This window comes from Rhipicephalus microplus, chromosome 1, assembly GCF_043290135.1.
Source record: "Rhipicephalus microplus isolate Deutch F79 chromosome 1, USDA_Rmic, whole genome shotgun sequence".
NCBI classification, from domain to species: domain Eukaryota; kingdom Metazoa; phylum Arthropoda; class Arachnida; order Ixodida; family Ixodidae; genus Rhipicephalus; species Rhipicephalus microplus.
In genome coordinates, this window is record NC_134700.1 from 220562898 (window position 1) to 220707076 (window position 144179).

Consider the following 144179-nt stretch of genomic DNA (forward strand, 5'->3'; position numbering starts at 1 on the left):
CGCATACATCAACACAGCATCTAATGCAAACTAACCATGTCGCCTTGCAGTACAAATACCAATATATTCATTATTTATTCATTGACAACACCAGCCATGAACTACACAACTGTTCTTGCGTACATAGTTATTCCATAGCCTCCTATATTTTTTTATAGAGGAGGCTATGGTTATTCAAACAAAATCTCGGTACTTACGCGACATGCCAAACATCTCTCCGATCTCGGTCCATGCCCGGTCCTTTACCCTGTGGTCTATTAAGCAGGAGTGCCGCTTGTCGCAAAAAAAAAAAAAAAAGTACATTTTTATTGCGTTGAAGAGGAGCTTAGCCGAGTATTCAGTGGTGGCCACGGTGGCGGTCACTAGTCGCGATAATGAACATCCACGAAGGAATTTTGTTTGTATCTGGCGGCAGTGGGCCAGTGCAAGAGGGAAAAAGGGGGGGGGAGAGAAACGAGGATGTAAACCAAACAAATGAGACTTAAACTGGCTAATTGTATCTTATTAGCGCAGCCTTAATTTAACAAAAAAAGGAGTTATTTTTTTACTATGTTTACTATTAGTATGCATCGTTTTCAAGCACGTTCATTTGTAGTCAAGATAACTATTTTGTTTGGTTTGAGCGGGAGAATAGCACTTAATTTTATTGCTCTCTTTTCATTTAACATGCATTATTTTCCTCATAAATATTTAATAGTGAAAATGTCTTACTCGTAATCAGTTCTTGGCGATCCCACTGAGTGGGTATGAGCAATATTTAAATCATCATTATCATCATAAACAAACGCTGACGTGAATTTTGGTCTTCGCTGATTGGTTCCAACTGTTTCGCGACATGCTGCAGTCGCGCGACTGAAAAAAAAAAAAAAAAAAGTCAGCAAACGACTATAGCGTTGCCAAAGCAGTCGCTTTGCGGCCCATGCCTCCGCGACCGATTATATGACCGCTTGCGACCAGTGCAAGTCGCCGGTGTGAACCAGCTATAATAGCCTGGTGTGAAGAGTTCATAAATGGATTTGTTTCAGCCCGTACATCATTGCTAAAATGACTGAAAAACATAGCTGCATTCACATGGTGTGGCCTATGTCCTGGTTGATTGACACCCCCCTCTCCCCTTTTTTTGATCGACGAATGTGAAAGCAAGTACGATCACCCGACCCTAGGCAAATATGGCCACCCAACATCTTAAAACTATCAGCAGTGCTGTTTGCTTTGCAATGTAAAATCAATGAGCACCAAGTTTACAGGCCTCAAAGCGAGAACTGCCACATACTTTTTACTCTGCCTCAATCGATCGTGAATAAATTGTAACTCACCCAATTTTCATTGAGCACTTACTTCCCGAAGGCTAGCCAAAAGCTCCTAGAACACACGCCACATGTCAAACCAATTACTAAGACTTCAAGTGCATTGTACCAAGGTGTGCGATAAGCCAACGACAGCGTGCAGTGGGCGAAATGGAAGGTAAAACTATAGTAATATGAGATTGTTCATCAATGCCTTAATGTAAGCAAATTAATGGCAAAGAAATAGAACAATTTTGCTATAAACAGGGTGGAAGACTGAAAAAGTGTCAAGGACGGGACAAGAAGGCAACAAAAATTGTTTGTGTTTCCTTCTCATGACGTCCTTCGTGCTGTTTTAGTCGCCTACCATGCAGCACTAACCATACCAATCAAGCACACTGTTCATTCTCTAAAAAGCCTCTTTATAGAAAAACACTTAAGGTACTGAGACTCAATAGCACGATCTATCAATGTCCACTTTCTGAAATTAACTATATAGCCAAAAGGAATGTGTGACTGTTTTCCAAGTGAAGTCATTGCTGACTTGTTAGAGTTATTCAAATTATCAGCTTTAGCCAATTTCCTGCAAGATCGCTTAAATGTGTCCATTGGAGATACAGTTCTGATGTATATGCATGTTTCTTTGATGCTGAGTATGTTCAGCTGTGCTTGGAAACAGAACAAAAGAAACTGCACTTGAAGCTTTTCATACACAACACCAGGGGCAGTATGCATAATTTTCTTTCGGGGGGCTTCGGTAGGTTCAGAATTGCTTTCGGTAGGTTCAGAATTGGTCAGCGGTAACAATTCTAGAGGCACAGCATTGGCACGTCACCTGTTGCTAAACAAAGCTAAGTATCTGGGCACTTAACATCAAACTACAAAAAACCCAAGTCGTGCACTACTGTTCTCAACTCAAGTCCACGTCAGTTTTCTTGTTTCCGAGGTGCAATATTGCAGAGATTGGAGAAACACAAAAACCTACTGTTTGTTTCTCAGGTTACTCGGGGGGCAAGATATTTGCTCGCAGAAACGAGTCTTCGCCTGTAGTAAAGACAATTAAGGCAGATGACTTTACTCCAATACAATTGTCCAGTCTGACACAACAATTCAGCGCGCGAGGTTGACACCCATAAGCCCTGTGCCAATCAGTCTCCTTTTTAATGCAGGTCACTTACATTGTTAACAGGCTACACTGTTCCTGAAGAATATCTCGTAGCAAAATCTGTGATTTATCATTCATGCAACTGTTGCTGTAAATTCTCTGTGATGTTTCTGGCCCTAGGGATGTTATATATTTTCTATTTTGCCCACACAAGTGAAGCATTGTGACCTAAAACTGCAAATGTTGAAAAATTAAATCGAGTCTACCTTAGGACTTCAAATAAAGTTTCGCATTCATCCATTTATTTGACAGGATAATGTATCTAAATGCGTGATAATAACAACAAAATATTTACCACAGCCACAATTTTGTTTAGGCAAAGTTTCACAGATGTTATTGAATGTTTTGCTGAATGATTTCCCCCAAAGCTTGACTTACGCTTGGAATTTTCAAAATGTTCACCTGATCTTAACAGGCAACTTTAGTGACCTTGAAAATTACCTCAGCAATTTTCTCACACTGTACTGAATATTTCCTGGTTCTCTCAACAACATGTACACAACGTTGAAAACGACACCTTCTTGATTGCAGGAATCATCTTCATGTAGTAATGGTGGAAGACTTTGAACGACTGGGCAGCGAAGAAGCAATGGCAGTATCCTGCTCGATGCACTAGGCAGCAAGGCAGGTGCATACTGAAGGACATACTGCCATGCATAGATGAATGCCGGTTTCGACCAGAGTAGAGGGTGGCCACCCAGTACAGGCAAAGCTCGGCAAATGGTGTCAGTAGCGCCGGCAGTTCTGGCTGCCGAAAGAAACCCTTGCCATGTCGGCACCGTCTGGATGCGATAATCAATGCAGAAATTACACACCAGCTGCAGTGCTGCAGCATTGTCACTGGCTGAACTGAAGAATGCACTGGCGATTTCAGAGGCACTGTTGGCATCAAAACCCGAAGATGGGAGTGGTATGCTGAGCTGCTGTGACCTGGCTTTGTAAGTCAATACCCTGAGATCATCAATGTTGGATATGCCACAATTTTGCGACAAATCGAGAAGACTGGCACCCAAGATTCCAGAACCAGCTAGCATGCACATTGTGGCAAAGAGGCGTGGTCTGAGACCAGTAAAGCAATCACTTGCTGACGCTGCGCTAGAAAGCACTTCTTTTATTTGTTATGGAACGTGTTGCATGAGGTGAACGATGGTAACAAAATTTGCACATCTTTTTGTAATGCCCACATTATTTCTAGTGTATCAGATAAGGCATCCTATGAATGGGCTTTCACCTATTTATTGCCTGATATACTGCATAGAGTGATTTATATCGCTAGTTCAGCTAACCTGTAAATGAGCCTATGTGAACACACAGAATACAAGCTGATAGTTCTCATGCATTCGCAAAGTTTAGTCAACTTTATTTCTGTTTGCCTCTGTAGCAATTAAAGTGCTCTAGGTTCCAGGGAGTATTCGCCCGAAAGCCATGCTTGAGCACATCGCTACCAGAGTTTCAGAGGGGAGGGCAATGACACACAATGTTGTGTTCTCGCGGCCACAAAAGGTTCCTGCGTCTCCTTTTTCTGTTATTACAGGGGGTAAACAAAAAAGAGAAAGGACGACTGTAAATTTAAAGCAAGAACGAGCGGCACGTGGCAAACTCCGCTAGCACACAATACTTCAATTGTGGGCTCTCGATTGCATGAACAGCCGAAACTGAAGGCTAGTCTTGCATCAATAAATCGAGCAGGGCGACAAAGAGAATACAATAAAGACCGAATATTATTGGCGGCTTGAAGCTAAAAATAGCTTGCACGTTTGGTTCATATCGGTGAAAGTATCTGCACATGTCGTTCAGATTGCTTGCTCATGGTGTCATGAATAACGTAGGTCACTACAGTCGTGAACGAAGCTTAATATGTACTGGCACTCTGCAAAGACGGCTTTGACAAAGAAGAGAGAGAGAGGAGTTGCATCAATGCGAGAATGGCGGGACACAAACGTCTGTGTGCACACATAATAAAAGAGTGCGTGTGTGATACGAATAGCACCTTATTCACAAATTATCCTCTGCCTTACCTTGAATTTTTATTATCGGTTGTAAGCCTTTATCGCTCTTAATGTACAAAGTAGGCCAGTATTCATGAACCAATCTTGTAACTTTTTACCTTGTTACCACTTTTGTGTCTTTATAACGCATGTAGACTGTACAGATATACGACAAAAACTCGAGGTGAGGCCAAGGTTGGTTTGTGAATACACGGGTCTTAGACAACACATCGCAAACATCGCGTTCCGACATGCTGGTGCTCCAATATGGCAGTTTCAGAGGTGTCAATGCAAGTCTTACATAGAGAACGGTTTACAGTGTTTCTCTTACCACATCAACACACGCAACGTCATCATGAGACAGCTATACCGTGAAGAACGCAGCAGTAACTTCGAACCTTGAACCTTCGCACCACGCGTCCGACAGACCATGCTGCCACAGTTTTTTGTAATACAAGAGATACCCCAGTAGTTGCCATGGTTGCATCTGCGAATATGTACCTATAGCGCTTGCGCCGTTACGGGGAATTGCGCGTCTCTAAATGCAAAGTCAGGGTAATTAATGCATTCAAATTTTCCCTTGACTCGAATTAGGCGGGCAAGAAAAAATCCTGTGACATCTTGTGGGAGATGCATATATCCCATCAGAGTCGTCACAACGTTTGCACTGAAGAATGTAGAAAAATCCCTCGCCATAAAATTGCCCACGAATATGCTTCAAATTCATGTACAGTAATCACGGATTGAAACACTACAACTTAGGGCAAAGCAATGCACATCATTTCGTTTCCAGTTTAATTGGGGTCGTATAGGTGTTTACGATTTGAAGGCGTTGATCAGAACGAACATTGCCCATAGCAAACATCTTTAGAGACCTGATTTGTCATGATCATGGCGCAATATTGTGCATACCAATCGTTAGATTAAAAAAAAATGTCGCGTTTAAATCCGCCAGTACTGCCTGTTTAGAACTCTAGTATATATTTCGTCCTGCTATATCTTTAACTTACAGTCAATATATATCCTGCTTTTGCATCACCGAAGGTCCCTCCAACCTAATTTAAGTTAGGGAACCAAAATTAATTTAGGGGCGAAGCTTCTTAAGGCGTAGGTTTGTCCTTCCTCCTATGTTTGTAGCCACATGTAGTTTCTGAAATGCTCACTAAGTCGCGTTAGTATATCTACATGTAATGCATGTGGCACGTTTTCTCCTTCTGCTCGGAGTCTCCGGATGAAAGACAAGGCTACAGTGAACTAGAAGGGACATTTTTAGTACACTCTAACAAGGCTGCGGAGCGGAGGGCACGGAAGGCGGTGGCAGAGCGCATTCGCAAGCAGAATGCCGAGACAACAGCCTGCAAGGCCGAGACTTCTCGGCAGGCTGCGCAGCGGTGGCGCGAGGACTCGGTCGATCGCAAACGTAAGGCAGCGGCACTGCAGCGGCGTTGTTCGATCACGGCAACTACAAGCAAAGACAGACAGACGCTTCGCCCCACTCATTATTATTCACTCCGAGGATATGCTGTAATATTTTTTTGCGGCTGAGCAACAATCCCTTAAAGGGGCCCTGCAACACTTTTCGTGTGGTCAGAAAACGCTTCCTGTCGATTCACGTAAGCCAAATATTATAGGGCAGCGTGCGGCCTAATTGAGAATTATCGGTCAGATAAAAGTTGCTTTCTCTTTTCTCGACAAATGACGAAGGAAGCTCAAAAATCACTCGTAGAGAGCCTTCCATCAGCCATTGGCTGATTTGAACATGGCGCACTCAATTTTTAGAGGAGGTGTCGCGGGAGGCCGCGACTTGTCTACGCACGCGATTGCGCTGCAAAAGCCGCGCATTCGAAGAAAAAAAAAGTGTGAAGGTCACGAAATGCGCGAGACTTTTTTTTTTCTTTGCTGATGCTATCTCCCTCTGCTTAGCTTCCAGCGCTTTTACCGGGAAGAGAGAAGAGAATGCGACTGCAACGTGCGACAAATCTTCGTAACTACACCCCTACTGGACGGATTATTAACATTTTTTGGTGTTTAATTCATGAGAAAATAAGCTCTTTTAGTGCATTCAATCCATGGTTACTTTAAAAAATGTTCCAGGGCCCCTTTAACATCTCAATTTACTTCCAACTAAAATTGCAGATGACTGAAAGTGTTGCAATGATGTTCTATATAAGCGTGACTTTAAGTGTTCTTCAAATGAAAATGAGTTGGCCATTCTGTTACAGAAGTGTTAGAATAGAAAACTTTGTTGAGACGCACACCTCAATATTATGGATACTCTCATTGTCAGATTAACTTTAAAACTACTCCTCCTCTAATTCGATTCAAGTAGTTTAGAAAATGACGGCTGCCTGTCAGTCACCACGAGACCTGCTCCTGTGCACGGACAGTTTGTTTCCTTCAAAAACAATGGCACGTAACCTGTCGAGGGAGGGGGGATTGGCCTAGAATTAGTAGTTGGAAATTTCAAAGGTCATTCAAAAATGTTATGAAATATAAAAATAAAAAGGTTAAACAACCCCAGGCGGTCGAAATTGCCACAGCCCTCTACTACGGCGTCTCTCATAACCATATGGTGGTTTTGGGACGTTAAAGGGGCCCTGCAAACCTTTTAGAGCATGGTCAGAAAATGGTGCCGATCGGTAGTAGAGGATCTCAACAATACGCGAGCCAAATATTATAGCGCAGTATGCGGCCTGGAATCCACAATAAATTATCAGTTAGATAAAATTGCTTTCTCTTCTTTCTACAAATCACGCAATAAGCCCGAACATCACTCGTAGTAAGCTCATCTATCAGCCATTGGCTGATTAGAAAATGGCACGCTCGGTCGTTACAGAGATCGCCGCGGGAAGCCGTCACTTGTCCACGCGTGATCGCACTGAAAAGGCCACGTATTCGAAGAAAAAAAAAAACGAAAGTGCTCAAGGTCACGACACTCGCGTGACATTTTTCGTTTGCCCCTCCTATCCCTCCCTGCTTAGCTTCCAGTGCTTCCGTAGGGACGAGAGAAGAGAGAATGCGATTGCAGTGTGTGACAGATCTTTGTAACTCCGCCCGTAGTGGACGGATTCTTAAAATTTTTGCGGCATTGAATTTGTGAGGTAACACGCTTTTCTAGTGAATCAATTCCATTGTTACTCAAAAAAGTGTCTCAGGGCCCCTTTAAATCCCACATATCAATCAAAAATAGAAAGAAATAAAATGGTAATAATACATAATACAATTAATTCAGACAACAGAAAATATGTTTTCAGCTCGCATACCCAATCATCACACAAGTGAAAGATCTCTTGTTCAAGAGCTGTTTGTTGAAACTGCAGCCTCTTCCTTTTATAACCGCGTATGCCATGGACGAGTGCCTTTGGCCCTTGCAAGGTACACAATGCACTTTAGGCAAAACTACTGTTGACATGGAACATGCCTATATGTGGCCCAGTGATACATGTCGATACATAGAACAGCGCTGACAGCATTCACAGAAAAGTTACTGTTTGCAACGCTTTTATCCCTACTCTAGTCCCCACAAGACAGCACTACAAACGATTAAAGTAAGGCAATAGAAAAAGCAGCTCAAACCTTCTTTCCCACAGTAAATAAAAAAAAGTTTATTTTCATAAAGATTTTCCATGATTCCTAAAGAAAGCTGCCATCCCAGCATTCATAATACAATGATGTGAGCAGGTACATTTTTCCAACTTCACTTTTGTTCAGAGGCTTGGTATTGTAGTCCAGCACTATAACATAGGTCAGCAAGTGCCCCTGTGTGAAAAATGCAAGGCCACTGGTACTTTCTGCAGTTACTCGTCCCATGGTGTCACAGTGCGGTCATTCCAGACAAACTCTCCTTTGGGTGATTTGACGTTCGGAGGCAACATAGCCAAGTATGTGGGAGCATCAGCACCTACAACAGTGCAGAAAAGGATAGGTGAAATATAGGCTGTTTTAGATCTGCTATACGCAACTAGTACACAGTTTTTACATTCAATATAAAACAACAACATGAAATGCATCTCTATCACTCTTTCAGGGACAATGATCTGTCTTTAAATAAGCCATGCTTTTCTCCATTTGCCTATTACTTAAAAAATACATAGGTAACCGTTGACACAATCAGTCATATTGTTGCCTTTGTCATCTGCTTAAATGGGGATCACAACCATTGCTTGTTATTGGGAAAATAACCAACAAAAGGTGATCTCCCTTAATGCATTACAAACATCCACGATATTGTTGCATTTGGAAACACAGAATTTTTAATCATTTTTCACTATAGTGATTGCTACTACTGAGTATTTTATGGGACAACATGTTTAATATCGATACATAAAAACTTCATTCTTGCACAACAACTGTACCACATGCTTTCATATCTGCATTTAGCCTCTCTGAAATGTACATTTCCTTCTTTTCCATATGCTCTGCAACTGGTACCAAGAAATATTAGTTTCACCCTCCTTTTCCTGGTATTCAGGGGTGGAAGCAAACTTGAGTGTTTTGGAGCAGCTCAGGGAGCAGGAATGATGCTGTTTTGGAACAGCTTTGGCACAGTAAAAGGAAAGTTTTGGAGCAAGTTCGAAGCACTAAAAGGTGTGTTTTGGAGCAACGCGCATTATTTTGGATGCAGCTTTCTAGCGTCGGACATCATCGTCAATCAAAGCTATTTCCGGTAAAAAAAAATTTCAATCATTCGCACTAAACATTCAGTACTAATGAGTTCACCAGACTTCCCACCTACAAATGTGTGTGGGTGTATGTCTGTGGTACAAAACATGCTCATAAGTCATTTAACACTCGAATTGAAACAAAAAGAAAAATATATTCAGGGTGACAAAAACAGTGAACTATTTCTTTACGTTAACGCTCCTACTGCAAGAGTTTGACTAGCCACTGCAGCGTTGCAACTGACATTACACCTAATCTGTAAAACGGAGTAGCACGCACTCTGGAAAGGGTTATAGCTAATCGTGGCGCACTTCGCTTGGCGGAAGTTTGTTATGCTCACGCTAGTTATATATAAACACACTACTCAGCTCATCTATGCTGGGTCCGTAGCGAAGTGGGGACGAGCAAATGACTCAGACAATCTGCATGCACAGTAGTGAGAGCCGCCCGACTGCGATGGCGTGGGCAGCCTAGGCGCCGCACTGCACGCAATTAACTAGGACATTATCAGAGTCCACGCGAACGCTCCGCATTTCAATGAAAATGTGAGTTGTCACTTAGTATCGCGGTAAAGAAGCGCACGAATGTATCGCGGAAAGCCGAGAGTGTCCATTCTATCGCTATTTCAGTTGCTGCGTATTCCGAATAGGCTGCCCCTCGTAATAGCTTTGAACAAAATGCTCCTTGGCATCAGCACTACGCGCTACAATACGATACTTCCGAGAGTGCCAGCCCGGTATATTTTTTGCACTTTGGCAGAATAAAGAAAAAACTTCCTCGCGGGTACTTTCAGCAACATATGCTGTGGTACTGTATCTGTTCCAAGAAATATACATTTGTGCTTGTAAGCGTGCACTGCCCTGTGCATGATCATGCCGCATTCCCGCATGGTACAAAGTAGCGAGGTTTCACTGTACTGCTACATAATTCACAGTTACGCATGCTGGTGCCACCACTATAGCAGGGATAGCACGGCGATAACTGCGATGAGACGAGCACTAGCAAACCAAAATACAACGCAATTGAACTACATTGGATATGGATGCGGCTGCGTCCTGTCCTGCGTGTAGCCAATGCTCAGTGTAGCTCGGTAGACGATAATAATCGGCTAGATTTTCGGCTCACACTTCCAATCGACAATTATCGCGGATATTGCTGCTTATGTGCAGTCTGGCACAGCAGCTCAGATTGGCACAAAATGGCGCAATTGGCACAGCACTTCTACCCCTGGGTATTAAAGAAAAAAGAAAACATAGCTCATAAGGATAAGGAAAATAAATGAATGTTAAAATAAGGAACAGCACATATGAAATGCTCACCTTGGTCGGGCGTTAAAGGCCCCTTGTGGCTTGTCATGTCAGTATCAACATAGCCTGGGTGCACCTTTATTAATGACAATGAAGCATGAGAGTTCCAATACAGTATGAATGAGATTCTGTACTTGCAAACAACACAGTACACAAGAAAATATGGCACTTGTATAATGTCTTGTAACAATTAAAAATGGCAAAAGGAGGAAGTTTTAATGACAAAAAAATATTTGGTGCATATGATGACTAAAGCACAAACTACATTGGAATATGCAAGCATCATATGGGACCCTTATCAGAAAGGACTAATCCACGAAATTGAGCAAGTGCAAAGAAGAGCGGCTAAATTAATTCTTTTAAGGCGCTCTGAACTGATCGTGTACCAGTAGTGCTTTGAGGACCAAATTTATCCACCCGCTTGAAATGCCGTGGCATAGCAAGACTAATATCCTAGTTTTCTATGAGAACTGCTTTTACTTTTACGAAATATATTTAACATTGATGCAGTGCAGCAGCTCATCCCGTGACTAGTCTGAAACCTACCAAGTGACACAAGAGAAACATTCTAATCCCCAATCTAGTGTGAGCACGTACGCGTACATTTACCCCTTGCAATACTTTTTGAGCATTGTCAGAAAACGCTGCCGATAGGTAGTAGAGGCTCCCGACAACACGCGAGCAAAATATTATAGCACAGCACGCGTCCTGGAATTCACAATAAATTATCAGTCAGCTAAAAACTGCTTTCTCTTCACTTGACAAATGGCGGAAAATGCCAAAAAATCGCACTTGAATTGACCATCTATTAGCCATTGGCTGATTTGAACATGGCGCGCTCTCTTGTTACAGAGATCGCCGCGGGAGGCCGCGACTAGTCCATGCGTGCGCGCACAATCACACCGAAAAAGTGGCGCATTCAAAGAAAAAAGAAAAAGAAAAAAGTGCTCAAGGCCACGAGGCGCATGTGACGTTTTTGTGTGGCCCTGCCATCCCTCCCTGCTTAGCTTCCAGCGCTTTCGTCGGGACGAGAGAAGAGAGAATGCAATTGCAGCATGCGACAAACCTTTGTAACTCCATTCGCACTGGACGGATTCCTGAAATTTTTGCGGCATTGAATTCGTGAGGCAATAAGCTTTTCCAGTGAATTCATTGCGTGGTTACTTGAAAAAGCGTTTCAGGGCATTTTTAAAAGACTGAAATGATTTGCCAGATACCAATATGTGCATGATTGTGAAATTGCCAAAAAATTTTAAATCAATGCTGCCAAAATTTTAAAGTGAAGCCCCACGAATGCTAGCTTTTTTTTTCTTAATAATGCAGTTTCACGTAACTGACCTGACATATTACGTTGTAGAATTTAGTATTGTGATGCATGATATTGTGACAGAGATTATGTAACATGTATGTTGTAAACAGTAGAATGAAGTATCGTAATGTAGATTTTTTCTATCAGCTATGTATTGCTGCTTTATGACTGGCATGACAGTTTTCATGTCAGATTTCATTTACTATTTATGTAAAAGTAGCGACACACCGTGATTTATAGATTTTATTTATTAGCTATACTTCATTTAAGAAGTGATGGATTTTGTGTCAGATTTGTGCCCCATCCCCACAACAGCCCAATGATCTCACAGTAGCTGCAAATAAACAATTAGATAAAAATATCTGACAATGAGTCACTAAACCATAGCCATTTCACTGAAAATACATATAATGTTTTCATTACATCTGTGTATAATGTTGCCAAATAATGTGAACACATATGACACCTTCTGTGCACGTATCTAAGCTTGCATACATTTAACTAATTTATCACATTGTGTTGGGGTAGGTGAAGAGGACATGAGAACGAAGCCAAGTTAGTGTACAGCGCAGTAGGCTACCCTCTTCAAACAAAAACATGGTTTGGATTGACGAACTGCACCCTGAGAACTCTAATGCCACGTGTTTCACTATTACCGTAAGTTCATTATTAGCAAAGAAAATCAAGGTCGAAGTTTCATTTTTAAATTTCATGCCAACATCTCTGCACACGACGTCAGAAACTTCAAAATCAATTTTTCGTATTTTCATGACATTTGCTGAAAGAAATTTTCTGAAACTTCGTATGGTGGTCTGTGGCACCCACAGATGTAATGTGCATCGTTTTTATCTATTAAAAGACCCGTAGGACCCAGTGAACACCATAATAATTTATTACATCACAGTGTCAGGTGAAGGAATTTCAGGGTGGCGTCTCCACCCTATTTTCTTCTCGTCCATTTTTTAGCTTACCAAGCACCGTCTAACGGTAAGAGAGTTGTTTTTGAGGTTGGGAAACTGTGCTTCACTATTAGACGAAAAATCATCTTTCTCTTTAGTGTCTCTTCGAAGGGGTAAGATCGAAATGCAAGACGTGCAGTGGAAGAGCTGTGTGCTTGATCCTGGCTGTACCATTGCAACTTTTGCACAGTAGATTTCACTCGTGCCTTTATCAACATACAGCCCCGTCTGCGAACACGAGCCTGTGTCCCGCCTAGAAAGCAGGTGGCTCACCCGTTATGTTTAGTTGGCCTCTGTGACTTAAAAACCACATTCAAAACAAGAAAGAAAGCAAAAGGAGGAATATTGGTTGTAGGAAGCTAAAGTTAAACTGATATACATTCCTTTATTAAGGCCAAAAATTCTGCACAGGTGAATTGTAAAACAGCCTCCTCGCTCGAGCCCTCTACACACGTGTGTGAACACTAAGCAAGTTGACCTTACACAATATTTTGTTATCAATCAAAAGATGATGAAGAAGTGGTTGGTGACTATGACACATGTGGTCCCGTTTGTCAGGACACGTTGCAGGTGTCAAAAGATGACACTTCACATGCTGTGTAATCAGACAAACCCGCATCTGTGATGAGTGAACAAAAACGATGACGACGACCAAGGTGTGGTGGTGAGCGCATGTGATTTCGTGCCAACTGTGCGCGTAATGCCTGCCAATCAGCTGATGACCTGTGGTGGCCCATAGATGTGGCATGCTACGTTTGGGCCACGTGTGAGCATTACGTGGCGAGAAGCTTCGTGGCTGGGGACGAGCAAAAGCCGCAGCAGACGGAAGACAGCGGGCCGAAGTGTCGGACGCCGGTGATTCAGGTTCCGGCCAGGGAACGCGGCCGCCCACGCTGCAGCTGTCCAACCACCAGCTGGGGCAGCATTGCCAGCACGAGTACTGCATCTCGAGGTGCGGCCTTGCCTGCTGCTCTGTTCTTTGCTGAGCGCATTGCAGATCTCGGCGAGGCATCTCCGTGATCAGCCGTTCGGCACAGCGATGGATGTGGCCTGGCTAATGGTCACGGCTGCGCCAAGCATCGCATCTAGACACAAACTGTTCGCTGGACGGGCTGACCCTTCCCTGCATGGAGCATTGTGTCTCCCATGCGGGTTGACAGCTTTCGTAGTCGGACCCATGGCGTCAAGCACCGTCGTCACCAAAGCATCTCACTTTGACATGTGGGCACTTTCATCGTGCTTTTCGCACGCCACTTGCCCTGCACCAAAGCGTCCGTCATACCATCCTTCGTACCACGAGGTTCCTGAACTTCGTTTCTTGAACTTCGGTCTATTGTTCTCACAATAGACCCATTAATTTGTCGTGTTCATGTAGATTTGTGTTCATGTACATTTGTGTGTAGTTTTCCTTCTTTCTATATTATAAGCATTGTGTGTGTTGTTACCGCGTCGTCACAGAGTCCATTTCTTTTTGCACGGCACGCACAAGCATTGACGAACTTAGTCCTTTTCATATTTTGTTCAATCAATTTCATTCAAAATTTTTTTTAAGCGTTACTTCGATTTCTGGACTATTTATCAAATTCCTGTAAAAAAAAGTGCTACCAGTTATACTATAGTGTACCAAGTAATAATAGCTTGTCATTGATGATCACTTTACCCTATTTAACCACAAAAACTACAAATCAATCTCGTTTCACTAATGAAGAGTGTTTATGCAACATTACATCTATGTGCGGGCAAAGCGCATTAGAATGCTGGAAAAAAAAATAGATTACACACTTTTGTAGGTTCATTTGTGTCAAAGAAAAAAGCAAATGAGCATGACAACATATGCGGGAAAGGGCTTAAGAAACAAAAAAAATGAGCGAGAAAAAGACACATATAGCACAACATTGTCTATGCCCTGTCCTCGTCTTTCTAGTGCACTCCCACACTTGCCATGCCCAACCAACTCACCAAATTAGACTAGAACTCACAAAACTAGAACTACAAAAAGGTAAAGCCAGTACTCACAGCATTTACAACAAGGTCTTCCCGAGGGTCTGCATCAAATTCACGCTGCTGGATGAAGCTCAGCACAGTGATGCCAACCTTGGACGCATTGTAAGCAGAGCGCCCCCAACCTTTCTCTTCATTCTTGCCTTCTTTTGCGGCCCTTTTTAGATAAGAAAAATTAGAAAATTGTCCGTGTTCATTCACACAACCGTGGAACAACTTACCGCGTCACGAAAAACATAGAGCAGATGCAACGAAGCTCTGTACAAACAAACAACGGCAGCTGCAACCGGTTGCAACGTTACGGTGGCTAGAAGGAGAGGTGCCTGCATCGCCTCAGCCGCGCCGTGTTCAGAGGGGTGCTGATATTTCATGCAGCTGCGGGGTGGTGCGTCAGTCACTACTGAGATCTGTCGTGAGCACCTGTCGGCACCCGCCGTCGCCGCGTGTTTCGCCGCTTAGGCCGGAACGGGCACAAGCTGTAAAATTGTCTGCGGTGGTGTGCCGGTTTGAACTTGTTTGGGATTGGTCCACGCTACAGTGGTTTCTAAATTGCAAGAACCCTTCTTTGCACCTTCAGCTCGCAAACTAGCGAACAAGGCATCAATCCTCACTGTTCCCGTCTACAATGAACGGCGCAAGGCACGTGATTCCTCGTGCTCGCGAGGAATCAACTGCGTTATGTGTGAGGCTCATTTAGATGAGAGATTCGTCGTTTGTATGTATACAAGCATGTCATCAATGGTGAGTCTGTGGAAGTCCCCTGTGATCGCCCTACCTGCAGACGAACGCTATTTTCACGATATTTCCTAATGTGCCTGCTTACCTCTCAAAGAAACTGCCTCATGAAAGAAAGACGGTGTTGCCTTATAAGCGAAGAAAGGTGGACTCTATCAAGAATGAACTGCACAGTGCTGAAACGAATGTTTCACAAGTTCGACTAAATGTAACGGCGGCTACGATATCTCGAAGGGTGTGATGCAAGATGACCTTCCCAGTAAGTACTGCGCAAGACACGTCACCCCAAACAACACGGACGTTGTAGCATTCTCAGTGTGTACGTCAAGTGTTGTAACTGTGGTTTGGAAAGTTACCTTTGTACTCAAGTAATGCATCAACCCTTCATTGCATGGCATATGGCACTCAATATGACTTGCAATACGGAAGAGCCATGGTTGACGGCGCCCCAGCCTACGCTGTATAGGGGTTACTTTGTAACAAGCAGATCCACGCGTGCGAGACTGTCCGTTCTGTGAATCGCACCACGCGCCAGCGAAGCGTTCGTCACTCGCTACTAGCACTACGCAGCAGCTAACATAGACCCCTAATTCGTGCTTCACAGTTAGTTACGATCTCGGCGGGTTTCAGGCCAGGGGTAAGAGAGACGAGTTTATGCCGAACACTGTTTATCAAAGTGTCAAGTGCCACTAACACAACAATATACAACGACGAATTGGCAGATTAGTTTCGCACGGCAACGTGGAAAAGGGCACAAAATGCGAAGCGCACGAGAGAAAGAGCCATAAGGTTCAACTCGCCACTCGAGGCTTTGGACTCCGGCGCTGGGACAGTGGGTCACCCACAAAGAACCGGGCGGTGCGGAAAGGGTGATGGCGGCTAAATGTCTCCCAACTCGATTGAGCTGTGTCCATCATGACTCCCTGAGTCGAAAGATGACGAGCCCCCCAACAAAGTGATGCGCGTTCCTGGGGTCTGGAAAGGAGTCTCCCCAGAAAAGGGCAAGGAGGGAAACGGGGCATCTCGGCTTCAGCCAAGGAGCAGGGCACGAAAGGCTACGAAAGCGGCACAGTGCCGCCTCTCCCGCAACCTCCTTGCCGCTGCCCGTGCAAACATAGCGTGAAGCTGAGGCGCCACTGCAGTGCACTACCCCGCAGCTGTAACACTGGCAAAAGTGAAATTGGCTTTACAAATATAAGCAGTACAAACAGTTCTCACATTAGTGAACATTTTCTGTGTCTATGCCACCATGCAGTGCTGGCGCCGCTTTGACCATGGGTAGAATGTTGCAACGCATATTGGACATGACTGTACAGGGTGTTCTTGTCAAAAGAAAGGGTGTCGACAGCATTGCTAATGTCAAGGGCCTCCCGTTCGAAATCGATGCCATAATTCCTTGCGAGGGGTTTGAGACAGAAACGGGAATACCAAGTGCACAAATAAAAATAAAACACACTCCTTGGAGGGAAGCTGAACAGCCTGACTGGTTCTTGGAGAGCCCAGAATTGAACACGACTGTTTGTGTTCAAGTAATGCTTCAAATCTTCATTTCATGTCATGTGTACAGTGGCGCTTCATACGACTTGCAACATGGAAGCGCCATGGTTGAAGGCACCCCATCCTACGCTGTAACACCGGTAAAAGTGAAATTGGTTTTACAAATATCTACAGTACAAACAGTTCTCACATTATGATAATTTTCTATGTCGATGCCGTGGGAACTATCATGGGAAATATTGCAGGTTTGTAGGCTGTTGATAAATGAGACGTACAGTAAGGGTACAAAAGCAATACAGTCAAAAGCTAACTTAACACAAAGGTAACGCGAAAAAATGCGCAGCTGCACCGACAAAAGCGCATGCAGCATTGCAAAGTTGAGCGATACCATAAGTAGGTCTGGTTTTGAGCAAAAGCTACAAAGCCTGCCAAAAAAGCAGCAGGCGTGCAGGCACGTGAACGCTTTGAAGTAGGGGTGTACGAATATCAAAATTTTCGAATACGAATACATAGCTTCAAATACGAAACGAATATTGAATAATGAAGAAGTGCAATTTTTTTCCCACCAGTAATCTTTTACTCAACCATATATTTAGGTTGGAAACAGTACAATTGTTATTATAGTCGGTTATTGCACACAAAATTTAAAAATAATGTCACCATCTGCACTTGCCAGAAAGCATAAGATTGAGCTTGTGACTGTGATGTTGGGTTAAATTCACATGATGAACAAACCTTTTGTACCTGCCTTGATGACTAGTAAGCATGAGGCCACCGGTTTGATTTTGTACAGTTAACACCCGTGTACTTAAGTCTAAGGGATTATTAAAGCAGTCTAGGTGGTCACAATTCATCCAGTTCTGGCACGAAAAACCTTGATTTTATAGTATTCTTTTTAATTTTGTCCCCTGTTCTCTTATCTGGTCAACTCACTAAGGAAAATAGGAGTACTTGGGGCTTTTTTCAACTATGCAGCAATACTCATTATCTCGCTTGCCTCCGTTGACTTTCTCTAGAACCGCGCTCGCCATTTTCTGATCAAGAATGCTGTGCTGTGCTGATCGTTGCACGGTCGTGACCGAGATGTACCGCGCACGCAGCAACAACATGAGGTAAGCGCGTGAGATAGGTGATTACTGATGTGTGATAAAAATATGCCCCAAATATGCCTTTTTGTTGACAGAGCCACAACTCCCGATGGCGAGGGCACTATTTTGCCGCATCGCGACCCCTTTCGGCGCGCTGGCTACAGACAGCAGTAAACTGACGTTAGCAAAAAAGCAAGATCGTAGCAATGGTGTAACGGAGGGTTGATTGCAGGTGACGTTGCCGCGCAAGCACGATGCCCGTACTACGGATTTTCAAAGGCTCTTTGAGGAACGCTACGCAGTAATCCGTCCATCACCTTGCATGCATCAGCATCAGTGGATGCCATTGTAACATTACCCAAAGTGCATGGCCTTTTCTATGTTTGCCATTGTGCAGAAACACACTTCAGCTCATTTGCCTGACCATATCCCCTATCATGAAATTATTTTAGAAGTATGAAGAAGGTACACATGCTGAAGTGGCGGCACAGCTGACGGGCGACTCGTTAAGCTTCGACATGTGCGCATACGTTTCTACGGTGATCCATTGGCAAAAACTGGCCTGCTATACATGAAACATGTTGCCATCATAGGTCAAGCTGAGTGCGCTTCTAGCTAGTTGCATACAGTGCATCACCTACTAAGCTCACTCCATCAGCGCCGCGCCATGTAACATATACACGTGCATTCGCCCTTGCGCAGAGATTTTTTTTCTTCATGCTCGCTCAGCATGAGACCAAGCAAAGGTGTGAAGACTATTTCGTCGAACCGATGCGGCAGTGGTGAGTTGCCTTCGTTTCCACGAGCGATATGCACTTGTGGTCTCGCGCACAAAGGCGTGGCAACAGACGACCTGGTCGGTACGCTTACGTAAACTGTAACAGTGCTAAACCGCTAAGCCACACGTACTGCTGCGCAAGCAGTACATAATAAAGATTGATTGAGATATTTATCATTGGTAGGTTTGTCGCAATAACTTGCCGCCGCATTAATTGGTAGCTGTCATCAGACTCCCATGAATTTCCATGCAAGCATCACCGCTCTTACGGTGAAGTCATAGTAATCGCTGCAAAATTTACTGTGGCTTTTATGACAAAGGCACAAAATCATAAATTTTTCACAGTGACATATGCGATTGAATAAGCTTGTGCCAATAGTGAATTTTAGGTTGGAAGTGAATAGTGATAGTGGTCGAATAGTATATATGACATATAAAGAAAAAATAGCATATTTCAAGTGATGTAAATAACTTGCGCAATATTTTTTAAAAATGAAATAGAGCCTATATGCAAATTAGTTTTTTTTAGTTAAAAAAAAAAAGTCGAAAGAACTTCGAGTATAAGCAGAATTTTACTTTCAGCAGGATACGTCATAACCCTTGAAATACGAAACATTTTAAGATTTATTATACTTAGAGCATATAAGCCGTCATAAGTAGCTTTTTAGCTTAATAAAATGAATTGATTTGAGAGTAATATTTTGACTTAAAGGGGTCGTGCGACACAATTTCAAGTAGTCATGGAATGCATTCACTAAAGAAGCTTATTTATTGCCTCATGAATTCACCGCCGCAAATATTTTTAGAATCCGTCCAGTAACGCGGAGTTGCAAAGATTTATCGCATGCTGCTAGTGCATTCCCTCTTCTCATCCCGATGAAAGCACTGGAAGCTAAGAAGGGAGGAATGGCACAGGGAAATGAAATACGTCACGCATGCTTTCTGAGCTTGTGGAGTCATTTGCCGAAAGAAGAGAGCAAATTTAACCTGCCTTTGAGAATTTACTGTGAATCGCACTCCGTTTGCTGCACTATAATATTTGACTTGCGTGTCCTCAGTAGCCTTGACTATCGATTGGCAGTGTTTTCTGACAATGCTTAAAAAGTGTTGCAAGGCCTTTTTAAAATTGAATAGGGGCTTCATGGCAGAGCGAATTTCTCCTAAATAGGTGCTCTCACGTTTCAGCACCCCTATACTGCAGTGAAACAACCTTTAGAGGTGGTACGTCCGGATTAATATGCGCCTATTTGTTCCCTGCGAATACTTCGAAATTTTCAATAACTTAAATTCGAACCGAAGTGAATTCAAATACCCTAATATTCGTTTGAATATTTGAAGCATTTGAATAATTGCGCGATCCTATAAACGAATATTCGTGAACATCGAATCTTCGAGGAATATTTAAGCTAGTTCGATTATTTAGAATTTTCTAATATGTGGTTATCAAATCAAATACGAATATATCAAATGCAATATTCGCCGAATATTCAAAACTTTCGAATATTCGCACACCCCTACAGTGAAGTATCGAAAAGGAGAAAAACAAATGGGAGGACAATAACTTAAATTCGAACAGAAGCGAATTCGAATACCGTAATATTCGTTTAAATATTCGAAGCATTCGAATGATTGCGCGATCCTACGAATGAATATTCGTGAACATCGAATCTTTGAGGTATATTCAAGCTAGTTCGATTATTTGAAATTTTCTAATATATGGTTATCGAATCGAATATGAATATTACAAATGCAATATTTGCCGAATATTTAAAACTTTCGAATATTCGCACACCCCTACTTTGAAGCATCGAAAAGGAAAAAGACAAATGGGATTACATTTCAACAAGAGTGGATGCTGATTGATTGATTGATATGTGGGGTTTAACGTCCCAAAACCACTATATGATTATGAGAGACGCCGTAGTGGAGGGCTCCGGAAATTTAGACCACCTGGGGTTCTTTAACGTGCACCCAAATCTGAGCACACGGGTCTACAACATTTCCGCCTCCATCAAAATGCAGCCGCCGCAGCCGGGATACGAACCCGCGCCCTGCGGGTAAGCAGCCGAGTACCTTAGCCACTAGACCACCGCGGCGGGGCAAGAGTGGATGCTTGAGCGCATTGTGATGCATATGTGTTCCGTTCAACTGTAAGAGTGTGTCAAAATAAATGTGCTTTTTAAAAAGCGCGCACAATTTCGGGGCGGTGCTAAGTAGGTTATACCTTTCCTCGAAGTGTGCGCGCCTTGACGTCACTCTTTGCCTAACCTGTCCCTGCTCGCCACGTGTGACACCCGCTAAACTGTCCCCTCCCTCCACCTCTCTCTGCTAGTAAAAACCGACTGCTCGCTCCGCATAACCGTTCACTGGTCAGCCGTATATGTAGGCACTGGATCGCACGTTCGGAATTCAGTCACGGGGCGTCTTTATTTGACTTTCACTTGATGAGCGCCAACGTCAACGTCCCCGCCATTGTAAGCGTTCGCGCCCACTGCTTCGCATCTACACATGGTTCCCTTTAGCGGGAGATGGCCCAATTTTTTTTTTCGAGTAAATAAATTAAACCAGGTTGTGTTAGTACAGTGTTAATGCAAACAAGAATAAACAGTCAATAGTACATCACCATATCAACGTTGTCGTGAATCGAGAAATTAAACGGTATTGATCAACAGAGCTGGCAACACCGCCGTCGTGTGGCAGTGAGCCAGTCGCACTACCCCTGCGTTCCTTTGTGCTCTCCCCGTTAGCTTTTGTTGGCCAGGTGCACCACGGAGTAACACGTACTAATATGATGTCAAACTAGTATGAGGGGTGGGGCTCTGTCCCAATGCCAGTGACGGAAACGTACTGCATCGCTGAACGTCGCCATCAACCAGTTTTTGAAAACAGCTCAGAAATCCTCTCACATGACGAAAACCGGCGCCGGGACCGTGACAGCACAGGGCATTTGACAGATGTGCGAATGATCTCTTGGTCAGCACAGCTAAGCAGAAATAATGCCATGACTGCAGGCACGAGATGAATCGGCATGCTACACCACAATATTGTGAAACAAGTACTCACTGTACAAACTCGTTCATGAGGCCACAGAGCTCCTCCAGAGTAATGTCAGGCCTGCGAAGCCTCTCCCTGATTTCTTTTCCAGGAATCCTCTTAAGCATGCCACACACGCTGCTCAAATTCACCACCCTGCAGGCACACGTACCATAACGATATGTTGCAAAGGTGAAAAGTAAAACGGATTAAAACAGACGTGTATGTACACTTTCTCACATTTCCCATCATTTGTAATAATTGGTGAGATTCGGGCTGAAGTAGAATAAATGATTGAGGACCTAGTCCCACTAGGAGGATGGCGTTGTGATAACTTACAGGAGAACATGGTAGTACTCAGCAGCAAGGCATGAGAATGAGGGCTTGTCATGGGTTGCAAGGACAGTACAAGAACATGCCTATACTATTGGCCCGTTCCAAGTGAACCCCTTTACAAGATGGAAAGAGACAACAGATATATTTCATCCACATGGTTGGCTACCTTATCTCTCCCAACAAGTGTATTATTTTTCAAACAGACACCAGATGTAAAAGACAAATGGCTGTAAAAAACAAACTGGTCTTTAATTTGAATGAACAATTTCACTTGCAACTGACGTTTTAACTCTAAATGCATGACCACAGGCTGCTAACTGCAGCTTTTCCCATTGTAAAAACAAATGGAAACAATATACCACGCGCACACACTTTTTACGTTAACTTTAGTAAGCGTAGAGCGGATCGGTCCACTATAAAACAGAGAAATTCCTGCATTGGCAATCCATTGTAGAGAAGCACTTCAACCTTACCTAGGAGAGAAGTGCAAACACACATGCCAAGCCAAGAATAACCAGAAACATGCGGAGCGCTACCCCATTAGTGCTGCTCCCAATTAAGAAGCTTTGTTCTTATAGGGTCTGTATCGGGCACATGTGCTGATTGTGCTGATCGGTGCGAATGCGCATCAGTGATGCACAGTCTGTTCGAGTGCGTTCGCCGATGCCTTTATAAGCTGAGCCCCAATAAACACCGTCATCTTTCTTGCACCGACCATGCTGCTGTCAGCGTCGTCCATCTGCTCGAGGCGCTAGCCATACATGGTGTCAGAAGCGGCCCCTTGACCCCGGAGGAAACCGACCTCGCGTCTGCTACTTCATAGATCTCCTGAAGACTCCAGAGCCATTGCGACTGTCCGGTAACGTCACGGAAAACTGGAAGCGGTTTAAGCAGAAGTTTGAATTATTTTTTCAGGCAACGGCGGCAGTGGAGCAGCCGAAAACGGAAGCATTGAAGGCAGCACTACTTCTGAGCATTGCCGGTGACGACGCGTTGGACGTCTTCAACAACTTCCAGTTTGGGCCGAACGAGGACAAGAATGATTACAGCACCGTGGTGAGCAAGTTTGATGCCTATTGCGCCGAAGTTAGCAATGAAGTGCACGAGAGATATGTATTCCGTTCGAGAAAGCAGGCGGAAGGGGAACCATTTGAAAGAGTTCTTCTTGACTGAAAAAGCAAGCAGCCCAGCGTAACATTGGCATATTGCAGGACTCGATGATAAGGGACCGCATTGTATTTGGCACGCACAATCCTAGACTACGCGAAAAAATGCTGGGGGACAACAAGTTGACGTTGCAAAAAGCGGAGGAAATATGCAGGGCAGCAGAAACGGTAGCACAGCGAAACGAAATGTGGCGTAAAAGCGAAGACAGTGTGGACACGGTCTCTAGGCGCCCGTCAACCCCAAAGGAAGGAAAACAGGCGAAAGAACAACATCGCTGTCGCCGGTGCAACCGCTGGCACAAATGAAAACAATGCCCAGCAAGAAAATGTCGATTGTGTCATAAGCCTAAACACTTCGAAAGTTGCTGTTCGTCAGCTGTAGTAAGTGAAGTTGGCAAACGACCAGAAGAGGACTTTGATATCCTCGAGGTCGCAACAGCAAGATGCGAGAGGGATTGGATGGTTAAGGCTGAAGTTAGCAACTGCGAAATAAAATTCAAAGTTGACACCGGATCACAAGCAAGCTTGTTTTCTATGTCAATTTACCGAAAACTGCACGGAGCAGGCGAGTTGAAACCGACGAACTCTGTCTTGCGGGCATATAACGGCGGTACCATATGTTGTTTTGGAACGTGTACGTACGCACGAGGTAAAACTTGGGAATGCTACAGCTATCGTTATGTTTTTCGTTGTGAAAAATGGTCGGCAGGCTTTACTCGGACTCGAAGCAAGTGAAGCTCTGGGACTAGTCAAGCGTAATGTTTGCCTCGTTGATAAGACTGCAAGGGACGAACTTCCCAAAAGATTTGAACATGTATTTGAAGGGCTTGGTTGTTTGCAACAGGCATACAGCATGGTCCTAAAACATGGAGCAGTGCCAGTCGTGTAACCAGCTCGTCGGGTTCGGGTGGCGCTGCAAGAACACTTAAAAAAGGAACTTGAAAGAATGGTACGTGCTGGCATCATTGTTAAAGTGAATGAACCAACTGACTGGGTCAGCCCATTAGTTCTGGCAAAGAAGAAAGACGGTTCGCTAAGGGTGTGCATGGACCCCAGAGCTGTCAACAAGTACATAAGGCGGCAGCACGTCTAACCAATGCCACATACTTCAGCAGTCTTGATGCGAACTCGGGCTATCACCAGATACCACTTGATGAACAAACCTCTAAGATCTGCACGTTCTCGTCCCCGTTCGGGAGGTACCGCTTCCTCCATTTGCCTTTCGGCATTTCTTCCGCACCAGAGGTATTTCAGCAAAGCATGAGTCAAGTGTTTGACGGCCTACCGGGTGTACTGGTGTACATTGACGACATCTTAGTATGGGGTTCTAGCAAGCAAGAACACGATGAGCAGTTGATAGCAGTGCTGAAAGTTGCCGAGAAAGTAGGCTTGACTTTAAACGCGCAAAAATGCAGGATAGGGGAGAAAGAAGTGAAGTTTCTCGGTGATTTCATCAGCCGAACAGGCATATTGCCTAACCCGAAACTAATCAAAAGCTTGGCGGAAATGCCGACGCCAACGTCTAAAAACGACGTCCAGCGCATGCTGGGGGTGCTTAACTACTTCGAAAAATTTGTGCCGCGGTTGTCTGAGCGAATGACGCTTTTACGCGAGCTTATCAGGTCTCGGTCAGAGTTCTAATGGACAGTGAACCACGCACGAGAGTGGAAACTATTGACGCAAGTTCTGACCACCACTTCTTTGCTTGCCAGCTTTGATCCCCAGCGAGATACCTTTGATCCCCAGCGAGATACCAACATAAGCTGCGACGCATTGAAAGACGGTGTTGACGCAGCGTTATTGCAAAGTTACAATGATGAATGGCAGCCTGTAGCGTATGCATCTCGGGTCTTAACAGTTGCGGAAAAAAACTACGCGCAAATCGAAAAGGAAGCCCTGGCGATATGTTTTGGCTGTGAGAAGTTTCACAAATTCGTGTACAGACGGACGGTGTGGATTGAAACGGACCACAAGCCGCTGGTAGCGATCGTACAAAAAGAAATCACAGACATGCCGCCGCGGGTGCAAAGGTTCTTGTTGAGATTGCTAAAATATGACTGTGTTGCAGTACATTCCCGGAAAGCAGCTTGTTCTCGCCAACATGCTGTCACGAGCAACAGCGGATCCTGGACACGACAAAGTTGACTCTGACAATGACGTCGAGGCTCATGCGGTGGGGTCCTTATGCTACATGGTGACACCGGAAACGCAGCGGCTGCTACAGTTGGAAACATCTCAAGATAGCTACCTCCAGTCTGTAATGACAAGTTTGGCAAGTGGGCAACCGGTAACAGGTGAACTCAAACCATTTTCGAAAGAACTGTCAGTCGTTAATGGAGCGATCTTTAAGGGTCCTAAAGTTGTAATACCACGGAGTATGCGTCAGTACATGCTGAAGAGGGTTCATGCTGGTCACCTTGGGCTGCATAAGTGTAAAGAGAGGGCTCGAACACTTATGTTTTGGCCTGGATTGAACGGCGACATCACAGCGCTGGTTGACAGCTGTGCAACGTGCAGAAAATATGCGTACCGACAGTTACAGGAACCGTTACTAATGCGAGTAGTGCCCAAATGTGCCTGGTACAGGGTTGGAGTTGATAGATTTTCTTATGCTGGAACGTCGTACGTCGTTGCCTACGACGCCTTTTCAAGTTTTCCCGAGGTCGAAAAGCTCAAAGACACAACCGCGGCAACCCCGATCACCGCTCTTAGCACTATGTTCGCCCAGTACGTGGTACCAGTAGAAGTTTGTACGGATAACGGACCCCAGTTTTCCAGCCACGAATTTACCAGCTTTGCCAAGAGATACGACTTTTAAGCATTTAACCTCAAGCCCCCATTACGCGCAGTCCAACGGCTTGGCGGAGAAGGGCGTGCAAGCAGTAAAACGAATCTTGAAAGAAACTATAGAGGCGAAGGAAGACTTCTTGCTGGGTCTCCTAGCCTATCAGTCAGCGCCCCTAGAAGGCGGGCTTTTCCCGGGTGAACTTCTGCAACGAAGGAGACTTCGTTCTAACCTTCCCGACTGTCACAGGGTGCCCTGGACGAATGTGACGAAGCAGCGCCAAGACAAAGCTGGCAAGCCCTTGGGAGTACTACAGAAGGGCACAACTGTCCGGCTTCAGGATGCTGCTGGCTGGTCGCAAAGGGGGAAGGTGGTCGCAGAAACTACTCCACGGTTTTACCTGGTAAAAACTCGGGATCGCCACGTGCTGCGACGAAATCGCCGACATTTCCTCAGGACAAAGGAACAGTGTAGCAGTGACAGTGATGACTATGACGAGAGTCCCACAAATATAGACTCCCATTCACCGGATCCTACCGCAGCCTCAAAATCAATTGCTCAAGCAGGTGAAGCTACATCTCCAGAACCACCCAAGGGAACAACACTACTAGCAAGCAACGATGTTTCTTCGCTGGGCATCCCGTCGCTGCCAGCTTCCAGTAAGTCGACGCGTGCCACCCGCTCCCCACAGAGACTGCATTATGACGAACACTTTAATCAAGTGCTATAAGCTGTGGCGAATGTTTCTTGTTATCCAAGTGTTTGTTTTGTTTTGTGCCACGAGAGATGATGTATCGGGCACGTGTGCTGATTGTATCGGCGAGAACGCGTGTCAGTGACGCGCTGTCTGTTCAAGTGCGTTCGCCGGTGCCTTTATAAGCTGAGCCCCTATAAACACCGTCGTCTTTCTTGCACCGAACATGCTGCGGTCAGCGTCGTCCATCTGCTCGAGGTGCTAGCCATACAGGGTCTCCAAGATTCAAGTATAGCCAGAGTGCACTGGAAGGCAGACTGTCTCTCACACCGTGTGCCATTACAGACAAATATGTCGGGAAAATGCAAGTTTACAAGCATTTTTTCCTACTAGTGCCAGCAAATGAGACAGAAACTTGGTTTTAACAATACAATTTGAGAAGTTAAGAACCACAGTACAAGATGGACTGAAAGGCCAAAATTGTAATGACAAGAGATAGGAAGACAGTGGGATGCATTCGAGAGGAAAGGTCCAATATAATCCAATGAGGCGCGGTCTACTTCGATCATTGCTGACAGTCTTTGTGGGCGTAAACCGAATACAGCAAAACTGAAACAAGACAAGCGCGTGACAGTATCGTGCCGCAACCAGCTGTCCATTTCGTCTGTACCAGGGTTTAATACAGTAAACCAGGCCCGCAGCCAAAAATTTCTTTCGGAGAGGGAGGCACCTGTTGAAAACTTCGAAAACCACCTATTTTTATTATTTATTCGCGGTAAAACAATCCCCTCCATCCGAATTTTTGGTACTCCCCCCCCCCCCCCCCCGGCTACGGGCTTGCCAGTGTAAACGTAAACATTTTTGTAGCGCGTACCCGTATATCCTGGGCTGAGGTACACGCAACACATTTTGTTGACTTAACACGAAACCTAAGAAAAACGGAATAACGCTAGGAAAACCTTCTGAAACGCGTAAAACTTTCTGTGCAGTAGTATATATACAGTACAGTAAATGTATGCACGCTCAAAGATTTACTCTGCCGTTCCCATTTTGCATGCATACTTTTCCTAAACACACTAGCGTTTGGAGCAAGAGAAAACCCAAACTGGCACTGAAATCAACTGCAAGCTGCCGGACTACTTGCGCAGCAACACAAATGTGCGGAGGCCCCGCCTCCGTAGCCTTTGCTCCAATATCAAGAGAAGTTGTTGCCGAGTATAGTGAAAGTGCTGTGGTAGCCTTCAGTTGATACTACACTCAAACCTCCTTACAACAAAGTTGAAGGGGAGCCACAATTATTTCGTTATATCGATTATAACAATTTGTGGCAATGTATGCTCAGATGGGCGCACACCTATAAGCATGCAAAGAAGAAAACCGCCTCGCGGGCCTGATGTACTGCTGCGCGACCACGCGTGCGACGGAAAATAAACGCAGTCCAATCTCATTAATTTGAACACGCTTAATTCAAACTTTCAGTTAATTCGAACTCACACTGTGGCCCCGTCAAAGCTATGATGTGTATTCCAATTGGCAAAAACGACCAGTGATTCGAATGCACAAGCACTGGCGACGGTTAATTCGAACTTAACACGCTCCAAAAATGCTCTCAGCACCATGCCCAAACCCACGGCGGCACCTCTCAACGCTGCGCGCGAAGAAGGAAAAGAAGAAAAGGAAAGAAAAGACTGTGGCAGATTGTTTGCTCTCTCTCAAATGATGATCTGCGATGCGCCTGTGCCAGACTTCTCCCTTTTCTGTATCTGCACGTGGAGACCCTTCTCCTTTCAAGGCCACGAGCGGAGAGAGAGAAAAAAAAAAAGCTGTCGCGGAGAGTTGGCTCTCTCTCTAATGCCGATCTGCTTCTTTCCGCGTAGAGACGATCCTCCTTTCTCAGTGCAGAGGGTAGCAGCGGAGACGCAGTTGTTGCTGTCGTCTTTAGAGAGTGTTGGTGCTGGACTTAGCCGCGTGCTACTATGCTTAGCAAACTGCGTGCGAAATTGATTGACTTGCTGCAAGGCAAGCGTGTGCAGACGTGCATCACCGATTACTTCAATTAATGACGATGCAATTAATGAATGATGTCCTCTGATTTGTGAATAAATTTAAGACTTTTGAAGCTTCCCCATCGTGTGTTCTTAAGTGAGAGGAAGATTTCTTTGCACCGAGGCGCCACTTCTCGGTCATGTGACCCGCTGAGCGCTTCCTCAATCCTCTCTGCTGGCTGTGTGAGGAGGACGGCTCTCTCGGCTGCACGTGGCGTGGCTGTAAGGTCGGCGCGAGAGTTTTCAAAGAGCCGTGCCGAACAAGAGTCAAACTTTGCAGAAAACGATATACATAACACACAGCGGTCGGTTTTTCCTTTTTGTGATAGACTACTTGATAGACTAATTTAGTTCGTTATATTCATTTGCCGGTCAATTTTACTTCGTTCCAACAATGTTTAAAATGAACCGTTCTCAATGAAGCTTTCAAGCGGAATTTCATTTACTTCGTTATATTCATTATTTCATTATATCCCCTCACGTTATAATGACGTTTGAGTGTACATTACAATTTTATATTTGTACTTACTCAATTCTTGAATTTTACGAATTTCACAATTTAACAAAATAATCCTAGCATGTTTGTAACTTCATTAAATCAAGTCAGAACAGTTAATGTAATGCTGAGGGGGACATTGACAATATGGCATCGAGGACAGCAGCAAGGGCATTGCAACACAATGAAACGACAAGGCAATGTAACTTCAGCTGCAAGCAGCTGGCGATGGCTATGCTACGTGATTATGCAAGTGTGTTATTTTGCTATTATCAAATTTTGAACGAAACAATGCCTTCTACACTTACTGTGTCCACAAATGAGAGCAACGTCAAAATGTCAGTCACATTCGCTTCAAACGATTGCCACTGCAAGCACTTCTCCTATGTCATCATAGCAAATTGCTTGGTCAGTAAAGTAAGTTCTCTTTGTATTAAACTCCACTGAACGTCACCAATGTGATGCACCTGTCAAGCAATCATGACACAAGAAAGGAATGAAATCAACAGCTGTTGACGAGTAGCTGTTCAGACTGTGCTCAGAACAGGTGTGCATGGAAAATACTAAAAACAGACCTGGCATGCGGGCGCAGCAAAGGGAACAGCTCCTTGCAGACATCGAGTGTGCCAAAAAAGTTCGTCTTCACCGTCACCTCAGCTTGCTCTGAAAATGGTGCTGTAGAGCTGACCTGCAATTCACAGGTTTCGCATCAATGAAGGGACAACCAATAGTGAGGCAGACGCTCTGGCTCTTCAATACATTTAAAAAGCAGGTTGCAATAAGAACTTTACCACCATTATGCAATTCGTGAGACTTTACACCTGGTAATTAAAAGAAAAGCCAACATTTCAATTTAATTCTGTACATTTTCAGTGCCTCGTGAAATTACTCAAATCAAAGCCATATTCATAAGAGCAGACACGACTTCTAGTTTCAATGTCGAGAGCACAACGGCAGAAAATTCCTCAAGAAGAGTGCATTCTAATTGTTTAAATAGGCAAACCATGATGGAAATGAGCTATTAAATGATGGACAGACTAGGCAAGACACACACACAGTGCAACTCTCAACTTCTTCATTAAATAACGAGAAGGGCATCACTTGCATATGCTGAATATTAATGAGAACTAACATACAATGATCCCAAGGAAACGATAGGGGATGTTAATAGAAATAATCGTCATGTTAATGTCGAGAAAGAAAAGTGGACAAAAAGATAAGTTGCCACCGACAGGTACTGAACCTGCGACCTTCAGGTAGTGCTATACAAGGAACTATTGGTCAGCTGTCAGCTCACACTGAGATCATGTGCTACATCAGTGGTTCTCAAAAAGGGGTCTGCGGACCTTAGGGGGTCCGCGAAGCCATTTCTATGATGCGCGAAACCCTAACCCGCATTTTTCTTTAAGCACGACTGTGCCACGCATTGATGAACTGTCCAAAATGAAGTGATGTGGCACGTTTGTTTGATGTTTTTGGCAGCAGTAAAAGGCACCTGTCTCATGCTCCAGTTGTGTTAATTTACCTACGTACTCCCCCCCCCCCCCCTCTCTCCCCTCCGCTGCAAGGCGTCTCCCATCACTTCTACCAGTCCATAAGGGGTCCTCGACACATCCAAGGCTGAGAACCACTATGCTACATAAAGCCAGCAGGCAAAAGAAAAGTGTTCCACACTCGCCCTAGTGGCTACTGGCGGTGCCGCGTCTGACTCTCACGTTGAAACGCACATATATACCCATAAAGTAGACAAAGGGATGACTGCCGGTGTAGCTCTGTGGTAGAAAATTGGATGCGCTATTTGAAGGTCGTAGGCTCGGTCCCTGTTGGTGGCAAGATATCTTTTCGTCCACTTCGTCTTATTTACATTACCATTACTTCTAATAACATCGCAGTACTTTCCTTGGCATCATTGTCTCTTCTCATTAACGTTGCATCTAACAAAGAAAACAAGCCCTTAAGTGTACACTCCTTTCCTTATATATGTTGAAGCACTTAGCACATGGCACGTGCATTGCAATCTCTGAGCCCTCGAGAACTGAATTTCATTCTTAAATAAGCAGAGCGTACCTGTATTAATACAGGTTCCTGTTCGTTCTAAGTTGCTTTTGCTTCTGTTATGATAGGGTGCAATACGCCTTTGGCAGGGAGTCGCAACACAGCATTAGAACTGTAGATGACTGTTATAGGGTGTGTGTGTGTGTATATATATATATATATATATATATATATATATATATATATATATATATATATATATATATATATATATATATATATATATATATATATATATATATATATATATATATATCCTTCACAGACACAAGCTAATGCATATAATGAATATTGATAGTGGCGCCACAATTACCGGCTTTTTCATATCTTACAACGCCAAAAACATGCACTTGAAGCGCTTAAGCTTTCCCCACCGATTTGTCGAAAACTTCAAAGGAGGGCAAGCCGCCAGCGGATTGCACCGGAGGGTGCAATACATAAACGGTGGTGAAAATGTCCACTTGGGGGAAGGGTGGGTGCTTGGGATGTATTGTTGACAAAGATGGCAAAGCTCGTTTACGTTCGCCTTACTTTGTTGAGTTCCTATTCCTTTCTAATCCCGCCATGTCCCTCTTGCTTTTTTTCTAACGTTTCTTCCACCTTTTCCTTCTTTTTTCTTGTTAATATATTATTTTTTTGTTCCCTTCCCTCCTGTCTCGAGAAGCTATAAGAAGACACGAAAATGTGTAAATCGTATTATGCCTTGAAAAAGTCGGGACTCCCGTCCAAACATCGGCTGAATGAACAAGTTATGTGAAAGCGCATCTACTTTTATACTTATATATATTACCACAAAAAAATGCATAAACGAAGCCTATTTGACACTGAACAAAATTTTCTTTATGGTTCACATTGCAAACGAAAGGCTTTCTAAAGCCAGGCTCTAGTTAATTTGCAGTTTAGACGAGGGGGGCAGAAAATATGAGCTTCACACTTTACTTCTCTGGAGATTTCTTAAGAATGCAAGATAAGCGGTAAATATATAAAATGACTGCTACCTTTACTTTCCTGTGAAACTAATTGCTATTCTGTTGACTGAAAGATTACTTCCCAATTTTTTTTTTCCTACTGCCTCAGATACTGACACTATTATGCAGTCAGAGTACCTCAACACCTTGAGTTGACCTGTTTGTTCTACAAAACATTTTTATACAAATTGAGGGCATGATTTCTTGAGTGCATATTACAAACACATGTTAATAATGCTTCTTTTCACAACATACAGCAATATGCATTGGTTTGTTAGTTCCAGGCTGACAATAACAGCAAGTCTGGTTATTATAAAGGGTGATGCATAGGTCTAAAAACTTTATTGATACTGTGAGCATTAGTAATACGCGTCATCCAGCACTCCGGGGAGTCTTATACCTCGTACACTGAAGATGTCCTTACCCTATGTCACTGCGTCGACAGCTGGATGGCGAAGCATGACCATGTTTGCCACCTGCTCAAGGGCAACGTCTCCCTCTTTCAATGTCTGGCGTCCGCCTCGAGTCACTCGACCAATTTGCTATTATTGCGGAATCCGCAAACACATTTCGCGGTTCTGTTGTCGACGTCAACAAGACGAAAGGCGCGGCTATGGTGACTTCGAGAGGAATGAGTTTGCCCCTGTTCTGCAACACCGCCGCCCATACCAACTTTACCAGTGTCGCTCACCATCTCCCCAGCAGTTCGATGCAGCCGGCACCTTCCGTTCCTCACACCGTCGCTCCCCGTCGCCTATGCGCCGTTCCTCGTCACACCTTCGTCAGGCTGCCAAGGTGTCTGATCTTCACTTGGAAAACTAGACAATGCAGCTTCAGAAGGAAAAGCTGCATTTTACGGACTGCATCAAACTCCTCCAAAACACCCCTAAAATGTACTTTGTTTGTGTTGAGGGTATATGGACTGAAGCCTTGGTGGACACAGGCGCATCGCTCTCATATATTAGTTTCAACTTGTGTTCCCGTTTGCAAAAAGTGAAAACACCGTATGATGGCCCTCCCCTTCGCTGTACTAATGCAGTTTTTGTTCAACCCTCAAGTGTTTGCACAGCACGAGTTTTTATTGAGGGCATTTTTCACCACACACATTTCCTCGTTTTGTCATTTTATAATGGGGCTTTCTCTCCTCAGCTTCAGATGTGATATCTGGTGGTCAGAGGGTCATTCGCATGACAGATACTGCGCTTTCGTCTGATACCGATGCTCATAGCCAGCGCTTCGTCACCGCTGATGATTGTTTTATTCCTCCACGTAATGAGCACATTCTGACTCTGACATCAGATAAGATCCGTACTGGTGATGTGTTCCTAGCACCGCGCTGACGCTACATCTCTGGTGGGCTTACCATTGCTCCTAGCCTGGTGCGCTTTCGTGATGGCAGAGCAATAGTTACGGCAGTTAACCCTAATTCTTTGCCTGTTGCACTGCCCCAGGGCACTAGTGTGGTTCGCTTCACGGATACCGAACAACTTTCTCTGGTGCCCCTTCATGCAGACTCGCCATCTTCCTCCACAAGTACTGATGACCATGCTATAACGGCTGCTTTTAACAGCCACAATAAATCTAGATTTCACGTCAGCGCAAAAGCAAGAACTTTTGAGTATACTTCAAAAACACAGCGCTTCATTTGATGTCAGTTCCAAGCTTTTGGGTCAGACTTCCGTCGTCGTGCATCAAATTAAAATGGAACGCAACACAATTGTACGCCGCCGCCCGTATCGAGTGTCTTCCGTGGAGTGAAAAATCATCGAGGACAACGTTGCTGATATACTCAAATGAGATGTTATCCGGCCTTCGTCTAGCTCTTGGACATAACTTGTAGCGCTCGTCTGAAAGAAAGATGGTTCGGTGCAATTCTGCGTCGATTATCGCATACTTAATAAGATCACGTGCAAAGAAGTGTACCCGATGCCACGAATCAACGACGCATTTGACTCTGTGCAAGGCCCTGAACTTTTCTCCAGCCTCGACCTACGGTCTGGTTATTGGCGAATACCTATGGACGAAGTGGACAAGGAAAAGTCTGCCTTTGCAACACCAGATGGGCTGCATGATTTCAACGACATGCCTTTCGGTTTATGTAATGCTCCTGCCACGTTTGAACACATGATCAACACAGTTATACGCAACCTTAAGTGGAAAACATGTCTCTGTTATCTAGATAACATCGTCACTTTCTCCTTGTCTTTTCGTCAGCATCTTGATCGTTTGGACGAAGTTCTGACGTGTATTTCCCAACGCTGGACTTCAGCTAAACACAAAAAAATGTCATTTCGCCAACAAGAACATCAAAGTGTTGAGCCACCTTGTCAGTAATGATGGGGTCCGGCCGGATCCTCACAAACTTGCTGCCGTGATACGCTTCTCTCGGCCAGAAAATCAGAAACACCTACGGAGTTTCCTGGGCCTGGCATCCTACTTCCACTGCTTCATCAGCCATTTTGCTGCCATTGCGTCACCCCTGCACAAGCTGCTAACATCAGGATCTAGCTTTACTCGGAACGATGACTGCGAGTGTGCCTTTCAAGCCCTCAAGCATGCTTTAACATCCGACCCTGTTCTGTGTCACTTCGACGAGAACGCACATACACATCAGAAAACCGACGCGAGCAACCATGGCATTGGTGCAGTTCGTCTACAGCGGGATGCCACTTCACGAAAGAGAGTTATTGCGTATGCTAGTCGTGCTCTCACGGCTGCTGAACAGAACTACTTGATAACTGAGCCCGATTGCCTCACTGTCGTTTGGGCCATACAAAAATTTTGACCGTATCTAAATGGACGCCACTTCACAGTTATCACAGACCATCACGTCTTATGCTGGCTATCATCGTTTAAAAATTTGGTCGCCTCGGTAGTTGGGTGCTCCGCCTACAAGAGTACATATTTGACGTCATCTACAAGTCTGGCAAGAGACACCAAGATGCAGACGCTCTCTCTCGCTGCCCCCTTTAACTATCATCATCGCGTACGTCTGCTGATTGCTCGTCTCGTGGGCAGGACACTGCGTCACCCCGCACATTATTCAACCTTGCGGTTATGCCAAGTTCGCCACACGAGTTCGCCACATGCCAGCTTGATCATCCATGTTGCAATCGCATTAACCAATGCCTAAGTGGCAGATCACCTACTCCTAATGCTAGATTGTGCTGACAACTACGGCAATTTAAGCTCGATAATAGTGTGCTCCATCGTTACGTTTTTTTTTTTTTCTTTATTCAGTGAGTACCCCGCTTTGCTCAAAGGCGTTACAGCAGGGGGGTTACAGACTGGAATAAAACAATTCTTCGTTTATACAGCACACTTGCTCGTCTTACACTACGTTTACACTACTGATGGACACCGCCGGGTTCCAGTACTTCCGCATTCGCTACGTCACCAAGTCCTCGAAGCCTTTAACGATGACCCATGTGCAGGCCACTTGGGGTTTCACAAAACACGAAGCCGCATCAGGAAACATTTCTTCAGGCCTGGCATCTCTACCTTTGTGGCCAAGTACATTGCATCTTGCCCTCTGCTTAAACGGTGGAAGTTACCAACTTCATGTTCTGCTGGCCTTTTGCAACCCATCCCGCGTCCCGAGACACCTTACGCCATCTTGGCATAGACCTACTCGGACCTCTCCCAATCATGCCGGCAGGTCATCGTTGGATTGTGACTGCTGTCAATCACCTGACACGGTACGTAGACACTGCTGCATTACGCACAAGTTCTGCTTCAGACGTCACAGACTTCTTTCTACACCATTGTATTGCGTCACGGTGTACCTCACGCCCACCTGAGTGATCGCGCCAAGACGTTCCTGTCCACCATAATCGAAAACATACTCACAACCTGTGGCACAGTACTTAAGATGACGTGAGCCTACCGCCCCCACACTAATGGCCTGACAGAGAGATTTCATCGGACACTAACACATATGCTATCGATGCACATCCCACCAAACCACAACAACTGGGATACAATTTTGCCTTTTGTGATGTTTGCCCATAACACAGCTGTTCAAAGAACATCTGGCTACTCTTTCCACCTCTTGTATGGCCATTCACCAACATTCACCATCAAGGTCTCTTTCCTGAATGTTGCAAATGACACCTCGGCAACCATATCAGAGCAGTTCATCGCAAGGCTCGAGGAATGTCGGCAACGAGCTTGCCTCAATAGAGAAGCCAAGCAGTAAGACTGCAAGCAATGTTACGACAGCTTTCATCGCGACGTCTCTTTCAATCCTGAGGATGAAGCGTTGCTTTGCACACCCATTCGCACTTCAGGACTGTGCGACAAGGTTCGCTTCATTGGAATTTATATAATTATAGTAAGAAACCGAAACTGAAAGTGCGAACAAAAGTATTGACGCAAATGAAGATAGAGGAAGACGAAAGTGCGTGTGTGGTGCGTGGCGCCGCCGCTCGTGAGAGAGATTTTCTTCGGAACGTTGAAGAAGAAAGTCGGACCGAAGCAGTCGGGCAGCAGTGGCAGAACGAGGGTTGTGGCGACTACCGGCCCGTTACGGCGTGCAACCTGTCCCGACTTGACTGCAGACGACCTCGTGCGACGAGCTACGCCAGGTGACGACGGTGCTCGTGGTCACGGCCGAGACCTGCTGGCGAGTCGGCGTCTACGTGGGTTGCCGAGTCAGGGAAGCTGAAGCGTGCTGGGCCGATCTATCGGGTGTCCTCGGGCGTGGCCGAGCACGGATCCGATCAACCACCGCACACCAAGCAGCTGTCCCAGCGACAGCCGTGGTGCGACAGCAACTCCGGGACCTTCCCAAATCCTGGAGACGCGGCGACACGTCGGACCATCTCGACGACAGTGGCGTGAGTGGTTGATGTCGAGTGGTGCGCGAACTAGATTCGCTGTGTCAGGGCTGCGTGAACCGTGACTACGTGTTTTAAACCTGTAGAGCGAACTGGACTGGCACGAGTTAGGAGTGCATGTATGCAGTTTTAGTTCGTGTATGTAGTTATGTCCAAATTGTATAAACGTCCTGTCTTTGTCTATTCCCTATTCCTTGCCGGTTGAGCGGCTGGGCCCACACAAACCTCTCACAATAATCAATAAACAGTTGTCACAAGTGTCAGTCCCACCGACTTTTCTTCAGATCGTCGCTGTCATGGTTCGGAGATTGTCCATGTATCGCGTCTGAAGACATTAGTTCGATGATACGTGGGTTTTAACGTCCCAAAACCATCATATGATCATGAGAGACACCGTAGTGGAGGGCTCCGGAAATTTCAACCACCTGGGGTTCTTTAACGTGCACCCAAATCTGAGCACACGGGCCTACAGTATTTTCACCTCTATCGAAAATGCAGCCGCTGCAGCCGGGATTCGATACCGCGACCTGCGCGTCAGAAAGCGAGTACCTTAGCCGCGGCAGGGCTGACACCATTAGTTCGACGTTTCATTTTCGTCTAAGATGCGGCCGGGCTGGCCTCTCACATTATTGTGAGCATTAGTCATACGCGTCATCTTAGCATATGTACGTACTAATTATCATCAGTCTGACCAGTAGTGTGGGGCAGATTCTCGGCCGTGTCTTGCATCGTAAACGTTGCCTTATAATACATTTAACGAAAGTGCATTGGTCATCTGCAAGTTCCAGGGTCTGCGTAATGGTGGTCAATGTGCATCAGCATTGATTCTGTTTTAATACAACCTTTGTAAAAAATTGCTAGACATTTTTTAGAAACCTAAAATGCTAAGAGCATTACAACATGCAAACTTATCATTTGGATATTCGTCAATCTGGCCTAGAAATAGTTTGCTCAAGAGCTGAACCTACGCATATATCACTTCGCTGGTGTAGCATTAACAAATAAACTGGTTGAAAGTTGTGCTGTGTGTGTCTAGTATACTCACTGTCCATGTTTTCAAGTACATTCCCATTGACAGAGCTGGCCCATATTTTGTCTTGCCACATGCAACACGTGCGCGCGTGCGTACACACACTCGTACACACACACACACACACACACAAACACACACACACACACACATATATATAAGAGAAAGAAGTGTATACTTAATAGCTCGTTTTTCCATGTTTTGACACAATATTAATGAGATCTAAGAGACAATAAATATATAGCGGAAGTTATTAAACCAATTGTAATGTAAATGTGAAGAAAGAAAAGTGGGTGAAAAGATGACTTGCCGTGAGCAGGAACCGAACCTGCGACCTTCGAATAACGCGTTCAATGCTCTACCACTGAGCTACCACGGCGGCTATCCCTCCAGCCACTTTGCTGGTTCATGTGTGAATTTAAACGTGGGAGTGTCAGTCTGCACCACCTGTAGCCATGGATGCGAGTGTGGCACACTCATTATGAGCCTGTTTGGTGTCACGTAGCACGTGAGCTCATTACGAGCTAGCAGCTGACCAATAGTCCCTCGTATACAACCTAACGGCACCAAGTCTGCCAGTACGAGACTCTCGCTAATGAATAAGGTAAAGAAGTGTATACTTAAGGGCTCGTTTTCCGTGTTTTGACACAATATTAATGAGATCTAACAGACAATAATGCTAAGGAATGTATAGGGGAAGTTATTAGACCAATTATAATGTAAATGTGACGAAAGAAAAGTGGGTGAAAAGATAACTTGCCTAGGGCAGGATACGATATATATATATATATATATATATATATATATATATATATATATATATATATATATATATATATATATATATATATATATATATATATATATATATATATATATATATATATATATAATTATGAGAGTGCAATAACTAGAAGAATAAGGATGGTGGATCACATTTGGCAAGCATTGGGAGAGGCCTTTGCCCTGAAATGGACGTAGCCAGGCTGATGATGATCAGAATATATATAAGTGAAAGTCACAGCAAAAAACACAACATTTGTTTTGAGCTTACGTAAGGAGACTAGCCTTTACCAATCATGAGATTTGTACATTGCATGCTTGTTTAAGTACAGATTCCTGCAATTCCTGATTATGAGGTGCACTATTGTGTGGAGCTGTGGAGTAACATTAACCAATTTGGAATTTTCCGCATGGACCAAAATTTCAGTAGACGAGCCTTTTCCGCTTTTCACTCCCATTGAAATTCAGCCATCGTCTTTGTGTGTTATTTTATAGTCTATTGACACTAATTTTTTAAGGTAAGTATACTTTGTCATACAAATCTTTTGCATACACAGAAAGCTCCGAGCAAGTGTGAAGCTCAGTAAATGCTGACATATTATTTTGACATTACAATCAATTTTCAGAAGCCCCACCTAAAAACACTGACACTGTTGTGGTGTCAATATACAGAGTCAATTCTGGTGATTTCCGCTCCAGTATTGCTAGTCGTGATGATGCCAGGTACCGTGATGATGGATGTGTGAGGTTTAACGTCCCAAAACCACCATATGATTATGAGAGATGCCATAGTGGAGGGCTCCGGCAATTTCGACCACCTGGGGTTCTTCAACGTGCACCCAAATTTGAGCACACGGGCCTACAACATTTCCGCCTTTATCGGAAATGCAACCGCTGCAGCCGGGATTCGATTCCACGACCTGCGGGTCAGCAGCCGAGTACCTTAGCCACTAGACCACCGCGGCGGGGTGATGCCAGGTATCAAAATATTCGATATGGCCACTTGTGCATCACTTGGAACGTTAAATATAGACACTTATGCCAAACACCCCCGGGTGAAGGAGCTGAGTAGCTGTGCAAACTTCATGATAGCTTGAGGGAGAGCGTTACAAGAAGCTCATACAGTGTCATGACATTAGGGTACAGTTGGAACCAAAAGTAGCTCTTAAAAACATACTACTGTAATAACTTTTTCATGGTGCATTAACACCAGTGCATTTTCCAGGCTTTCGAGAGCAAGGACAATGGAAAACTTTTGTGTCAGTACCCCTTTGATTTTTTCATGGTGAATTTGCTAGTTGCCATGTTAGACCAAATGTCCCAATCGACAGTGCCAATCACTGCTGTAGCCAGAGTGGAGTCAACCCCCCTTTCAAAAATTTTTCAATTTTACTAGTGTAATTATACACGTTCACATACAAATACATGCACAAACATACGTAAAGTATGGTTGAACCTGTCCTCTGAAAAACCTTTCTGGTAACATCCCTGGTTCCAATATGCAGTCACTACATGCAGCTAATATCACGCTTCCTTTCTCTAGCTTAGCAGCTCAATGCCATAGGCTCTGGTCTATTATGACAGTAGTCAATAAAGGTTTGTGTTATTGAATAGACTACAAAGAACAGTCTTTCAGTTTGCTGGGAGGAGAAAAAGAGATAGACTCGCCTTGTACGCAATGCCAGCGTTGTTAACAAGTACATCCAGGCCACCGTAACTGCTCTTGAGGAAGTCACGGAATCTCTTAATGCTCTGGAGGTCGTCAATGTCAAGTTGGTGGAACTTCGGGTGCAGCTGCATTTTGTTGAGCTCTGACACAGCTGCTTTCCCACGTGTCTCATCCCTGGCTGCTCAGAACAAAAGAAGTACAGCCTTCCTTCAACGTAAGATTTAAACTTTTCATACAGTTTAATAAAGTTCAGCTCTATGCAAACAAATGTCATACTCTGCTTTACATACAACAATAATGATTCATAAGGCTTTATGTGCCAAAACCATGACAGGATTATGAGGCATGCCGCAGTGTGTGGAGGGGGGTAGGCGCTATGGATCAATTCTGATCCCTTCGGTATTTTTTAACCAGCATCTAAATTTCCCTTATACAGAGCAGGCAAAGCAGTGAAGGCCAAAGGGGCTTCTCTCACTGATTGAATTCGAGGCCATTAAAACCATGATGAAACAGTTGCAGCTAATTATTATGAGTTTTACACTATACTGAGTTAATCACTGAAATGCACTGCATGAACTAGTGAGGATATGAGGAAGGTCTGCTTGGGGCTTTTGTGTTGTTTTGCAAGTTAAAGCGTGACGTAGCAGAAGCAATGTCTTTGGACTACTATAAGCAAAACTGCCTAGATAGCAACTTGAAATTTGTTATTTTTGTGTCGTACCTTTTTTTTTAATGTGCTTCAGGTGCTGCCAGTGCCCAGAAATGTCAACTGCACTGCCTAAATTTTTGCTGCTACTGTAGAAACCGCATACCCTTCTCATTAAATGTGGCGTTTGTTCTCACGGTCTGACGCTGTAGGCCACATACCAGAATGAAAAACAGCACCCGAACTGCTTGGCAACAGTGGCTTACGTGCACCAGGAACATTTTTCAAAGGGCAGGGGGCATGCCACTGACCAGGCCAACGTTATGCCAGGTAACATACCATACAGAAACACATTGGCTTGCGCAAGGGGAGGAATTCAGCTTTGTTGGTGAGATATAAAACCAGATTTAGCACAAGGTAACAAAAAAATGAGAAGGGAAGACCCAACTTGAGTGCTAACCTTTAACAAAAATGGCTTATCGCTCTATTTAATTTAAAACACCCACAGTGTTATTGACCAAACGTGATGAACTAACCAGATTAATTGAAGAAATTGCCAAAACTATAAAGTTGCATATCGATTGGGTAAACACACTGTCCCTGTTGGATAGAGTTCAAATGTGAATTATTCAAATGAATCATTCAAATGTGCATTAGCTAATGAAGTGTTTTAAACATCTTGTTAAAAACAAATACGAGAGATTTACATCTCTGCACTTGACATCTGGGTACAGCACCACCATTGTACATATCTAAGTTTCGGTTGCAGCGAAACCTTTTGTTAAATGCAAGTGCACATATTGTGCCCTCCCTTTTTGTCCTTGTGTTACCTTGTGCTAAACATGTAAACGACTGTGACACTCCTGTGGTTGAGTGCGTGCATGTTTTCTTTTTTCCTTAACCATTCGTTTTCTTGCTATTCTCTCATTACCATTTCATACCCATTTTCCTTTCCCAGGTGCACGCTAGCAAACCTGAAATTTTTTTTTTGGTTAACCTTTCTGCCTTTCAATCAACCTTATTCTCTCTCTCTTTCTTGTGCTGAATGTTGTTTCATGTCGAAAAATGAGGGGACATCCGCTACCACAGCCCCTAGTTTCACAATGATACAAGTTTAGTAAAGAAATGTGATTTTCAAGACTTAAAGGCATACATTATATGTACATTACTGAGACAATAGGGCATGCACAAATCAATAACATGATACTTGTCAATGCCCAATTACATCTACATAAACATGTTGCATATAAAAAAGGAGCATTATTAGACATCTAAAAGGAGCTTCATTATCATATATATATCTAAGCATTGTCACTTTTAAAACTGATCAGTTCATATCACACTCACTAGTAAAACAGTCTAATGCAGAAAAGTGGTTCTCCAATTTATATGATTCTCAAACTTGCAATTCAATATTTTTTATTTTGGGGAGGGGGGAAAGAAGCTGATGATAGAATTTGCCCCAGAACTCAGAACGTTGAAAGAGCATTATAAGTTAATATTTCTTGCATAAAGTAGAATGTGAACTTCACTGCACACTTTGTTTTATAGTTCATGCAAATGAAAACGTAAAGCTTGAAATCTATAGCTATGTATTGAGTCACTCACCAGTCAGAAAGACATCTCCGTCAAACTGCTGGCACAGGAACTTGACTATGCAGAACCCAATTCCCTTGTTGCCACCTGTGACCTGCAAAAGCACAAAAGTATCGTGATCAGTTTCACTTATTATGCAATGATAAGGTACACGACTGTGATGCAGACATTACAAGACATTCCTAATGAAAATGATCAGTTGGATGTACACGTGTATATGTGTGTAAATATAAAATACTTATTTTCAACTGAATTTCCTGCCTGGCGGTCCAGCCTTCTTCGGTGGGTGTAAGCGAAATGACACAACCACACAGTGCTTTGTAGCACTATATATATATATATATATATATATATATATATATATATATAAAAGTGGTTTTTCAATTTATATGATTCTGAAATATTCAATTCAATATTTTTTTATTTTGGGGTGGGGGGAAGAAGCTACTAATAGGATTTTAGGATTTGCCCCAGAACTCAAAACCTTGAAAGAGCATTATACCAGGAGAGTACGTTATGGCGCTCTCATGGTATGTGTCAGAGTGTGTATATATATATATATATAAATATAAGGAAAACAAGTGTATACTTAAGGGCTCGTTTTTCATGTTTTTACACAATATTAATGAGATCTAACAGACAATAATGCCAAGGAAGGTATAGGGGAAGTTATAAGGCCAATTGTAATGTAAATGAGAAGAAAGAAAAGTGGGTGAAAAGATAACTTGCCATGGGCAGGATCCGAACCTGTGACCTTCGAATAACGCGTTCGATGCTCTACCACTGAGCTACCACGACAGCCATCACCCCAGCCACTTTATTGGGTATCTATGTCAATTTAAACATGGAAGTGTCAGTCAGCACCACTAGTAGCCATGGCGGCGAGTGTGGTACACTCTTTATGAGCCTGTTTAGCCTCACGTAGCACGTGAACTTATTACTAACTGGCAGCTGACCAATAGTCCCCCGTATACAACCTAGAGGCACCAAGTCTGCCAGTACGAGACCCTCGTTAATGAATAAAAAAAACAAGTGTATACCTAAGGGCTCGTTTTTCGTGTTTTTACACAATATTAATCAGATCTAACAAACAATAATGCCAAGGAAGGTATAGGGCAAGTTATAAGACCAATTGTAATATAAATGAGAAGAAAGAAAAGTGTGTGAAAAGATAACTTGCCGTGGGCAGGATCCGATATATATATATATAATTATGAGAGTGCAATAACTAGAAGAATAGGGATGGTGGATCACATTTGGCAAGCATTGGGAGAGGCCTTTGCCCTGAAATGGACGTAGCCAGGCTGATGATGATCAGAATATATATAAGTGAAAGTCACAGCAAAAAACACAACATTTGTTTTGAGCTTACGTCAGGAGACTAGCCTTTACCAATCATGAGATTTGTACATTGCATGCACGTTTAAGTACAGATTCCTGCAATGCATACACAAACACGCACTCTGTCGCAGTTCAATGGAATATGGCAAGGGGAAGGGCCGGAACGGCAATAACAAGCAAAAAAAAAAGTTCGAGAGATTCATGCTGACACACAGAGTCACAATTTGTTAGAACTTGACATGAGGTGGGGTCAGAACACACAAACAAGAAATAAATGACAAAGAGCAGCAGTGAACGACCCTGTGCCAGTTGGTGATTCACAAGAAAAGAAAAAATCAAACAATGCTTAAACGATAAGGACACAGAAGGAATGACTCACAATGCACTAGTAAAAACAATTTTATTGCAGCAAGGCAATATCAGAGCCCTTCAATACTGTTACTGGTCATGAAACTTCGATGAAAGTTTAAAACGGAGACAGGAGCAATCGCTATGGGTGCCCTTGCGCACAGCGAGGCATCGAGGCAGCCGCGGCGCAGAAATTGTACGGCCCACGCCGGAGCTGTGAAACGTTATTAAATATAGCCGCAAAGGTTGAATAGGTCTTCAGAGTGATATTAGCTTCAAGGAAACTCGGGAAATCTCTAATACAGTTAAATTTAGTATCGAATGAGGTTTTGAAGCTAGTAATTTGACGACATGTTGTTTCCATTGTAAGATACGCTACCGCTATAAAAGCATGGTTATTTTTTTTTTTCCCTGAAGCATTTAGTGAACATTTATGTACAATCAAGAGTGATTCAACGAATCTGGAGGTTCTTAACGCATATTGGAAGTGCAGTGGTTGCAACTTTTGACAGTGCATATCCCACCTTCCAGGCTATATATACATTCAGTATTTCTATATACGAAGATATGTATTTAAACATTGCCTCACACTTATTAAATTCACGGCGACTTTGAATGAATCGGTGCTTTTAATTTAGCAAGTGATGAAGATCAAGCAACACTTTATACCTCATTTTTGTGCTCTGTTTTATGTTAATTTATCACTACGGTGCCGTAACGCGTACTATGTTCGGTTGGCCATGCAATGTAGTTTCTCAGTCTTTTACTCAGCTCTGTAGCTTGCTCATACTGTTTTTTTCCAGTTCTTCTTCACTGTTTTTACTATAAAGACGGAAGTCTTACATGACTCCTCAAACGTGTAAATTGATCGACTGCGTCCTGCGCCGGAGGCGTCAACATGGCACGCAAAAAAGTTATCTTCGCGAGCTCATGACGCATTGATATAGAAAATTAACTTTGCACGCTTTTACAGTTTGCGCAAATTTTTTACAGCATTGTGGTGCAACCTCTCAAGCACCGTCATCCTAGCAAACTTTTATTGGTAGCGCTGAAGTCTCTGTTCTATGCAATGAATGTGTGTTTTGATATTTTTCAAGCTGTGAGGAGCTGCATGTAGCTCCGCCTGTTTGGCATATCACCTCTACACTTTGGTCTTTCAGTGCATGTATAATTGAAAACGGTGAGCATTTCACTCATCAAGTTTCTGTATTACCTACTGGCATGGAACGAGGAAGAGGCAGCCGGTATGCTCACCTTCATGAAATGCGTCATTATCCATTGCAGCTATGTCAAAGGGGCTCATATGCACAGTCCGATGCAGCCTCAACAGTCTCCAGCTTGCTGACGTTTCTTGTCGACGCATGATGCATCTTTTTGCACTAAACAAGTACGCCGATAGGCCGTGGAAAATCCTCGGCACAGCGTCGGCAAAAGTTTCAGAACGCTTTCGATTAGCCAGTGGTCCACGGGGACGATGTAACTCTCATCGAAGAGCTTTTCGCACACACGCACATTCAGGAAAACAAATGTGAAACCACCGGTTTTTCGTCGTGGAATTGCGCGCTTCCACTTTTCCTGCCAATCACTGTAAACAGCAAGAACGTGGAGACTTTTTTGTCATTTCTTTTGTAACCGGATCGACAACCAGGTACCCAGCAGGTATATGGTATCTTTCCCGATCTCCAGGCACAGCACACTAGGCACAATAGTAATCATACGGTGGAAAACTACGCGATGGCACGCCACGATAATATGCATTGACCCCATAGTGGCACTAGCAGCCAGCTTCCCTCCGGTCAGCCCGATGCCCCGCACGGTGATGCAGCGCGACCCCGCGGCTTCCTCTCGCAGCACCCAAAGCTCTCTTATAGGGTTACGGGGAAGCTTCACGACCAGTAAAGGTATTGAAGGACTCTGGCAATATTTTGAAAAGCAAAGCCTGCTAGCTTATGCAAAGTTCACATTGTCATGACAACATTAAAACAAATGTGAAAGAAAAATTTAAGACAGATGTTCACACATCGGTGAGACTCGTCAGCAAACGATAAAAGCGACAGGTACACAAGACGTTGAGGTGAACTAAAAAGCAAATTTCCTTCTTACTAATAGATAACGATGCTGTGCTAAGACACGAGTCACCCTTCCTAAGAATTGCATGAGCTTCCAGAACCAGACGCCCAAACTCTTGGCAATAGCTAACAACTACCTTGCATGAAGCAAAGTCGAGTGAACATCTGCATTTACCACATATAAAGAGGACGAAAGAAACAGTACAGGGAGCTGAACAAATGACTCAACTTCATTTGTGACATGGACCAGTCCCCTGCCGAAAGCTCAGAATAAATGTTATGTTTTCCACTGTGACCCGTACATTTATATCAATAGCCAAGAATATCATTTTGACACTGTGCGTGTGTGTGTGTGCATACAGTAGAAGCTCGTTGATTCAAATTCAAGGGGGACTAAAAAATTGTTTGAATTAGTGGGCGGCTGCTAAAATGTACAAATATTGCACCACACTGCGCAGGCAGAACCCAAAGAAGCCACCTCCAGACTCGTTAACGCGAACGAAGTGTTACTAAACGTTTGTGGCAGGCGATTTTGTTTAGGTTCATGGATCTCAGCGAACAGCATTAGTTCATCAATGATAAGCCAGAAACAAATGCTGACAAGCATTCATGTGAGTACTAAGCCTTAATTCATTTACATGTTCTTAAGCATATTCACTTACATGGCAGAGTTAATGGAATGAACATTAAAAATAACCAGGGTCTCTTCTGCATGTCCTCTGGACCACAATAAGGTTAATTCAACAACAACAATAAGTAATTTTCATTTGCTTCCGTTTCTTCCACTGCAACCCCATGATCATCGTTTGTAGCTTGCCCAAAGAGCTCCAGCACAGCACTCAAAATCTGATCTGCTAAAAAATGCTCCTATTTTGTTGTTTTGCATCTTTGTTTGTTTGGGAACTCTCATTCTAGTGTCATATCATCAAGAACATTAAAAAAAAACTTTCCTTCCTTCGATTGATACTACGACATGCAACTCTGCAAATTAAACTGCTCCCTTATACAGAATTTGTGAGACCTGTTTTAGAATATGCTAATGTAGCCTGGTTTCCATATATAAAAAAACTAGTAAAAACATTAGAGAGATGCAGAGAAAGGTAATCCGATTTATTTATGATGAGTATAACCAAACTGCCTCACCATCTCAACTAGGTAATCAACAGAGCTGGACTACTAACCCTACGATATCATGCCAAACTGGCTCGTCTGAAAGTAATATACCAGCTGATGCATAACTTACTGTCGATAGATACCACACGCCACTCGTCTAAATCGGAAACAAGACAGACCCGTCATAAGCACATGATACCTATCCAAATCTGAAACACGACTTAACCGAGTTCAATTACCAAGACTTTCCTGCGCGCGCACGCACGCACGCACGCACGCACACACACACACACACACACACACACACACACACACACACACACACCACAGCTTCTAAGGTATCAGCATTTAAATAACTGCTTGTTTATCAATGTTTCGATACAATCTTACTACAATCATATATATCGATACAATCTTATATATATATATATATATATATATATATATATATATATATATATATATATATATATATATATATATATATATATATATATATATATATACAGTTGCTAACAATTTTACCCCAAGACACCAACAAGCTTTGCAGAAAGCCAGGAAGCTTTCGTTGCAGCGTGGCTAGCTCTAATCTCGGGGCAAGGCTGGAGGCAAGGGCATTTCGGACGCCCCTCCGGATATTTTCGAAATCGAGACGCGTATTTCTTTTCTATCGTCTGCTATTGCACTCACGCATCGCCTGTGATAGGCAATGCGCCAAGCACAGAAGGATTTTTTTTGTAAGGACTGACTGACAGTTTCTTTATGACTTCACTGCACCTTGTTTGTTGTACTGTCGTGCCGCCACACGCACAAGGCTGCAGCGATAAATATACAGCATGAAATAGCATCTCACTGCTCCGTTCATACATGCGCAGCACGCACCCCGAGGAGATGTAAAACATATCAGCAGCAACCATGCCTATGTCCTCGACTTTTCAAGCACGTAGTGCCGTACCAACGTCACTAGATCTAGTAACGTTGGTGCCGTACAACGTCCCACAAACACGGCCTTCACAAAAACGGTTTCCAAAGACGGGTACTCTTACCACAGCAACGCGCGATGACATGGTGCGGTCTGTTGCGAAGGCAGAGTAGCGAAAGATTCACAACGCAGCACGCAGCTAGTGAAGTAGTCGCTCGTCCCAAAGCGGAGCGGGCGGATGTAGCACTCTCGTAAACCGCGGGAATAGCGGGAATCTGCAAGGTCCCGCCAGTGCCTCCTTTATAACTTTCAATGCCTGGTAAAAGCGGAAGAGAACAATGGGACTACTCCGTCGGCGCGAGTGTGGCACCTCGACACCAGATGCCGCCGCTTAAACAGGGTGCTGGAGTTCGCTACTCACCGCAGCCGCCGTGGTTCTGGCTCCGCGCTGAAAAGTAAACAGATTAAATCCTTAATATTCTTCTCTCAAACCTCAATATATCGCGGCTGTAATCGCTGAATTATGTTACCGAGTGTTTCAGAGATCTGGTTGCCAGCTTTCACGCACTAGCCACAAGCGAAGAACGCCACGCTAAATGAATACCAAAAACATGCCGTGTACGCACGCACCTACATGCTTGGACATGATGTACATGAATTTCCAACGTTGACTTGCCTTGCATAGCAGCTCTATATTCTGCAAAATTAACCCAATTGATGCGATACGAATACATTTTGAAAAAAGAAGCAACGTTTATTCGTAAGTACCTCTATTTTCGGTAGCCTCACAGTTTTGCATATTTTCTTGACAGGGGCTTTTTCGCGAAGTACTTGAAAGCATCATGCTTGTCACTGACAGTGAATGCATAGTTCACCAGCAGGGGCCGCAAAAACCGAACAGATATCAGCTCCATTTCTTGTCCTTCAACATTTTTCGACCAACTGTCTGCACGTCTTTCGCAATGAAAACCCGTGTCAATAAAAAAAAATAACAGAACTTTATTTGTTAACCCACCCCTTATGTAATACCCGCTCGGGGGTCTTTAAGGAAATAAAGTGAAGTGAAGTGAAGTGAAGCTCTGTGAGTGTCATCCATCTCCTTGCACTTGAGCAGGTTTGAAGCACACAATGCTGGCACAACATACTTAACCAGGGTATACAATGTATTTTTTAGAGTCGGATTGTCCTTCAGAACAGGATCTGCAAATGCCCTTAGCACGTCGACGGCAAACAGCAACTGGTCTGACGGGTAAAGTAGCCCAACTGGGTCCTGGCTGCGGGTGAACTGCAAGATAGGTTGATTGCTCGCTGGCTTTGTGCAGACTGCAGTGCAACTTCCACAACTCATGTGCTCGTTTATGACGCGGGCAATATAGCCCCCAACATAAACAGTTGCAGAAATCTCAAGTGATGGCAAGTGCTGAGGCAAGACTGTTGCATTGGGCCGTTGCAAAACACATGCAGCTCTCTGTAGCTGAGGCGGCTGCTGTGTTAGCGAAGGAGAAGCTTCAGTGAGCAGTGTGCCTGTTGACATTTGGGCACATTCTCAGTGTGCAACGTTTGATGTCATGCTGGATGCGGCAAGTCCAGTTTTTAAAACCTTCTCCAGTCTTTCCAAAACAGAACGAACATTCAGCATGTCATTGCAGCCAGAGGACATCCGCAGTGTTCCAAACAGCGACTCGATGGGGTCACTATTAAATTTACGCGTGAGCACAAACAAGAACTTCTCCTCTGTGAGCAGGTACTTGATACAGGCAACTGTGGAATATGTGGTCAGGAGGAATGCTTCATACGTTTCTTTCGTCGAAAATTCCTTTTGACTTCGACAACTTTTTTCCAGTTCATCCAAGTACATGGACAGCGTGACCTCGAGCCACTCCAGTCTTGCATCTTCAGCATCGTCAAACTGCCGAGTGTCAGGCCATTTTTTGTGGATGTGCTGGGTCGTATTGCTTGTATCATGCAGCACGAACCATCGATAGATGCTTTGCATGAAAATGATGGTCTGACCTGCAGCTGCGAATGATACACTGGATGTATGCCCAGTTTGTTTCTGGTTGTGTGCCATCGATTATGGGAGTGCATATTTTGTTATATCACGTTGTTGATGATGATAGGGCAAGTTGGGAATGACGTACATGCGTGCGATGTATCTATTAGTGTTCGCTTCGAAATAAAATTTTCAGTTGCTAGTATAAGCGCTTGTCTGTGTCCTCTTTGAGTGTGTGTATATTTAGCGCTTGTTTCACCATGAACCTTTACCAACACGCCCAACTGGCAGTCATCCATACTCTTTTTTTTTCACCCCCTGTGATAAAAGAAAAAGGAGACGCGCGAACCTTTTGTGGCCTCGAGAACACAACACTGTGTGTCATTACCCTCGCCTTTGAAACTCTTAGCAACGTGCTCAAGCACGGCTTTCGGACGAATACACCGTGTAAGAGCACTTTAATTGCTACAAACGCAAACAGAAATAAAGTTGACTAAACTTTGCAAACGAATGAGAACTATGAGCGTGTATATTGTGCGTTCACATAGGGTCATTTACAGGTTAATTGACGTAGCGATATAAATTACTCCGTGCAGAATATCAGGCAATAAATAGGTTAAAGCCCATTCTTAGAATGCCTTATCTGAAGGATTTGAATGTCGCTCACGCTAACTTCGCAAGGAGAATAATTAGGGCGGGTAATAAGGAAAGTATACGCGTAACTCGAACTTCGTATTTGCAAAAATATCTGCAATGCCCTCCATTTCATGGTTACAAATAAATGAATAAATGAACAAAATAACAAATAAATACGTAAATAAATCACAATATCAGCGATCATGCAATGTAGAAAAATAGCGTGGATGGTATAATAATTCCCAAGTATCAATAAAACAGAACCTAAGTAACAAATGCAGCCTCGTAAATGCACGTGTGCTCGCGGGCGTCAGGCGTTCAGCGCGGTGCGAAGCGCTCTCAACACGGGGAACTTGTTGCCACATTCTCCGAGATAATCGTCGAAGTCCAGGTCGAACACGGCCAAGCCGTTGGCCATTTCCGCGGCGAAACCGGTGCTTTGCGGCCCCAGCGAGGACATCCATCCTCGGTCGCCGTCCCAGGCCACGAAACACTCGCTCACGTTGTCGTGCCATTGGCGCCAACCTTGCTGCCTGCAAATCTCGCGGTACGGCACGGTGCGAACGAACGTGGCCGGCGACCCGACGTCGTGGCGACTACGGTTCTTCAGTTTGAACTTGAGGCCACCGAGGGAGACGCCGATGAGGCAACGAGGCACCGGAATCTGCTCGTCCACAGTGACGCTGTTAGATGCGTAGTCCACGTCATCGTTCTCCATGGGGGACAGCAGGGTTTTCGAGAGCTGGTAGATGAACTCGAGCGACGAACCTTCGTGGACGCTGCGGCGAGGGTGTGGACAGGTGGCGAAACCCAGCTGCGGCTGCCTGCCACCGTAGCCCTGCGACGGTGGCGAGATGACCAGCATGTCCTTTGTGTTGGCGTATATTTCGGTGTGGTAGTATCGCACCTGCTGCCGCAAATCTCGCGGCAACACCACCGCTACGGTCACGCCCCGCACGGCCATGAGGAGGTCGTGGACGCGTGCAGCGTGCTTCAAGAGTTCCACGTCCTCGATGTAGACGGCCAGCCCTCCGACGCCCATTCTTAGGAGCTCTTCGGAAAGGTCGGTGGCAAAGCGAGCGGTGTTTCCCAGGGCTGCGTCCATGTGGTGCACCAACAGGCGGTGGCCGCCCAAGGTCAGGAACAGGTGACGTGCTGGTAGAAACTCGTGACCGACGACTTCCAGGAACAGTTTGAGTCTCTTGCTGACCACCACCTGGCCTTTGGCGTTTACGTCTACGCAGCAAAAGGCGACGTCCGTGCACAGCTGCACGGGGAAGTCGTACACGGAAAAGCCCGGAGAACGGATGGTACTGCGGTCATCGTAGAAGCAGAACAGCAAACCCGACGAGGCATGATACTTCCTCACGGCGCCCGTCTTCGCTTCGACGTCCACCGCGTGTCCATCGATGCTGCTAGTGGTGCGTGTCTCTTCTGACGTCTTTGTTGGTGGTTCCTTGGCCCTAAGATGCGTGAAGGACGACTCTGTAGAAGCCGCCCTGCTTGTGGGCCCTGACGTCGAGAACTGGTGCGTCGACGATCCCTGCAGTGAAGACAATCTCGAAGCCTGTTCGAACGAGATTTGGGGTACGTCTAAATCAACCAAGCCTTCGGCCACTATTTCGCTACCGTTCTTTACGGACGTATTTAAGTCATTCTCCCTGTGGTCCTCATAGCTCGTGAAAGCCGCCGTTGCGTTGTTGTCGGCTACAGAGGTACCGTAGCGCTCTCCAGAAGCTTGAACATCATCGTGAGGCGTTATGCGGCGCGCTTTGTTCCCGTGTTTCTTCTGTAAAACACCCTTGATCTTGTCAGCCGAGAGTGAAGCCGAACGCTCCGGATGGACGTGCAGTTCATCTGGCGCTGTTCGTGGAGGCGCGGCGTCTCTTCGAATGGGAAGCACGCTTCTGTTGGCAGAGCTGCTCACGGTCTCGTCAGTCACGTCCTGCCCCAGGTCGCGCTCGATGAGCGTCAGCACCGTAGCGACACCGCACACTCCCACGAGAGACATCACAGTAAAGATGGTGGCGGCCATGCCTTTGCTGATGCCAAAAGACTGGGCACCACGCCGAGCGCGAGTCTTGTGCAGGAACGCGAGTGATGACTCTCCACGCATACTGCAACAGGCGAATATGAATCGAGAAGGCGGGTCAGTGACCGGAGAGCGTCTAAAGCAGATGGCGGCTTCGGAAAGAATGAAGAAAACCGTTGCGAGAAAAAGAGCGCTCCACGGCCTCACGCTGCACGTGATGATGATGATTATGATGATGACGCCACAAATATGGCTAATACCCACTCATGGGGATCGGCCCGTAACTTTATTTGAACCAAAGGCTGTGGAGAGACCGTTTCTTCCAGCCACCCTAAATGCTCACCGGATGGCCCATATTCGGTTTTACCGATCTGAACTGATCAGCTGAGCTTTTACCGCGTCCCAAGCTGCTCTGCGGAGACTGAATTTTCATCCTGTATTTTCCGCACTCCTATAAATTGTGTTCTGATGACTCGTGCAAGTTATGTAGCACGAAACGCGCCGCGGTTGGTTGATCGAGCGAGAGATGATTTATTTGAAGGCAAAAGAGAATGATGTGATGAAGGGTGATGATGGGGACAGAAAGAAGTTATGCGTATGTACAATAACGACGTAGCAATGTGGCTTCGGTATAGTCTAGTGTCCAGTCCTGTACTTTCTAAAAAAAAAATAAGCTTATCACCACCCTCACAACAGTTTTTGATGTTGTCTGGTCACACATCGTTGATCAAATGCCACTTTGACTAAGTGTTTCCACACCTATTCCTGCCAGCGTTTTTCTTTGCGACACGTAAGTTAGGCAATCACTATATATATATATATATATATATATATATATATATATATATATATATATATATATATATATATATATATATATATATATATATATATATATATATATATATATATCAGATTCTTTGAACATCATTCACGCTGGACCCGACGTATTGTATGCAAGAAAGAGACGACGAAACTTTCACGGAAGCGTCTTTACTAAACGTTTTCAGCTGGTGGACCAGCCTTCGTCAGAGTAATGACGAATATATATATCCGTCGTTTCTCGCACTTGGCAACGTTCAAAGTTCGGGATGTCCGCACGGCAGTGTGCGTAGCGGCGAGTGAATGCAACACCCAAGCGAATCCGGTGTATAGCAGACTGAAGTTGCCTCGTTTCATGCTAGCCGGGAGGCCAAAAGTCATCTCAGGGTCTGCTTCTTGTAGACGCTTGCATCGATGGTCTGGCTGCGACCAATAGGTTGCGCACTCTCTCATGAGCGATCTCAATAAAGAGTCACTTCTGGAGTATGGTACTTTCACGTCAAGAGGGGCGCTAAATTAACACAGCGCGGCTCTTCTTTAGTATCAGGAAGCTCATTGCCTGCCAGTTCACAGTGTCCAGCGATCCGTTGCAATGCATGTGATTGGGTGGCCATTTCTCTGGGTGAGGTCGAATGCCTTAATGAGTTCTAAAGCTAATGTAAAGGTTTTTCCGCTCTTTCAGCAAGAGTTGATGGCTTATTGTAATGCAGATTTTGAGTCAGGTAGTATCAACAATTTACGTTAGTCAAACTTTGTTATACTAGGCCTACCAGACACCTGGTGATGGCCATTAAAAAGATAGGAAGTGACTGATCATGCAAATCGGCTTATTTATCCAGCCGCTTATTGTCCCACTGTAAGCGCTTCAATCAAGAAGAAATAGACATGAGCTGGGCATGTAGCGCGTAGGCAGGATAACCGCTGGCCATTAAGGCTAACTGACTGGATTCCCAGAGAAGGCAAGCGGGTGAGGCGAAGACAGAAAGTTAGGTGGGCAGATGAGGTTTGGGAGTGTGCGGGTATAAAGTGGCAGCTGGTGCCAGCAGCAAGCACATGACCGAGTTGACTGGCGGAACATGGGAGAGGCATTTGTCCTGCAGTGGGCGTAGTCAGGCTGATGATGATGGTACCATACACGAGGTGTGTGTCAATAATTCTGGTGACGTACTGCGTAAGCACGGATCATTGCGGCTATCTCATGCACAAGGGAAGACATAAGTAAGCTCGGCTGCAATTCAAAACTGTTATGCAGTGTGGCATGCTAACAATTGGAGGGAGCAATTGTCACGAAACGTAATGCCCCTCTCAAAAAAAAAAATCTTTTCTTTTTAGAGACTATAGGTTTCGCGGATTTCTAATAATGGCTTCGCCCCTGATGTCTGCACATCTTCATTTGAGAACTCATTTAGACTCACTTCGATGGATTCAGACTGCAAATTCAAGCAATGTGAATAAATAATTAACAAAATAAATGAGAGAGACTGAGTGTGCTCCAAGAAATTAGGCAGCAGAAGGTTAGACGGGGGCGATGAAATGAAGAAATGTGCATGCAGGTATGAACGAGAATCAGTTAACGTTTCTCTGAGCAATTACTTCGGAAACGAAAAGGAGAGATCTTCGTCCTGCTGCACGGCACATACAAATTGTCTCGCGATAATTAGATTCATTATGTTACAGCGCGACAAGAATGAGAAAAAAAAGCTAACGCACACATACAACAGGTCAGAGCGTCAGGACAGCGCTGTATCGGCTGTATCCTACCGTTGTCAGAAAGGAAGAGGAGTTGGCACCCGAAAGCGCCGTGTTCCAGAGCATGTAACACTTAGCGACCCCTCATCATCCAGTTACGTTCACCCCGGTAGGGGCCCCGCCCTGGGTTGGAGGACGGGCCCTTTTGTTTTGGGTGACCAGCCCTACCTGGACTAAAGCGTCACATCCATGATGTGAAAATTCTTAAGATGTGATTACCTGGTTTCATTGTAAGCATACGCAGCCTGACAATGGGGCGTCGGTGGTTCAGTGGTAGAATACTCGCCTGCCACGCGGGTGGCCCGCGTTCGATTCCCGGCCGACGCAATTACATTTTTTTTTGCTTTTATTCTTTTTTTTTCGCCTCGCGCTACATAAATTTATCTCAAATGTACCCTTTAGATCGGGCGGTGGCTAGCGCCACCAAGCCTTAATACTTAATGAACCAAAAACTAGATTTATTATTTTTTCCTAAATAGTGAGGTTGAGGATTCGTACTTTGCAGTGAAGGGTTTAATTTTCACACGTGCCTTGAATTTAGCCACCAATCAGATAACCTACTTCTAGTTAATTCTACCCACTTTTTGACCTCCCTGTCCCTGGCTACAGTGTACCCTTCTAGTACACTGTATCTTGGTGCTGCGGCAACAGCGCCAGCGCTTCTAGAGGCGTAGGAAATTCTCATATGTAATTCTTATATTTGCTTAAACTTTGAGCCTTTCTTAAAATATGTGACAGTTAAGTGCATTTTATGTTAACAGAAATACGTGAAGTTAGTTCCATACGTGTACTAAATGCAAATGTTGCCTGTATTTAGTGCAAAACAAAAAGTAATCTTTCACCGTTGTCCGCAACCCTTTTGCACAGTGAAGGAGGTCGCAATCGGTGCGGACCGAGTGCGAAAAATGAAGCCGGCATACTTACTTGGTGCCGGGGTAACCGTGACCAGGCACGCTGCCAGTCGTCGACCCCATCTCATCGAGCATCTCGCGGACCCCTGGACATCCCCCGGGCTCTGTCCAGGCCTTCACCGTGACTCAACGCCCGGGCACCACAGCGCAAGCCATGGGAGCCAGGGCCAGGACGGAAGCGTGATGGCTTTCGCAGCGCCACCGCCGAAAGCTCATTGCTTCAATTTCAGCGCTCCAGAAGGGAGCACCGTCGATGACATCATAGATGCCCTCGAAGCCGTGACCGGCCCAGCCGGTATCAGGTCCCTCCAGCACATGGGAGGAGCAAAGTTCGGCGCCGCAGCCGCAAATGTCCATGCAGCCACCAAGCTGAAGAGCCGGGGCGCCATTCTCTTGAACGGCGAATCAGTTCCACTAGTCAGCGTCGGTCCTGAAATAGTCCACGTCACCATTTTCCGGGTACCGCTGTGGGTAGGCGACGCAGCCCTAGCGACTGTTCTCTCCGCCTACGGCAATGTGCAACATATCCACGAGCCAGTGTTCAAGGGCCACCCTGGGGTTGGCACAGGTGTCCGCGTGGTGCGAGTAGAAATGAAAAGCCAAATACCGAACTTTCTGACAGTTCAAGGCTACAATGTCATGTGTGACTACCGGGGTGTCAAGAAAGTGTGTTCTAAATGCCGAAATGCTGGCCACATTGCCAAAGACTGTGCCACGCCCCGTTGTACGCGTTGCAACGTGTTTGGACATGCCACAGAGGGATCCGCAGAACCGTGCCACAAGTGCTCGGGCAGCCATGCAACAGCTGACTGCGTACGTCCGAAGTCCTTCGCAGTGGCTGCAGCAGCGGCGACCGAAGAACAAGCGTGTACCGAGCTTACGCCCGCACTGCAAGATGATTATTCGGCGCTCGAGCCTGCGAGCGACACCGACACAAGCGATACTGACGCCCATACCGAACCACAAAATCCAGGAAACCTTCCTCCCCTGCCTGAGAAAGCCTCGTCTACCCTTCACGACCCGTCCGAGACCAGCGACTTCCCGCCGGATGCCTATGAAGACCACAGCTCATCCAAAGCTGAAGCTCGAGTACCTGTACTTAGCAGGGATCACGAGTGCTACAGCTCCGACACAGTTGGCACCACCAGCAGCTCTGAGGCGCCGAGAACTTCGATGGGACGCGGCACCCGAACAACGGGACGTGCAGACGCTCCGGCCATCGGCCCAGAAAAGACCACAACGGTGATTATGCCACTGACAACGACGAGCACCCACGCCAGCAAGTACTCGGCTCAGACCCGCAAACTGAGCCTGTCTAACCCTATTTACCGGATTACAGGTGCGGCCGCTGGTGCGAGTGTCAGTGCCAGCGCCATGGAAATAGACCGTGCAGCCACCAAACGAGCCCACCCACCGACCAGACTCTGAGGGCTCTACGGACAGTAGTAAGCCCCAAAAATTCGCTAATGCTCTGACGACGTCAGAACATTTTTCTCTTTAGTTATGTTCACTCGTTGAGCGCTCGCCCCACCCTCTGCAAGGGGCTTTTCTGAAGTTTGCGCGCATACTCCCTTTTCAAAATGGCTACTGTACATTTTCTCTCCTTAAACGTCAGGTGTTTCAGACGCCAGGATAAGCAGAGAGAAGTCATGCACTTCGCAAGATCACGTCATGTTGATATCCTCTTCTTACAGGAATGTAACTTTAGATCCCCTTACGATGTGCAATCCCTTTGTTCGCATTTTGGAGTCGAAGCCTTCTTTTCGCTGACCGATTCAAACATGTGCGGAGTTGGAGTTGTTTTTTTGACACCAGCGTTACGACGAGGAGCACACTGTGTCTATGGTTTTGACGGTCGCACAATAGCAGTAGACTTTGACCTTCACGGCAGACGAGTAAGGGCGCTCGTAATATATGCCCCAGCTCAACGTGGGGGCACGACCTATTTTTTCAATTCACTCGACTCATTTATGTTTGACAGCTACCCTACTTTCTTGGTAGGGGACTTCAACTGTGTTGAGGACACCGACAGAGATGCGCGCGGACGCAGAGAAAGCAGACAGTATAGCGGAGTTAGCGCATTGCGACAACTCATCCGCAACTTCAAGCTCAGGGATGCGTGGGTCGACACTCACGGAAATGGCTTCGTTGTAACATGGCAACGGGGTTCCAACATGACCCGGCTAGATCGCTACTATTTTCCCGAAGTGCTAGCCACACATATCTGAAGCTGCGAAGACATTTCCCACCGGACGTTCCACGCATTACAGACCACCTTCCAGTGTCTGTAAAACTTTTCATCGAACAGCCCACTACCTTTAGAAACCATTGTTAAATGGACACCACACTCGTGCACGACCCGGAAAGCGTAGCATTACTGCGCAATGCACTAAAGCAAGCGTGCGATAGGCCGGCTGAACCCCGCAGCTGGGACGCATTGAAACACAGTTGGCGCGCCGAGCTTATCAAAGCGGGGCGCGAAAGGAAAGCGCGCGTGACGACAGAGATAAACGACACGCTACGAAAAGCACGCATTGTACGCAGAGGCGAGACGCTGACGTTCGCAATGCACGACTATCTCGATCAGTTAAAGGCACGGTACGAACTTTTGCTACGTCTTAGTTCGCGCACTGCTGCGCAGACTTTTATCAACGGACGACCGGTTCCAGATCCAGCGGTTCTTCGAAGTGTTCGCAACGGCTCCTTGGGTGAACATATGCATGTTTCTTTCGTTCAGTTACCGAACGGCGAACAGTCTACACGAGCAGAGGACATAATGAGGATCTTTGAAACACATTTTTCGAATCACGTTGTTTGGTGGGTGACATATTCTATTCAACTATTGTGGAGTGTGCATACTTGTGTATTGTTTTTGATCTGCCATTATTGAGAATATAATTCTGTTTTGTTTATCAACTCTCGGCTCTGACTTGTTCTTTGGGCCACAGCCGGCGTCCGCTGGCGCGCCAAAAAGGACCACTTCTAAATTGTCCACGCTCTCGTGGTGCGGTTCGGGGGACCGATACTTCGGCCCTTGGAATTAGCCCGGCGATCGCCTACCTAATTAACGGGACCCGTGACAGTGGCTACTGCGTGCGGCTCCTTTTTTTTTGGGACGGCCACGCCGAAGCTGTTGCCAGAGCCTTGGTCCACCTACCAGTAAAATGGGGAGGGCTCAGTGTACCCAACCTTGATGTAATGTGCCGCATGTTGGCTCTCAAAAACACCTGGGCACTCTTAGAGAACTCATCGTATCGAGGCAGGCGACTCCTAGTGTATCTGCTAGGAACCTCTAGAAGATTTTTCGGTTTAGCAAACGACACGGGACCAGCTGCCGAACAGCCACCGGCGTATTACACACATGTTATAAAATCTTTACAACAATGGCGAAACGATTTTCCAATTCAGGAACTTATGGAAATGTCCCCACCGACATGAGCGAATTAATAGCATTTAAAAGCCTATCTGAAGAACAACGCCGGAAATGCCGGGCGAAAAGACGCTGGACTCTTACAAACACGTCTCTCCCCTCCGAGGTCCGTGACCTAAACTGGCTTAGGGAATGGGAGGCTTTACCAACGGCCGACCGCCTTGCGGCGTGGGGCGTGGCGCCCTCCGCCACATGCCCGCAATGCGGTCGCGTCGAAACACTGGACCATGTCTTCCATGAATGTATAGTAGTGCGTACCTTTTGGCGCATGGTTACCAGAATGTTCCAAACAAGTATGCAGCGGAAGTCTAGCCACAAGGATAACTTTGTCGTACTCTTAATGGCTATCGGAGCCTTCGTCTTATGGAAACGAAGGGGACTGGCCCGTCTGAGGGGACGCCCCCAGAGAGCCATGTTTCCCCTACTACATCGGCTAAGAAACATAATGCTTAAGCATCTTAACGCAGAACTAGTCATGCTGGGAGAGGAGGCTTTCCTCCGACGCTGGTCTACGCGATTTATTATTGTAAAAAAACAAGTGTCCATGCCTTTCCTCCCCTATTGAGGAGGTGGGCTACAGCTTGTACCACTGAGACATCACAGTGTGTATTTTTCTTTTCTTCCATTGAAACATGTCCTTTTGTGCAATATTGTTCTTGAGCTCGAGAGCAAATTTTCCTCACAGGTGAATACAAAACATCACCCTTCACTGTGAATGACCTCCACCAGTTTGCTGATATAGTCTTACTGTTTAAGTTGAATCACCTTGATGGCAATAATGTCCTGTCTTTGTTGAACAATTTTTGCATTGTACGTCACTGCATACACTATTATAAGTTCTTTCGCTGTATATAACAGTTTGCATTGTACATACGCATTGTTCACCATTGTCCATTTTTATGTGTGCACATAGGCTGTGTATGATATATCCGGAAATAAAATTCTCTTAAACTAGGTGGTGCCTTCAGGAAGAGGTGCGGGCATTGCACTGCGCTCGTGCTGACACCTGCCATTACCCCAAACTGGGTCAGATGGGGCATGCAATTTTTGGTATTGGGGGACTGCGTTCGCGCTATCACCCTTAATTTCAAAATCCAAAGGAAGATGTGATCCATTATCCGACTTATGGAATGTTGATTCGCTGTGCGTTGGGTGATTTTTATATCTGTGAGCAAACGGTGTCCCACAGTATATTACCGCTCCCCTGTAACTTACGCGGCCGCTGTCGATAGCGCTGGAATATTGTACGACACATGTATAGATGCCAACGCGCCTCACCGCTTGTCAAATTGATCGACGGTACTCCGTTCACCGCTGTCGGCATGCTATCGGTGCCATGGTGCATTGCTGTAATCAGACTTTCCGTTTACCGGCCACAAGTACGGCCCCAATAGAGTTTCATCTTGGACACACCGACTGCCGCCTTCGTCAACGCCACGACCACGTGACAATATTAATCTCACCAGGCCTCTTCGCTGCACTAATTATTGACCCAGATAATTGTTGTTTTCTTGCACCATGGAATGACTTCAAAAGCCCGGAAAACATGCTGTACGCGTGGCTGCCCCCGGAGAAAGGAATTAAGGAATTGCTTTATATATATATATATATATATATATATATGCATGTATGTATATATATATGTATATGCATGTATGTATATATATATGTATATGCATGTATGTATATATGTATATGTATATATTTGTATATATATATATATATATATATAGAGAGAGAGAGAGAATCGAACGCGTTATTCGAAGGTCGTAGGTTAGATTCCTGCTCACGGCTGGTTATTTTTTCATCCACTTTTCTTTCTTCTTTCTTCTTATTTACATTCCATTGGTTCTAATAACTTCTCCTGTACATTCCTTGGCATTACTGTCTGTTATATCTTATTAATATTGTGTTAAAACACGGAAATGCGAGCCCTTAGGTATACACTTCTCTCCCTTATATATATATATATATATATATATATATATATATATATATATATATATATATATATATATATATATATATATATATGCGCGGTATAATTGGAACGAGAAAGACCAAATAGTTTTAGCGCAATTTCTTGCCGTCTTTGTTTTGTGTTTGTTTTTAACCCTGACTATGTACCAACAAGCTCAAATGCACACGCCTCTCGAATTGCACTGCTATTTTATTAAAGCTAGTCTCGGTTCCAACTGTGCCCTGACGTCACAACCCAGCATGAGCTTCTCAGAAGTGTGATAGCTTGGGCTAGTTGGTATGACAGCGATAGTTATAGCGCGAGAACAGAACGACAACGAACAGACAAGACGAGCGCTCGTGTCCTTCTTGTCTCTTAGTCGTCGTTCTGTTCTCGCACTCTAACATGAGCTTCTCGTCACGTGCTCGCGCAAGATGTCACGATGTTTTCAAGCCTGCTCAGCCGACACGGGGGCGTCGGCTCTGCACTGTGGGTTGGTTCTGGGGCGGCGCTAGCGGAAAGTACAGAGTTTTCGCCCCCCCCCCCCCCCACCTGCTTCACTAATAGCCAACATTGTCAAAAGAGAATGCAAGCGTTACCCGCCTTCCTGCTCGAGAGGACGAACTTACTTGTGGATGCCCTCCCATGAAGCAGTTTTAACACTGGCCCTGCTTTGCTAGAGTCGCTGGCAAAAGTTTTTTTCCAGCGACTCTAGCTTTTGCGCCACCACTAAACCCCTGGCGGCAGGAGCGCGAACGGCGCCATGCGCCACTTGATCACGCCCCTCCTCCTCCGAAGCAGACGCGCAGCGAGCGGATAAGTTCAGTCCGTCCAGTCGGGTGCTAGTTGGTGGTTGCTGTTGAACGAATTTGGCGCGTCATGTCGTCTCCTCGGGTCGCAGTGGTAAGAGAATAACATCGCATCGGCTTCCTATACACACGTAGCAATTGTATTATCTCGGTGTTCTTGTTTTACGAGTTGTCCGAAAGGCGCGCTCGCGGGGCGACTGCGTGGAGCGATCCGGAAATCGTGCGCCGGCGTATACGGGTCACGGTAAACTAGTGGCGGCCTTGCGAGACCTTGCTTGAGTCATTCACGAATCATTCTCGTACGTGCTCGCGACTGTCGCAAGCGTGGTGAACGGTGGAAATAGTCTGCCGACCGGTTCTTCGCATCGAGATGATCAGAGAAAGAGAATAGACGCTACCGTGCACCGTTCGCCCGCCCTTTCTGTCCGTTAATTAAGAACTCCCGAATCTACTCTCCCCGTGTGCGTCAGTTATTGCTCTTACCGATTCACATTGCTTCGTGTCCAAGTGCTCGGTGCTATCTTTTTGTGCGTGTGTTTATCCCCGCAGCCCTCCAGTGTTCATCCTCTCAGTGCATTGTGCGTCGGAATTTGTGTGCGAAGGAGAGACTAGGGATGGGCAGGAGTCAATGATCTATCCGTTACCTGTGCAGAGCATTGCGTAGCCGGGTGCGTTCGACTAATGCCCTCCTCTAGAAAGATGCCTGTTACGTGAGCCGAAGAGCTGGTTTCCTGCCATCCGCTCGCCTTTGTGAATTCGCTCCCGGCCCTCTCCTGGTCTCTCCTCCTCCGCTTCCCCAAACATGCTTGGTGTCCGCCAACGTTTTTAGATACTGTTGGTGTTAGATCTACTGTATATGCCACCTTTAGGTACCTAAAGGTAGCCTATACAGTTACTCTAGCTGGTGCCTAACTGGCTAACCTCCCTGTCTTTCCGCTTAAACTTTCTTCCTCTTCCTCCTCTTCCTAGCTGGTGTCGGCTGCCAGCGGTCGCAGCGGCGGCTGCTTCAAAACTTGCGGCCTCCGAGATTAAAGCAATGTCTACTGCGCATCGAACGCGTTATTCGAAGGTCGCAGGTTCGGTACCTGTCTGCGGCAAGTGATCTTTTCACCCACTTTTCTTACTCCACACTTACATTAAAATTCGGTGTAGTAACTTCCCCTGTACTTTCCTTGGCATCATTGTCTGTTAGATCCCATTAATATTGCGTGAAATATATATATATATATATATATATATATATATATATATATATATATATATATATATATATATATATATATATATATATATATATATATATCGAACCCACGACCTTCGAATAACGCGTTCGATGCTCGAAGGTCGTGGGTTCGATTCCTGCTCACAGCTGGTAATTTTTTCATCCACTTTTCTTTCTTCTTATTTACATTCCATTGGTTCTAATAACTTCCCCTGTACATTCCTTGGCATTACTGTCTGTTATATCTCATTAATATTGTGTTAAACCACGGAAATACGAGCCCTTAGGTATACACTTCTCTCCCTTATATATATATATATATATATATATATATATATATATATATATATATATATATATATATATATATATACGCGCTAACATAGTAACATGCACATAAAATTATCACCACCCTCCCCTAAAAAATCTCACGCCACTGGTGAAGACACTCTTATGTACTAACACATTGCTTCATTTACATGCGTGTCGAACGTATCACCATTTCGGATATATTTGTACATTTACGGCACTTTTTTTCTCTGATCCTATGAACATGTAGACGTCGGTGTGAAACCAATATTCGTGAGGATGTGCGAACATTCTGGACTTTTTAACAGTGCATATAATAGTGTGGTATATGTGATCAAGTCGTCGGATCGACAGATCACTGTTTTATTCTTCGTTTTCAAAAGTAACAGTGCAACCAGTAGAAATCCCGATACATGTCGAGTATTGTTATTGAACGATAACACTTCGTCGACTTTACACGATCAAACATTAGCCAAATTCGCCTCACGGTGCAGCAAACGGATTGTGTGTCAAAGTTCGAGGATTAATACATCGTAATAAAATTCTGGTTAGACCGTCCAGGCACTATTCATAGAGGTGAAACTTGCTCATTTAATAAATGTATCATTTCATAGCCTTAAATATTAAAAAAAATGTTTCAATTCAATGTAGCATGCACTTTAGCCAGCATGCGTCATCGTGGTCGTTCATTGGAACTATTCAAGAAAGCCCCCCCCTCCCCCTTTTTCTCTCGCTTTTTTTTCCACGTTTTGTCGTCACTGCACGCGTTCTTTATTTTGTCGTGAATATATGTCGCCTGTTCACAACTCTATTGCTATACCAGTTTGTCGGTTGCTACTCCTTGCTCTCTGACACTCACTGTTGTCTTTAGGTTATTATACACCTATAGCGCTTGTAGCTCCATGGTTCGTCTCACAGCGAAAATTAAGTTGTTGACACATACGCTATAGTTTTTAAAGAATGCAGCGCCTGCACACCTTTCTTCTCATGATAGCGCTGTAGCTATAGCTTGTAATTTCCCTTTCATGTTAGTGGCTGGTTGATATGTGAGGTTTAACGTCCCAATACAACCTTATGGTTATGACAGACGCCGTAGTGGAGGGCTCCGGAAATTTCGACCACCTGCATGGGGTTCTTCAACGTGCTCCCAAATCTGAACACACGGGCCTCCAACATTTCCGCCTCCATCGGAAATGCAGCCGCCGCAGCCGGGATTCGAACCCGCGAGGCTGCGGGTCAGCAGCCGATTTCGTGTTAATGGCGATAAAGCGCGGGGCATTGTCTGTGTGCTATGAAGAAAAAAAAAATTCCGCCCGCATCTTCCCGCGTGGAAACTCGAGTAAATGCGTCGCAAAGTGGTGGGGCCGGCATCGCGTGAATGTTGCGTAATTGGATATGATTGGTGAATGCTTAATTGTTATTTCGTCTTTATTATTCTTATTTATTTAATGAAGGAGACGCGTCGCCTTCAACGTCAAGCGAAAGCCAACCTAAGTAAAGACGCCCTTGACTGAATTCCGAACGCACGACCGAGTGCGTATACATGTATACGGGGTGGCTAGTGAATGGTTGTACAGCTCAAGGAGGAGGAGGAATAGACTTTATTATAAGAAACCAGCAGGTTTAGGTGGCCGGGCCTAGGCCTCCCATGAGGGGACGTCCAGGGCTTGCCTCGACGCCGCCTCACGGGTGTGCTGGGTCGCCCAGGTTTGGTCGTAAAGAGCGGGGCTTTGCACAGCCTCATGGAGCTTCGACGAAAGGGTCGTGGCGTTAGTGTGTCTGTACTGTGCCGGGCACTCCCACAGCATGTGCGGAAGCGTAGCCGGGTAAGTACCGCAGCACCAGCTGCAGCGTAAGCAATCGTTTTTTTTTTTTCCTTACTAGCAGACGCTGCCTGCGTTGGTTTTGCGAGGCGAGAGAGGGGGAGGGGAGCGACAGTTTTTCGGGTGTCTTCCAGGGCTGGCACGGGACGCGAACATGCGCAGTTGGGGTGTGGACCAACGTTATGGCATCAACTACTTGTGCATAGAAAAAAAAAAAACTATTGGTGGCAGTTTGAAACAGGCTTTTACTGTTCCTGCAACGTAAGTTATTTTCGGACCCGAGGTGCATAGCCTATCGGAAGTCAACCTTCGCAACTATCAAATCTGCCGAACCGGCCAAGAGCACCGTATGTGGACTGTTGTCCTGCCGCCTATCTTGAATGATGGGCGGTAAATGGCTGAGTAAATACACAGTATAGATAAGCGGATCCGTCCAGAGATGTGACTCTTGCCAGGTTCTCACGTTTAGGGCCTGGACACTGCAATTATCAGCCGCACAAGGTCTGTGTTCGTAGAAGCATGTGCGAACACACAAGACAGTGTCCGAATTGTCGAAGTACGTATCACACCACTGCATACAAAACGACTCGCGACACTATGCTGCGCCAACTTCGCCCCACAGTTTTATCGATGGACGAGAAAATCAGTCGACAGTTTCACTTTCAAATTTCCCGCCTTAGTCTCCTATGGTGCCGTCTTGGATATCGGAGTATTTTCTTTGTAATTAGGCGACATTTGTTCAATTAACCTCTTGAAGCTTTGTAAGTTGTCTCTGGCTCCATGAGAAGACAACACACTACAGTTTTAACGATTAGGAAATATATCTATATGTATAACGTCACGGTGACTGGTGCGGGAACGTCAAGGTGACTTCGCCACACGCAATTTCCTTTTGCGTGTTTTTATTGAGTACAAAGCGTCTTCTCACACCAAGTGTGTTGTTTTTGGCATAATCAAACATGAATTTACGAATTGAAGTAAACCTTTTTTTTTTAAGCATCCCTTTAAGAGCACCCTCATTTACACTTGTTGTTTGGAGAAGAAACGAGTACACTAGATGTTATCAAATTCAACAGCACATACACTTTTTGGCATACCCGCTTTTGATTGTGCAGGTTACAGGAAGCAACAAGGGCATAGGATTCTGCATAGTGAAGTTCCTGTGTCAACAGTTTGACGGAGATGTCTTCCTCACGGGTGAGTGGATAGCGATATAGGGTATGTGAATACTGCCTCGAATTAGTTCCAAGACTATGATCTCACATGCCTGACTTTGCTGCAGCACATTTGCGCTTTGTGAAAAAGCGTACACAACATGTTGCTGCGTGAAGCGTACTTGGAGGAAAGGAGAGACTGTCAGATGTACACACGCGCACGCATGCGCCGTTTCCGGTCTCAGTACCAAGACTTCTAGTAAATGTACCGGCAGGTCTTCGTATAGCTGATACTGATGGGAGTGTGATCATTTAATCACTTGCTTTGCTCTCAAGTGCGCGCCACTTTAAGGGGTATAGGGCTGTCGTAGTATACGCAGGCCAAACCAGATATATCATAGCCAGCTGTGGCGTATTGAGCGCGTGCTAACGCCAAGGAGGAATTGTGTGGCAGCTTGGGCTAGTTGGTATGGCATGACGATAGTTATAGAGCGAGAACAAAACGACGACACACACTTGTCCTTCTTGTCTCTGTGTCGTCGTTTTGTTCTCGCGCTATAACTATCGTCATGCCAAGGAGGAGTCTTCTTCCTCTCGTTCTCCGGGTGCCTTGATGATCATATCGAGTGCGGATAGAAGAGAGAGAGAATAAAATGAGGGAAAGACAGAGAGTTCAACCAGAAATTGGAGCTTCCGGTTTGATACATTGCACTTAGGAAAAGAGGAAGGGGGAAGAAAGATTAGAAAGAAAGCGGAGAGCAAAATAGACGCTCCAAAAAAAAAAAAAGTGAGTGGGGGTGCTATAGCCTATTTAATAGGCCACTACCACGCAAAAAGTTCAATAAGGCCTTGACTCATTTACTGTGCGAAGACCGATAATGTCGGCTTTCGAGCACTGACCGTTCTGACAAGGGTCTGTCGTCAAGGCGAGCTAACGCTGCAGCTAGCGGCCGTCTTTACACGCTGTAACGAGGGCAGTGACAGAGAAACAGCTACTGCGGCTAGGGGAACACGACAGCATAAACTACGTAAAAAAATTTAAAGAGGAAGCAAGCGAGACATGGAAAGAGAAAAAAAGAAATGAATGAAGTAGAAGAAAAAAAAAAACAAGAAACAAGCAAGGCTTCAATTAGGGCTATAGTTTGTGCAACTTTGCAATGTGCGCCTCCTGTCCTCTTGCTTCGCCTGTAGTCGTTCGGGCATTTTGCTCAGCTTAACTGTACATTACAAAACTAGAGATAAATAGAAATAAATACAAAAAATACCACAGAAAAGCACGTAAAAGGGAACAAGAAAGAAAGAAAAAAAACCCCGAAAGATAAACAAAGAAGTCTGCCCGGCACCGCACTTTTTTCAGGCTTGGCAGCACTAGGGCCAATATGCCCGAATTTTTTTAACAGTGGAGGCGTTAGAATTTGAGATAAATCCGGCGGCGTCCGCAGAAACTGCGCCTTTCACTATGCGATGAGGTCTCCCCGCGTCGCCTATCATCGCGTTGGACGATGGATAGGAGTATAAAGACGGGGAGGCGGAGGAGAATGAATCATCAGGTAAAAGTATATAAATTTTTTTTTTGGCCGCGGGATTCGAACGCGCGTACCGACGGTACAGAGGCGAGCGTTGTAACTACTCCACGAGCGGTGTAATAGAACGAGCATTTACGGGAGCCATGTGATTGCGCAGCTATGGGCGAGGGAAAGATAGAGGGAAGGTAAGCTAGAGAAGGAAAGAAAGAGATCATGGCATAGCCATGTAGAGTATAGTAAAGCAAAAAAGTGATTAAGAGTAGCGAGGAGAAGGGAAAGGAGGGAATGCATAACATTGCCGTGTGTAGGGGGTCGGGAAAAGAAAGTGAGGGTGAGGGTATGGAGGAGAGGACGAGGACACAGCGAGAATGTTGCAAAGAAAGAAAGAGAAAGAAACAGATATAAAGAGAGGAAAGAAAGGTAAAAAAGATAGAAGGCGACAGAACGACAACAGGAGAAAAAAAAAGAAATAAAGAGAAAATAGATAAAATGAAAGAGAACGAGATAGAGGAAGAGATCGACAGAGAGGGATAGAAACAAATATGCACACAAGAGAAAAAGAGAGCAAGCTTAGCAGCCTATATCACACTACAGCACAGTATAGTATTTTAAATGCGGGAATTAGAGCAAGGGATGGGGAAAAGACTGGTGTGAAACAGTAAAAGCCTAGCCAACACGGACCACCTGTGCCCATCAGTTCTGCTGTGACCCGGCCTTGCGCGACCTAGCGTAAGCGTTGCATTTTTTTTTTCTTTTTTTAATGAACAGCCCGGGACGAGAAAAGGGGCAAAGAAGCTGTGGCAGAGCTCAACAAGCAGCTGCTGCGCCCAAAGTTTCACCAGCTCGACATCGACGACATCGCAAGCATCCGCAGATTTCGCGACTTCCTCAAGAGTGAGTATGGAGGCCTGGATGTGCTCGTGAACAACGCCGCAATCGCTTACAAGGTGAGTCCTTCATTCTAGAATAGCCTGTCAGAGGTGTGCGTTTCGAGGATAAATCGCATAGGAGGTGAAGATTTTTTTGCCCGGGACTGCCGCAACCGCGATACACTGTGCATGTGCACATGGTATTGCAGTTACATTGTAGCAAAGCGTCTGAGCCTGCTGACGCATAATGAAGTATAGTCAAACCCAACTGAACTCAGGTAAATCGGATTACTCTTATTTTTCAAATATTGAGATACCTTACCATCAATGCATAGGAAAATCTACGGCTACATCGAAGAAAAATAGCCGTACTACTTAATGCATCCAACATAGAGCAACGCGAAACGCCCCAGAAAGTTGGCTTTTTCTCATAAAAGGCCAGCGTTATCTCACAAAAAAGGGATTTTTCTGCACGCGTTTTGCAGAGCGATAAATGTAGCTAGGTGGGCGCCATGCCGAAATAGTACACAATGTCGCTTCCTATATCACCTACTTTCTCCCATGATTACTCGCCGTCACACCGGTATGTCTGCGGCCGGCGGCGTTCGCTTATCCGCGATCCTCCCCTTCAAAACGCCATGGCGGCCGTAAAACGGAAGAACGTGCTGTTCTCCGCGATGCTGGCGATAATCGAGACAGTCGAACGTAGACAAACAAAACCACACTGAGCACGACGTTTAAGAATAACGGCGACGTTAAGAATAGGGCGAACCAAAGGCCTCCGGCACCCGACGAGAACGCGCAGCCGCACATGTAAATGTTGAGGCGCTGTTTGCAGAGATACCTTATTTTCCTCGCTGATAGACGGCTACTGCATACAACACGCACCCACAAATACAAACCATGAAAAAAAAAAGAATATAAAAAAACGTACTGCCGTCAAGCCGCCTTTTTGCTATGTCGCGAAGCAGTGCCGTAATGCCGACTTGACACCAAAACTCGTGGCGAACATAAATTAAATTATTTAAAATTATTGTGACGAATAATGCGACATATCAAACTAACTATACCGTCTTTCTTTTTGGAGTTCGCTGTCGGCTAGTTGGACGGTACTACACTTTCTCAAAAGTGACCTGTACAGTCGACGCACGTGTATTTGTCTTCTTTCGGAGCACATTTAAAGGCTATTGAATTAACTAAACGCTGCCAGAACACGGAAGATAACATGTTCACACATTTTACAGGCGACTATATTTTGCTCGTCGTATAGATCCATGCCTGTCCTCACTTTTTTTTTACTTCGAGCTTCTGTTTTTGTATCGTGAAGACCATGTCCTTGTTGCTTAGAAACTGAGAACATCGTTTGCGTGCCGAGTGTCTTTCGTAAATAGTCCGTTTATCGAAGGTTGAACGACGAGGGCATCACACTTTCTTCGAAAAAGCCTTGCTTACATATCTACCCTACATTTATACAATCTCTGAGCCCAATTCTGCATTTAAGACGTTCGCAATGAATTGCGTGGAACCTGTGTCGTCGCAATACTGGTCCTATCACAATAGAAGTCTGTTAACATAAAGCGTGGGGCATGGCGTTAGACTAATGCAGGGCGAGCTTGTACGTCATATATGCGTAAAGTTTTTTAAAGACGACGCAGTCTGGTTTGGCGAAGTCCTGGACACTCAATTGAAATGTGAGTGCATCTTAGCTGTCCCCCTCGTTTGGCGCATTCAGGCGTGTGAACTTAGGTGAGCTAACCAATAAGCGTCGCCAGCAGCTTTTTCTTTTCTCGGGACGTCTTCGCAGTAAAGTCATCACTCGCTTTGCCGGTAATCGTCAGATAGCGTTTCTGCTCGACTTTCATAGTTATGTGATCGCTGTTTTTTTTTCTTCCTTTTAACTGCAGAATGACTCTACAGCACCTTTTGCAGAACAGGCAGAGGTAACTGTGAAGACGAACTTTTTTGGAACACTGAATGTCTGCAAAGAGTTATTTCCCCTGCTACGTCCACATGCCAGGTTTGTTTTGCTAATCCCCTGCGCTTAAAGTGGTATTTCTAGTTCAGCGGCGCAAACCAGCTGCAGTGATCATGCAGGACATGTCCTGCAGTAATTACATGCAGCAGTCGTAACTATATCATGCCTAATGTAAATGCACCGCTGCAATTTAGAATGACACGTGTTTTCGTAACGTAATGCGCTACCAGCATGCAGTCGCTCGAGAAAATGTTAGCAGTAACGCTGCTCTGAATGGTTAGGTTAGGACGAGTCGGTGCAGCTGCATAAAACTTGTTGTTTGGCTAGTTGGTTATTCGTCATATTGTGATACAACTCTACGGGAGTTGCATACTCTATTCCTTTATCCTGCGGAAAAGTGTACGTCGGTATAACCGGGAGATGCCTAAATGACCGGCTTAGGGAACATGCGCTAAAGGTATACAGAAAAACGAGGATAAGTACGCGCATCTTGTGGAACATACTGCTGAATGTGGATGTGAGCCACGATTTACAGATACGCAGCTTCTTGGAAGAAGCTTGAATTCATCTGCACGTCTGCTGCTGGACGCATATTTTATTGAAAAAAAAGAAAGGATAACTGTGTCAGCGAGCGGTCTTTGGTGTTTCATTCACAGGAAATATCTTTTCTCGAGGCAAGTATTTAGTGCTTCTAGCTGGTTTATCTGCTTTTCGTATATTTTTTTCAATTGTTACCTTGTTGGGTGGTGGCGCTACACACATCGCTTGTTGAACGCTGTCCACATGCGCACCTTTGTTAATTATTGCCTTCGCGTATTTTTTGTACGTATCTAAGAGGGTCATTTAGGAGCAATATAGAGTTAGTAGTGAGCGCTGAGTGTCGTGTGTGTTACTCGGGTGGATCGGTGAGTGTTTGCGGCAGTCAAGGTTGCGTTAATGAAGGTGCAGCTGTGTTTGCGCAGATCAGCTGGCGCAGCAGCACATTGTGGTAGTGGACTTCGGCCGCGTCTGCCGTCGTGCACACGATACCTTTAATTCTCTACAGGACGTCGACAAGGTGTCCCTTCTGCAAGGCATACTCCCATGAAGGTTCATTGCGCCGCATGCTAGAACACCAAGCATGTGACTATTTAGGGCGGCTGTTATTGTCCCTATCTTTCTGAGCATGGTTCGGGAATAGAATGTACATCCTTTCCTGAGGTAACAGATAAACCGAAATCAAGGTAATAAGCTTTAAGCAAATAAAATGCGGTACGCACAGGTGGTCTATACGCGAACTGGCAAACTGCAAATTCACGGAGGACGTTATCAGCGGAATGGCTTAACACTCAGTGTCTAGCTGATCACTTTATCCAGTAAGTGACGAACGTGCAGTCTCCCATGATGCACTCAAATCATTTGGAGGCGTACTTCACATGAGTTCGTATGCATAGGCAAACGCGGGAATCTTCATCGGGAAGAGCCAAGTGTCACAGTGTCGCCACAGTCCCCACCCCCGAAACCACAATGGACGAGTCTCAAAAAGAATAAGTATCGCAAAGGATGCAAACATGAAAATTAAGCGGTGCAGGAGCATTATGGTAAAAAAAAAACCTGCTTGTCAATAACCCATGCGCATTACAATATGACGGGAAAGGTCTGACTAAGTTAAGATATGGGACCGAATTGGCGCTACCCTTAAATTATTTTGTGGGAGGGGAGCATCCCTGCCCGCTCTGTGCGCGCGCCTATTTTCACACATGTGAGTATTATGTAATGAGCAGCTATGAGATAAATTTGTGTGTGCGCGCGAATCTTGTTTGCAGGGTGGTTAACGTGAGCAGTCTGGCTGGAATGCTTCAGAAAATTCCCGGAGAAGAACTCAAGCAGAAATTGAACAACCCCGAGATAACTCTGGAAGAGCTCTGCGGCCTCATGGACGACTTTGTACAGTGAGCAGCCTGCTATAGTCTTAGCTGCGGAGTTTTAGGGGCGAAGCTCCTTTGGGCGTGGGCTGTGCGTCCCCTGTAGCCTGTATGTAGCCACCTCTAGTTTAGTTCTTGCAGTGTTCACTAGATGGCGGTACCGTCCCCTGTATGTATTGTCCCTATACCAATGTATGTATTACCAATGTCTATACCAATGTACGTCCCCTGTATGTATTGTCCCTATAATTGTCCCTATACTCAATAATTACATAGAAGATATAGATGGGTATACCGACCCGACAGGCAAAATTATCATGGATATGTGTGAAAGGCTTGATTTGATCATTTGCAACACTACCGAGAAGTGTGAAGGGCAAATAACATGGGAGGTAGGAAGGCTTCAGTCGACGATAGATTATGCACTAATGTCACATAGGATGTATGATAAGCTCAGGGGAATGCACATAGATGAAGGTGGCTCCAGAAGTCTGGGTAGCGATCACAAACGTATCAAGCTAAGTTTTGGAAGAGCAGTGAAAGTGGGAAGGAGACAAGATGAGCAACTACAGGAAAATTTTTATCCAGAAAGGCAAATTGAAATAGCCACTAAACAAATTGAGAAAGTAATCACGGAGGATAACAAGACAGTGTGGACATACACGAATCTAATTAGACTCTTTGAGCTAGAGCTTGTTAAGACGCGTGACAAATCACCCCGGAAAAGAAGACACAAACCCAAAAGTTGGTGGGATGAGGAAGTTAAGAGAGCCATAGCAAAACGTCAGGAAGCCTCTAGGGAACACAGACATGCTAAGCAGCGGGGTGAACCGACAGATGATGTTGAAAGAAAAAGGGCAACCTTTCTAAGCTGTAGAAGGGATGCATCTCTTCTGATCAATGAAAAGATTAGAAGGAAGGGAGCTCAGTGGCTGGCAGAAGTACATAAAAAAGATAGAAAGGCAGCTGCGAAATTTTGGAACCATCTAAACTCCCTAAGAAATGAGACGAGCCTAGAGCAGAGTTTTATAACTACAGCCCAAGGTGCTAGGCTAGAAGGGGACGAAGCTATTGAATATATAAGAACAAGGGTGACAGAAAAATTTCAACAAAGAAGTACTTTATGCACCACAATAGACAAGGACGAATCAAGTGGTGCAATGGCTCCATTTTCACAACAAGAGTGGGAAAGGGCTGAGAAAAGGGTTCCTGGTAGTACATCAACAGGCCCAGATGGCATTCCAATTAGGCTGATAAAGACATTAGGTCCGAAGTCTAAGCAGGCTTTGAGAGAGGCAGTGAGCAAAATAATAATCGATGGTGAAGTTCCCAATGGATGGAAACTTAGCAGGATGAGCATGATCTATAAAGGAAAGGGGGACAAAGCTGACATAAACAACTACCGTCCTATAACAGTGACATCAGTGGTCTACAGGCTGGCGATGCAGATTATAAAGGAAAGACTGCAGGCGTGGATAGAGGATGAGGGGGTGCTGGGGGAACTGCAGAATAGGTTTCGGAAACACAGGAGGTTGGAAGACAATCTGTTCTCACTGACGCAGTGCATCGAAATAGCAGAAAAGGAACACAGGCCCCTGTGGCTAGCATTTTTGGATATCAAGGGAGCGTACGATAGCGTGGTTCAAGAGGAATTGTGGGGAATACTGGACACACTAGGCGTGGAACATGTAGTCACTAATCTTTTAAAGGGTATCTATAAAGGTAACAAGGTAGTTATAAAGTGGGAAAAACAGGTATCCAAGCCTGCAGAGGTAAAACGGGGGCTTAGGCAGGGGTGCCCCCTGTCACCCTTATTATTCATGATGTACCTACAAGGATTAGAGGCAAAATTAGAGGGAAGTGGACTGGGCTTCAACCTCTCCTTAGTCAAACAAGGAAAACTTATTGATCAGGCACTACCAGCATTAATGTACGCAGATGATATAGTGCTAATGGCCAACAACAAGGAAGATTTGCAGAGATTGATGGACATCTGCGGTAATGAGGGAGATAGGTTAGATTTTAGATTCAGTAAGGAAAAATCAGCAGTCTCATGATTTTCAATGACAACGAAGGTAGTGAGCTTAGAATACAGGAGGTCACGCTAGAGATAACAGATAAATACAAATATCTGGGCGTATGGATAAGCAATGGGACCGAGTATCTGAGGGAACACGAAATATACGTGACGACTAAAGGTAACAGGAATGCAGCAGTCATGAAAAATAGGGCACTGTGGAATTACAATAGGTATGATGTTGTGAGAGGAATATGGAAAGGGGTCATGGTTCCTGGGCTGACGTTCGGCAATGCGGTCTTGTGCATGAGATCAGAAGTTCAAGCAAGATTAGAAATTAAGCAACGTGGAATAGGTAGGCTTGCTTTAGGAGCTCACGGGAATACACCAAATCAGGGAGTACAAGGTGATATGGGATGGACATCATTTGAGGGCAGGGAAGCTAGCAGCAAGATAAAATTTGAGAAACGATTGAGAGAAATGGGGGAAGAGCGTTGGGCTAGGAAGGTTTTCAGCTACTTGTACATGAAGAATGTCGATACAAAATGGAGGAAGCGAACCTGGAAGTTGACTGGTAAATACTTAGAAAACAGCAGGTGGCCAAACCAAAAAGAACTATCGGTTAAGAAGAAAGTGAAGGAAACGGAGACTGACATGTGGAGAATGGGCATGATTAAGAAGTCCGCACTAGAGATCTATCGAACTTTTAAGCAGGAAATTGCCAAGGAAAGGATCTATGATAATACTCGGGGTAGTTCTCTACTGTTTGAGGCCAGGACGGGAGTACTGCGAACCAAGACATATCGGGCCAAATACGAAGGGGTAGACACAGTATGCAGTGCGTGTGGAGAGGAAGAAGAAACTGCCGAACACTTGATAATGTTCTGTAAAGGGCTTCACCCTATAGTTCAGGATGATGGCGCAGAGTTTTTCAAAGCACTGGGGTTTAGGGACCGGGAGGGCAAAATAAACTTTAAGCGGGTAGACTTAACCAGAAGGAGGTTATCTGATTGGTGGCTAAAGTCAAGACACGAGTGAAAATTAAACTCTTCACTGCAAAGTACGAATCCTCAAACTCACTTTTTAAGGAAAAAAAATAAATATAGTTTTTGGTTCATTAGGTGTTACGGCTTGGTGGCGCTAGCCACCGCCCGATCTAAAGGGTACAGCCATATCCATCCATCCATCCATCCATCCATCCATCCATCCATCCATGTAGCCACCTCTTGTTTAGTTCTTGCAGTGTTCACTAGATGGCGGTACCGTCTCCTGTATGTAGCCACCTCTCGTTTAGTTCTTGTAGTGTTTACTAGATGGTGGTACTTGTAGCTGATGATGAAAAGATGCAAGATGTTATAAACTAGAAAGCGGTACTTGTAGTTGATGAAAGACGCGAGATCTTATAAAATAGGAATGATGTCACATATGGCGCGTGTCATTGGTTGAAGGCAATCGTTCGATTTAGTGCGGCGACGTACGCTAGGGGGAGCGATGTAATAAAATCGAGTGGGCAAAATGTACAGAGGATTCATGGTTTACCAGGTTTACCTCCGGAGCTTCGCCCACTCATCATCATTAACTTCGTGGATATGGCGGAATTTTTCTTATGCGCTGTCTGCTTGACTGTACATTCATTGTGTGTCGTTATTTTGTGTCACAAAATAGATCCGCTAAGGACGGGAAGAATGTCGAGAAAGGTTGGGGGCGCTCGGCTTACATTGTGTCCAAGGTTGGAGTCACTGTGTTGACCTTCATCCAGCAGCGTGAGTTCAACGCTGACCCTCGTGAGGACCTGGTTGTGAATGCCGTAAGTAGGAAGATACAATTTTGTGATGTGGCTCTTTATATCGAAGCGTTCCGAGGGGATGCGACATGGATATTGACGCCATACAAGGGCATAGCGCACGCAAAGTTCACACGCACGCACCCTCGCTTGCTTGCACTGGCGTTCGTGGAAATTTGCCTTTTATACGTCTGCAGTTGTCAATGAAATCAGCCAAAGCATTGGGCCTGCTCGTGCATCAGGAACTCATTCTTTTTTACATACTTGCCATGTTCTATATGTTAGACGAAGTCCAGGCATGCAGGTCGATTAATTTTAAGGATGTTCAATAACGTTGTGGACACCCAGTAGACGGGAAATCTTTCAACTGTACACTGATATCTGAACTTTTTTTTTTGTTTTTTTAACGAAGGTGCATCCAGGATTTGTGGACACTGACATGACAAGCCACAAAGGTCCCTTAACACCTGAACAAGGTGAGAGTTTATGTCCGTTCCCTGCTCACTTTTTCTTCGTGCACCTTCATTAGGTAGTGTTCCGCTTCCATTTCCGATTCTTGGGTTGCTTGAAGCTCGTTTGCCTACCTGTACACATAGTAGGCAGGGCTGGCCAGTAGTAAGGCTTAATTTCTTCAGAAGTGGCGACAAGTTGTGATCATATACGTAGACGCAGTGCCGTTGACATTTAATTCACTGTGTCTTCTGAGGTATTTCTAAATGCGAAGTATTTCTTAGCGAACCAAAGGCAGTTTGGTAGTATCTAGATATGCGGGTAGCGCCAGAGGTGGTCACAGACTGTGTATATATAGCAACCCGGGCTTTGGAAATCTTAACGCGACAGCGTGAAGGATCAAGTGTCGCAGAAAATTTGATGCCGTTGTCGGTGGTTTTGTCCTACCTAATCGCCTAAGAACGGGGGGGGGGGGGGGGGGCGCAAAATCAGCTTTGTACATTAACTTAGTAGGGGAGGGGGCGCAGCGACGAACCCCTTTCCCCCCTCTGTGGAGCCCTGCTTCCGCCTATGGAAGACGATGCGCACGACGTCCGATCACGCTATCGAATTCTATACTCTTGAAGGCGATGCTCCGGGTGAGTTAAACCTATGACTCCTCAAGATATAGTCAAGTGTTGAACGGATACGTCTACGACTACCACTTATGATATGCACATCACGCACCGTAGTATACATTTTGCGGCGATATAAACCGACGTTTCTGCTCGAACGTGGGTTGCCGACGTTAACAAAGGGTCATGGGCAACTCTTTACACGCCATGGAGCCTACTAGCCGTGCCTAGTAAGCTCACAATATATGCTCACAAATGCTGAATTTACACAGATACTCCGATGCACTCGTAACGCCTGTCTTGAAGAAAAAAAAAAGAACAGCATATCCACGGATTGAATAATGATGATGCACCATTTTCAGCAGTCAAACACAATGCCCTAATACTGTCTTGCAGGCCTTCGACTGTATTATAATTCTCCTCCTTTAGACTATGAAGCCGTTGAATATAACCTGCCCTTTAATGATCCAAGGATAGAAATACCGTTCCAAAAACTAGCACAATTGTCCCTATTTGACGCTTTAGTGGCTGTACACAGCAGTATTACTAAAACAAGTGACAAACAGTTGTATGAAATGCATTGCTCGCTCCTAAAACAAAAAGCCCGCTGGAACCTCGCACTGACATGATATGCAGTGAAGGCGAGGCAACGGCAAGCTTTGTACCAACGTTACTAGATTAATATAGTAACGTTGCTTTGTACTGCATTGTGGTTGTTTCTTCCTTAAAACGAAATCTAAATTTTTGAAACTTTCCGCGTGTCTTACTGACAAACCATACTATGCAAAAATATCTAAGCCATATTTTTACTTAGACCAATACATTGCGAAAATTACGCCGCGACATGAGTCAGAACATTATTTTCCCCAAGAATATTCTGCCAAGGTTTGTACTTCATTCACTCCCGAAGTAGTTTATTCTGATAATATCAGATCAAACTATACCTATACCTGTACAACAGCAATTGTAAATGCATTACTCGCGAAAAAATTTGTACTTTTTATAATAAACACGAAACTAAACACGCTGCATATTGCAATTTTTCGACAAAGCGAAAAATAAAGAAAGTTAAAACAAAAATAAATGAACTATCATAGTCATGAAAGTGTAGCGCCTTGAGATTAAGGAAGAAATTGTTTTGCGGTAATTGATCGTAACAGTAATATCACACACATTATTTAGCGCGACACAATTTCACTTGGGTGCCCAAAGTTTGAAGCGCCCTCCAGGCAACACAAGATTCTTTTTTTGCGAAATATAACGCCTCGTTATATACTTCTCACATTCATATATACCTGCACAATTTTTATTCAGCATGATTGGAGATGGTCGAAAGTTGGCCGGGTACACTTGATATGGAATGACCTATATATACGCGCACATACATACATACATACATACATACATACATACATACATACATACATACATACATACATACATACATACATACATACATACATACATACATACATACATACATACATGCATACGTGCATGCATGCATGCCTACGTACATGCATGCATGCCTACGTACATACATACATACATACGTACATGCATGCATGCCTACGTACATATGTACATGCATGCATGCCTACGTACATACATACATAGCTGTTTCACGTTAACGGGTAACATCTACTCACTCGTCAATGCAGGTGCCGATGCTGCAACCTACTTGGTTCTCCTGCCTCCGAACATCCAGTCACCCAAAGGAGAGTTTGTCTGGCACGACCGCGCAATCACTCCATGGGACAAGTAGGACAAGTAACCAAAGAAGCACATAAATCTCTGCCACTCGTTTTCTATAACCTGGTGCTTCTAGCCCCCCAGAAAGTATCCAAAGCTATAGCAAGAGCGTGCACACAATTACAAACAACACTAGGAAACGAAAGCGACCTGTATCGTTTCCCTTGGAAATAAACGTTGATTTGAAGAATTTTCGCAGCGGAGCAGTTGAAGGTTCTTGTTATGCCATTTCGCGGTGCCAGAAAATGAGCCGGCACGCGCCTACTGCGTCTTCTGCTTCATTTTGGGCTTCGCTCAGAACACGTGTGCCTAACTGTGTACGCCGCGGGGTGCAATAACTCTGATGTATGAGACATTGAGGACAGAAAAAGAGAGAGAGTCAGAGAGAAAAGAGAGATAAAAAGTAAAAAGAAGAAACTCTTAGCAAAAACAAAATTCTTGGCGAGGTTGGAATCGAACCCGCGTACTCACAATCCGAAGGCGAGCATCATAACCCCTCGATCGGCTTTATTCAGACAAGCAGCAGAGCAAGACGTAGCCTTGCATAGTATAAGTAAAGCAGTTGGGTTGGGAAAGGCATGTGAGGGTGAGGAGGAGGGAAGGGTGGAGCAGAGAGGGTAAAGCATAGCATGGAAAGAAAGAGAAAGGATATAAAAACAACGCTAATGACAGAGAGAGATTAAAAAAAGAAATATATAGACACAAAGAGATAGATTATAAGGATGACGATGAAGAAGTAAATGATGAATACATATTCAATACTGAAAATGTCTCACTAGCTTATATAATCGATTCTCGGCCGATCCCCCTGAGTTGGTATGAGCCATGTTCGAGAGTCATCGTCATCATCATCAGAGAGCGCTAGCCGGTTCGAGATAATGATAGTTTTCCGTTCGCGATACACACTACTGGTGGCTCAAACTTTCCCGCCGTGGAGACAGCATCCGAGGTAAGTTGCTTCTGCGCACAGACTCGCGCGGAAGCTTTCGTCCTGCGATGGCCTTTAAGATTCTGGTTTGTATGAGCTATGTGATCTAAACGAGATGGTGGTCGGCTATAACAATGTGGACCGACCGTTTCGTCGAAATCAACCATATTTATTTATTCTGATATACACTTCCTCCCCATTGCTGACGCATTCACGGAAGAAACATTAGTGAAATGACTTTATCACGCGTGCTCTTTCTTTTTTTTTTCTTTCTTTCTTTCTTTTTTTCTTTCTTTTTTTTCTTTCTAAGTAAGCTGTCCTTTAAAACGTAAGCTGTTTGAAAGGACTGGCAAAGACCCCCCCCCCCCCCCCCCTGCTTTACTCTATGGCTATGTCATGTTTTGTCCTCCCCTCCTCACTCTCACTTCCTTCTTGCTATACTATACTATGTCTGAATATGGCCCTCTTTATCCTTTACCTCACATCCCTCCTCCTCGCCTTTCCTATACTGTATACGTGGTACAGATGGCTATGTATGCTTTGCCCTCACCTTCCTCCTTTTCTTCATCGCACTCGCATCTCTCCTCTTGACCATCGCTTCCCTTTTCCACCGGTCTGCTGTAGTATACTAAACACGATTATGATATATTTGATCCTTTCCTCCTTTCTCTTCTTGCTATACTGTACTGTCGCGACTATGCTATATGCTTTATCCTCCTCACTCTCACTTCTTTTTCTCACCCATATGTTACACTATATGGCTAAGCTGTGCTTTACCTACTCCTATCTTCATTCTCCTCATCTTCACAGCATTCCTTGTTCTGTTAAACCCTCCCCCCTCCTTCTTTTCTTTGCAATGTCCTCCCACTTGCTTCCCCGACTATCTTACTATGCAGCTCTATATACGGCTTTTCTATACATGGTTTCGACTGTGCGACGTCATGCGTCACTATGCTATGCTGTATACTGTCGTGATCCCACCGCTGATCACCAGTTGTCGGGAATCCAGGGGTTCTGTGGTAGCGTGGTGTAGCTTCGGGTTGAGGAAACGACCGCTTACAAGATGGGGATACGAAAAACAAACAAGGTTTATGGCACTATTTACAAATATTTACAGCATGAAAGGTTAGGAGTTCGCAAACCACGAACGTGGTGGTTGAACCTTTACTTGGTCCAGAGCCTTCACAAACTACAAACGTGGTGGTTGAACCTTTACTGGGTTCAGAGCGCCGTCCTGCACTCTGCGGCGCCGTTATAAGCCCTGTCGGGCTCCTCCTTCTTCAGTGGAACACCAATCACATACACACACAACAGGTGAGGGGTACGAGCATGCACGGTGCACGTGAACAGCCAATTTCGAGTCAAGATCACTGCACTTAAAGGTGGCGCCAGAGAGTCTCTTGCTCGTCGTGTATGTCGCTGGTCGAGGGGTTCCAAGCTTCGGACAGCAGACATCAAACGGTCCGCCAATCTGTCTGCTCAATTAGCAGGGCACTTTGTGGCGGCGGTCGCCGTTTCTACAAAGGAAGACGCTGTCTTTGTTGTCCCCTCTGGAACGGCTTACCGCTTCGTGGCGACGTGACGTCTCATCCGCCGGCTAGCAGGGACAATGCCTGGCGGGCATAGGCATTCGGCGAGCCGGCTACTTGTTTGAAGATTAAAAGAGCGCCGCTCCCCCGTCATTTCTGGACGCTGGTTCCGAGAAACTGGGCTCTAGGCGTGGGAACGCTGCCCGGCCACGCTTCTCAGCGACAGCATGGCGCCTACTGATGCCGGTCATAACAGCTTCCCCCTCGCCAGATGAGTCACGGAGGGCAGCAGTCAACACTGCTGCTCGCAGGGACGACGAAAAGGTCAGTAGTTGAATGCCAGGAACTGGCCTTCGCTTGTGGCATGGTCCGGGTGATTGCCGAATCTTCGACAGCATCTCTGATACTTGACCACCTGTACAAGCAAGCACTCGGCCCCCTTCGATCAAACCAAGCCAAAAGAGGGATGGCAAACCAATTTTCTTTACTAGCTTTAACAAAAAGCTCACACTCAAAACTCTCAGGATTCACTTGTGCTGAGAAATCAAACGTGCTATCTTAAACCTTCTCATAATAAGATGCACGACAAAAAAAAACTAAAATATCAATTTTGATACATAAAGAGCACCCCAGAATGGCTTAGAAAGAGCGGCTGAGCGCGTCAGCGTTTCCATTCAATTTGCCCTTTTTTTACCTAATGTCAAAATGATATGTTTTCCTTTTAAGAATCAAGCTCCGCCTCACAAGGCGACTGTTCTTTGATGTCACGGTTTGCAGCCAAGTAAGGAGACACTGGTCGGTCTCTACTTTAAATTTAGCCCCTCTGAGATAACACTGCCACTGATGAATGCTCTACACAATGCAGGCGCACTCCTTTCCTGAAGCGCAGTACGTTATCTCACGAGAGCCCAAATTCTGGCTCAAGTAGAACGCATCATACTCGTTGCCACTGTCGTCGAGACATATAACGGCAGCCTCCTTCTTTTTGTCGCTGACTACTTACACGGCTCTGTCCCGCTGAGAGCATCGGTTCGGTTCCGGACTCAGCGAGCGCTAAGATTGTCCTAAAGTCCGTTTTTGTTTACGTGTACCAATAATTGTCTACTACTGATACAGTAAGCTATCTAGCTTTCCTAAAACTTTTGCCTAAGTTGTGGACAAAAATACTGTTCGTTCACTCAACCTGAGAAAACGTTTACCGTTCCGCTCACTTGATTAATTGTCTTCAAAGAAAACCAACAAAGCAGGGACAAACACTTCCTTCTAGAAGGTTGGTTTGGTTGAAGCAAACTGCCTTTGCTAATGCCTCTGAGTAAACCTCACTGGGCTCTCCTGAGCCTTCAATTACTCTCATTTCTAAGCATTGCAAAATACATGGCGCTATTAACCAAACGCTTAATCCCTCACACTTTGTCTTTCTTACGTTACGTTGTAACACACCGTGTACAACGCAAAAATAACCATAGGTAAAAACACCTGAAAAGCACCTCACAACAATCGCGAAGGTTTTTTATAAAACCGTGTGCCAATGGCTCTCAAGTCTCATAACGCGCAACGACAACTGCACTGTGTAGCGCCAAACTTAACCATTTTACGAAATCATCTGGTCTATGTTAATATCTTCTTCCCTAAATGCCAATTCACGCCACATCCACATGACAGTAAAGGCATACGATATTAAACTAAACCTTTGAAACACTAAAAAAAACAATTTTTTTTTTAGTTTTTACATTCTCGGTATATTCGTACAAATGATTAATGGACTTCAATTTTCAGCCTTTAGTTCGGCGGTTTTCCTTTTCAAAAATTTACTCCGCATCATGTGACTTACAAACTTAAACAGACCAATATGCATCTCCAATTCAATAATCAGTAGCCATACTTAACACGCACGTGCAACCATTGTTAAAACTGACCGCCCCCTTTTCTCAACTAGATTCCTCTGAATCGCACACGATGGGGTCGCGGTCCCGGCGGTTTTCGAGCACGCCAGAAGCTACAAAATGCACAAACTCTAAGCAGTGCACTGCCGTCATACCTCATTTTCCACTTCTTCCTGTTCCCCTCAGGAATGTGAAAAAGACGCCAGAAACAGGGTGGAGACAGGGGACATTGTCTCTTTGTGCTCGCCCCGACGCGGTTTTTAGCCACTCTGTGCTTTCGACTTGGATTCTTCAGGCAAGGCCGCTTTCCCGAAGTTGTCGAACGCAACCGCGCTTTTCGTTGGGGTAACGCACCTCGTTTCCCCCCTCTACACCTGGCTTGCCGCTTGTACCTCTCCGAACGCCACCATGGACGTTTCCTGGAACGGATTAACGGCCTACCCTCTCGTCTTTCTTGCGACTGAGTGGGGCCTGACCTAGGCTTGCACAGTGACGAACGCTTCTGCTTCTTTCTTTTTCGGCGATGTTTTCTTGCCTCCTTTCTCTCGATGCCATCATCATGTCGCGTCGGGAGCTGAGGGGTTGGGAAGCTCGTTGGAGCTAGTGCTACATTTTCCCCCACGCTCAAACATTTTATACTCGGTGTCACGACGGACTGCCGGGCCAAATTATCTTTGTTAACGCTGATAGAATCATTAACTTGGCACTCTCCGATGGCATCGATGCACTCCTGAAGCTTCGCGTTCTCACTCTCATTAGCCACTGCGCTAACCATATCTACATGTGAAAATTTTGAGACGTCCTCTCGAGGCATGGGGATGGTTTCCAGCTCCTTACTGAGCCCATTAGGGCTGCTGGCACACACCTCATCCTCGCAAGGACCGTCTTTTGATACTGTCTCTATCTCGAGACTGGCCAAGGGCTCGTTCTCGACATGCTCTAGATTGACGCCTTCGAGAATATGCGGGTCCTTTTCTTGCGCGATCCCTGGTCCCGGCGCTTCCTGACGCGCCTCAACTTCCAGCGCTTTTCGATGCGCCTCGCTTTCAGACTCCGGTGCGAGTCTTTCTTTCTTTTTGCTAATAGAAGTTCCGAATCTCCTGATTAGCTCTGCTTTGATGACTTCATAGTTGTTCACGTGCTGCTCACTGAGTCGCGCAACAACATCCGCTGCCTCGCAGGGCAGAACCGTGCGTAGCTTCTGAGACCAGGTGTCTCGCTCACACTTAAGTTGACCACACTTTCGTTCAAAGAGTCTGAGATACAGGCCCATATCCCATGATACCTCATATGGCTGCATGTACCTAGACATCTCGAACTCTGCCTCCTTTTCGAGAAGTACTCCTCGCTGGGGTCCCATTCTCATACGCAACTCATAGTCTTGTTTGAAAAACTTTCTCTTGAGGCCTTCTCTTTCGTGTTCACTCTTTCCTTCCATCTGAGCTGCTCTTAGTTTTCTTTCGATGATGAGGTCCCATTCTTCACTTAGTTCCTCATCATCAGCCCCCAAATCATTAATCGCTTGAATGATTATGGGTTTTCGTGCCAAACCCTTTGTATCGATCCCCAACTCCTCACACAACAGCAACAAGTCTGACTTCTGCAGCTCCCGTAAGTCCATGATCGTACTGAGTGCTCGCTACTTCCAAAATAACTTTCCGAAACGGCGAAACTGAGTCTTTCGGCAAAGTTAACTACCAGTTCTAAATTTTACCCTCTTTTAGAACCTGGTTCACTCAAAGGAAAAGCCAAGCACTCACCCATACGTGATCCATGTCTCGAGCCAGCTGCTTCTCCTGGGCCGACTGTTGTTGTCACTTGTAGCTTCGAATCCCACCGATGCCAACCAGTTGTCGCGGCTCGGGGTGCTGCGTCGAATCCCACCGCTGCCACCAGTTGTCGGGAATCCAGGGGTTCTGTGGTAGCGTGGTGTAGCTTCGGGTTGAGGAAACGACCGCTTACAAGATGGGGATACGAAAAACAAACAAGGTTTATGGCACTATTTACAAATATTTACAGCATGAAAGGTTAGGAGTTCGCAAACCACGAACGTGGTGGTTGAACCTTTACTTGGTCCAGAGCCTTCACAAACTACGAACGTGGTGGTTGAACCTTTACTGGGTTCAGAGCGCCGTCCTGCACTCTGCGGCGCCGTTATAAGCCCTGTCGGGCTCCTCCTTCTTCAGTGGAACACCAATCACATACACACACAACAGGTGAGGGGTACGAGCATGCACGGTGCACGTGAACAGCCAATTTCGAGTCAAGATCACTGCACTTAAAGGTGGCGCCAGAGAGTCTCTTGCTCGTCGTGTATGTCGCTGGTCGAGGGGTTCCAAGCTTCGGACAGCAGACATCAAACGGTCCGCCAATCTGTCTGCTCAATTAGCAGGGCACTTTGTGGCGGCGGTCGCCGTTTCTACAAAGGAAGACGCTGTCTTTGTTGTCCCCTCTGGAACGGCTTACCGCTTCGTGGCGACGTGACGTCTCATCCGCCGGCTAGCAGGGACAATGCCTGGCGGGCATAGGCATTCGGCGAGCCGGCTACTTGTTTGAAGATTAAAAGAGCGCCGCTCCCCCGTCATTTCTGGACGCTGGTTCCGAGAAACTGGGCTCTAGGCGTGGGAACGCTGCCCGGCCACGCTTCTCAGCGACAGCATGGCGCCTACTGATGCCGGTCATAACAATACCCACTACCTTGATTCTTTCGATCCTCTTCTTCCGCACTTCCCTGCCCCACTCACTTGCTATACATAGCTATGCTACACGTGGTTTCGCTTTCGTGACACCGAGAGACGACACAAGATGACAGCATACAAACACCGTTCCTTCTCGCGCTCCACTCCTCCTTTTCCTCACCCTCACTTAGCATCTCCCCAGCCTCTTTCCTTTTCTACACCCTTTCTATAAATAGCTATGCAATGGTTCTGCCTGCGTGAGGCCAAGCAACATGAGACGACGGCGACAGCATACGACAGCCCGAGCACCAAAAGCGCCCCCTACTTGAAAAAATCGCAGCGTATCCGTGGAGTGAATGATGATGAGTGGAGCGAAGCTGTCAACCATCCGGGAGTATCGCCCGGATGGTTGACATCATCATACACGTGACAAGCACTCCATATATTTATACAAGAAATTTTATTATTGGTGAATGGTAGCTCGTCGCTTCCGTTCCCCCTTCACTACAACGGCTTTATGGTCACTGAAGTAGTGGATCGGTGATGGGCCGTAGTGGGATGCTTGCGAGGACGAAGTAGTGGGCAGTTTGCAAAGGTGGAACTATAAGGCGGTCACGTACAAACACGAGATGAACACAGTGGGAAAATCTGTGGTTCTTTAACGCGCACCTGGATACAAGTACACGACCATCTTGCATTTCTTATCGGCTACTTCTCAACAGTATTGGCTTTATGGTCACTGAAGTGATGGATTGGTGATGTGATGTAGTGAGATGTTTGCAAGGTGGCTACATACACCAACAGAGGAAGGACAGACCCACACCCTGAGGAGCTTCGCCCCTAAAATTGGCTGAGGTATCAACTCGTAAACCCAATTATTACGAGTGACGAAAGGTAAGTTCGGCTCGCTTTTGCAAACACTATATGCACACGGTGTTTCATTAAAACCTTTGCCTGGTTACGTAGTACCGTAGTAGCGAGGCTTCTAGCTACCGCAGCAGATTACGCGGCGTGACGACACGTCTGCCGCACTTACACCCTGGCAGCTCAAGGTCATTGTGATGCGACCTTTTGATTAGTAGAGCTTTTGCTCGAATAAATAACATTATCATAATGACCAGCAGCAGCTCTACTACGCCCACCGCACGACAAAGACCTAGCTCATGCTCCGCCAGTCAGCTAGGTCCTGTGCTTGCTGCGGCCGATCCGCAAACTTCCTAATCTCACCTGCCCACCCAACTTGCTGTCTCCCCTTCAACCGATTGCCTTCTCTTGGTATCCAGCCTGTGATCCTCAATGACCAGGGCGGTTATTTTGCCTTCGCGCATGGTGCCCTGCCCATGACCATTTGGCCTTCTTGATTTCAACTATGATGTGTTTAACACCCGTTTGTTCCCTGACACACATCTGCACTCTTCTTGTGCCTTAGGGTCGCACCTATAATTTCTCTTTCCATTTCTCGCTGCAATGTCTTCTACTTAAGTTGAACCCTCTCAAGTTGAACTGGACCACAAACCTGTTTGATTACAAAGAGCGTTCACGTTTCTCCCAATAATGGGAACCACGAACACCATGTGAAGCAGCACACGGGTCGCCTTAAAGCTCCGTTCATCACGGGAACCTTGCCCGATCTTAATTAACGCGTCCTTGCAAGTGGAGCACATTATTAATTCACTGTAGTTTCTGTTAATGGTACTCGTCCCGAACTCTTGTTGGAGCACGCCACGCGGGTTTAACGCCACGCCTCGTGGGAGCACGCGCATTCATCTCACGTCTGCACAATCTCGTTCTCCGACGCCATAAGGCATTGCTGAGAGAGTGTAAGGGGGAGAGGCCTTAGCCTGTTACATAGCCACTTACGCAGGCCCGAACGCACAAGCGCGTTTTGGCAGTGCTTGGGACAGCTACTGCACACGCGCAGTAACGGTGGTCACACCGCGCACCACCGGATTTAACTCCACCATCGCATCAAAAAAGCGGTTGTAGCGACGTCAGCGGGTCAGCGTCGCTGCGAAAAAAACGCCGCCACTTGTAGCCACGTCCGGTCCCATTCCCAGGTGCGCATTATCCCCTGGCGGCGGCTGCGCGAAGGACGCGTGCCACTCCCCCTGCGAAGCAGACGCGCAGCGAGCGGCTCAGTTCCATTTGTTGGGTGTCCCGTTGCTGGGTCTTCTTGAACGAAATCGCCGTGTCATGTCGTCTCCTCGGGTCGCAGTGGTAAGAGAATACATTGTATCGACCAACTATGGACACCGCGTACTTATATTATGTTGGTGCTCTTGTTTTACGAGTTGTTGAAAAGGCGCGTAGCCCGGAAAGCGTATACACGTGTACCGAACACGCCAGACTCGCGCCGGCCTTGAGAGACGTTTGAGTCATTTGATTCATGGATTCTCCTTGAGCGCGCTTGCGTGTGGTCGCAGGCGTGGCGGGTGGTGCTGATATTTCGTCGACCGTTTATTCGCATAGAGATGATCAGACAAAAATAAGTGTTACGTTCGTATCATAGTGGTTATCTCCCATTGCGTATGTACTATATACGTCCGCTTTTCTGTGCAGGGGAGATAGCACGGAGACAGCAGTGGACTTTTCATATGGTTATCTGCCACTGTCCGTTAGGTGTCCACATCGACACTCAGATGTACCAACAGCTTTGCTTAATTTATTTGTGTATCGAATGTATCACTGTTTCAGAGATGTTTGTACATCTAAAGAATTTTTTTCCTTGCATCCTATCATCATGCATAAAAACAACCCGTTGACACTGATATCTGTTAGAGGTAACATTTATTTATAGCCAATATGGGGTTGTGCGAACACACGAAAAATTTCTAACAACGAATTCAATATTGTGCTGCATGCGAGTAAATACTCGAATCGAGAAGTCGGTTTCATTCTGTGCTGCGACTCGAATAGTAACTAGTGAAAATTGGACTCGGCTGCTGACCCGCAGGTTGCGGGATCAGACCCCGGCTGCGAAGGCTGCAATTTCGATGGAGGCGAAAATGTCATGTGCTCAGATTTGGGTGTTCCCCAGGTGGTCGAAATTTCGGGAGCCCTTCACTATGGCGTCTCTCATAATTAACGTGTGGTTTCGGTACTTGAAACCCCACATATCGATCAATAAATCAAATCAACAAGTAAAAATTCTGACGCATCTCGAATAGTTTTCGAATGCTTCACGACGTCGACTGTACACCATCAAACATATGAAACTGTATAACTGTGCTTCGCTTCACCAATAGCGCACCTAACAGTTTATCGAGTCGCGTGTTGCTCGGGCAGCGAAAACTTTTGTGGCTAAACGCTATTATAACACGCAATGGAACACTAGTTAGACCCGCTATTCAGCAGAGCGTACTGCTTGGTTATCACTGTGGAACATGTGACTTATCGTCGCTTTAAACATGAAAACGTTTCATCGCAATATAGTTTATGCAGTAGCATGCACCATCTGCCTCGGCCGTAGAAACCTATCCTAGTTTTCGCAACTTTTTTTTTTGTTTGTGTACAATCGACGCTCACTTATGATGTGGTCGCGAACGTATACGCAGATATTCACTGGCCAACAGCACTATGACTTTCTAAGCATTATATAATTATATATACCCGCGTAATGTAGGCAGCGAGAACGATTGCAAAAATAAATGATTAAATAAAGACAGCTCCTACGGAAGTACTCTCCTATTGAACTTTGAATAAAGCATGTTTTGTAACGTGCAGTTATACAGAATAAAAGTGATGTCTGTCGTACTCATTATAATCTGCTATTATATATAAAAAATATTGCATTCTATTCTCATTTGGCACCGTTCTGTCCGCATTCAGTCGGCGTCTTGCACTTTCCGATTTCCATTCGGTCAAGTTAAAGAAAAAAAAAATACTCGTCCCTGATAGTTAAACGGGGCCTCGTGCACATCGCTGTTATACATCCATGCGTTAGTATAATATTCATATTTTCTAAATGATTCTTTCTCTCTCTAACACACACGCACACACACTCGCATGCACGCACGCACGCACGCATACACACACCTCTAACAATGGCTGAACGTTGACAGACTTTGTGGTCACTTGTACTTTGGCACTTGTACTTGGTGTATCGAATACAGCTTTGTGTGTAGACGCTTACAGGACCGGTACAGAATAGGCGTAGTAAGATTTCCGCGCGCACATATAGGGCCCGTACACGGCGAAGTGGACAAACAACTGGACCCGCAGAAAATAACAATTAACTCTCCCAACTTTGAGTTTTATTCTCACCGAATCGATCACCGCGGCGCGTAAACGGTGCCTTCTTATCCACTGCTGTCGCAAATAACGGTCACTGCTATGAAACAGCCCACTTGAATATCAACTGTCTAATGTCCACACTTTAAGCCATTGTCCTCGTTTGAATTTGCAACTATGATAAATTGAAAGGGTGTAAGTATATTGGTGTTGGTGATGGTGATTCATGGCGATACTTGTAGCGCACTGACAAGGGGCGAGAAAGTGAAAATAGGGCGATGCTGTTGCCATGAATTGTCACGCCCTACATTTTTGTAATATATAAACACCCGCCCTCGAGTCAATAATTAAAAAGCTTATTGACAAACTTTCGATAATTAGTCGCTGCAGTGCCATGCTAACTGCGACAAGGTGTTTTCGTCTTGATGTGAAGTTATCGTGCGAAAACAAGAGCCTTACTGACTGTCATAGCATTTTTATTATATATATATATATATATATATATATATATAAGAATTCATACAGACGTGCGTGCAAAGCAATATTATTTACGTTTCAGTCTTCGGTCGCAGTCGGAGCTTCAGAGAATGAAATGTGTAGTGACAGTACAGTTAATATAATACATGCCCTTATTAAGCAGAATGAAGTTATACAAACAACAACTGAAGCAAGTTTAGTGGTCAATGAAAATGCTCATGAACTGCTCAAGGCTATCGCTGATACATTTAATACACTGATGACGCTGAAAAATATGCACTTTGGTATTTTTGGAGCCGTGAAAAAGACAGCGAATGCACTATTTCTACCTAACGAACTATACTTAATTCAAGTGCGACAAGAAGTTCGACAAATCGCGCAGTTTTTGAATGGTGTTTGACTCTCTCAACTACTCGATCGAGCGCAGAAAAAAATAACGCCTAGCGGTTCGGACCAGGTTTCGATTGCTCCGGCAGCTTAGATTATTTCGAGAGCCGACCTGTATCGACTATATATCGATCGTCAAGACTGACAACTATCTAAGATGCTGGACGAGCCACGCACACGCTATCGGCGGGGTTACCATGCCGCATATTTTGAAGGATGGGCAGTATACGGCTGAGTTAACATGCAGTGTACATAAGCGTATCCGTTCAAAGACGTGGGTCTTGCTATCCATGCTGTGAATGACCGCGTCTGTCCTGAATTCTATAGGAAGCCGACGTATAGCTGGTCTATAAGTATGTCCCGTTTAGGCTGTGTAGCGCATTTCTCAGCTGTAGTGATGTCCCTGCGCACGGAAGCGTGAGCGGACATACAAGAGAGTGTCCATCAACAAATCACATCTCTGATGGGCTATTGCAGGAGTGGATGTGAATACAGAAGATTGACAAACAATAGAGATAATGTGATTACAAACAAACAATATAATACAACAGCCCACAATTCGCAGGCAAAAAATTCCACTTTTTATCACACAAGGAAAAAAAAAAGGCTGTATTAAAAGTGTGTACAGGAGAAATAAGGCTTCCTGTGTGGGTGATGGCGGCTTCTGTAGCGTTATATTCTATTGCGGGAGTTAGGGAATGCTCTGAACGCAATATATATCAATCAGCTCACGGAATTCTGAGGCAAATTTACTGAAAAAAAAAATGATTCATTAGCTCACGCCTTCTATAGCATAGCCAAACCCCCGCCGCGGTGGGCTAGTGATTATGCTGTTCGACTGGTGACTCGCAGGTTGGAGGATTGAGTCCCTGCCGCGGTGGCCACATTTTCCATGGAGGCGAAAATGGTTCAGGCCCATAGATTTAGGTGCGCGCACGCTAAAGAACACCACACGGTACAAATTTCCGGAGCTCTCCGTTTCGGCGTCTTCTATTGCAAAATCACGGAAGTTAAACCCCAACAATTATCATTAACATAGCCAAACCGTGCCCACAGGTATCCACTGAAAGTGATACTGAACATATATGTGGACGTCTATATACCGAGTGTCCAAAGTTAATATTTATGGCCCTCTTAATATTCAGGACCAAGAGGTACGTGATAAACACTTTTGCAGATAAGTTATATAGCCAGGGGGACGTGAATTAAGTAAGACAGTAATTATTGCTGTCAGCAACCCTGTCAAGATTAAATAATGAACTTTAGTGACTGCAGAAAGTGGGCATGTTTGTATTGAAAAGTTGGAGGCAGTAATGCTTCTATTTAGAAAAAAAATATTTACACTATGTACAGAGCATAAATTATGCGAGACGAATCAGCGTTCAGGAATAGATTCACATTTTCACAATTGTACATCACGTCGCCTCAACACAAAAACTAACATTTTCACATATAGGGCGAACAGCGGAAGTGCGATCAACATAGTAACAAATGCATGTAACTCGCAATTGACACAATAGCGAATGGGTTTCTACTGATTTCCACTTGGAAGAATTCTATCTTGTCTGTGCACCAAGATATACGCTGCTGCCAACTTTAATTGCGATTTGCTTGATTACGCATGCAAGGCAATGAGCACTGGCGCGAAGTTACTCTCCGTTGTGATTTACTTATCCAACAAGCACCCTCCCAACGCTTAATTCAGTGAACACGCCTTAATGTGTTTATTAATGGGAACGTTTCTAATCGCGTAATTAGGCGTGAGAAGCTAATTTACTCGAGTAAATCCAAATGCCTGCTTGAGGCAGAGCTCTTCTATAGTGCTTGATATTGTGTTCATTAGAACGGGCTACCCGTGTCACATTCACTCTTGGTGCAGGCGTGGAGTGGGTGGTCGAAACTGAACTTATTAGAGGGCAGCTGTTACGCGCTCGTTCCTGTGTTGAGCAACGTCACCGTTGTCGTCGCGGTCACCGGCGTAACCTCGTGAACAAGCGCTTGCCACGGGAATCAGGCAAGCCCATACAGCTGCTGCGATTGTCAAACGAAAACAGGCGAAAAAGATACGAAAGTAAATAGAGAGAAAGAAACGAAGCTATATATAAAACGTATAGAAAGAGAAAGAGATACAGTAAGAAAGCAATACAAAAGAAAGGAGAGAAAAATAGAGAGAGAGAGAGAAGCAGAAAAAGAAAGAGAGATAGAAAACGACACAGAAAAACTTTAAAAGAGAACGAAATATATAGGAAGAAACAGACACGAACGAAAGACCAGAAAAAGAAACAAAGCAATGCAGAAACAGAAAACATTGCTGTGCGTAGCACTCGAGCAATTTCGGCGTCTCGCTTGGTTTGTGACGCGTGTACTGCGCAGAGTGGTGTGCGATAATGTTACTGCATATGACGTATCCTTAGGTAGCATATACAGCAGCTGCCTGGTTGCAGTAACTGCGCATATGTTGTGCGCGTAGTTGAGCTTTACATGGCGTTGTTTGGGCATCACTGTATGACACTCTGTGGGAGAACCGAAGGCGTAAAACAATATATCAAACGTTATAGCTTCAGCACCCTGTGATTGCTACCTTTAGGTAGCATATGCAGTCACTCTAGTGCACGAAGCACTTCAGCTCTGGCAGTTTTTGTGGCAATATGTAGGTAATGTTACACTGATACAACTGCGGACAGATAAACCTTGCAACTGAGATGTTGTCCCAACATGAAGCTGCATGCGCTCAGAATTCACATTAGGTAGCATCGTAATCATCTGATTTTTTAAGGACGTATTGAAGAATTATAGCCGAAGTTAAGTGGTTACCGATTGTTCTACTTGAGCATATCATATTAATAATATCTGCATGTAATCAGACATTTATCAACCTTCTTGATTGCTCTGGCTCTTTGGGAAACACTGGGTCCCTAAAGTTCGCATGTGGAACATGCAGGACTCTCCGAATTTAACTTCGAGCACTAAGAACCAGAGAGTTTTACACCGAGAATATCATTTCATGGAGTACAACTTTGGGACAGTAGATTCTGCAGTTAAAAACGTCGAAACCTATAACGCTCTAATGTGGTGTACAGTAGGACTTTATACGCAAGTTTTTTCACCACTCAGGGATGTCATGCGGTGCGTCTTTAAGTGTCGACCATCCCTGCAATCAACTTAAGGGTATCCTTCTAGTGTACGCTTGTTACTTCGAAAATGAACGCGTACGCTACTACGTTATCAAATGCAAAGCATAAGATACACTTCTCGGTACTTTTCTTTGCACAGGTAACAGGAAGCAACAAGGGCATAGGGTTCTGCATAGTGAAGTTCCTGTGTCAGCAGTTTGACGGAGATGTCTTCCTCACAGGTGGGTGGACTGCGTTGTGGAATATATGAATATTGCTGTTCCGAGATGGTGATCTTATGCCTCTCGCTAGAAAGTAACTTTGCCGCAGTGATATTCTGTTATATAGTGAAGTGTACACAATGGGTTACTGTGGCTTGTGCTTAGACTAAGGAGTTACCAAGTACGTAGCTTGAAAATTTTTCAGGGGGGGGGGGGTTCAGTTATATATTATGGATGTTATTGTTTGCGCTCGTATGTGAGATTGTATATAAATACGCAAGAAAAATTTAAAATTTTCGGGGGGGGGAGGATTTAGACCCCGCCCCTTGTCTCCTCCCATAAATACGCAAGCACGCAAGCAAAATTACAAAACTTCGGGGGGGGGGGGGGGGTTCAGACCCCCGACCTTTGGCAGTACCCATGAAAGGTACCGCCAAGTATACAAACGCGTGCACCGCTTCTGGTCATATTACGATCACCAAATTAAGACTTCTAGTAGGTGTAATGGCAAGTCCTCGTAGCTTTTTTTCTGGCCTGATTGTGGTTAGTTATGCTTTTGCTATTTTGTATAGAAACATGTTTGGAAATATGTTTGCTAAGGCGAGTCTAATGGTAAGACATAATCAGAGATGTCACGCACGCGTGCGTAATGAAGCAACGCGTACAGGTTTCATTGCGCTATCAAATACAGGGCGAATCAGGTGTAAGAATCAATGGCTCGAATTACCATGCTCACGTCAGAAGCACCTATAAACGCCTGTAAACTTATTACACATGTAAGAGTTCGTACTTTGACAAGAAATGATACGTGTGCACTTTCGCAATCGAACAACGCATACTCGCCATTAAGCACCTCATACCCCCTGTTCACTGTTTGTGTGCTTGACCGCACAGTAGCAGTGTACTGCGGCAGAATTATTTCATAAAACCCCCCCAAAAAAAGCTACGCATGTAACACGACCGCTCTTAAGGCCTGCCAACACACTTATTGAACGTCTCTGTGTTCTTTATGTGTACTGAATTGCTGTGTGCGCACGTGCGTAATTAAGCAAGACAAGCAAGTTTTAATAGATCCACTTACTGCGCTCACTTTTCCCGCTTAATAAGCTTTATTGCACCGCAGTCGTATTGCAGCAAAAATGACTTTAAAAAACGAAAATTCAGTTTCACGTAAAAGGCCCTTGCTCTCGACGCCAATGCAGAAAATTTAATAGTAATTTTTAGTTTGTGAACCGTATTGTGCACGTAGTCGAACTTTTCTCGGCATTGGTTGTGCATTACTGTGCGACACTTTGTGTGGGAACCGAAGGTGTAAAACCAAATGACAAACGCTGATACTTTATGTGGCAATCTGCTACAACGTACTGTTAGCCAATAGTGCAATAGACGACCACAAAAGTACTGACCTTTCGGACCACTAAGGGGTTACTGCGTTATGCCGTGCTTTTATGAAGTGTATGTGCGTAACGTGGTGAATCGCTGTCGTTGTGTGTGCTCGTGATTCTATTTTAAATAGATTCAATCATCAGTGCCAGCGCCATAAGTTTGTCTATTTGACTTCTTCCCAAACAGTTCGTTTTTGCGCCTCTCGCCGCAAAAAAAAATAAAAAAAATATACCAACCATCTTGGCGGAAAGTTTTTCTGAAAGGCTACTCTAATCACTGATGAAGATATGAAAGTGTAGAGTGGCGAGAAGTGACAATGAAGAATTTGATCAGTGTCTCCCACAAAGGCACGACAAATACTCTAAATATATGTATTGTAACAAAGGGCAGTGGGCATGGAGCTCGAATATAGAAAAGGAAGAAGACTTGCTGTGATCGCAGGCTTGCGTTCAGTTAGCCCTTGCGCTCAATAAAGCTTTCGTACGCCGAGTCAACTCCTGCTGGTTCAACATCCCGTTTCAAGTGGTGGAGGTGCTGGGTACATCTGGTCCTCACCCTGGAACTTCGTAGCCGCCCACTCCAACCACCTTCTGCGATGACTGATCCGGGACCGTCTCAGGCCGCCACTCCAGGTCTCGCACCCATACCTGTCTTCTGCGCTGGCGCTCTCCGGCGGCGCGACCCCCCCATATTTGGTGGCACAGAGGACCAAGATGTGGACAACTGGATTGCCGAGTATGAACTGGTGAGCGCGTACAATAAGTGGAACGCAGCCGATAAGCTCACAAATGTGAATTTTTACTTGACCGACGTGGCAAAACTATGGTACAGAAATCATCAAAGTGATTTCAGTACATGGTCGGAATTGGCGAAAACCCTCGCGGAAGTCGTTGGCCGTCCTGCTGTCCGCCGCCTTCGTGCTGAACAGCGCTTTCGGGGCAGAGTACAGAGAGCAGATGAAACTTTCACGAGCTACATTGAAGATGTGCTATTTCTCTGCAATCTCGTCGATTCGACTCTCGACGAGGCAGGCAAGATCAAGAACATCATGAAAGGAATCGACGACGGTGCATTCCAAATGCTTGCTGCAAAGTGTCCCCAGACGGTCGCCGAGGTGATTCAGCTCTGCCAAAGTTATGATGAGCTGCGTAGGCAACGTGCTTCCACACGTTGCGCTGCTCAAGACACCGCGGACTTCTCATCCCTCGACTATCGCCATGACACCGCCGACCACTCTGCGTTGATGCCAGTCATAAAGCAATTCATACGCGAGGAGGTCGCCCGGCAGCTATCTATAATCACAAGAACTACCGAGCCGATGGCACCCTTATCGCCTTCGCTTCGCCAGGTCATTGAATCGCAAGTTGCCGAAACACTGCCGCCAGCTCAGGCTCCACCATCTGTTACCGCACCACTAACATATGTAGCCGCTGTTGCTCGGCCACGCGCTCCATCGTCTCCGGCTATCTACGAAGCAACTCGCCACGTTTATTCGTCGACGCCACCTGCCCGCCCGTTGACTGTCCCGTCTCCGGCTGTATACGAAACAACTCGGAGCGTTTATATGAAGCCACCGCTTGCACGACCGTTTCCGGTACCTTATTCAGCGACAAGTGCCCCTACCGTCAGCCAATGGCGCACTCTGGATAATCGGCCAATATGTTTTTCATGTGGCACCCCAGGCCACATAGCTCGTCACTGCCACCGTCGCAGCTTCCCTTCTCATGACATTGCAGGGGCCTCAAACTACATGCCCACTCAGCCGCGATATCCCGTTCCTGCCGATCCACCTCTAGGCGTATACGTACCGGTCGCCGCCCACCCGGCTCAAGCCGTTCGCCTTCTCCTCGTCGCAGATCTATTTCTCCAATGTTACGTCGCAACAGCCCACCGCGAGGGGAAAACTGACGGGCGCAGTTCCGGAGGCAAGAACTGCGTTGGCAGCGAAAATTTCAAGACCTAACTGCTGTCCCCCGAACGAAATCGAACTCTATATTGATGGCATTAAGGTGCACGGACTTGTTGACACTGGAGCTGCCGTATCTGTAATTAGCGAGAAACTGTGCCGAAACTTGAAGAAAGTGACCACGCAACTTACCGACCTATCTTTGCAGACAGCTACGTCCCATGATATTCAGCCTTCAGCTTTGTGCACTGCACGAGTCGTCATTCAGGGTGCGATGTACGTCGTCTCATTTGTAGTTTTATTCCGTTCTTCGCATGACGTTATCCTTGGATGGGACTTTCTTTCGTCAAATTCTGCTTTGGTCGACTGTGCTCGTTCCGAACTCGGATTATCTGTGTCGTGCTATGACTCCGACGATGGCGCTTCGTGTAGAGTGTTTGCTGCTTCTGACGTTGACATTGCGCCTTTCTCAGCTGTTGTTGTCTCGGTGTCGTGTGCCTCCCCCCCCCCCCCCCCTCGAAATCGCCTGTGTTGTTTATGCCATTGGTCCCATCTGCGTGCCGTCGAAATATCATGCTTCCGTTTGCCGTCCTCGTTTTTCGCAACGGTCACGCTGCCACTTATGTGTGCAATTTTTCGGACAGCCCGTCATCCCTACTACGTGGAGAATGCCTGGGAAGCTACGAACCTTACGAGTGCATTCTTTCGGCTACTATACCAGATTCTACGGTTTCGCTCCCAATTTGTGCTGTCTGTGGTATAAGGCGTCGCTACCGACTACAGCGCTGTGCGGTGGCACGCGCTCGGTGGCCGCCACGGGGGAGAAGGAAGAAGATGAAAAAAACAAGATGTCTCCGTTTATGCTGTGCTATTCATTATGCACGATGTAACATATTTTGGCGACGAGGATTCACCAGCCCATGTGCTACCGGCCTGAACCTCATCTGTGCCCTCGTTTATTGCCTACCATCTTCTACGATGAGTATTTCGGGGCTACAGCCGCCACCTCCGTTCCTGTCGTCACCTGGACACCCGGACATTCCATGGGAGCAATGGATCCAGGCTTTCAAGAATTACATGGTTGCTTCGGGCGCCTTCGACCTACCTGCCATTCGTCGGAAGGCGATCCTGCTCAACTGCTTGGGCTTGGAAGGACAACGTATCTTCCAGACTCTGACGACTACTGACGACCCGTGCCTCGTGCCTGCGAGCGCTGCGGCAGGTACACTGACGTCCCCTAGTCCTGATGTGTTCGACCGCGCCATCGCGACGCTGGAAGGTCACTTCAAAACCACGTTGAACGTCACTGCAGCGCGTCACCGTTTCCGTCAACGTACGCAGGCCCCAGGTGAGACTGCGGCTGATTACGTCACCGCGCTGAGAAGTCTTGTAGGAGCATGCAATTTCGGTGATCTAACGGACGACATGATACGCGACCAGCTCATAGAGAAAACCACAAGTGGATACTTACGTGAACGCCTTCTGCTGGAAGAGTCTCTCACGCTTTCTAAGGCTCTTACCATTGCCAAACAGCATGATCAAGCGACTAATGAAGCAAGAGAACTTGCACAAAATGACTTGCAAGTTCATCGTGTAAAAGATACTTCAAATCACAGAGAACGGCATTGTAGCACATGTACTTGCTATAACATGCACGGTCAAAGTCGCATATCTCCGAAAGAGCAAGTATGTTATCGTTGTGGTTCTACGGCACACCTTGCAAATAGCTCTCTGTGCAAGGCCAAAGCACATAGGTGTCGACAATGTGAGAAAATTGGCCATCTTGAAAAGGTGTGCAAGTCATTGCGGAAGTTTGAGAAGAATGTTCAGCATGTAGCGGAAGGTAACGATACAGCTGATCCAGACGACCATTTAAGTGTTTGTCAGATCTGGAGCCGTAAGAAGGGAATTTACGCAGCGTTGGAAATAGAAGGAATTTCTGTACCATTTTTGATCGATACAGGATCATCGGTTTCGATCCTGGCCGAAGAACTTTACCAACGCTATTTTTCTAAAGCGTATCCACTGAAGTCTACATCCGTCCAGCTTCTCGATTATTCAAAGGCAGCAATTCCTATACAAGGATGCTTCATTGCTACTGCCTCATTTCACGGCCGATGCACTTCTGTTCTACTATACGTTGTGCCTGGGGGAACGACCATTCTGGGATTAGACGGCATCGCTGCTCTGGATATGAAGATCCAAGGGTCACCGCTCAGGTGTCTTCTAATGACGCAAGAAACTCCGGTGCTACCTCCAGAATTACGTTCTGAGTTTGAGCACCTATTTGCAAAAGAGCTGGGAACTGTGAGAGGTTTCACTCACAAGGTCAGAGTTCGCGCGTCTGTACAACCGGTGGCCAGCAAACTGAGACGACTGCCACTTGTCATTCGCGAGCAAGTCTCGGCAGAAGTTCAGAAATTAGAAGCTCAGGGCATCATTGAGCGTGTCGACTCTTCTGAGTGGGTCTCCCCTATTGTCGTAGCCAGAAAAAAAGACGGCTCGATTCGCATGTGTGTTGACTTACGGGAGCCAAACAAAGCTGTGGTAGTAGACAGTTTTCCTTTGCCACAAACTGAGGAGCTCCTGAACAGCCTGGCTGGGGCACAGCGTTTCTCGAAGCTAGACTTAGCTTCTGCATATCACCAGTTACCGCTCAGTTTAGAGAGCCGTGACCTTACCACGTTCATCACTCACGATGGACTATTTCGCTTCAAGAGGGTTTGCTTCGGACTGGCGTCGGCGCCATCAGCGTTCCAGAAAATGATGCACATGATCTTGAAAGGGTGCAAATGTGTCCTATTTTACATTGATGACATCATCGTGTATGGGCGATCCCGAGAGGACCATTTGGGAAACTTGCGCGCTGTATTGCAACGTCTTTCTGATGCTGGCCTCCGGCTCAACAACAAGTGTGTCTTTGACGTGGCAGAGTTGACTTTTCTAGGTCACGTTGTGAGCGCCAAAGGATTATTTCCGTTGATGTCATCCATTGAGGCGATAACAAAGGCACCATCACCTACAAATATTAACGAACTCCGCTCGCTACTGGGGCTTGCAGGCTTCTATTCCAAGTTCATTCCTCATTTTTCGGATGTTGTCGAGCCAATGCGCGCCTTGCTACGAGGACAAGCCTCTTTCGTTTGGAGTGCGGCAGCACAGAGCAGTTTGGAGCGCCTGAAATCTCTGCTCACATCTTGCGAAGTGCTTCATCTTTTCGATCCTCACTTGCCTGTGTTCGTTACAACTGATGCTTCAGGATATGGATTAGGTGCAGTACTTCAGCAAGACAACGGGACCTCACTGCAAACTGTCGCATTCGCCTCCCGCACACTTCAACCGCATGAGCGGAAATACTCAGTCGGCGAACGTGAGGCCCTTGCCTGTGTTTGGGCTTGCGAACACTGGCACGTTTATCTATGGGGACGACCTTTCATCTTACGAACGGATCACGCAGCGCTGGTTACGCTTCTTTCGACGAAAGGCACCGGTCACCGACCATTAAGGATTGCGCGCTGGTCCTCACGGTTGCTCTGCTACAACTATACCGTCGAATACAGGAAAGGTAGCGAAAACGTCGTGGCTGACGCTCTCTCCAGGCTACCCGTCCAGAGTTTAATCCGCGATGCACCAGAAGAGGAATTTATCTGTTTGTTGTCTCCCGTAGTTACCATGCCAGAACTTCAAGAAGCAAGTGCCAATGATCAGATTATCTGTGAAGTTAAGCACTTCACGACTACTTCTTGGCCTGACAAGAAATCACTGTCAAAAGAATTGCTACCTTACTTTTACGTGAAGGCTGAACTCTCTGTTGTAAGTGATATCCTATGCCGGGGTGACAGGATTGTCGTGCCTGCAACGTTGACACGCCGCCTTATGGATCTGGCCCACGAGTCACATCCAGGCATTAGTCGTACCAAAGCTCGCCTGAGAGAGTCCTATTGGTGGCCATGCATGGATAGTCACATTGAAGAACTGGTGCGCACATGCGTGATTTGCCAGTCTTGTGACAAGTCCGCACGTACCTTTCCAGCGCCACTGCAACCTGTTCCTCTTCCTGACGCGGCGTGGGAAAAAATTGCCATCGACATTGTGGGACCTTTCACGCAAGCTTCGGCCGACTGCCGTTTTGCGATTACTGTTATTGACTATTATAGCAAGTGGCCTGAAGTGGCGTTCGTGCGAGATGCGACCACGTCTACAGTGAAGAAGTTTTTACTTGAACTTTTTGCGCGAGAAGGCTACCCACGTAGTATTGTATCCGATCATGGACCACAGTTCTCTTCAGCAAGCTTTGACGAGTTTCTCACGGAGCGTGGAATAACGCACTACAACTCTTCCGTGTATTACCCACAAGCTAACGGCTTGGTGGAGAGATTCAATAGGGTGCTGAAGTCGTACATTCAACTAGCCCTGCTTGAACGTCGTGACGTACGAACAGCCATGCTTGATTACCTGCAAGTATATCGCTGTACGCCTCACGCGACTACTGGTGCGACACCCGCTGTTCTTCTTCATCGACGCCAACCTCGCACCAGACTTGACATATTGGGATTGCCCGACAGATGCTTCAGCACGGACCCGTCAAGGGCGATTGAACAGCTACGAGAGCATGTCAAAAAGAAGCAAATGATCTCGAAGAGCTACACCGATGAAAAACGTGGAGCCAAGGAACCCAGTTTCGTCGTTGGTGATTACGTGCGCGTTAAGACAACTGCAGCTCACGGTAAGCTGTCTTCACAATTTTCCGCGCCCAAGAAGATCATTGGAAAACGGGGACCGGCCTCGTACCTTTTGGACGATGGGCGTGTGTGGAACGCATCTAAGTTAATCGCAGTTCACTCCGGAGCGGTCAACAAAATGAAATCGGGCACCCCTGCTGTTATGAACTGGACACCTGCATTTAATCGGTCTTCTCATGCATTACAGCCTGAAACCGCTGCCCTTATGAACTGGTCCCCTGCATCTGATCGGTCATCTAGTGCGCCCCAATGGGACACATCAAGAGCGGATGGTCATGAAAGGGCAGACCCCGTATCATCTCCACCAGACGGCACGCAAGCTTTGACCAGTCCAGGATTTAATGCGCCTGCAAGGAAAAGCAAGCGTAAAAAGAAGACCCCAAAGAAATTGAAGGACTTCGTTAGGAAGTAGACAAAAACAGTTTTGTGTGTTTCTACCATTTATTTTTATTTTATTTTATTTTTTTTTTTTTTTTTTTTTTTGCAAGAGGGGATATGTGGTATAAGGCGTCGCTACCGACTACAGCGCTGTGCGGTGGCACGCGCTCGGTGGCCGCCACGGGGGAGAAGGAAGAAGATGAAAAAAACAAGATGTCTCCGTTTATGCTGTGCTATTCATTATGCACGATGTAACACTGTCACTCCTACCAACACGCCTAATGATGTTCTCGACGTATTCTCGGATGCCATCGACTCTGAGCTCACACCAACTCAGCGCGAAGAGATTATAAATCTTCTACTCCGCTTTCGCTCTTCATTCGGTCGTGACCAGTCAGGCTTAGGCCGAACCTCTGCGGTCGTTCACCGTATTGACACCGGTCAACAAGCCCCGCTAAGACATCGTCCGTACCGTGTGTCATCTGCTGAACGCCGTGTCATCAACGAACAAGTGGACGACACGTTGAAACGTGGCATCATCGAGCCCTCCAACAGTCCCTGGGCTTCACCGGTTGTTCTCGTCAAGAAAAAAACTCTCAAGCATTTCCCCGAGGGTGAACATGGTTAAGTGCGAATACACGGGGTGATGCTATCAGGGGTATTTAATAATTCGCACTATTATATTTATTAATCACACTATGGTGCCTTTATGGTGTAATGGTTCCTGGGAATCGCAATTTGATCACACGGGGGAGTTTACGTTAACTCTTTGGCGAATGCCAACGGATTTTAACTTTACTCCCCCTCACAACCCACTCTCGACGGGAAACTGAGAGAGAAGGCGGGCGCGCGAGAGAGAGGGGTGCGCGCGCAGCTGCAGCGAGCGAGGAGAGCGGAGGAGCGAGCGAAGGGGGAGGGGGTATAAGGCGCGTTACTGACACCGATATCAGCGTTGCGTTCGTGGCTTATTCGGTAGAGCGTCGCGCTGCGGCCCGCCAAGTCCTCTTTCTTTTAAAGATATAGAGAAGACTGCGGACGCCGCCGACGGCGGTGGATGGTTTGGGGTCGCTTATAAAGTGTATTCACACTTAAAAAGACGTATCCATCTGGTTCTGCGTTGACTACCGCCGACTCAACAAGATAACGCGCAAAGACGTATACCCTCTGCCGCGCATCGATGATGCTCTGGACTGCCTACAAGGTGCAGAGTTCTTTTCTTCGTTAGATTTACGCTCCGGCTACTGGCAGGTGCCCATGGCAGAGGATGACCGCCCGAAGACAGCCTTTGTAATACCGGATGGACTATACGAATTCACCGTTATGCCCTTTGGCCTCTGTAATGCACCTGCCACTTTCGAAAGGATGATGGATACCCTCTTGCGAGGTCTGAAATGGAAAACGTGCCTCTGTTATTTGGACGACATTGTGGTATTTTCAAGCGACTTTGCGACCCACCTCAGCCGCCTCGAGCAAGTTCTCAAGTGCCTTTCCACGGCAGGACTTCAACTTAACTTGAAGAAATGCCACTTCGGCGCTTGCAAGCTTGTAATTCTCGGCCATGTAGTTTCTAAGGACGGCATTCTCCCGGACCCTACAAAACTTAATGCAGTCGCGGCGTTCCCAAAGCCAACCACCATCAAAGAGCTTCGAAACTTCATCGGCCTATGTTCTTACTTCCGGTGCTACGCCCGCAATTTCGCCTCCATTATCGCCCCCTTGACCAATCTTCTTGCCGGAAGTTCTGATTTGTCAGCGTGGTCGCAGGCGTGTGATGATGCATTTCAGGAACTCCGACGGCTCCTCACCACGCCTCCCATACTCCGACATTTCGATCCGTCTGCTCCAACGGAGCTTCATACAGACGCTGGTGGTGTCGGGCTAGGGGCCATACTGGCCCAACGCAAGGATGGCTTTGACGAGTACGTCGTTGCATATGCCAGCCGCACCCTCAGTAAAGCCGAGAAGAATTACAGTGTAACTGAAAAGGAGTGCCTTGCCGTTATTTGGGCAATCGGAAAATTTCGGCCTTATTTATATGGACATCCGTTTGATATTGTAACAGACCACCATGCGCTTTGCTGGTTATCTTCACTAAAAGATCCTAATGGTCGGCTCGCTCGTTGGGCATTGCGGTTACAGGAGTTCGATATCCGTGTTATCTACCGTTCTGGCCGTAAGCATTCTGACGCCGATGCCCTGTCACGTTCGCCATTGGCTTCAGAGCCTGTCAGCTCGCCTATCTCCACCAGTGCTGCCTTGGCCATCAGCATTTCGGACATGCCTTCCGAGCAACGCAAAGATGCTTGGATTTCTTCTCTTTTGGACTTGCTCTCAAACCGGACGCCCGCTCCAGTTTCCAGGACGCTTCGCCGTCAAGCAGGACACTTCGCTATTCGGGATAACCTGCTTTACCGCCGAAACTACAGCTAGATGGGTCGTAAGTGGTTGCTCGTCATTCCCCGACATCTGCGCTCTGACATCTGTGCCACGTTCCACGATGATCCGCAATGTGGCCACGCTGGTGTGTTAAAAACATACACTCGCTTGCAGCTGCGGTACTACTGGCGCGGTATGTACCGTTTCGTTCGCCGTTACGTAAGGTCTTGCCTCACGTGCCAGCGACGCAAAATACCCACTCAGCATGCCACAGGTCCCTTGCAGCCGTTGCCATGTCCAGCACGAGCTTTCGATCGTGTTGGAATCGACCTTTACGGTCCGCTTCCCTATACTTCGAGTAGCAACCGCTGGGTCACTGTCGCTATCGACCACCTAGCGCGGTACGCTGAAAGAGCTGCGTTACCTTCTGCTACCGCAAAAGACGTTGCATGTTTTATACTGCAAAACCTGGTTTTAAGGCATGGAGCACCTCGAGAGTTACTAAGCGACCGCGGCCGCGTTTTTCTCTCCGATGCCATCAAAGCGTTGTTGAGCGAGTGTCGCATCATACACCGCACTACCACAGCCTATCATCCGCAAACTAATGGGATGACAGAGCGTTTTAATCGCACACTTGGGGATATGCTGGCCAAGTACGCTTTATCCGACCAGTCAAATTGGGATAGCATACTCCCTTTTGTGACATATGCTTACAACACTGCAACGCAAAGCACCACTGGATTTTCGCCTTCTTTCTTCTTTTTGGACGCGAGCCATCATCAACAATGGATACTATTCTTCCTTATCAACCGGACCCTTCAGAGATGACTACCGTTTCTCGAGCAGCAGCACAAGCTGAAGAATGTCGGAAGCTTGCTCGTGCGTTCACGTCACATGACCAGACGCGCCAAAAACATCGCCACGACGCGTCAACCACGCCTATGAGCTTTGCTCCGAACTCACTGGTGTGGTTATGGATTCCTTCTATTCCTCCAGGACTCTCCCACAAGCTTTCGTCCAGGTACCATGGCCCTTATCGAGTTGTACGCCAAACATCCCCTGTCAACTACCTGGTCGAGCCACTGGATGCATCTCCGGACAAGCGCCGTCGGGGACAAGAAATCGTACACATCTCTCGGCTCAAGCCATACCATGACCCTTCTGTGTACACCTGTCCTTAGGTCGCCAGGATGGCTCCCTCATCACCCGGGGGTGATTGTAACGAGGGCAGTGGGCATGGAGCTCGAATATAGAAAAGGAAGACTTGCTGTGATCGCAGGCTTGCCTTCAGTTAGCCCTTGCGCTCAATAAAGCTTTCGTTCGCCGAGTCAACTCCTGCTGGTTCAACATCCCGTTTCAGTATATTTAAGTATGTGTGCGCTGTACATCTGTACAGACACCAGTACATATAAGTGATAACCAAACTGCGTAATAAAGACGTACATGTGCATAAATTATTACGTACATCATTGTTCCTCATTTCTGAGCTCGCGTTAAGAATGGTAGGTAACACGTGCGTTAGGTATACGCCGTGTTGGAGCAGTGGGTGAAGGTGCTCGGCTGCAAACCCGAAGGTCGCGGGTTTGATCCCGGCGTCGCATTTCCATGGAAGCGAAATAGTAGAGGATCGCCTACTGTGTTATGTCGGTGCACGTTAGAGAACATCGCGTTGTCTAAATTTCGGGATCCTTCCACTATGGCGTCTGTCATAATCATATCATTGTTTTGGAACGTAAAGGTCAAGCTATTGTTAGGTATTATCACATCCAATTCAGAACTGTTAGTTCAGAACGGATTCAGATAAAACTTATATAACCCAGATTGCCTTACTCGCTATAGCCGTTCTCTGCATCTTTCCAAGCTTTCTCAGAAAGATGCAGGGTATGTAGGGATCACAAGATCCGCAGTAGATTATACAGGACAACACATTGTTGATGGACTTTATCAATTCACCTTTTAACACGTCGCGAGTGGAGAGCTTCGAATTGAATCATTCAGAAATGTTTTTTTTTTTTTTATGAACAGCCAGGGACGAGAAAAGGGGCAAAGAAGCCGTGGCAGAACTTAACAAGCAGCTGCTGCGCCCAAAGTTTCACCAGCTCGACATTGACGACATCGAAAGCATCCGCAGATTTCGCGACTTCCTCAAGAGCGAGTACGGGGGCCTGGACGTGCTCGTGAACAACGCCGGCATCGCTTACAAGGTGGGTGAATGCGGAAGAGCACGTTATTCTTAAATTGAACTCTGTCGGATTAAATTCCCGTAAAACTTAACGGAAGAGCATAAAGAACGAGACCCATCGCTATGTATGAAGGCAAGAGTGTAAGTCTCGTTTTCTTTGATAGATGCACTATTAACGTCAACTAACAGATAATGATACCAAGAGAAGTATATGGGGATGTTATCAAAAGTAATTGTAATCTAAGTGTGAAAAAAAGAAAAGTGGCGATGACATTTCGCGGAAACAGCGCGTAAGATATATGACGTTTCGCCAGAACTGCCACAACCCGTGATACGGCCGTTAATACCACATTGCAGCTGCTACGCAACAGAATATATATACTTTGAGCCTGCTGAACCATAATGAAGTAACTTAAGTTTTCCCGAGGTTTATCTATATTAACGATGCACGCGTATTTGTCTGCTTTCGTAGCACCGAATCACACTAATGTATTTAAATTTAAAGGCTTAAAACTAAACGCTGCTGTAACACGAAGGGGACTTGAGCAGACATAAAAGTAGGTGATTATCGTTCGCTCGTTTTACACACCCTTGCAGTGTTCGCTCCCCCCCCCCCCCCACGTTCCTGTTCTTTTTTTAATCTTCTTTGTTGATTGATTGATATGTGTGGTTGAACGTCCCAAAACCACCACATGATTATGGGAGACGCCGTAGTGGAGGGCTCCGGAAATTTTGACCACCTGGGGTTCTTTAACGTGCACCCAAATGTGAACATACGGGCCTACAGCATTTCGCCTCCATCAAAAATGCAGCCGCCACAGCCGGGATTCGATCCCTCGACCTGTGGGTCAGCAACCGAGTATACCTAAGCCACTAGACTGTCGCGGCACGGCAATCTTCGTGTGTTGAGGCGCTCTTGCTTGCTAAGAAACTGAGAACCTCGTTCGGCGTGCCGAATGCCATTCGTATAAAAAGTGTATTTCTCGAAAGGTGAACGATGAGTGCGTCACGCTTTCTTCGAAACAGCATAGCCTGCATATTGAGCCTACATTGACTCAGTAAAGCTGTTGTAAGCTATTTGCCTACATTCAGCTGTATTTATTGCGTGGTTGCTGTCTTTCCTTTGGCTGCAGCAAAATTCTACAGCGCCGGTTGCAGAACAAGCAGAGGTTACCGTGAATACCAATTTCTTTGGGACTCTCAATGTCTGCAAGGAGCTCTTTCCTTTGCTACGCCCACATGCGAGGTTCGTTTTTTTTCTAACCTTCATATACAAATCGCTCACCTGGTACTTTACGTGGGGAAGAGGAGTGGGGAGGAAAAAAAAAAACTGTAGAAGAGAGGCACGAGGAACATAAAGTAAAAGCATGCTTGAACTAAAAAAATGAAATAAATTAAAAATCCGACTGAGTTTTCTAGCTCTTGGACGGGGGCTTGCGCTGGTAGAAGCTTTCATTGTGTGCATGCAAGGTACATTTAAAATTAGTCTACCTGACCTTTACTGCCAAAATATGTAAACAAAAAATTCATAGCACGCGTGTGTTGCGTGAGGCAAGCTAAAAAGCATATAACGCACAGTCAAATGATAATTCTCTGTCACACAAGTTTGGCCTTGCAGACGACCTGCTCTTATTACTTTACAGTATGCTTATTACTTTACAGTATGCTTATTACTTTACAGTATGATTCTAATGCCTTATATTTGTTTATTTGCTTCGTACCTGAATATTTTCTTTTCCTTTACACCTCGGCATACATATGCTTGCATCAAAGCATTTAGCTATGAACCCCGTAGAGGTTCGTATGTGTGCGTACATAATGCGCATTCATGCGCCTCGTGTGTGTATCTTTATTGCAGGGTGGTTAATGTGAGCAGCATGTGCGGCATGCTTCAGAGAATTCCCGGAGAAGAACTCAAGAAGAAGCTAAGCAACCCTGATATTACTGTGGACCAGCTCTGCGACCTCATGAATGACTACGTGCAGTGAGTATCCTGCTGGTTTTAACTGTACAGCTTTTCTTACGCACTCAGGCTCTCCGCAACAGCATGCTTGTTCCGTTTTCAATTTTCGTCGCAAACTATAGGGCCGCCAAGAATGGAACGAATGTCGAGAAAGGATGGGGGCAGTCTTCCTACAACGTGTCCAAGGTTGGAGTCACTGTGCTGACCTTCATCCAGCAGCGTGATTTCAACGCGGACCCCCGTGAGGACCTGGTTGTGAATGCCGTGAGTACAGGAACGTTTGAGCGAAGCTTTAGGAGTTAAGGATTTCGATGACGGCGTCGTCGTACCAGAAAAAAAAAAAAAAAAGCCCCGGCAGCGGAACGACTCGACAGTAATGCGGTCGTCGACTATTTGATTTCACGTGACTATTTCACGTGACTATTATAATGTGCCCGTTTTTTTTGTACTCTTAATGGCGGGCTTGTCGGCGATCAGCTACTTTTGATATGGCAATCCAATATTCTATCGCGGTTACTTGTAATTTAACGCTGCCACATTTTAACGTGTTATTAGGCATGACGCAAACTACGTCGGTGTGATTTGTGTCTACGCAATGAAACAAAAAATACATATATCACAGCATATCCACGGAGTGAATGATGATGAGTGGAGCAAAGCGTGCCGATCCGTGCTTCCGTCTGTCCGTGCGTCCATCTAGTGAACACTCCAAGTACCGCCATCTCCAATCTCGCATCCTGTGTGGCACATACCCGTGCTAGAGTGGGTATGTGCCACCGGTGGCTACGTACCACTCCATACATACGGAGGAGCGACAGACCCACGCCCTAAGGAGCTTCGCCCCTAAAAAAGGTAGTAGGCCAGCTAGGCACACCCCAAGGATCACTTGTTCCCATTTTCCCAACTGAGGAAGATCTCCTTATTTTGAAAGGAAGTTTTAGCACACAGAACGAATATACAGTGAGCATATGCTTACTCCATAGAAGCAAAAAGGACACACTGATTCCGCATACAGCGTAAACTTTTATGAAAGGGAACACACAAGTGCGTGACCTGCGCTCCGTCGCGGCTGCCCGCAGCACCATCAACCGAGAGACGAAGAAAGCGCGACCGATTTTCGCGTCATCTGTTGGCAACCGAAACAAGCCATGGCCGTTGGAGAAGCGCTGCTGAATCGTGCTCCCGCTCTGGTCTCGCAACGGGCGATGCCGCCAAAAGCGGACGCGCTTTCTTTATCGGTTGATGGTGCTGTGGGCAGCCGCCGCAGAGCGCAGGCCACGCTCTCGCGCCTTACCTTTCATAAACGTTGATGCTGCATACGTACCCACGCTTAGATACACTTGTGTTCATGTTAGAAAACCCGGCCTCACCACTGAGTTTATTAGGATCGTGCACACGAGACATCACTTGCAACGTTTGTCGTGTTATAGTTGCATAACTAATTTGTATTATACGTTTGCAGATCGATAAATTTTAAGGCTCAAGTAATATAATAGAAATTATGGACACCCCACATACAGGAAATCTCGCTTCACATCGATCTCTCGATTCTTTTGTTCTTTAAATAAAAGGTGCATCCAGGGTACGTGAACACTGACATGTCGAGTCACAAGGGGCCCTTGACACCTGAACAAGGTAAGCAGCTATATACGTCTTCTGCACATTTTTTTTTCTCTTTACCTTTTCCCTCATTATGTGAAGTTTCGGCTTCCTTTCCCTATTGTTAAGCTTTTGTAAAAGCTTCGCTAGCCTATATCTACCGGAGTGGCATGTATGTGCGCATATAGCAAGGATGACTCGTCAGCTTACGTTCTTCACCAGTGATGGTAAAATGTCCTAGTATACGCTGGTGTAAGACCATCAACTCCAACACTTACCCCCGTATTCACAAACTCTCCCAGACTCGAATTTCTTCCTTCACTTGACAGAGTTGATTCCTGCGCCGCAGCTCGACTGTAAATGATGCAGCGCTTCTCACATATCGCTGCAGATTATCGCTGATATGCAGTGACTTGCTCTGCCTAGAGACAGCGCTCCTATCGACTTCCGCTGACCTATGTTGTATTAACCAGATAACTGCAGATATTATATAAGTATGTATGTACTAATACATTAGTGGATATATATTATGTGCAATGCTATGCAGGAGGAGGACAATATATATATATATATATATATATATATATATATATATATATATATATATATATATATATATATATATATATAATGTGTGTGTGTTTCTCTTGCCTAACTATATAGTTTCACATTTAGCTGTAACAACTGCTGCGTCGCCTTTTCAATCGTCAATTCAGGTGCCGATGCCGCAACCTACTTGGCTCTCCTGCCTCCGAACATCCAGTCACCCAAAGGAGAGTTTGTCTGGCACGACCGCGCAATTACTCCGTGGGACAAGTAAACCGAAAAGCCGTCGGAGCACTGCTATGTCCATGGGCACTGCCCCGTTTTTTTTATTTGTATAACTGCGCGATTTCTGCATTCTCACGCCTGTTTCCAACTCTTCTGAAAAAGAAGGCAAATATAGCAAGTGCATGCACATATTATTGATACGGGCAACAAAGGTAAATACCGACGTGTATTAATTCATAGGAAATAAAATTTTATTTGAGCCTTGTGTTGTTGATGCTACACAGCCTATTGTGAAAGTTGTAGGCTTCATTTAATGAAGGAGAGAGTCGCGACGTTTACGTTAGCTGTGTCATTACTATCTTCCAAGGAAACTAAGATGATTGCATTTTTCCATATAAGGTCGTCACGTTACATCGTAGTCTAGATTAAATGCGTGCCGAAATGAAGCTGCACGGCGCAGTTCGACGTATTGGACAAAAAATAAAGCCGATTTACAGGATATCGAGGGTGATCTCATTTTTGTAAGGAGAATACGGGTTGTCTAAAAATGCTATTCTATCCCGGTCGTCTTCACAAACGAACTCTATGCTGAAGCGGGAAAACTTTACTGCACTTATAATTACATTCAAATAACTATTTAACCTAAAATTGTCAATTAACTTTAAATTGCTAACTTTATAGCGGCTAGTTATATGTAATAGTTGTAAGGCACCACAATTTATGGCATGCCATTTTTTTTTACACAAGAAAAACGCACGTAAAAGCGTCGTATTACTCGCTAACGCTGGGCTACGGTTGGTATAATCAGGACTTAGTCCTGTTTGGTCACGTGTAGTCTTTAGTGCGTATCCGCTGGTATTATAGATTCGCTGAAGGGACATAACTTGAGTTAATACTGGTACGCGCGCTCGGTTTCAGTGTCGTCTCAATCGGGGCTTTGAATTACGATTGTTGTTATCTCAAGTTACCAGCGTTTATTGCGATCTTTGAAAAAAAAAAAAATGGGCATGCCATAAATTTTCACGTATACTTCAACGTTTTCGTGACTTCCATGTACCATGTAAACATAGGCTCTAGTTTTAATGATTAAGTGAAAGTTAATTAACGAGTTTTTGCTAAGCATTTGAACGTAACTTTGAAGGTGTGGCGAAGCTTCTCCGCCTCAGCGTAGAGTTCATTTGTGTATATACGACAGGGGCCTGACTAATATTATTATTATAAGCGATCTGTATTCTCTCTCTCTCTCTCTTTCAAAACACACACACACACGCACACACACACGCACACACACACACACATACACACACACATCCTGTATTGATCCCCCTTATCACTCATCCCCCGGAAAGAGCAATGGAACGGGGCAGGTGGGTGTTGTGACACGTCCTTTTTTGACCGAGATGGCTCAATTACGAAGAACTTTCGTGCATCTCACTCGTACGGATGAGGCGGGTAAGTCATAAAATTAAGGTCACGAACACCTTATGTCCTTGAAAATCTGTGGCAACCTTGCACTAGGGTCGCCAAGCCAGAAGGAAGAGCGCGGCTCTGAGTGGCACTCCTTAATTGTTTCTCTCTACATTTGTTAACAGCGAAGCTGTTTAAGCTATAGCGTGTGTGCTGCCTATTAGAAAAGTATCATCATCACAGACGGGTATACGTGCCACAGATATAGGGTAAGTTCCGATATTCGCCACTGGCGCAGTGAAAATGAAGGCGGCGCCAGTTAGCCCAACAAACGGCTCCCAAATGACAGCGGCGAGCCGAAGACTCCCGAGTACGTGCCACAAGAAAATACTATGGAACGGCAGAGGCAACGGTCGATGCGAGAAGACTCCGAAGCGATGAAAGGCCTATACGCCTACGACGACGCACCCATCGAACGCTCGGTTTCAGTCCGAGTCTTTGTATCTTCGACATCCGTGTCGTGTACAAGTCTGTGGTTCGACTTGAACCTTTCTGCGCTAAGAACCATCGTGTAAACAACTTAGCGTCACCTATGGGTAAACTCCAGCAATGACCTATAGAAGCAACCTCTAGAAACTAGAGTTATAGTAGAGTATACTCTACTATAGAAACCACCTGCATCACCTCATACAGCCGAGGCCTAGAAACCAGAATGATCTTGAGAATCGTCGCTGCTATCGCAGCCCTGCGTCGCTTAGTGCAAGTTCAGTCTTTTTTTTTTTCATTTCTCTCTGTATCATGGATATCTTCCTTGCATTAGTTTCCATTTTTCTCTTTCTATTCCCTTATTTCTCTCTGTTTATTCATCTTTCTCGTCCTTTCTATCTTCATCTATTCTTATCCCTCTTTTCCTCGTTCAGCTTCTTTCTCTCGGTTACTATCCCTTTATTTCTATTTCTTTCTCTTTCTGTCCTCGAGGACCTGGAAGACCAGCGCCAACTCGTAGCCAGGGCCAAGAGGGCAGTCGAAGCGAGAGGGTTCCTGGACTAGGGAACCCTCCCACTTTAAGGTGACACCGGGCCTCGCTCGGAACACTGTTTTCTAAATAAACGTTTATTTCTCTTTCTCTTTGTCTTCTTCTCTAGCAGCTTTATCTATCTCTTTATCGTGTCCGTCTTTTTCTGTACTTTTCTCTCTTTCGTAGTCCTTGTTTCTCTCTCTCTCTCTGCTTGTTTCCCTAATTTTTCATTTCTTTCTCTCTGTGTCTTGCCTTTTTCCTCTTTTACCAGTCTGTTTTTCTATTTCTCTTGGTGTCTAGGTTTATTGTCTTTTCGCGTCTTTATTGCTCTATTTTTTTCTTATTTACTTATCTCTTTATCACTCTATTCATATTTCTTTATGATCTCCATTTTTCGCGTGTTCGTTTTCGTTCGACTCTAGCACCGATGCCTGTGGCACATATGCACCTCGGGAGTTTCGCAAGACGGAGCACAAGTTTTTGTTCTTGTTCACCTATTTTCCGTGGCGCATACCCACTATGGGGGATTGGCCAAGAATCGAGTGGTTTTAGAAATTATGGTTCAGATTAGGAATAATGGGGTTATAATAGAAAGATTACCGATGACCTAGGAAAGTGTGGTTCTTGATCTAATGCATACAATTATTTAAATAAACGAATTTATTCTTAGAATAGAGCAATAATCTGATTTTTATACGAATATAATTTTGTAGACGCGTTCAGATAATGAAACATTATTTAGCCAACCTGTTAGTTTCATCAATATAGTCCCGGACGGCCGCGCATACTGTCGCATTTGAGAACCCAGAAATGGAAGCTTTAAAAGAAAAAAAATGACAGGCACACAAAAGTCCATACCAATACCACGTAAAGATATTTCTAAAAGGGTTTTTCGTATATGTTAAACCACCTGCAAGAAGTGATCTATTGTTTCAAGTTCATCGAAGAACGCACGCGACGGCGAAGGTGCCTGAGAAGACCTGTGTTTATAGAAATCTAGGTTTGGTAACCAGCAACGCAGCGTTGTGATAGCTACTTCTTGTTTAAGAGTGCGGCCAAAGTCTCTCCGCCAGGGATATAATAAATGGCGATATTCGGTAGAGTTTGTTAGTGCTGTACCTCTAAAGACTTTCATAAACGTACGCCTGCGGAATCGAGCAGCAGTAACATAAGCGGATGGTCGACAGCGTGGTAGAATCGGTTCGCTATTTGACGACTTAGCTAAGGAATCGGCTATTTCATTTAGAAATAAGCCTTTATGTCCAGGCACCCAAATTAATCGGACTTTTTTCAAACGCGCAGGCACTATACTGCATGAAACGCCTTTTTACTTGATTATCAGCACCAACAGAAAGTTCCGGACAGCGAGATAGGGAATCTGTTATTATGACAGCTGATGTATCTGTATCTAACTTGCATTAGGGCGAGCACTACTGCCAGAAATTCAGCCACAAAAACGGGTATGAAATAGGGTAGCCGGAGGGAATAAGTACAATCTAAAATCAGGCTGAAAATACCAACCCCTGACTTTTCGTCACATTGCGATGCGTCTGTAGCAATATTAACGTTTGTTTTAATACTGCGCAGGTGATATTGTAGTAAACCATCCAAAATATTATGGGGAAGTAATTTGGCGTTATTAGGAAAAAAATATCGTCGAATTGAATTTACACAGGGTATGAATTATCACGACTCGGCATGATGTCGCATATACGTACGTTTAGAGGCTCCAGTAAATTTTTTTACAATTATAATTTGTGGGGTGTGAAGCCGCGGCCATTTAGCACCGAAAAATGATTCCGGGGTGGAAATAAAGACTGTTTATGAATGTCGTAATGGTGATTCATAAATTCTTAAGAATGTCTGAACAGACAGAAGGCGAATTCTACAGGAAAGAGGAGGGACCCTCAATTCGAGATGCAACACATTGTTAGCAACTGTTTTAGGCAGGTCAAGGCATAAACGCAAAGCTTCTCTTTCCAGAAGAATCAGAGGCCGCAACTTGTAAGCTGGAACTCCAAAGAAAAGTACACAACCAAATTCGAAAATAGGACAAACGTACATGCGATATGTCATTACCGGTGTGTCTCTTCTCATACCTCTGTGGTAGTTGCTTAGCCTATAGCCAGTGGCCCGCACACCTTTTCCGGCGGTATATTCGATATGAAGTCGCCAGTTAAGCGCTGTGTGATACATTACTCCGAGGTATTTAAAAGATTCCACCTGTGCATATCATCATGATGGTAAGACAGAGAGATGTGTACGGGGTATTGCAGCAGAAAAACAAAGAGGGCACATTTACTCGGATTAAGTAGAAAGCAGTTGCCATCGAGCCAGCTCTCCAATATATTAAGGTAGGTCTGCAGCCGTTCATATAAGGTCTGAATGTTATCTGCCGTTGCAAAAAACGCGATATCGTCTTCATAAACACAAATTGTTATGTCTTGTTTACGTGGAATGGTGCTCATTCGTAAATTAAATAACATCGGGGAAAGCGCTGTGCCTTGCGGTACTCCCCTCGTTTCTGTATGAATAGATGATGAAAACCCATCTTTAAAACAATAAAATTTCCTGTCTGCAAGAAAATTGTGAACCCACGCTACTATATATGTATAATGGAAAATCGAGGTATTCTAATCGATCTATTAAAATACAGTGCTCCACGGTATCATATATGCTTTAGCGATGTCTAAGGTAACTAAAGCTGCATATTTGACCCCGACTTTCTAAATCAACGTGGGCATCCCAAATTCAACAGCTGGCCCTGAACCCAATTTGACAGGGGCTTAGAATTGACCTCATGGTAATAAGTTCATTATTTCGTATATTGACGATGTTCTCAACCCATTTCACTGCGATTGGCCCTATCTTATCCAACATGTATGCTCCATTTTCATTTTTGAGCAACAATATAATTTTGGCAAGTTTCCATTCTGGAGGTATCCATGCGTTTCCTAACGAATATTTCACTAGTTCTAGCAAGAGATTAGGTGGTTCCTGGAGTAAACATTTTAACATAAATTTCGTAATTCCATCTGGTCCGGGAGCTGTCCTCAGTAAGTATAATACTGTCTGACTCAATTCAGCTAAACAAACTTCTAGAAATTCATGCAAAATTACCAGCATGGGCCGAATAGCCTAACGATTAGCAGTGTATAGCGGCGTTATAGACATTGCGCTATGTCTTCTAGAGAGGTGTTCATTTCTTGCGGCGTCATGACACATGATTGCAACGTTAAAGGTGTTGCCAGTACTTTTCTTGTCCGAGGATAAGCGAACAAAGCACGCTTATTTTTTTGTGTGTTTAGAAAAAGTGGTTAATGATTTAGAGTACTCGGTACTCTACTATTGGGGCCGTCGCCTCAACGACGGTCTCCACTACCTCGGCCTGTACTTGGTACTCTACTATGGGAGAGCTTATTTTTTTATTTAGAAATTCAATCGAAATGTCTGCTGTCGTATTCTTCTTTCGCGCTGTTCACTGTATGCTTAAATACGCCAGCAAGGAATTGATAGTCCTTCCAGTTTTCTGGGCATTTATTATGACGTTTTTTTTTTTCCAAGCGGCTTTTCGTCTTCTATAATCACGCGTACACTTATCATTCCACCAACGAGAGCAGGGTTGTTTATTTGATGGAATAGAAAATTCGGAATTTTTCTAGATCCCTCCAGCATTGAACCAATCGTAGATGCAATCTCCTTAGTACTGGCATTTCCATGCAAGCTTGGAAATGGCAGAACGGAGGCAGGCTTGAAATTTGCTATGGTTGTTGTCATGATGTACGTTTTGGCTGATCTAAAGTTATTGTTGGACAAGTAATATAAAAAGAAACTACATGAAGATGGTCGCTGTTAGTTGCCGAATCCAAAACAGTCCATGACAAAACTTTAATTGGATTGAAGCAAAACGTTAAATCTAATACTGAGCAAGTCTGACCTCGGGCAAATGTTACATGACCTTTATTCAGACACGAGAGGCTGTGATCAATGGTCTATTCCCACAGTCGCCTACCACAAGAATCTGTTCTTAGGCCCCAAGACAAATGATGTGAATCAAAGTTTTCTGTGAGTACAATTTCCTTCACACATGCTACCGAAACACTGTCAAGATAACGCGTACTTTGCACACCGGAGGGGAAGTAACAATTTATAATTGAAAAAGGGTGGTATCCGGGGAGACACAAGTCTTATGATAATATTTAACAATCCGAGTTTAACATTCTGAAAGAAATGTTCGCCCTATGACATAATTTACTTGATACAAGGATAATTAAACCACCACCACGTGATGGGCGATCTAATCAAAAAGAACGAAAACCTGCAAGATGGAAATTTTTATCTGGTGTAAGCCAAGTTTCTTGGAGAATCATAATGTCAAGATTAAAATGATTGCAAAAGTAATGTAAGTCGGTTGAGACTGAGAATATAGAACGACAGTTCCACTGTAGTACCCTCAACTGACCTATGGTATCGGGCGCACCGCAGCGGCGCATGCCGCGCCCTTGTTTGCATCTTTACGCGAAATAGCCGAATCAGTCCGTTTAGTTTTGGTCCGGAGATCGGTGGAGATTGGGGATCTGGTACGTTTATTAGTTCGCATATAGAGTTTCCGTTGTAGCACTTGTGCTCGGCTGAGGCGTATGTCGGTCCAAGTGCACCTGTGTTCCCGACTGCTTAGCCTTGTCTGCAGAGGCAGAAAGTTCGTCCAACACTACATTGCGTAGCTGAGTGGCATCACTGGTAATGTCCGATACTGCAGGTTCTGTTCTAGTCTGTACTCCTTGCCCAATTTGATTTGAAAGATTTTGCACCAAACAGTTGGAAACGTTAGATATGAGTTTATCCAATGCCTTATTCACTGCCTTTTCAACAGCAGTTTCAATAGCCTGTGATAGATTTGAGTCTGTACTGGAAGTGTAGCGTGCTGTAATGCCAGAGTATCCAAAAGCTCTGTCTCTAACTATGTCAATGGCTTCCCTTCGAGAACAGCGGCGGTGGTCAATAACTTCTAGGATTTGAACCTCCTGGACGGGAACGAGCGGAACAGTCAGAGTTGTCAGCGCAGGGACTCCCCCGACAGAGACAACACTTTTCCGCTGTTGCAATACACTTGCTTGAAAGATGGCTTTCACCGCATCAGCTACAATGAACGTTAGATTTACATCCTACCGCACTGTGGCCGAATCTGCAGGAGCTTTTGCACTGAATCGGACGAGAAGCGAGGGGCTCTATTCGAAAGATTAATGGCCATAATTTTATTTCTGATGGGCATGTTGTGCCCACAAATTTCGCGATGAGAGATTTAGTTGGTACCCTCTCCTTGTTGACTAGGCGATTACATCGGTGAATCGAAATTACGCCTGCTCCAGAAAGCCTGTCCAGGGTCTCAGCTGGACTCAGCTTGGAGTCGACTTTCCTTACAAGGCCTTTGGTACATGCAAGCTGACACTGAATGAAAGCACTCGCCGGAGTAGCGGCAAACGAGGTGCATTTGAGAAGTTCCTGCACCCAGGTCTGATCCGGCGACCTACACACGATACCTCCTTGCCCAAATGGGCGCACATCTGTGATGGTCTGGAAATGGTTTTAAGTGGCTTTAAGTTCCTTTTCGACCACCTGAGGGTTCGTAAGTCTGATGAAGCTTCCATTTGTAGGTACCAGTGACAGGGGAATGCTGTAGATACCACTGCGGAAAAAAAGAGTCTAGCGGCAATTCATTAGACGTCAAAAACGCTTACCAGGCGGATTGCGCCTCACCAGGAGTAGTCTAAATGAGCTCTGGAGATAGGGTTAGACTCAGAAACAGATAAACTAGAGACTCGAACACTAAGCCTGCAAAGTTAAAAGCACTCAATCATCTGCCAAGAACACACCAGCAGGTTTCGCACGGGCAAGCTTGAAGGCGTGGAAGGTGTCGAATGCGGCTCGGACCAACGATCTCAGCAAGCTTGTTCTTGTTCACCTATTGTCCACCGATAGCTTTTAAAGAGCTTCGTTGCCAACAGAATGACGACAGCGCGTGCCAGTTTGTGATGATGATGAAGGTTTACGGCGGAGCACAAGCAGCCGACAGATTAAACAGCTTCTCTGTAAAATAAGAGAGCTTGAAGTACATCTTATATCATTTTACAAACGTTGAGGTTATATACCAATTCGCTTTATTATTCGGGTAATCTGCTCTATGGGCGGTTTACGGTACATAGAAAACAAGATGGAAGAGTTCAATGCGACGTATAATGCTCAGTTTTTGTGAGGATAACGCGCGCATTCGACAGTTGGTGACACCGAAACCTCCAAACTGCGGTCACCTTTGCGTGTTTCTAAGCAGGGATGCGCATTCGCTTTCGCACAGGCGTCTAGTATTCGCGCTCCACGTGGTGGTCAGACAAGGGCGTCTCAAATGCCGCGCACGTGGAAACGATCGCGGTTGTGTGGATGCAGCTTGGTGGGGAAACGCGATCCATCACCCAAGCTGGTGTGCACGGGGAACAGCCACAGCAGCCAGCTGTGTCCAAGCACCTCAACGACGTTGTTGTGGAAGCCTATGTCGAATGTGTCGCCTTTGTCCACGAATTGGGGCCTGCGCAGGGATTCCAGCGTGGTCCGGTTGAACGCCACCAGCGTGAGGTGAAAGAAGAAGAAGGGGCCGACGGAGAAGAAGAAGGCAACCGACACGATTACCATGGTGCTGACCTGCATGGGCGCGCATTTGCCGAGCAGTCAACGAAAAGTCGCCCACTTGCACAGGCACGCACGCTAATTGTGTGGTTGCACTCAACCATTTAAAGTGGCGCGAAGTCTGCCCCTCCCCGCTCAGTCACAGTTGTCCTGTCATTACTTGATACGAACGGTTGTGGCCATGCAGCTGGCCGAGAAGCTTCGAAGTTAAAATTCAAGAACTGTTTGCTTCATACCATTACACTCTAACGCACCAAAGGCGGGCCACTTGGAGAAAAACGCCGGGCGCTTCATTTTAATTTTTGCTTCTACAGCAATACTGGTTTTCTTTGAGACTGAACATATAAATGGCGACAAATGAAGGGGTGATAAAACTATGTCTCCAAGCTCTTTATGTTGAACACAGCACACTAAGCTCACTTGTACCATTCATTTTTTTTTTGAACACGGTGCATTGAGGTTTGAGTGAGCGCATGAGCTAAGATGGAGGATCGCAACAGGACGCACTCGAGTAATTCATTCGTGAATAACGCATCCCGCTCCTGCCTGCGGTAGTGCGATGACAAGCAGGTGTCACGGCAGCTGTTCGTTCAAGCCAGCACCTGTTCAGGACGCAGCACGTGGAAGCTTCCTTCCTGTTCCAGCCCTTAAGCGTCTAACGTGCATCTGTGACGAGTTTGGTGGTCTGTACGAGATGGTTATCGGATATATCGATGTTGACTTACCATTTCCCATATTTCGAAAACAGCCGTATTTATCCTTTTTTTTAAATTACACCTTGTCCCCATTTCCGACAGTGGAGTAATGTGCGCATGGCATAATATTATTATACTGATGCTGCTTCCTCATACATCCTTATTTCTTCTTTTTTCTACTCAAACTGTTTCAGAATAATAAATTGATTGATTTATATGTGGGGTTTAACGTCCAAAAACCACCATATGATTATGAGAGATGCCGTAGTGGAGGGCTCCAGAGATTTAGACCACCTGGGGTTCATTAACGTGCACCCAAGTCCGAGCACACGGGCCTACAGCATTTTTGCCTCCAGCCACCGCAGTTGGGATTCGATCCCGCGAGCTGCGGGTCAGCAGCTGTGTACCTTAAGCCACTAGACCACCGCGGCGGGGCTTCAGAATAATAGATTAATTCATACTTGCTGTTGGCGCCCCGCCGCGGTGGTCTAGTGGCTAAGGTATACTCGGCTGCTGACCTGCAGGTCACGGGATCGAATCCTAGCTGCGGCGGCTGCATTTCCGATGTAGGCGGAAATGTTGTAGGCTTGTGCGCTCAGATTTGGGTGCACGTTAAAGAACCCCAGGTGGTCGAAATATTCGGAGCCCTCCACTATGGTGTCTCATAATCATTTCGGGGTTTTGGGACGTTAAACTCAACAAATCAATAAATCATCACTTGCTGTTGGTCTACTCGGTTATAGTTACTGTACGAATTCATGTCAGCGCAGTGACATGATACACTGGGAAGAAAGATGCCGTGCATTTTAGAAGACAAAGTTTGCCCTGTACTCATTTATGTGTCTATGCTGTACGACCGTACCTTAAGGTCTACATTTCTTTAAACAGGAGAGAAAGGACAAATTATGTTTTCCTACCTTGTCGACGTGGTGAATGTGTCATGTATAAGAGTTCAGTGGTTATGCACCTAACAAAAGAGAGTTCTTGATCCTCCGCGAGCTGGTTCTCTTTCGCATTGTATAGCGTCTGTCGCAAGGCGCAAAGACGTTCAACGTATACGATCGGATGACATAAAAGCTTTTTGAAAGCACTTTCAACAGCTTAAAATGATGCCTTTCCGAGCTCGTTTGTTGCACACAGCGAAGAAGGTTCCAGATACTTGACGAAGAAAGAAAGACAGACGACACAGCGCTGGACGAGATACCACATTGAGAAAACAAAGCCGTAAGTATACCAGTTGGTAACACATGCATCCATAGCTCACTGATTATGAGATCGTTTACCTCTATATACGCATGCATCGTTCAGCTGTTTTTTTATATAGATCAGTGGTGTGTCGTCTGTCGTTCTGTCCTCGGCAGGAAGACTCCTCGCTCCCAACAGTCGTTTTCTTTCTCTATATCTAATAATGTTTGGCAAATATTTGCTTGTAACTCTGTACATGCAGCCACTATCGTTTTCATTCATGGCCCGTTCCACGGCACTGACCTGTACCGCGGGCTCCGTTAGGCGCCAATGATTCCAGGGCACCTGGCGGAAGTAGCTCCCGGCCGTGAACAAGGTGTAGGTGCACAGCAGAATGACGTACATGTTGGTCAGCAGGAATGCCTTGTAGGTGCTGAAGCAGACGCAGTTGTTGAACCACGGGCAGTGGTGGTCCATCTTGAGCACGCACCGCCGGCACACCGAGCAGTGGTGTGCCCGGTCGGGCTTGATGCGTTCGCACACCTCGCAGTAGCTCACGGCGCCGTCCAGGCCTCGAGTGAGGACTCCACGCTGCTGGCCCAGGACTTCGAGGAAACCCTTGCGTGCCTCTTCGGTGCGCGCCTCCTGCAGGAGCCGGAGGTCAACCTCGCTCAGGCTGAAGTAGGCGGGCACATTCGGCGGTGGGGTGGCGATGGTCGTCAGCTCGGACCAGAGCAGCAGCGCCATTAGCACGTGGAAGCCGACGATGAAGGCTAACCGCACCGCGTCATCTTTAACCACGGAGCCGCAGAACACGATCACGTAGGCGTAGTAGCTCCACGCCTTCACCAGCCAGCCACCCACCACGGGAAGCCAGTCGATGCACCCAGCTGTGAAGCACATACGTGTGGCCGCTTCCGAGGCACTGCGCGCGTAGCTCCTTCTTCTGAGGCGTAGAATTAGATACCTTGTCTCGTCTTGTCGCCTAGAATATCTTGGCTCATACCCACAAGGGGGATTGGCCACACTGTACCTTATAATAGATATTTTTTGTACAACGCTTGCTAAAAAAAGAGAGAAATTGGATAAAAACAATACTAATGTTCCTTTGAAAAAAAAAAAAAACTCTACTGTCGTAAGACGCACGCGATGACGAATAAGAAGAGACAGTAAAATGTTTCTTGGCTATCCCTCTGAATGGGTATGAGACATATTTAAGGCGTCATCATCATCATAATCATCATCATCTGTGACACACACCCACGCCAGGGGCTTGGCCAAGAACCGGACAATTCTAACTAAACACTTTTATTTTGATAGCTTGCAGCTTTTAAAAGAATGAGAGGGATGGTACGTGCAACAGCACGAGTTGCTTCGCTACATCTTCCGGCCTCACATTACTGCGTGCAACAACAATGGAGGTAGAAGGTCTTTAAATTTTGTACGACGCGAAATGAATCGAGCCTCGTACAGTTCTCTTTAAACGTGTACACGGTATACGGTACACCCACCGTAAATCTGTGATCGGTGGCCCACGGAGAGGAATAACCTAAATCAGAGTGAATCCAGTACACGCATGAGCATGGTTTACGAGTAGTGAGTATGAAGATGTAGCAAATGCTTATATGTCGTCTTGGAATCACCTTTTGTAACGTTGTATGACCACCCGATTTGGGTCATTTTCTATTAGTGGTCGTGATCCACGGTTCAGGCGAACATGTTAACATATTTATGCTATCACACTTTTTAAATGGCTAAAAAACTGGGCACTTTTTTTTTTCTTTTCTCTAGCTTTATGGGTTCGGGATCAGTGTGTAATGGTCATCGCCTGGATGAAAGACATTCGGAATCAGACGGACAAGCGCATGTTTGCCGTACGAACGTTGTCGTAACGTTTCAAGAACATATATACCTATGAATACAACATATATGAAATATACGTAGAATATATGTAGAACGTATATAAAGTCATTCGCAGGCTTATATAAAACATTAATGCCTGTGAATGGTGAGATTATCCGCTCAACATTATATGTACAAGTTGTAATTTTTCAGATTCTCTGTGGAATCGCAAGCACTGAGTACAGGGTAGGGTGTAAGCAGTCATATGTATGCACCTCCTCTTTAATGTATTAATGTTTCCTTTACTGCTGCGTGTTTTCCCTTTCTATCAGCAGTTTTTCCCACAACTGCAGCAAAAAGTACGATTCATCTGTCTTGCTTCTTCAGACAACTCTTTAGTTCGAACATCTGAGTCAAGGAACAAAACGCCCATTCGAACGAGTATATCCGAAGAAGAAGAAACGTTGCAAACATTTCTTCTTTTTGTAGTGGAGGGGGGGGGATTTATTTTTTGTTTACACAAAGTTGACAGATTCACTATTATGAGTGATTTATGTCATTGTCTCGTAGAAATTACATATCTCTCTACTATTCATTTTTATAACTTTTTATTTCCTGATAGCCAGCTGATTCCCAGCGTATACCCACGTAGTGGGTTCATGCCATTGACCAATGAATCATAATCATTATTACTGTGAACGTTGCGTGAGTCCTCATCAACACCTCGATCGTATGTAAGCGAGTCGGTTGAGTCGCCATGGTGCTTCTGAGTTCCGACGGCAGCGGAGAACCAAACGTTCCCCTCCCTCCACCCTTTCCCCGCAAACCACGCACTGGCTCCGGGCGGAACCCCTGCGTCGCGGCCACGGGCCACTGCATCGCCGCCCTGGTACGGCTCCTGAGGGCCTTGCTGTGCCCCATAGCTGGCTGTCGCAAGCGGTTCCGGAGCGCGTTCGCCCTGATGCGGCTCATGCCCATCGTTATCGAGTTCATCGTGCTCGCCTGGGAGTACCACACGTACGTGCTGGTCATGTGCTGTCATCTGCTGGCCGACAGCGGGCAGGCCTACAGGGTCTCCCGCCTGGTCGGCTTCCATGTGACGCTGCTGTGCGCGCTGTGGCCCTTCGAGCGCCTGCTGCGCACGCCGCTCAAACCAGTGCCCGTCTGCTTCTACGTGATGCAGCGCATGGACACCGCCGACCGGCGTCGGCGCTACTGCTACCAGTGCCACGTGATAAAGCCCGACCGCTGCCACCACTGCCAGGTGCGTAGAGTTTCGTTAGAGGAAAATCTTGCCATAGAGGGCTGCACCACATGAAGCTTCAGCCAGCATGGGAAATATAGTAGATAGATTTGCCTATAAGCTTCGTGGCACCGTGTGGCCTGCAGCCGCTTTGTCGCAATCCAACAAAAGTTCAAGAATCCCACTTCGCCATTCATATAGCGAGGTTCACAACGAGCCATTTTTTTTCGGGACGACAGCCAGAACAGAACAATACACAGCCACAAGTGAGTCCGAAATCGTAAGCAGGAAGATCAGGGGCTCTATCCTGGAAGTTGCCTGGTTCGGTCTTATTGTCAAATTTTGTAAAGGCGGCATTTTAAGCCAATAACAGAGTCCGTACCAGCCCTCTGGGCTAATCGAAATGGAAAAAAAGGTGGAATTTAACAGCATGGCGGAATTGGACAATGTCCAGAATATCACCCCAGGTAAATCCATGTACTACCCATCATTCCTGCAGTGGCTGAACGATCGCATGCAAGAGCCACAGTTTTCTCTTTTGCAGAAAACTCTGTGAGCAGGTGTAACGATCAAGGGTTTGTTGGTCGGCTTCCAGCTCGTAATAGGACCGCGGTCTACGTTACGACAGCTATAGCAGCAAGGAGTATTTCACACTCGATCGCCGTCATGACTGCGAGCTTCGCGCTGGCAAATACCCCCAGAATACCACAAACATACGTGACCACTAAATTAAGTATCCACTCAAGTGGTCACAAATGGTTGTGATAATCTGGGAAAGTGGTCGCCGCTGTAGCTCAATTGGTAGAGCGTAGGACGCGTTATCCGAAGGTTGTAGGTTGAGTACCTACTTGCGACTAGCTGGTTTTTTAATCCTGGTTCTGAGCGTACAATGGTACTGCTTTATGGCGCTGTTATGACAAACAAGTTCATCGTGACAACGTCGTGGCACGAACGCCTGTCTGCTTGATGAGCGAAAGAACGTGCATGTGATGTTTTGATAAAATTGACGTGACATCGCAAACTTCGTGCGCCCCCTCATGCCAGCGATCCGATACGGCTGTTTCAGCGACGCCAGTGCAAGATGAAGATACGTCTGTTGGTTTGATTAGGTTGTATTAAGAAAATGAAACAAGCCACACATGAATATTCCCCGTCTTTCGTGCTCTGCCAGCTGTGGGAAAACAATTCATTTGTAGCTGTCTTCAAATCACTGCCTGCATTAACCTCTCAGTTTACTCTTGCTGTTGTAAACGTTGCTAAAGGGAGGACTCAAATCTACCATGCCCTCCGGAACTGTCCTAAAACGCGGCAACTTCATGGTCCTCGGTTTGCGCGTATCCCTCAGCAGTGGGAGACCACGCTGCTGAGCTCCGACCCGAAAATGCAAATGTGGGTCACGGAGCGGGCAGAGGCAGCCGCCAGGGACCAAGCTCTCCTGGACGGCTGACCAACAGTAGAATCTAGCGCACTGAACACCAGTTCCCTGTCTATGGCGCCAAATAAATGTTTCTTCTCCCCCGCCAGGTGTGTGGCACGTGCGTGCTCAAGATGGACCACCACTGTCCCTGGTTCAACAAGTGCGTATCCTTCTCCAACTACAAGTACTTCATCCTCTTTCTCTTCTACTCGTTCGTGCACTGCGTCTACGTGTCGGCCACCACGTACCCTCACTTCGGCGCCACAACGCGCCTCGTGCTGGGCATCTGGCCCGAGGTCAACCTCACCTTCCTCTTCCTCCTGTCGTTGTTCTTCGGTTTGGCCTTCGTCGGACTGCTGCTTTACCACCTGTTCCTGCTGTGCATCAACTGCACCACGCTGGAGATGATCGCGCGGCAGGGCATACGCCGCTACGACATCGGCCTGTGCAGAAACATCGCGCAGGTGATGGGACCGCGCAAATTGCTCTGGCTCGTGCCCGTCTACACCGGCCTCGGAGACGGCGCTGTATTCCCACTGCGCGCGGACGTCGCCAAGACCGCGTGGGCGGTGTGAGCTTGTGCGCAACGAGTGGGCGTGGAAACTGTGTTATTTGCGACGATTTCGGAAACTGGTGAAGCGACCTGGTCCGGACACGTAGTTCACGATGTACAGCGTGCAGTTATATTTGCAGATTGTCCCTTCGCCGGCATAAAGCGAGGAGTAAACGTGGTTTCTTTCTTCCTTTCTTGCAACGTAGGTGCACATCCAGAATTTCTTTTTCGGGAATAGGGATGGGGGAACCCAACCGTATATACTTCCTGTATGCTCTTGCGTGCGTGTATATATACACGTGCACAAGTGAAACATCTCGATCGGGGTTCGAACCCTCCTTCCTTTCCATAGTCCGTTGGCGTAACCTTAAGACACGTTTTAACAATGACCCGATATATAGAAAGTACGATACAGAATTTAAGCAAAACAGACAAAATATAAAAATTGAGATGGAACAAATAAACAAGTGGTAAAAAAATAGTGTCCTTAAACTAGGCCTCGTTGACGTATATATCGCGGATATTCTAGCGCGAGTGCATCGCAGATGTTGTTACCAAAGAGCAAAGCAAGGCCGACGTTTAATTACTTTTGCTCTGATGTCAAAATGATTCGCTGGACAACTAAAAGGAGCTCTAATGAAATAGGAAGGGAATTCCAAGGTCTAATTAACAGTGGAAGGAAGGGTAAGAAGTATGATCGCCAGATTAAGAAAGCTTGCATGCAAGCTCTTAGTCTTTCTTTTTTTTACCGTTTTCCTTTTTTGTTTTTTACATGCGGAGCATGTTATACTACGGACTAGTCATGCGCTGTCGCCGTCTGCAGCCTCCCCTCCTCCTCCGCCAGCCATCTGTGCATCCCTTCCTCCTCTCAACACAGTGCGCGCTGCGCTCGCTTCTCCCCTCCGCGCGCCGCACGACCTTTAAGTGCCAACCACTGGCACGCGTATGCTTGCGCCTACGCGTCAAAAGCGTCTAGTCGCGCCTGTGGAGGAAAAGGGCGTGCAACTACTGGCACGCGTCGACCACGTTGACGCCCACGCGTCCAAGGCCGATGCGCAATGTTGCTTGATCTTTTGGCTTGGAACTGTCCAAGTTCAGCACAGAACGGCACGTTCTCAACTGGAGCGGGAATGTATGTTTCAGAGGATATGAGAACACGTTAACAAGTTGATAGTGCTTCAACCACCACAGTTTAGACTATTTTAGAGGTAATTGACATTTCAGTGCCCAAAGTAACTACAGCGGTAGCACCAGAAATCAACATCGGTGCGTGTGCCGCTCCCGCGAATGAACATTCGCGTCTAGCATACTGTACGGCTATCATAGGCGTGTGCAGGGCTCTCCTTAAGGGGGGGGGGGGGCAAAAGTTTGTCCCAGTGCCCCTCCCCAGGGCTGACTTAGCACCCCCTCCCTATTATGTTAATATATGGAATTGACATTGAGCTCCCCCCCCCTCCTCTCTGCGGTGGATGAGGCGTGGCTGCCTTCCTGATCAGGTTTACAAACCACCGGGTTTCTAGACCTGCACTACCAAAGTTACTAACAATATCTTGTATATGCTGGTACCTTCAGTATATTTACACAACATATTTTATATCAGTCAACTTAATAATCACGCCTGCAACTTCATGATCTGAGAGATTTAAGTCAGTCATAAGACTACAATTGAGGCCAGAGTAGCAGGCTTTCGGTTGATGTGTGTGTTCGAAATATCCTCTAATGCAACAAAGCACACCCGGTTCTTATTGACACAAGAGATATTGGTAATAAGATAGGAACCAAATACTGCGTAGAATGCCTTCGGGCATTTTCCATAGCTGAAATGTGCTCTAATGCAACTAACTGTGCCTGACACTTCATGATGTGACAGATATTGGTCAGAATATTTCAACTGAACCTTGCACTGGAAGACTTCTGGACGTTGTCTTTAGTCAAAGTATTCTCTAAAACGACAGACGACACCCAACTGTTCATGAAGTGACAGATATCGGTCATAATATTAGAACTGAAACCTCAATACAAGACTTCTGGACGTTGTCTTTAGTCAAAGTATTCTCTAGAACGACAGATGACACCCAACTGTTCATGAAGTGACAGATATCGGTCATAATATTATAACTGAAACCTTAATACGAGACTTCTGGACGTTGTCTTTAGTCAAAGTATTCTCTAGAACGACAGATGACACCCAACTGTTCATGAAGTGACAGATATCGGTCATAATATTATAACTGAAACCTTAATACGAGACTTCTGGACGTTGTCTTTAGTCAAAGTATTCTCTTGAACGACAGACGACACACAACTGTTCATGAAGTGACAGATATCGGTCATAATACTATAACTGAAACCTCAATACAAGACTTCTGGACGTTGTCTTTAGTCAAAGTATTCTCTAGAACGACAGACGACAATCAACTGTTCATGAAGTCACAAATATCGGTCATAACATTAGAACTGAAACCTTAATGCAAGACTTCTGGACGTTGTCTTTAGTCAAAGTATTCTCTAAAACGACAGACGACACCCAACTGTTCATGAAGTGACAGATATCGGTCATAATATTAGAACTGAAACCTCAATACAAGACTTCTGAACGTTGTCTTTAGTCAAAGTATTCTCTAGAACGACAGACGACACCCAACTGTTCATGAAGTGACAGATATCGGTCATAATATTAGAACTAAAACCTCAATACAAGACTTCTGAACGTTGTCTTTAGTCAAAGTATTCTCTAGAACGACAGACGACACCCAACTGTTCATGAAGTGACAGATATCGGTCATAATATTAGAACTAAAACCTCAATACAAGACTTCTGGACGTTGTCTTTAGTCAAAGTATTCTCTAAAACGACAAACGACACCCAATTGTTCATGAAGTCACAGATATCGGTCATAATTATAGAACTGAAACCTGTAAGGAAGACTTCTGAATGTTATCTTTAGTCAAAGTATTCTCTAAAACGACAAACGACACCGAACTGTTCATGAAGTCACAGATATCAGTCATAATATTGGAACGGAACCCTGTATGGAAGACTTCTGCACATTCTCTTTAGTCAAATTATTCTCTAAAATGACAAACCGCACCCAACTGTTCATAAAGTCAATGTTATCAGTCATAATATTGGAAGTGAACCCTGTATAGAAGGCTTTTGAACGTTGTCTGCAGCCGAAATGGCCTGCAGCCAAAATGAACGTTGTTTGCAGCCGAAACAACGCACACCCTACTCTTCATGATGTGACGGATTTAGGTCATGAGGCTGTAATTGTGCCCTGTTCAGAGGGCTTTGAATGATAAGCGTATTGGAAATATCCTGTCATGCAAGAAACCGCATCTGGCTCTTAATGATACAACAGATACTGTCATAAGAATGGAACCAAGCACTACGTAGAATGCCTCTGGGCATTTTTTGTATTCAAAATATGCTCTAATGCAACTAACTGTACTTGAAGTTTTCATAATAAGACAGATATTGGCCATAGGGCTGCAACTGAACCTTGTAGGAAAGACTTCTGGATGTTGTCTGTAGTTAAAGTATTCTCTAAAACGACAGACGACACCCAACTGTTCATGAAGTGACAGATATCGGTCATAATATTAGAACTGAAACCTCAATACAAGACTTCTGGACGTTGTCTTTAGTCAAAGTATTCTCTAGAACGACAGACGACACCCAACTGTTCATGAAGTCAATGTTATCAGTCATAATATTGGAAGTGAACCTTGTATAGAAGGCTTTTGAACGTTGTCTGCAGCCGAAATGGCCTGCAGCCAAAATGAACGTTGTCTGCAGCCGAAACAACGCACACCCTACTCTTCATGATGTGACGGATTTAGGTCATGAGGCTGTAATTGTGCCCTGTTCAGAGGGCTTTGAATGATAAGCGTATTGGAAATATCCTGTCATGCAAGAAACCGCATCTGGCTCTTAATGATACAACAGATACTGTCATAAGAATGGAACCAAGCACTACGTAGAATGCCTCTGGGCATTTTTTGTAGTCAAAATATGCTCTAATGCAACTAACTGTACTTGAAGTTTTCATAATAAGACAGATATTGGCCATAGGGCTGCAACTGAACTTTGTAGGAAAGACTTCTGGATGTTGTCTGTAGTTAAAGTATTCTCTAAAACGACAAACCGCGTCTAACTCTTCATGAAGTCACAGATATCAGTCATAATACTGGAACTGAACCCTGCATGGAAGGCAGCCAAAATGTTCTCCAATGCAATAAATATACCCGACACATCACGATGCAACAGATATTAGCGACTAGATTGGAACCGAGCACAGCGTTGAACACTTTCGGATGGTATATTTATTTATTTTCAAATACAGCTGCTCACTGTGAGGCTACTGCAAAAGTGGCATACATATATACAAAATGAAAGAATATAAACAGTAATATCACATTAAGTGTGCCAAGGTAAACAAATATCACTACCCTTGAGTGCACTCCTGTAATAAATGAGAGAAATAGGACATTATTATAATACAAGTGCCTCCAAAAAGTCAGACACACTGGGATTAGGAATCAAACCAAGTAGATCAATCCAGTGTTTGATAACTTTATTTGAACGTGTTAGAGAACTCTACAAATGACTTCTAAGCTGGGTGGTGATTGTGGATCAGTGCTGTGTTGAAGACTTCAGCACTTTGCTGGTAGTTTAAATATCCTTTAACATCTACAAAATGCATCTGACACTTCTTGATGAGACAGACATTGGTTTTGAGATTACAGCCAAGCACTGTGGCTTTAGCATGTCATTAATTGTCAAAATACACTATAATGCAATAAAGCATGCCAAAAATTTTTGATGGGACAGATACTGATCAAAGGATTGCACCAGAGCACCGTACAGAAGTTTTGGCAAGTTTTCCAACAGAACTACACAGAATATGCTTAAGTGAATGCGTATATATAATCCAAGTTAATGCATATACTAAAAAACCGAACAGAAATGAAGGACTCCTTGGAAACACATACAAATATTCAATGTTCAGAACCATCGAATATATTGAGCTCATTACAGTCTGGAGGCACAGATAAATACAAGCACAGCTCTGAAAGGACTCATAAGTCACATGAGGTACTTTTTGCATTTCTTCTACACAAAGTGCAGTACCATACTAGTGTACCTTCATTCATTCTGTGCATACATGTGGTGATCTTCTCTTCCCACAATCGTGTCATCGTGCAGCTGATTTCAAATCAGGTGCTTCTCACAAGGTTTTCAGTTATCTGTCCAGCTGTAAACAGATCGCGCGTTATGTTATAGTAAACTGTAAAATGACGGAGAAGCGCCATTGTATGCCTATAGCTATGAGTATCAGAATGAACTACAAATTAAGAATGTGTGTTAGAATGCCTCCAAACAACGTATGTGCTACTGAGCGTAGCACAGAAGCAGAAGAAGCGAGAAGTGAAATAGCAGGCAATACCAGCAGCACTTAATCATGCAACTTTCTTTTTCGATCACCACAGCGACGCACGCTCGAGTTTCTGTCTTGTACGTGAATGGAAATGAGACCGCTGACAGCCCAGTGTGTCAGCGTCGCTGGTACCCGACACGAAGTCGCATCTCACTGCTACCAACCAGCGCACGCTTATGATTAGCTTGGCAACACACAAAAACGATTAGCACCGAAGCCAACGAATGTTTCCGCGTCATACAATTCGCGAATACACTTATATAAGTACGTACGTTTTCACATCACGGAAATGTGTTGGCTAGTGCGAGGTTCGCTTTCAGCGATGATGAATATTGATGTTGAAAACAAACACGAACACAGTGCAGATAAAAACTCCTCCGTATGACCTACGCGATATTTCGGTCGTCGTATATGGTGTCTATGTTGCGACGGAAACTACCGTAGAGTTTTTTTCAGCCGATGTGCCTCGCATGTGCTGGTTCATACGAACTAGATGGTAGAGGCCTGCGCTGGATGCAGATGACACCGATCTGAATTGCCTCCGCGGTAGGCGAGGGCTCACGCTCAAACCTTCGAACCTCCGAAGTATGTTCGCACTCGTTTTTAGCACAGAAAGTCACAGATGAAAGCACAAGAACACCGACAACCTCCTTTCGCTCGGCCGACGATCGCACAGGGGTCCGGCGCTAGCATAGCCGGCCGGCATTCGCTGGATTTGTCGGCGTCGCTCGAACTCGGCACGAAACCGCGTCACGCTGGTAGCACTCGCAGTCGTTCGTCGTTTCGTTGTCGTTCTAGATTACGAAGCGGTCATTCAGGAACGTTAGGAGTAGTTTTCATGCTTGCTTTCAGCACTCGGCTGTGCCTTCGAAGCGGCGGCCATTAGGCACAGCATTCGGAGTCATCGCGGCCTCTGGTTGGTTGGCGCGCGGCCTCTGGTTGGTTGGCGCCGCTGTACGCGTGGTGACGTAGCGTACGCGAGGCGAAATATCAAGCCCGGCTTGATCCCTCGCGCCTGCTCGCGTATTCCCCTCCGAAGCCGACGCCGAGAGGCGCATTTGACGCTTTTGACGCGTAGACGCGAGCGAACGCGTGCCAGTGGTTGGCACTTTAGTTTTACGTGCACCAGCTGTATGCTAACGCGCGCATGCGCAGGCCAGGGCCGGCGCTCGCTATAAATAACTGAGTGTCGGGGCGCGCCGCCCTTCGTCGGTTGGTTTGTGCGGTCGCTCCACGTCCGATGTCGCGGGTGAAAATGTATGCTAACGAATCCGCAAACACACTTACGTCCCTTCCAATAGCGTCAGCCAACGTGTTGGCGGAACCACAAGCGATTCCGAAGACACTTCGGCCGTGGACAAGGCCACGCTGAGAAGAGTGTTCACTCATAACACACATGCATGTCGCAAATTACAAACCAGATTTATCGCAGTTCAACATATATGCTCCGCATGCTAACCAGTGTTCCCACTCGGGAAACTGTGGTCATTTTTTTAACTGTGACACTGTTTACATTTCGGAATGGTTTTCGCAGCTACCCCCTAGTGACGCTGTGCACATGGAGAGCAGAAGGACTGAAAGCAGGGACAGTTGGTGACAATTCTTCCAATAAATGTTCAGTTGCGAGTCAGCGCTGCGGTTCGTGCCTTCTGTCGTGTCCGCGGCGTCGTGAGCTGTGTTATAGTATGTTCAAGAACTGTGAGTGCGCATGACTGCGACGCTGCAGGTGGAAATTAAGAAGCTGCCTTCACAGAGCGACTGCAATTTCCCCCTTCAAGTACTCGAAGATGCCACTTTATTCTCACCAGCCAGGTTATTTGACACCTATGCACATGTCTTCCTCTCCTTCTCTGATTCACGTTTTGTTCTTGAAGAGCGCGATAGAAGCGCTCGAGAACCAGGGACACACAAAGCGCTAGTGCTATCGTGTGTGGCGGGTGTTAAAGGTTTCACCATTTCCCACTAAAGGGAACCATGAGTAGCATGCGAAGCATATGGTCGACTTAAAGTTCCGTTCCTCCCGGGCACCTTGCTCGATGTTGACGCGTCCTTGCAGGTGGAGCACACCATGAATTCATCGTTTCTGTTTCCGCACTCTTGTTAGAGCACGCCACGCGGAAGAACGTGCGTTCATCGCGCTTCTGCAGAATATCCTTCCCCGACGCCATCACGTGATTGCTGAGAGCGCAAGGGGGAGGGGCCCCTTACAGAGGCCCCAACGCCCTCTGGCAGTGCTTGGAACAGCTGATGCACATGCGCAGCAAGTGTGGCCACGCACATTATAGCTTGAGCTAGACCAGGGGCTTCAGTTGCTTCTGATCTAAGAGCTCCTGGTTCTTGTGCGCTTCTGTTGTCTTTAGAAAAGTGAAAAGTTGCCACTTTGGTAAACTGCTTATTGAGTGCATGGCTTCAGCACCGATTGACACTCTTGAGCAGCTGCGGTCAAGCGCTTTTGGTTTCCCGGATGTTCAGCAACAGTATCCTGAAGCATAAAATTGGTACGAAATAAATAATTCTGTTGTTTAGGTAAAGAGTTATGTTGGGTACATATTATATAGAATCACAAATTTACTTAATATGAAGGTCGATTAAATGTCGGAACAATTGGTGAAAATGAATTGAGAGAGTTCATTCAGAGAGGTGACACTTTTTTTTTTTTTTTTTGCGGTCAGCTGGGACCACTTCAGCACCTACTGGAACGGACCTGAACTTATCTTTCAGGCAAGCACTGTCATTGTAGAGCACGCCATTCGGCAAACCATTCCGACTGCCGGATAAATTAAGTCCAGACACTAAGCACTGTAGAACGCAGTTTCTATTTGCATGCCCACTTATGCGATACTTTAACAGTGAACTCCACTTTTGAAGACTTCACGTCGATTGAACAATTGATTTAGTAAAACTTTATTTTGGTCCTGAGAAGACGCAGGGGAGACCCCGCGTCACCCGGCTAATCCCACGTTAAGACCGTCAAGCCGAGCTTGGCGGCCCCTTCACGGGCACTCTGGACGGCCAGAGTTTGATCGTTAAGTGCGGGGCTGCGTATGAACGCAGCCCACCTGCGCGCGAGCGCGTCCCTCACGAAGCTATATGAGAGCTCATGAAAACGGAGTTAAATTTCGCAGTTACTCCGGCAAAAAGCGTTGTCAGCTCTTTCTTTGTTCTGTTGGGGGCACCGTTCACTTTTTGCAGATATTTGGATCGAGTGCAGCACGAAAAGAAACGGTTAACGTAGAGGGGGAAAGTATTTAAAAAAATACGCCAATAGTTATCTGCAAAAAAGGGGGGGGGGGGTATGGGCTTGACATACTATACATACTAATTAAAGTATGTAGTTTGACATAATTTATGTTGCAGAAAGTTGCACGATTTCTCGGCAAGGGCGGCGCCCGCGGGGTTATGGGGGGGGGGGGGGGAAGGGGTCTTAAAATACTTCTTTCCCGCCCCCAAGGAGCAACATTGTCAAAATACAATACGTATGTAGTCTCCCTGCCCCCCCCTCCTCTCCCGAATTTAACACATTTGTCGTGGGTGGCCTCTCAATAACAAAATCCTGGCACCACCCCTGTTTCTCTGTTTTTTTTTTTTCGCAGTTATTCAGGATTATTAGACCAACATTGCAAGGGTGTAAAATTGGCTGCTGAACGTTACGAAAATTCTCATATTGATTAACGCGAAAACAAGCGTAATCCTGCAAACACTTCTCTAGCTTTTGCATACACGCGACGTACTATTAGTGAACGCACATAGTCTGACGTATGGTAGCGGAGTGCTAGCCATTTCACATGTGCGTATGCATCCTGCGCAGAAAGCTGAACAAAGAGCGTGGCAAAGGATTTGTGCGCAATATCCGGATGATTTATCGTTCCGTCGAACTTATCCGATCGTTATTCTTTACCCGATTACGCTTCTGAGTTGCACACGCGGGCGTTCTCGGACGTAGTTCTGTGGCGCACTCAGTTTTTCGCGTAGCAGAATTAGAAAGTTTCAAAACAATACATACACTTTAAATTTCTGTGCATTTCATTCTGACACTTCTGACTTCGGAGAACTCTCGGCACGATGTTTTATCTATATATGGCACCTTCCCATAACGGAAATAACGGAAAAGGGTTCATCTCTAACGGCATTTTTGGGAAAGCGCATCGGTGCGCAACTTGCGCCAATTGTGGATGGATTGGTATGGTTGTACCCTTTAAATCAGGCGGCGGCTAACGCCACCTAAATATGGTACTTTGCAGTGAAGGGTTTAATTTTAACTCGTGCCTTGACTTTGGCCACCAATCAGGTAACCTACCCGCTTAAAGTCTATCTGCTTAATTCTACCCGCTTAAAGTCTATTTTGCCCTCCCTGTCCATAAACCCCAGTGCTTCGAAGAACTCTGCGCCATCATCCCGAACTATCGGGTGAAGCCCTTTGCAGAACATTACCAAGTGTTTGGCAGTTTCTTTCTCCTCTCTACACGCACTGCATACCGTGTCTACCCCTTCGTGTTTGTCCCAATATGTCTTGGTTCGCAATACTCCCGTCCTGGCCAGAGAACTACCCCGAGTATTATCATAGATCCTTTCCTAATTGGGTATTTCCTGCTTAAAAGTTCGATAGATCTCTATACTTCGGACTTCTTAATCTTGCCACTTCTCCACATATAGGTCTCCGTTTCCATCACTTTCTTCTTAACCGATAGTTCTATATGGTTTGGCCCCCTGCTCTTTTCTAAGTATTTACTAGTCAATTTTCTGGTTCACTTCCTTCATTTTGTATCGACATTCTTCAAGTACAAATAGCTGAAAACCTTCCTAACCCAACGCTCCTCTCCCATTTCTCTCAATCGCTTCTCAAATTTCATTTTGCTGCTAGCTTCCCTACCCTCAAATGATGTCCATCCCATATCACCTTGTACTCCCTGATTCCCGTGAGCTCCTAAAGCAAGCCTACCTATTCCACGTTGCTTAATTTCTTATCTTACTTGAACTTCCGATCTCATGCACAAGACCGCATTGCCGAACGTCAGACCAGGAACCATGACTCCTTTCCACATTCCTCTCACAACATCATACCTATTGTGATTCCACCGTGCCCTATTTATCATCACTGCTGAATTTCTGTTACCTTTAGTCGTTACGTATATTTCGCGTTCCCTTGGGTACTCGGTCCCATTGCTTATCCATAAGCCCAGATATTTGTATTTATCTGTTATATCTAGCGTGACCTCCTGTATCCTAAGCTCGCTACCTTCATTATCATTAAAAATCACGACTGCTGTTTTTTTCTTAATGAATATGAAATATAACCTATCTCCCTCATTACCCATTATTGTCTTCGGTAACCAGGGCGCACCCTGTCGGCGCACTTTTTTGTTGTCGTTGCTCCGAGGTGCTCCGAAAAAAATCGGGGGAGCGACGCTGTGCAATCCCAGCATTCGTTGCGTTTCCCGACTGCTCTGGCGGGACATAATTCTTGAAATGTCGACAGACAAAAATTACAAAAACCAGAGGGAAATACTTGCTACTTCTTTCATATATTTTACGATAATAATAATTTTATTTGTTAGTTACGTTGTTTTTTGGTGCACTATGCATCAAAAATATACATGACGTTGTCCTACAGTGTACTAGAAGGGGGCAGTGGAGTGAACGAGGCGGCCGCGCCGCATCTCGGCTGATTCTCCGGCCGGTGACAGTAGCGGCAGCGCTGTAGTCGCATAGTACTGATGATCTCGGAAGCGTCTGCATCGGGAGCGCGCGCGCCCGAGCCTGCAAAAGCATGTAATTGCTCGTTTTTAGTGCGTTTAATGCGTTTCTGAGCCTTTATCAGTGGACGCACCTGCTTCTTGCCGTGGTGCACAAGTGAATATGCAGGCTTGCCGAAATTGCGTCGAGGCATTCACTGTTTCAACAGCCTGCCGACCCACAAAGAAAAAAAAAGTCAATCACAATTTGCATGGATCCGCCTAGCTTCTTACTCAATCAGCGCTTTGAGCTGCGTTACATCATAAGTGGCGACTGGCGAACTACAAAGAGAAGAGAAGTATCAAAACCGTGAATAAATCATGCGCTTGTTTCGTCGGCAGTCTCTACGATATCCAGAGCACAGTGTTCCTCATATGAGCTATACATGCACTCAATTGTTACAGGAGAAATACGAGTATAAGTAACGTTGTCACAACATAAATTGGTGACGACTCTGTTTTATCATGCCAGTTTTGCGGAAGATAATAATAATTGCTTTCCGAAAGGCCTAATACATAATAAACTTATTAAACAACACACAAACATATTAAAAAAGTGCCAATCATATATATAGCATGTTTATTAATCTGCGTAAATTCATTGTAACCAGTTCTAATTTCGTAGCGGCAGCTTAAATTGTGCTGCTTTCAAAATATTCTGTTGGCGTAACTCCATTGCAAGCGAGCGATTTTTTGACGATGTTTTGTATTGACACGTGCGGTTCTTTTGGTTTACGAAGGAAGACGCTATCACTTTCTGTTAAGCGCAACGCAGGCCGCGTTTATCTTGTATGCCACTTTGGAACGCGTTACGACGCGTGTATAAAAAGCCGGCGCAGTGCGCCACTGGGGGTCTTTGTATACACGTTCCGCCCCTACCTGTACGGCAGGCCTTTCAAAGTCGTGAGTGACCACCACGCCTTGTGTTGGCTAGCTAACTTGAAGGATACATCAGGGCGCCTCGCACGGTGGAGTCTCAGACTACAAGAATTTGACATCACCGTCGTCTACAAGAGCGGACGAAAGCACTCCGACGCCGACTGCTTGTCTCGCGCCCCTGTCGATCCGCCGCCCCAGGATGACCAGGACGACGACTCTTTCCTGGGACCCATAAGTACCGACGACTACGCGGAACGCCAACGAGCTGACCCGGAGCTCAAGATCCTCATGGACTACCCGCAAGGCAAGACCGCCGACGTGCCGAAAGTATTCCGCCGAGGACTGGCTTCGTTTTTCCTGCGAAACAACGTCCTCCTGTAGAAAAACTTCTCGCCGCTCCGCGCTGACCACCTCCTCGTGGTACCTTCAGCGTTACGTCCAGAGGTTCTGGAAGCATTACACGACGACCCGACAGCCGGACATCTTGGTGTTTCCCGCACACTGTCACGAATACAAGAGAAGTACTATTGGCCTCGCCTCGCTGCCGACGTCGCCCACCACGTAAAAACATGCAGAGACTGTCAGCGACACAAGACGCCGACAACTAGGCCAGCCGGACTTCTGCAACCCGTCGAACCACCTCAACGGCCATTCCAACAAATCGGCATGGACTTACTGGGGCCGTTCCCGACGTCAACTTCTGGCAACAAATGGATTGTCGTAGCGACTGACTACCTCACCCGCTATGCCGAAACAAGGGCCTTGCCCAAGGGCACTGCCGCCGAGGTCGCCATGTTCTTCATTGAGAACATCGTCCTCCGCCACGGAGCCCCCGAGGTCCTCATCACCGACAGAGGTACGGCCTTTACGGCTGACCTAACGCAAGCGATCTTGAGGTACAGTCAGACAAGCCACCGCCGAACCACCGCGTACCACCCACAGACGAATGGCCTCACCGAGCGTCTAAATAAGACCATCGCCGACATGCTGGCCATGTACGTGGACGTCGAGCACAAGACGTGGGACGCCATACTCCCGTATGTAACCTTCGCGTACAACACGGCCGTGCAGGAAACGACGCAGTTTGCTCCATACAAGCTCGTCTACGGACGGAGCCCAACAACGACGCTTGACGCCATGCTACCGGTCGGCACCGACGAAGAAGACCTCGACGTCGCCAGCTACCTGGATCGCGCTGAAGAAGCTCGACAGCTAGCCCGCCTGCGTATCAAGAGCCAACAGACGGTCGACAGGCGCCACTACAACCTTCGACGACACCACACCGAATACCAACCAGGTGACCTTGTCTGGGTCTGGACGCCGATACGACGACGGGGATTGTCTGAGAAGCTCCTGCGACGCCCATCGAGTCCATAATTAGGGGCGCCTACAAAGTGGCCATAGGGCTACCGGTAAGCACACCAACCCAAAAGCTTTTGGACCTCGGTATATATAATACATACCCTGAGCTAAAGACAGCGGTACTGACTGCGCAGAGAAATCGTCTAAGTCAAACGAAAGCGGGGAGAGAGATACTTTCTTGGGTGGGCTTTCCGCCATACCCCCAGAACATGGACGAGGTTCTTGTAGAAATCCCGGATCCCGTCCGCAGCAAGATCTCGATCTCACCGCTGCCCAAGAACATGGACGTAAAAACAAACAGAAAGCGCAGAGAGGAGAGAGTGCGATGGCTCCGAAAAACATTCAAAAACAAATCAAATGTTTTGTATGTGGACGCTTCAAGGTACAATTTTAAACGGTCAGTTGCATCGGTACTTAGCAACGACAACTGCATGGTGACATGTGCATCACTGTACACGTCCTCGATCGCCAAGGCGGAATGCTTTGCCATTGCCCTTGCAATCAGGGCGCAGGAACAAAGAGATGAACCGCAGACAACTATCATTTCCGACTCGCAGGAAGCGTGCCGTTTCTTTTTAAGAGGCCGCCTTCCGTTAAAAATAAGCAAGTTCTTAGGCGGGAGCTTGACGAACAAATACAGACTTATCTGGTGTCCAGGACACGCAGGCCTGGAGGGGAACGAAAGTGCTGACGCCTGTGCTCGAGGGCTCACGAACCGAGCAGAGCTTCAACAGCACATTCAATCCTTTGAAACACTCCAGGAGGAAGCTATCGAGGAGGATAATGACCCATCCAGAATGGCCCCTCGCGAAATTCTTGCTAACCAGCGAGGCATGCGACAAAAATACAGCGCCCCCCACAAATCATTAGAAGGGGAGGACGCAATTGACCTCCGCCGAATTCAAACGGGGGTCTTTCCTAATCTTCAAAGGTTACACAAAATTTTTCCAACGCTGTATGGGCATGCTTGTCCGTGGTGTGGCGGCTCGCCATCGCTCTACCACATTTCGTGGGGATGCCTAAAACGACCACCAAATTTAGATACCTTTTTAGGTCAGTACAAGCTTTGTAATACTTTCGAGCAATGGGAGGCACAGCTCGCCAGCTCTGACCCAGAGGTGCAGCTTGCACTTCTGCGGCACGTCAGACAGACGGCGGCAGCCAGTGGAGCTCTGGACTTGGGGCCCCACCCATCAAGCTCATGACCCCTGTCCCAAACCCTTGCAAATAAAGTTTTTCCTTCCTTCCTTCCTTCCTTCCTGCGACGCTACTTTGGACCCTACAAGGTAGTCCGACGTCGTGGTGAACTGGACTATGAGGTCGTGCCCGATGGCTTAACGTCATCCCAACGACGCCGTGCACGACCCGAAGTCGTACACGTGGTGCGACTTAAACCTTATTACGCGCGCTGATTAGCTGTGACGCATTGTTAATGTAATTTATTGCATGTACTCTCTCTTATGTTCTGTCTTTAGCATCGGGACGATGCTTTTTCAGAGGGGGGTAGTGACACGTGCGGTTCTTTTGGTT

At 45.8% G+C, this 144179-nt stretch overlaps 6 protein-coding genes, 1 non-coding gene and 1 pseudogene across 7 annotated transcripts; 6 read left to right on the forward strand and 2 right to left on the reverse strand.

Annotated features, from left to right (window-relative positions):
• Positions 1 to 8016: 8016 nt before the first annotated feature.
• LOC119166953 (carbonyl reductase [NADPH] 1-like) lies at positions 8017 to 49058 on the reverse strand. Its single transcript, XM_075891409.1, has 8 exons — positions 48833 to 49058; positions 42928 to 43009; positions 40673 to 40851; positions 29906 to 30018; positions 21839 to 21964; positions 14693 to 14834; positions 10421 to 10484; positions 8017 to 8340 (listed from the first exon to the last, which is right to left on the reverse strand). Exons 1-8 carry the CDS (start codon positions 48851 to 48853, stop codon positions 8237 to 8239), a joined length of 831 nt encoding a protein of 276 aa, XP_075747524.1. The 5' UTR covers positions 48854 to 49058; the 3' UTR covers positions 8017 to 8236.
• Positions 49059 to 56196: 7138 nt separating this feature from the next.
• Positions 56197 to 56267, forward strand: TRNAG-GCC (transfer RNA glycine (anticodon GCC)). Its single transcript has one exon. It is a non-coding gene; the product is annotated as a tRNA-Gly (tRNA).
• Positions 56268 to 56600: 333 nt separating this feature from the next.
• On the forward strand, positions 56601 to 60743 carry LOC142769276 (uncharacterized). The gene is made up of 2 exons (XM_075872388.1): positions 56601 to 58134; positions 58191 to 60743. Exons 1-2 carry the CDS (start codon positions 56735 to 56737, stop codon positions 58324 to 58326), a joined length of 1536 nt encoding a protein of 511 aa, XP_075728503.1. The 5' UTR covers positions 56601 to 56734; the 3' UTR covers positions 58327 to 60743.
• A 485-nt stretch (positions 60744 to 61228) lies between these two features.
• Positions 61229 to 61363, forward strand: LOC119160198 (U1 spliceosomal RNA; annotated as a pseudogene).
• Positions 61364 to 63022: 1659 nt separating this feature from the next.
• Positions 63023 to 80642, forward strand: LOC119159647 (carbonyl reductase [NADPH] 1). The gene is made up of 8 exons (XM_037412469.2): positions 63023 to 63144; positions 67520 to 67601; positions 69853 to 70031; positions 71858 to 71970; positions 73734 to 73859; positions 77515 to 77656; positions 78045 to 78108; positions 80358 to 80642. Exons 1-8 carry the CDS (start codon positions 63121 to 63123, stop codon positions 80459 to 80461), a joined length of 834 nt encoding a protein of 277 aa, XP_037268366.2. The 5' UTR covers positions 63023 to 63120; the 3' UTR covers positions 80462 to 80642.
• An 8730-nt stretch (positions 80643 to 89372) lies between these two features.
• LOC119159646 (carbonyl reductase [NADPH] 1) lies at positions 89373 to 113458 on the forward strand. Its single transcript, XM_037412465.2, has 8 exons — positions 89373 to 89683; positions 95834 to 95915; positions 108708 to 108886; positions 109998 to 110110; positions 110723 to 110848; positions 110950 to 111091; positions 112399 to 112462; positions 113143 to 113458. Exons 1-8 carry the CDS (start codon positions 89660 to 89662, stop codon positions 113244 to 113246), a joined length of 834 nt encoding a protein of 277 aa, XP_037268362.2. The 5' UTR covers positions 89373 to 89659; the 3' UTR covers positions 113247 to 113458.
• An 8560-nt stretch (positions 113459 to 122018) lies between these two features.
• LOC119166944 (palmitoyltransferase ZDHHC20-A) lies at positions 122019 to 125276 on the reverse strand. Its single transcript, XM_075868198.1, has 2 exons — positions 124430 to 125276; positions 122019 to 122315 (listed from the first exon to the last, which is right to left on the reverse strand). Exons 1-2 carry the CDS (start codon positions 125081 to 125083, stop codon positions 122019 to 122021), a joined length of 951 nt encoding a protein of 316 aa, XP_075724313.1. The 5' UTR covers positions 125084 to 125276.
• Positions 125277 to 128446: 3170 nt separating this feature from the next.
• On the forward strand, positions 128447 to 130017 carry LOC119166936 (palmitoyltransferase ZDHHC15B). The gene has a single exon (XM_075891415.1). It carries the CDS (start codon positions 128769 to 128771, stop codon positions 129255 to 129257), a length of 489 nt encoding a protein of 162 aa, XP_075747530.1. The 5' UTR covers positions 128447 to 128768; the 3' UTR covers positions 129258 to 130017.
• Positions 130018 to 144179: the final 14162 nt, after the last annotated feature.

What these genes read in the sequence shown, in the direction of transcription:
- LOC119166944 (XM_075868198.1), bottom strand. Translation starts at nt 125,083, where the DNA reads ATGTGCTTCACAGCTGGGTGCATCGACTGGCTTCCCGTGGTGGGTGGC. An exon ending in ATAGTGGCTGCATGTACAGA is followed by an intron (nt 122,316 to 124,429) that starts GTTACAAGCAAA and finishes GCGCCCATGCAG; the next exon opens with GTCAGCACCATGGTAATCGT.
- LOC119166936 (XM_075891415.1), top strand. Translation starts at nt 128,769, where the DNA reads ATGTTTCTTCTCCCCCGCCAGGTGTGTGGCACGTGCGTGCTCAAGATG.
- LOC119166953 (XM_075891409.1), bottom strand. Translation starts at nt 48,853, where the DNA reads ATGTCATCGCGCGTTGCTGTG. An exon ending in TGTCATCGCGCGTTGCTGTG is followed by an intron (nt 43,010 to 48,832) that starts GTAAGAGTACCC and finishes GTGCTTTTGCAG; the next exon opens with GTCACAGGTGGCAACAAGGG. An exon ending in AAGACCTTGTTGTAAATGCT is followed by an intron (nt 10,485 to 14,692) that starts GTGAGTACTGGC and finishes TCATTAATAAAG; the next exon opens with GTGCACCCAGGCTATGTTGA.
- LOC119159647 (XM_037412469.2), top strand. Translation starts at nt 63,121, where the DNA reads ATGTCGTCTCCTCGGGTCGCAGTG. An exon ending in CGGAGATGTCTTCCTCACGG is followed by an intron (nt 67,602 to 69,852) that starts GTGAGTGGATAG and finishes TTTAATGAACAG; the next exon opens with CCCGGGACGAGAAAAGGGGC. An exon ending in CTCATGGACGACTTTGTACA is followed by an intron (nt 73,860 to 77,514) that starts GTGAGCAGCCTG and finishes GTCACAAAATAG; the next exon opens with ATCCGCTAAGGACGGGAAGA.
- LOC119159646 (XM_037412465.2), top strand. Translation starts at nt 89,660, where the DNA reads ATGTCGTCTCCTCGGGTCGCAGTG. An exon ending in CGTCTCCTCGGGTCGCAGTG is followed by an intron (nt 89,684 to 95,833) that starts GTAAGAGAATAC and finishes TTCTTTGCACAG; the next exon opens with GTAACAGGAAGCAACAAGGG. An exon ending in GCCCTTGACACCTGAACAAG is followed by an intron (nt 112,463 to 113,142) that starts GTAAGCAGCTAT and finishes TCGTCAATTCAG; the next exon opens with GTGCCGATGCCGCAACCTAC.
- LOC142769276 (XM_075872388.1), top strand. Translation starts at nt 56,735, where the DNA reads ATGCAAATGTTGCCTGTATTTAGTGCAAAACAAAAAGTAATCTTTCAC. An exon ending in ACGAGCACCCACGCCAGCAA is followed by an intron (nt 58,135 to 58,190) that starts GTACTCGGCTCA and finishes ACCGGATTACAG; the next exon opens with GTGCGGCCGCTGGTGCGAGT.